Source organism: Coffea arabica, chromosome 3c, assembly GCF_036785885.1.
Source record: "Coffea arabica cultivar ET-39 chromosome 3c, Coffea Arabica ET-39 HiFi, whole genome shotgun sequence".
NCBI lineage: Eukaryota > Viridiplantae > Streptophyta > Magnoliopsida > Gentianales > Rubiaceae > Coffea > Coffea arabica.
The window spans coordinates 12,018,868-12,135,813 of NC_092314.1; the positions used below are offsets into that span (position 1 = coordinate 12,018,868).

The following is a 116,946-nucleotide window of genomic DNA, read 5'->3' on the forward strand; positions in this document are numbered from 1 at the left end:
TTTGGAGAAGGATATCAATTGATTCTTGAAGTTGTGCTTTTCACTGGCGGATCCGCCACCTAATGGCCAGCGCGGGCACTTGTCTTGACTGGGCAAAACAAAAATGATTATGTTAGGTATAAATTTATTTTCACTTAACTAAGTTTGTAACTGTGCCCAGACCAATTGACCAAAAAAATATTTCTTTTCGGTGTTGAGTTTCGGGAAAATTTAGTATTTATCCGTGTTAATTTCTAGAAGTTCAATATATGTATCAGAAACCTCCTCTAAAGGTACTCTTAAAATCATTTAATATTTCTAAATTTTTAAAACTATCACCCTCCGTCCCTTACTTTTGTTATTTATGTAACAAATGTTTTAAAAACCCTAAACTTAGACATTTCATAGCTTTTTTCATACAACTCATGAGATATTTCATTACAGAACAATGTTTTCTGCCACTTGGATATTAGTTTATAGTCAAAATATTGTTTGGGCAGATCTAGTGATTGACAAAAATGCTATTTAATGTTACACTTTTAATATCAACAAATAATTCTTAAAAATTGATAAACAAATAATTCTTTACTTATTGTGCTAATACATTCCAATGGTCATACCCATAGCCAAAAAATTTCTATTGGCCACAAACTCTATTAACCCATATCCCTATACCATGTATCTTTCGCGTTAGACCATTCATTGTAAAACAGTGGTTACTCAGTTTTAGCGTCCAAATCAATCATCAGAAGAGGAACTTGTCCCCATGAAGCATACGCTGTTTAGTCTCGAAATTCCAATATATTTGGACATAGATGATGGGAATACTACTATATTCTTTATTTGGCTGAATTTTGTTTATGGAGGAAAAATCAAAATAAGTATGCTGTGTATTAGGGGGGTGAAGTCCATTAAGAAACTGTGACAATACGACTCTACAATGCTACAATGGGTTGAATTTTGTTTATGGAGAAAAAATCGAAGCAAGCATGATGCTTTTATATTGTACTGTACTAGGATGGTGAAATCCATTAAGAGATTGTGACAATTTGAATCTATAATAAATAACCCATTAATTTTGTGTAGGCACAAATGGAATTCTGTGTTGCTTTTATTTTTTTTCCACATAAGCCTGTTATCTAAACAACTATTTGAAAAGAAAAAAAAAAAGATCAAAGTCAAAGTCAAAGAAGCATTTGTTGTTAAGAACAAGGAGCCTCTATGTGTTTAACGGACTAATTTTTGAGCAAGTAGATTTTCAAGTTAGAAGAGAGGGATGGGTTAGGTGATACGAGAGAAAGGAGTGTAAATGAGAGGTTCAGTGTTTGAAACGTCTCACTTATATTTTAAAAAAAATATAAAATAAAAAGTAGATATTCAAGTTAAACAGAAAGATAGACTTGTAGGTAGTTCATCACTTTTATCGCTTTTCTCTGGGGTAAATACAAGTAAATTTCGTAACACGTTATATTGTTTTCTTCAATTCCTTTCTTTAGACTTTTACATGTAACCATTTTTAAAAGCAACTTAAGTTTACTGTGTCTATAAAGATGCCCATTTCACCGTATATGTAGAGCAAAAAATGTAAATTACACGTCAATCTAGCTAAAACATGGATGCTCATTATAACATAACAAGGAGCCTATGTCTGTTTAACAGACTAATTTTTGAGTAAGTAGATCTTCAAGTTAGTGGAGAAGGATTAGTTAAATGGTACGAGAGGATGAAGTATAAATGAGAGGTCCCATGCTCGAAACCTCATGCTTACATTTTAAAAAATATATAAAATAAACTGTAGATATTCAAGTTAAACGGAAAGATAGAATTGCAGGTAGTTCATCACTTTTATCACTTTTCTTTGAGGTAAACACAAGAAAATTTCGTAACACCTTTATATTATTTTCTTCAATTCCTTTCTTTAGACTTTACATGTAACCATTTTTAAAAGCAACTTAAGTTTATTGTGTCTATAAATATGCCCATTCACCGTATAAATAGAGCAAAAAATGTAAATTACAAGTCAATCTAGCTAAAACATAGATGCTTCTTATATCGGGTAGCATAATTGTTGGGATTGTTTAATCCAAATAATATTCTTTTTGACTTTCTATTCAACTATAATGTCAATTGCTATATTTTTCTATCACTAGTATTAGGTGACATGATTTGCATGTAAATATGATTCCCATATGTAACAACTTTTAGGTATTAAAATTATTTATGAAATTGTCAACTTTTTCTTAAAAATAATTTTATTCTTTTCATTTTTTTTGAATCCATTGTATTTTAAAATCAAGTTTGAATTCAAAGATGGTCCACATGTAAATCTAAATACTTTTTCTGAAGTCTTTTTAAAACTTTTTTCCGAAGTCGTTTGATAGTTAAACACTAACACTAGCTTGTTGCATGCTTGAAAAACTACACATGGCAATGAAACTCAAACTAGAAATTCCAGTTCAATTATATATATTTTCCAATTAGCCATGAGTCATTGCAAAAAATTGATCCTGATACATTCTGGCCATCGTGCATTCTTTTCAATTTCGTCTTGTAACAAATTCCATCGAATTAACATCTTTCCATACATAATATATTTGAATTTATTGCCCATCATGACTTGGTCATGCTCGTGTAGGTATCAATATCATGTATTTGATTGGTATGTAAAAATAAAAAATAACATTTATTACAATTCTTACTCTATACGCTTGAGAATCTAATTGTAAGTATTGTTATAACTCATTTTTTATACCAAAATAAGGTTTGAAATTGCTAAACTTATAGAACTTTTTAAATCTCTCATAGGAATAATATTTTTAAATGCTTAGATATATCAAATGTTTTCTCCACCATCTCTAAATTTTAAGTTTGAAGTTGAATCTCATACTTGTGTTCAACCTTTTCCTCTCTATTTTTGAGAAAATGATAGAAAAATATACCCTCTAGCATAAAACACGTAACAAATTTCACCCATTTTTTTTATATATTAATTTTTTTCACTACTACATAGTTAAAGTTGTTTTACAGAAGTAATGAGTGACATGTGGACTAATAGGATAATGATAAAATTTGGAGCTAGCAAAAATAAAGAGTTATTTATTGACGGAGAGTTCTAGAGTATCTTTTGGGTACCTTACCTATGAATACTAATTCGCCGTTGGATATGTCAAAAGAGATATTAACCCTTAGATAATTTTAAAAGTTTAAATTGTTGAATAATATGGCAAAAGTTTATTGGATTACAATTATGGGTATAGCTCCCAAAAAGGACGGTAGAATTTTCTTTTATTGTATAGTTAACCAAAAAAGTTAGTCACGTTCAAGACTTAGTAAATTGTTTTATAGAGTAGCTCTATAGAGCCTACAATAAAAAGGTTCCAAAGATGGCATAACAGAGTTTTACATTACTATACCTTCAATCCACATGCTTATTATTGTAATAACATCCACCCACCTGCTTTCACCCAAACTATAGACATATTAGAGAGACCATAGACATACAGGAGACCATATTGAATATATCTATGATATGAATTTGATTTGTATACAAACTTATTATTGTGGCATATCACAATGATTAAGATTTAAGATACTAAAGACACAAATATAACATATTTTATACAAATATTATTTTCTAATGATCTACATGGTTATATATTTAACTAACTTTTACTAGGCAATGGCAATGGGGTGCAACCATCTCTTACTAGTACCAACATAATTTCTTTCTATTTGGTACCCTAAAAAATAAAATAAAAATAAAAACTTATAAATATAATTTATCTTTCAAGTTTCAACCATCTTTGATCGGAGAAATTTTATTTATCATTTTCCTTTTGTCTTTTCTTGCCAAAAATGACTACCAGATTATCACTTCTATGTAAGCGCATCTCCATTTGCATTCACTATTATACTCTTAAGGGTTTTTTTTTTGCATAAAAATTTTCCTTATACCCCTACCAGAAGGCACAAAATCACTACTAAAATCTCAAATCCAAAAGGTCAAAATAGACATATCTTAGCCACTTAATCACATATCTTTTAAAATCCTATGTTTTAAGAAAATCGCCTCATTTTATCATCTTCTATAATTAGAATTTATCTTATTTTTAACAGAATTGACCTTCTTTGTACGTAAATAGAAACCTCTTTTGATCATGAATAAATAAACCTGTTATCTATCATCAAAATTCAAATATAAAATAATCCTTATGGACAAAATCGAAATGTTATTCTCATATCACATTTACCCCAAATTTGAAATTCTGTCCCATATTTTAAAATGTATTAGCGAGTAATGTTGTCAATCATTTCATTTCAAGAATTGTTTGGTTCATTTGCTAATTCATCACTATAGGAATTGGGTGGGAGACAGAACTTCTGAGTACAAAATATTTAATGGCTCTCATGCAAAAATCTTTTACATTGCAACTTAATATTCTGAAAATGCATTTGATACTCTGCGACGTAATGTTTTGATGATGCATTTAGTAGTTGTAATATCTCTTTCTTATCTTTCCTTTATTTTTTTCTTGTTTAGTTCTATTGTGATAGAAATATAGGTTCTCCCGATAATGTTTATTTTGTTTTTAAATGAAAAGGGCATCATTTATGTAAAAAATATAACAACATACATATTGCTTCAATCATTCTTGTAGAATAACCTGCAATTGTATAAATAATTATAGGCTATATGGGAAAAAAATTTAAACTAAATATTTATATTCAAGACAAAATTATAGTCATTAAAGTATATTTATCTTAATTGGAAAATCGAACATAGGTTTAATTTTTTTAGTAACATTAGGTTTTTTAGTACATTAAATGATAGGCTAGTATTTTTGTTTTTAGTTTTAGCAAAATAACAAAAGAAGAAAAATTCTACATATATAGGAGTGGTAAATACTTAAGAAAGGATTTATTTTATGTTTCTTTAAAAAGTTTTGACCCTTTGCATTAAATTAGATGTATATAAGCATTTCTCTTGTTCTTTATTGTATGCATTGATCAACTAGTGAACAACCATGTAGTAATAACAATGGTACTAAAACTCAAATATAATCAAGCCAAACTTGGACAAGTGAGGTATTGGATTTTACGCCTTCCAAATTTCTATAAACTTGTTTTCATCCAAATCGTTAAAACTTTAAAATTATTCTAGAATGTACTACATTAAGCTTAATCATAAAATCAAGATTAAACTTGACTTTAGGATTTTTTATATTCAATATGCATGTAATAAATTAATTAGTTTTAGAAAACTAAAAAAATTTAAGTCAAATTAAAATACAAATAAATACAGTTTAATATGAGTTATTTTAACTAGAATACATGTGGAATACATTCTCTTTGAATTTTGATGAACTACATTCTTTTGAGGTATGGTAAATGAAGAAATCTATCATTTATTTTGTCTATTTTTTTTCTTCATAAAACAAAAAAGTTTTTATAGTATTCATCATGTTACTAAAGAATGTGCTATTTTGACTATATATAACTAATTTTTCTGATGGAATATGCTATTTTGACTATACATAACTAACTGTTCCTCCAGCACAGTTATTATTTCTCTACACACATGATAACTACAGCTTCTTTTTTTTATGGTTTTATAAGCATTTCTCAACTTGCAAATATTCTGAAATGTTTTAAGTGCGTTCCTTATAAATGCTGATGAAGCCAATAGTTGGACAACTTGAGGAGCTCAACACATTGGGATATATGTATTTGTTTGTGTACTTGTGAGCAAGACTTTACCTTTGAACTTTTGGATTGTTAGAGATGTTTCGATAAGTAAAAGAAAATATGGAGATTTTTATCTTAGTTGTATTCTAGTAAAATAATAAATCAATGCTAACTCAATATATATATATATTTATTTATTTATTTTAATATTTCTGTAACTAACTTATAGATGATATAAAGAATTAAATTTTTATTACAAAATTTTAAGTGAAAATTTTGATGCAGTACCAAAGTAGTAGGTTCTAAACTACAATTATTGTGTAGACAAATATGAAGATATCTTATCTTCCTACTAAATATAATAGAGAAAGGGATTTGACTTTAATCTTTTTGTCATTTTTTTGAACTTTCCTTTTTGTCTTTACTAGTTATGACAAGGATTAAAATAATGTCAGGGAATTTGATAAAGAATTAGGATCTAAGAATAGAAATATCTAATTAATATCTGTCACTTTTCATAATTTGCCCTCTTGGTTTTACTTTCATCTTGTCATTTATTTCTTTTCTCATAATTATATATGAGTAAATTTTATATACACTAATAGCGTATATATTATCACCATTTGATTCATTCATCTGACGCTGTCAGTATAAGAAAGATTAATCCATTATATATGCTTTAATTTGTACATGGATCAAGTCTGCATGTAGCACTAACAGTACTAACAACTTCTTGTGAAAATTGCTAATTGATAAAATCTTAATTTTGCATATTTTAATATGTAAAAACACAATGATTTTTTGCACAATCCAATTGATACTTGGGCTGACCGCTTCGCAATTAAGTTGTATAACCTATATCTAAAATTGTCCTTCATTAGGTATCATCTCCCAATTTGTTCATAAGATAAAGTAGTAACATCAGAACACTTTTTTTTTGGTAAACAAAATATCAAAATTAATTTGATATCACTGGACGACTATCTCATCTTTACCTTCATACTCTTATGATAATGAAGTATTTGTTCGTATAATTTTTTTAGTTCAAGAAACCTCTATGGTGAACAAATTAATTTTTCAAATTTTATTTTTTTCCAAATTAATTTTCCAAATTTTCCAAACCTCTATGGTGAACCTCTATGGTTTTGAATGCCCAATTAAATGCTAACTTACTCAATATGTCATATTACAATTATTCATTGCTTAACTTTTTGAAATTATTGCACATTCCAAGTTTAGAATGTTAATGAAGTTTATCGAGTGTTTACAACCATCAATTTGTTAACCCTACCACAAGATGACTAAGATCTATAATTATTGCAAGTTTTTTTTTTGGTCGATAAATGTTAGAATAAGACTATACGTCATCACTTTTTTTTCATTAGCAATGTTTAGCATTAGGATACCTATCTTTTATAAAGTGATAAGAAATTTTGCATCACAGGGTAGATGGTTGATGAAGTAATTAAAGTACGATGAACATAACTCAAACTGCTTGATGTAGCAAATATTGACAATTTACATTATAGTAGATTAATAAGCTTTCCATCACCATAGAGCATATATGATAAGAATATGTGAAGGATCAATAAGCATTCTTTAAACCACAAATTAATAATATTGTTGATCATGAATAGTGTGATTCAAGCAATCTATGCCTTTCTAGCTAACATTTACTAGCAGCATTATGACAAATAAATAGATATAGAAATAGAAACTGAGACATTTCATAACTTTTTTCGTACAACTAGTTAGATATTTTATTATAGAACAATGTTTCTGTCAAAACATTGTTTAGGTAGATCTATTGATTGATAAAAATATTATTTGGTGTTACATTTTCAATATCACTTTGTTGTCCAAATTTGATAAACGAAGAATTCTTGACTTATTGTGCCAATATATTCCAATAGCCATGCCCACAGTTAAATTTCTATTGGCCACAAACTCCATTAATCCATAAACATATATCATGTATCTTTCACAATTAGATCATTTCTTGAAGAAAAATAGTGGATGTTCAGTTTTAGTGTTCAAATCAAGCATCAAAAGAATAACTTGTTCCCACAAAACATATGCTGTTTAGTCTCGAAATTTCAGTGCATGAAAAGGTATTCTTTCACTTGTCTAGCATTTAATTCAATGCCAAGTTGAAGTTCTAGGTCTTGGGGAGTGATCGCTTTTATAATTTTCCATGGGAATAAATAAAAGAGTCGTGGATTACGATCATTTTTCTCCACAACTTCAAATTCATAAAGGTGAAGGTGAAGACTATGATGCCTATTGCTTTCTTCCTCTAACTCTTTTGTTTCTAGGAAATGGTAATAGAAACCTTTTCCCTTGCTGAGAGATTAGCTCGGCTGTTGCCCTGTATTGTCTCTCCTAATCAAAGTGATTTTGTCCGTGGTCGTCAAATATCCGATAACTTTTTACTTGCTTAGGAGGTGATTATGGGTATTGGAAGGAAAAATAGGGGGGAAATGTTGCATTGAAATTGGACATGACAAAAGCTTATGATAGGGTGTCTTGGATCTTCTTGGTTAACGTCCTACATGCATTTGGATTTGGCGAAAGGTGGATAGATATGGTTTGGCACTTGGTATCCAATCCATGGTTCTCGGTTCTCATTAATGGAATGCCACATAGTTTTTTCCCAGCTTCGCGAGGGCTCCGGCAGGGGGACCCTCTATCCCCTTCCTTGTTTATTCTAGGAGCAGAGGTTCTATCTTGTATGTTAAATCAACTTCTGTTGCGCCCTGGTTTTTGTGGGTTCAAGGTTCCTAGGGCTTGTTCTCCTATTAGTCACTTGGATTTTGCGGACGATATTCTTATCTTTTCTAGTGCCTCGACGCCTTCTTTGAAGTTGCTAATGGAGACACTGGCGAGGTATGTAAGTGTCTCAGGACAAAGTATAAATGCTGCAAAGAGTGGTTTTATGGTTCATTCGACGATGTCTCAAGGCAGAAGGGCTATAATTCAGTGCATCACGAGTTTCTCTCAGAAGGAGTTTCCGGTACGCTACCTTGGTTGTCCACTATTTGTAGGGCGGCAGAAGAAGACATTCTTCTAGGATTTAAGCAATTTGGTGTACTCTAAGATTAGTTCTTGGAAGAATCGATTGTTGTTTCCAGGAGGAAAGATTGTTCTTATAAAACATGTGTTGTCCTCTATCCCTCTTCACTTGTTGGCTACAGTTTCTCCCCTGAAGTCTATTTTGGCTACAATTGAGAGGCTCTTTACAAACTTCTTTTGGGGCACCGATGAGGGTACAGTCAAACACCATTGGATTCGCTGGAGAGATCTTTGTGCTGCTAAGGAGGAGGGTGGGGTGGGTTTTTGCTCCATGACAGATGTTGTTAAGGCTTTCTCGGTGAAGTTGTGATGGAAGTTTCAACAGAATTCGTCTCTTTGGGCTAACTTCATGATGGCTAAGTATGTTTCTAATGCTCATCCAGGTATGGTGGGGGCCTCAGTAGGGGCTTTAGCCACGTGGAGCCACGTGGCGGAGGATAATTCAGGTGCAGGAACTAGTTGAACGGCATATCACTTTTGTTGTTCGATCTGGGAGTTCACATTTCTGGTTCGATAACTGGCTAAGATCTAGACCTTTGTCTTCGCGATTGGGAAGTGTTTCGGATCACGGGGTCTCTAATTTCTTATGGATGGCAGATGGAATTCTCAGCTACTGGCGGCGTGGGTGCCTGTCGACATAATAGACAAGATTAACCAGTTTGCTCTCTCGAGGATTGAAGAGGGAATGGAGGACTTGATGGTTTGGGCACCCTTACAGTCTGGAGTCTTCACACTGTGCACGGCTTTTGAGTTGGGGCGTAGTCATGTGCCGTAGTCTTTTATCTTCTCCAGGGTATGGCATCCCATCATTCCGTTGAAAATATCCTTCTTCATGCTTCGATTACTGAGAAATTGGTTGTTGTTGGACTCTACGATATGTAAATTTGGTATTTCTGGCCCCTTGAAGTGTTTTTGTTGTACCGAAGCTAATGTCGAGACTTTAGACCATATATTTTGTGGGGGTGAGGAAGCCGTCTTGGTATGGAAATTTTTTGGCTCTCTTGCGGGAGTTTTCTATTTGTGTGCCTCGATACGGGATTACATGGCTAGTTGGTGGTTTAGCTCGTGTACGAATGTATTCCTGCAATTTGTCCATCTGGTTATCCTTTCTTTGATTTGCTGGAATATTTGCAAGGCTAGGAACAAAACGCGATTTGAAGGGAAAGTTTACGCTCCTAATGCTATTTGTGGATTTAGTTTTGACGGTGTACGGAATCTTTTCAATCTGAAGTTCTCGGGATATTCCCGGGCCCTCATGACATGGCCAGCATTTTATGCTTTTCTCGTCTCTCTTCGCAAGCAGGCTTCTTTCAGGTTGGTGAAGTGGTTGAGGCCGACAATGGGAGGTCTTAAACTCAACACGGATGGCTGTTCGAGAGGCAACCCTAGGTGGGCAGGAGGTGGTGGAGTTTTGCGTGATGGTGAGAGGAAGCTCCTGCTCGCTTTCTCCACATTTTTTGGGAGTAGTACTAGCATCCAAGCTGAGGCGAGGGCCCTTTTCTTTGGGGTTAATTTGTGTATTTCATGTGGATATGTGAGAGTGCAAGTTGAAGTGGACTCACTGGTACTAGTTCAAATATTGCAGCAAGCAATTCAGTGCCCATGGAGTATTGATACAGAAGTCCGAACCCTCATTCAGCTATCGTCCCATTTCGTTAGCATTTCTCATTACTTCCGAGAAGGCAATCAAATAGCTGATTGCTTATCTAATATTGGCTGTGACAAAGGCTGTGACAAAACCTATCAGCAGTTTTCGGATCGCCCTACTCAAGTCCGAGGGGCATTTAGACTAGACAGAATTGGTCTTTCTTCCCTTAGAAAATGCTAGGGTAACTTGTTGTCTGGGAGTAGTACTCCCCTTTCCATCCACGTAACTTAATAAGTGCATTGTGCTCCTGAGAGGTAAGGTCTATGTCCCTCTCCGGTTCTGTCTCTCTTCTTAAGGGAATAAAAAAAATTAATTAAAAAAAAGAAACATTTTCCCATCGTCTGGAAAATAGATACTTTTTTTTTCTTTGGGTTGACTTTTGTTTATGGAGAGAAAATCGAAACAAGTATGCCATTTTTATGTTGTACTAGGGTGATGAAATCTATTAAGAGATTGTAATAATATGACTAAAATAAATAAGCCATTAATTTTGTGTAGGCACAAATAAAATTCTATTTTCCTTTTATTTCTTTTCCATATAAGCTTATTACCTTAACAACTATTTCAAAAACATTGATCAAAATTAAAGAAGCATTAATCGTTAAGGACAAGAAGTTTATGTATATTTCACAGACTAATTTTTAAATGAGTAGATCTTCAAGTTAAATAGGAAGATAGAATAACAGGCAGTTAATCACTTTTACTGCTATACTTTAGGATAAACACAAGTAAATGACACTTTTATATTATTTATTTTTCAATTTCTTTCTTTAGGTTTTTATGTCTAACCTTTTTTAAAAGCAAACCAAGTTAATTTAAGTTGTTTTGTATCTATAAATTTACCTATTTCATTGTATAAATGGAGCAATAATTACAAATTACTCATCTATCGAGCTAAAGCATAGATGCTTCCTTGTATTGTATTGCACAATTGTTAAGATTGTTTTACCTTAATGTTATTCCCTGTGACTTTCTAATCAACTATAGTCTTAATTGTTATATTTCCATTTCACTATTAAGTGACGTCATTTGCTTGTAAATATAATTCCAAATATAACAATTTTTGTATACTAAATTATTTCTAAAGTTGTCAACTTTTTCCTAATATAATTTTATGCTTTTCATTTTTCTTGAATCAATTGTATTTGAAAATCAATTTTGAATTCAAAAATGGTCACATGTAAATCTAAAACTCTTTCTAAAGGTTTTTTTTAAACTTTTCCCAATGTTATTTGATAGTCAAATACTAACACTAGCTTGTGTCCTTATAGTTATCATATATATTCTTTTGTTATAAAGACTATAATTGTTTATTTACATAATAATGTTGTCAAAATCATAAATAAAAATTTTATCTTTTCCTCTCATCACTAACAGTGCTTTCTAAATCCAAAACTTATTTTATATCTTGTGAAAAAGTATTAGCTTGAGTAAAATTATGTAATGACTCGTACATCTTGATAGTTATTATTAAGATTGCAAAAAAAAAAAGTTCAATACTCATAATATCTGCAAGTATACGAGTAAAACGAGTATAGAGATAATTAGGATTGATCCCACAGGGATTGTCAACTATCGGAGGTTTTCAAACCTCTTCATTATTTAGATTATTACAAGTAAACCAAGCAAATCTATACTACTAACATGAAATAAAAGTAGTAACAACAATAACAAAGAGGTTCCTAGGGTTATGGATTAACTGACTATTGTTGCAAGTAAAATTACTGATTAAATGAGTTCGTTACCTAGGTTAGTTATGGCATAATATCCAAATGTATGTGATACATGTTTTCACAAGTATACCAATCATATCTATAACTAATTCACACCTACTAACATGATATGAAACTAACTATAGACTCATTAGATTCTATGAAATTATATGAAACAAACCACTAAAGCAACAAATGTGTAACCCTACATTAGTGAGTTAACTCCCTTGGTTTAACACTTTCATGAACTAGTGTTAAGTCACAATGGTTATTGATGAAACAACACCTGTATATAATCACAATTAATGAATCCAAGTTAATCAAGATTTTAACAACAAAAGTGTTAATTAACTTTCTCAAGAGATACACTCAAATAACCACAAAAACTTCACTTACAAATCATAGAAGTTGATCAATTCCCTGGGTTTACAAGCTAGCAAGACATAAAAAAAATAAGAGAACAAGAACCAAACTTGTATAGTCACTAAACATGAGAATCAATATAAAAAATAAAGTGATAGAAGAAATGCCACCCATGCTACTTAAGCTCTAATTCTCTATCTTCATCCTCAATCTCCTCCCTTGTTTAACTAGATACAAAGATTGGATAGCTACACTAATTTACACTACTAAACTATTGATCTAAGAAAAACTAGTGAAGACTACATTTTTGTGTTAGTTTCTAGCCTTCCCAATTTATCAAACAAGCTCAACAAAGGTCCTATTTATAGAGAATTAAAGCACCAAGCAATCATGTTTCAAGTTGGCAAATTGTGTCCTGAAAACACCAAAAGGTGTTTCTTGAAAACTATGCTTTCTTGTACATATCCAGCTGAAAATCTTGCAAGAAATTTCGTCAAAAGACTATGTGAAATGTCTACAACTTGGTCTACAAGTTGCAGAGCCAAATTCAGGATCCGTGAGCCTAGATCTATGAGGTGAAGCTCACGGATCGCCTCGCAGATCATCTTGATTGTAGGTTTGGATTGTTTTGCTCAATCTTCAATATTGCTTTGTTTTTGGACCAAATTCAACTATAAAGTTTTTGATGATGGAATTCAAATTAGCTCTTTCACAAAACATAAAGTTCATAATCCTTTGAGTTAGCTTTCCAATGTATCAAGAATCATCTGATTTAGAGCTTTGTAGACTAATAAATGACCAAACTACCCTTGATTGGTTAATCCCTTATTTTAGCTTTGACAAGTAAAATGTCTGATAGTTTTTTGAGTTTTTGACCATGAAAACTCATGAACTGGACTTTGATGTCAGATATAAAATGTAGCATATGTCTTAGTTTCAGAATGGTTTGAAAAACACCTCAATTCGATACTTGTAACTCAAGGTATAGTCAAAATACCAAAAGATGTCAAAGTTGTCAAACTTTCCTTCTTTAAAACTTGATTGCATTTCTCATTTTGAACATTTAGCCCTTCATATTCACTTTAAATCTCTACAAATCATCAACAATCATCCAAATATCTTCTCAATTCACTTCATTTGATGATTGAATCATTAAACCTACAAAAAATATGAAATTTTCACCATTTGAACACAAAAATGCAATTTTTCGCAATTAAACCACAAAATACATATTCACTTGAAACCTAGTTAATTAGCTATAAAAATGATTAAAACACACCAAAACTAAATAATAAAATACACTAAGAACATGCAAAATATATACTTAGCACTAGTATTTGATGTTTTCTTGTAGAAGTGTAGAGGAATATTTTCTCCCAATGTACTTTTGAATGGTGATGTAACTCTTTGTCCTTTTATTTTTCTTAATGATATTGAAGATATGCAAATATAAAATGTGATATATATGTATTAGTGTACATCCATAGTTGAGTTGTAAGAGACATGTCTTACTCATGAATTTCATGGACAAAAGTGAAGAAGTACTTATTTATTTTGAAAACATAAGTAAGTCCTCATCCATGATTTTCCTCATTTATTTGGGGAAAAAAAATACATAGTGTGCTATTGTTAGTTAATTCTCCAATGTTTAAGTAAAATTTTTTGCGACCCATAGATGGTAAAACTCAAAACTCATATGAAAGTTATAAGGTAATTTGAAATTAGTTGCTTGATTTACAAATGGGGTTTTTCCTTTTTCTTCTTTATATCTCAAAATTATCAAACAAAAGTAAAGGAAAGACCCTTTATCAAGTAAACAAGATTAGGAAGAAAATCCATAATTTGGCACGTAACTCCGAACAGAGTAATAACTGATTGACAATATAGTTGGGAATATTTTAGTGCTGCATAGAGGTTTGAAACTTTCTGTAAGATCTTAAAACCATATCTAACCAGACATTAATCATGTTGCATATCTAACAATTTCGTTAGCCTCAAACTCAAAAGGATAGACAAGATTCTTGAATAATTTACATTAACACATACCTACACACAATGAGCATCCCTTCAAAAGATACTTTTTTCACATAACTAACAAATAGGGTTATGAGAGCAATTGCGAATCATCCATTGTAGGATGAGATTAAAGAAGGTCACACAAACTAGCTAATTAATCACTAAGCTTTTACTTGACATAGATAGTTTCTTGAAATTATTGCTTTATGATTTATTGGTATTTTCAATACTCAATTCTGAAATACACAATAGAGTAAACCTAATTTTTTCAGAATAACTGTATAAAATGCCAACAAAGGACAAGACCCGAACCTAATACATCATGATTAGAGAGTTAAATTTTAAATGGAAACTAAGGCTAAATACTTCAGCATTCACCATACTTTTCTAGCCCGAAAGTTTGCATTGCTGTCAAAATTTTGACTTTTAGGTACTTGAAGATCAATTACTCATCCCGCCTAGAATCTTCTTCCATTTTTTTCTTTTTGTTGTTTAGTAAAATTTTTGAATAGGAATTTACATATTCATTATAAATATGTACGTAGTCAATCATGAAAAATTTGATGAACTTATTAGGTCAATAGAATTCTTGTAAAAGTTTTTACGAAAATCAAATTTAGTGATTTTTAATGGCTTAAATTAATAATAATGTTGATATCAAATGCTGTGATTTGTGCTAGTTTTTGCTTTTTGGCTAGAATAAATAGAAGAAACAGAACTAATAAATAGATATAGAACCTTGATGGTTTCAATACAAACTTTCTTCAGGTACAAAGTCAATAGATATTTCATCACAACATAATATTTTGCTTAGCATCACTCTTCGCCGCCAAAAAAAAAAAGAAGAAAAAAGAGAAACAACATTTAGACTTTGACTCCCTCTTTTCCTTCCCAAACACAAGAACAAAAAAGGAAAAAAAGAGTGAAAGAAACACTAGTTGATCTTTCACTTCCAACATTCAAATGAACTTCCCAAAACCGATACACGAAGGGTTTTTGATTTCTTATCCCAATACAGTCCAATGGTTATTATAGAACTCAAATTTTTGTTAACCACAAGGTCCTTAAACCAACTTCCTACGATCAAATACAGATCACTGCTCGGCCATTTTGTGAAGAACACTTGGTACTCAGTTCCAGTGTTCAAATCAAGAATTTGGATAGGAATTCCTTCTCCATTAATCACACGACCTTTGGCTTCATCTTTCCAGTGGATGAATAGGTGTTCTTTCACTTGTTTTGCACTTAATTCCAAACCTATTTGATGCTCTAGGTCTTGGGCTGAGATTGCTTTCTTGATTTTCCATGGGAATAGGTGCAAGAATTGTGGAGAACGATTGTTTCCCTCCTTAAGTTTGCACCGAGAACAGCCCAGTTGAAGACCATGCCTTCTATTTTCTTCCTCTTTCTCTTTTGTTTCTAGAAAATGGTAAAAGATATGTTTCACCATTCTTAGAAAATACTTTCTTCTCTCTTTTTTTTCTGTTTTTTCTTTTGAATGACTTGGAGCAAGGAAAACTGCTTTTATGCTGTACTAAGGTGGGGTACGGTGCCTTGATAGTTTCTAAAAATTTAACTCAAGCATTAATGAATCATTAAATTATTCAGTAGGCATTGATGGAAATCCGTTTTACATTTATTTCTTTTCCATATAAGGTCATTGCATTTGTGATAACTATTTGAAAAAGAGATATAGTCAAAAAATCATTGATTCTTAAACACGTGTAATTTTTGTATGATTAACAAACTATTCTTCTGATAAATTTATCTTCGAGTCAATTGCAAGATAGAGATAGAAAACTGGTTCATCATTTTTATTCCTTTGTTTTGGGGTAAAAACAAGCAAACTAAACCTTTATGATACTTTTTTCTTTATTTTTTGTTTAACTTTATATGACTTTCTTTTTTTTTTAAATTGAATACTATATCAATTGTAATGCATTTACTTTAGTTCTATTATTTCCTTATTTATTTTACTTTCAAGATATGGACATAATAAACTACAATGATCATCTATCAGGAGGATCAATAATTTCCTTATATTAGTATGTCACAATAATATTAAGATAATTTTATGCTAATATTATAAATTTCGAAACACCTAGATAATTGCCATGTTTTCAAATCAGAATCCAAGCTTTCATATTGAGACTTCATGTCATACTCCAATCTACCATTTCTTTTGTTCATATTTAAAAGACTGTTATTAGTTTTGTACAATTTATTATAACTTTGGAATTGGGTTTCATAATTCTTTTTCTTGGTTTATTGTCAAAATAGTGCAACAAAATAAATATTTTGGGTATAAGTTAGTGAGCTTTCATCATCGTCCATTAAAACCATAAAATTTTGTAAGAGGTAAAGCATGATATGACAATGATGGAAGTGTATGTGAAAAATGAAGTAACTTTTCTCTAGAAGAGAATGGAAAAAAGTTCTTTGTAAATTAACTACCACAAAAAAAAGAAACCACAAAACATCTTAAGGATGAGGTTACAGTTCATTAATTTTTAGAAATAACTTCATCCATAACTAGTAGAATTCTTTTTCATGTTGATGAAATGTTAAGTTCAAATATTACAAAAGTGTCAAATAAAAATAGAACAATTCCTCAGTTGATGTAATAGCAGTACATCATTGCTCTCATAACAAATTAGCATATGCTACATATGAGAAAATGTTAAATTCTAGTCAATAATTAAAAAAATCAAAGTGACAACTCCAAAAGAAACATTTTCTTGATTTATAGCTTTATCTATATTTCTCGATTTTGTGGGATTATACTTATGTTAAGTTCACATTCCAAATCTGGTTTCGATTTAAGTCATTGATAATATACAAACAAACATATGTATCATAGCAATGTACAATCTAATCTTCAAAATTCTTATCCAAAAAAATATGCATATGATAATGATATATAGGAGGAACAGCAACTTCAGTATGGAGAAAGTCTACAAATAATGTGCAAGTACTTAAAAAATTGTAGCATACACATTCAAACTTTAGACACTACTTTAGACACATTCAAACTTCAGAGGTGTAGGTGGCTTTTTCTCTTGAAGAAGTGGTAGCACTAAAGAAGGGCTTGCTAGAAGTTCAAGACTTGTAATGATACATGGTTCTATCATTATGGTGGACAAAGAGAACAAATGGCAATATAGTTCACTATTATAGATGCACGCATTTAATGGTTGACAGGCTAGAAAATCAGTGCTTCAGTTTGTGATTGAAGTTTGTAATCATGGCCCTTAGATGCATTGTAAGTGACAGACTAGGGTTCGATCCTTGCCTCTTATACTTTTCACTCAAGTGGCTTTTTTGGGATTTAGATTTAGTGAGTACATATGCACCCATCTAGTTTGAAAGTGGTTTAGTATCCTCCGGGTTCTCGATGGCCTAGTTGAACCTGCACCCTTTAATAGTAGTTGTAAATAAGTGCTGATTGACCTAAAAAAATGATACAAGAAAATTCCTTACCAACTATCCTGATGATAAATGGGTTTTCGTAACTAGACTTAGATGACCACGATTTTTTGAAACTTTTCTAATGGTTGCATTGACAAAACAACTGCTGGAATTACAACGATTAAAAGTGACATGGGATTAGATGTAAAATTGATGATGAAAGATTGTCTGGGTACCACAAAAGTTGACAAAGATTAAACTAGACAATTGAGATAAAATTTTATAACTAATGATATAGAATTAGAATTCTGAGCTTCTTCCATAAAGTATTGCAAATTAACCATTAAAACATAAGGGGTCAACTATATTTTGAACCATTAATTATTTGTATTTTAGTGATTATGTTTATTGTAGTTCACAAAATTTCTAACTAACTATCACTATTTATCTCAAATTATGAATGTAGTGCAAGAAACTAATATTCATTTTTGGTTAAATATTATAGCAAAAAATTATGTATCAGTCTAGCCTGATGTTTAAATCTGCTAAGTTGTCTTCATATGTGTTGAACATACCCAAAAGGAAAATTTGTGTTGCTTCATTTATAGTTGTGTCCTCTTACACAATGTCATTCTTCTAGCTATCCAAGAGCCTATGTAAATATATCAGGGGAGATTGGCTAGTTTTTTGTGGGGCATTGGTGATTATGAAAAATGTATTGGCTGATTTTAAGGAAGATTATTGATGCTAAAGGTCAAGAATTGGTCAAGACTATGATGTCTATTGTTTTCTTTCTCTCACTCTTTTGTTTCTAGAAAATGGTAATAGACACCTTTTACTATCGTTTGAAAATATAGGATGGAAATACTACTTCTTTTCTTTGGGTAGAATTTTGTTTATGGAGAGAAAATTGAAACAAGTATGCCACTTTTATGTTGTACTAGGGTGATGAAATCTATTAAGAAATTATGATAATATGACTAAAATAAATAAGCCATTCAAAAAGGATTATTTATTTTCCTCCAAATTTTGTCAAGCAAATCGTGCTGGATGATTTCCAACAACCTCAATAATAAATTTTTGTGTTTGTTTCTTATAAAAAAAAAGCCATTAATTTTGTGTAAGCACAAATGAAATTCTATTTTGCTTTTATTTATGTTTCATATAAGCCTATTATCTTAACAACTATTTCAAAAATATTGATCAAAGTCAAAGAAGCATTGATTGTTAAGAACAATAAATATATATGTGTTTAATAGACTAATTTTTAAGGATTAATTTTTCATATACTGATAGTGTATATACTGTTAGTCTTGAATGAATGACAACTATACAAAATTTGAATTTGAAATCCAACTTTTGCACATGTGTAATAAATCTAACGGTGATAGTGTATACACTGTTAATGTATATAAAATTTTTTCAATTTTTAAATGAGTAGATTTTCAAGTTAAATGGAAATATAGATTAATAGGTGGTTAATCCCATTTTACCATTTTGCTTCGGGATAAACACAATTAAATTTTGTGACATTTTTATATTATTTTTACAATTTCTTTCTTTAGGCTTTTATGTCTAATCTTTTCTAAAAACAACCAAATTAATTTAAGTTGTATTGTGTTTATAAATATACCTATTTCACTAAATGGAGTAAAAACTATAAATTACATATCTATCTAGTTAAAGCATAGGTGCTTCCTTATATTGTATTGCACAATTGTTAAGGTTGTTTTATCTCAATGTTATCCCCATGACTTTCTAATCAACTATAATCTCAATTGTTATATTTCCATATCACTAGTATTAAGTGACGTGATTTGCTTGTAAATATGATTCCCAAATATAACAAATTTTGTATACAAAATTATTTCTAAAGTTGTCAACATTTTCTTAAAATAATTTTATTCTTTTCATTTTTCTTGAATCAATTGTATTTGAAAATCAATTTTTAATTCAAAGATGGTCACATGTAAATCTAAAAACTTTTTCTAAAGGTTTTTTTAATCTTTTCCCGACATTGTTCGATATTGAAATGCTAACACTAGCTTGTGTCCTTATAGTTATCATATATATGCTTAAATCATAAAGACTATAATTTCTTATTTACAAAATAATGTTGTCAAAGTCATAAATAAAAATTCTATCTTTTCCTCTCATCACTAACAGTGCTTTCTAAATCCAAAACTTATTTTATATCTTGTGAAAAAGTAATAGTTTGAGTAAAATTATGTAATTACTCGTACATCTTGATAGTAATTATTAAGATTGCAAAAAAAAAAAAAATTTCAACACTCATAACCTTTGGTCCAAAAAAAAATATTAGTTCAACCATATAACTATAAATGATAAACACGTTTATTGTTTTAGAATCTAAATCCTTGAACCTATAAGCATATTCAACATACTAATTTTTGAATATAAACGTCAGTGTTCGTTTTTAATATAATAAGAAATACTTAGATTTGTAAAAATCAAATTTTCTTGTAAAAAAGGCAAACTAATTTTTTGTTCCAAGTGAAAAATATCCATGATAGTCAAATTGCGATTGTTTTAAATTATTGCCATGGAAGCATTAATTTTACTTATGTATATCTTCTCAAATTGCACTATATTCATTTTTTAAATCTAGTATTTGATGTTTTCTTCTAGTAGTTTAAAGGAATATTTTCTCCCAATGTACTTTTGAATAGTAGATGTAATTCTTTGTCCTTTTATTTTTCTTAACAATATCGAAGATACACAAATTTAAAATGCGATATATGCATTAGTGTATATCCATGATCGAGTGCTATATAATATTTTAGTGCTGCAAAAAGGTTTGAAACTTTTTGTAAGATCTTGAAACCCCCTCTAACCAGACATTAATTCTGTTGCATCTTTAAGAATTTGGTTAGCTTCAAACTCAGGAGGATAGATAAGATTCTTGAATAATTTACATTGCCACACAATGAATATCCCTTTGAAAGATACTTTTCTCACATAACTAACAAATACGATTATGAGAGCAATTACGAATCATATATTGGAGGATGAGATTGAACAAGGTGTCACAAACTAGCTAATTAATCACCAAGCTTTTATTTGACATAGATAGTTTCTTGAAACTGTTGCTCTATGATTTTTTAGTGTTTTTACTACTCAATTCCTAAATATACAATACAGTGAACTTAATTTGTTTTTAGAATAATAGTCTAAACTAATAGAGTACAAGACCCTAACCTAATATATCATGATTAGAGAGTTAAATTTTGAATAAAACTAAGATGAAATACTTCAACATTGACTTTTAGGTACTAGAAAATCAATTACTTATCCCACCTAGAATTTTCTTCCTTTTTTTTCTTTTTGTTGTTTTATAAAATTTTTGAATTGGAATTTATATCTTCACTATAAATATGTCCATAGTCAATTATCAAAAATAAGAGGAACTTATTAGGTCAATGGAATTCTTGTAAAAGTTTTTACGAAAATCGGATTTAGTGATTCTTAATGGATTAAATTAATAATAATGTTGACATCGAATGCTGTGATTTGTGCTAGTCTTTGGCTTTTTGGCTAGAATAAATAGAAGAAATAGAACTAATAAACAGATATACAACCTTGATGGTTTCAATAGAAACTTTGTTCAAATACAAAGTCAATAGATATTTCATCACAACATAATATTTTGCTTAACACCACTCTCCGCCGCCAAAAAAGGAAAACAAGAAAAAAGAGAAATAACATTTACACTTTGACTCCCTCTCTTACTTCCCAAACCATGAACAAAAAGCAAAAAAAAAAAAAAAGAGTGAAAGAAACACTAGTTGATCTTTCACTTTCAACATTCAAATGAACTTTTCCAAAACTGATATGCAAAGGGTTTTGGATTTCTTATTCCAATATAGTCCAATGGTCATTCCAAAACTCAAATTTCTGTTAGCCACAAATTCTTCAAACCAACTTCCTAGAATCAAATACATATCACGAGTCGGCCACTTTTTGAAGAACATTTGGCACTTAGTTCCAGTGTCCAAATCAAGAATTTGGATAGGAATTCTTTCTCCATTGATCACACGGTTTTTGGTTTCATCTTCCCAGTGGATGAGTAGGTGCTCTTTCACTTGTTTTGCACTTAATTCCAGACCAATTTGATGCTCTAGCTCATAGGCTGAGATTACTTTCTTGATTTCCCATGGGAATAGGTACAAGAGTTGTGGAGAACGATTGTTTCTCTCCACAAGTTCGTAGCGAGCACGGCCCAGTTGAAGACCACTTCTTCTATTTTCTTCCTCTTTCTCTTTTGTTTCTAGAAAATGGTAAAAGATATGTTTCACCATTCTCAGAAAATACTTTCTTCTCTCTTTTTTTTCTGTTTTTGTTTTCTTTTGGATGACTTGGAGCAAAGAATAGAGCAAGGAAAACTGCTTTTATACTGTACTAAGGTGGGCTGCGGTGCCTTGATAGTTTCTGAAAATTTGACTCAAGCATTAATGAACCATAAAATTGTTTAGTAGGCATTGATGGAAATCTGTTTTACATTTATTTCTTTTCCATATAAAACCATTGCATTTGTGATAACTATTTGAAAAAGAGATATAGTCAAAGAATCATTGATTCTTATGCACATGTAATTTTTGTATGATTAACAAACTATTCTTTTGATAAATTTATCTTCGAGTCAATTGCAAGGTAGAGATAGGAAACTGGTTCACCACTTTTGTTCCTTTCTTTTGCGGTAAAAACAAGCAAACTAAACTTTATGATACATTTTCTTTATTTTTTGTTTAACTTCATATGACCTTTTTTTTTTTTGAAATTGAATACCATATTAGCCTTAATGAGTGTACGTTAGATATATTATCTACATATTTATTTTACTTTCAAGATAATTTCCTTGTATTTATGTCACAATAATGTTAAGATAATTTTATCCTAATATTATAATTTTCAAAACACCCGGATAATTGCTACGTTTTCAAATTAGAATCCAAGCTTTCGTATTGTGACTTCATGTCATACTCTAATTTGCTATTTCTTTTGTTAATATTTAAAAGACTGTCATTAGCTTTGTACAACTTATTATAACTTCAAAATTATGTTTCATAATTCTTTTTCTTAGTTTATTGTCACAAAAATGCTACAAAATAAGTATTTTGAGCACAAATTAGTGAACTTCTTCAATATCCATTAAAACCATAAAATTTTGTAAGAGATAAAGCATAGTATGGCAATGATGGAAGTGTATATAAAAAATGAAGTAGCTTTTCTCTAAAAAAGAATGAAAAATGTTCTTTGTAAACTAACTACCACAAGAAATAGAAAAATCACAAAACGTCTTAAGGATGAGGTTAAAGTTCATTAATTTTTAGAAATAACTTCATACATAACTATAGAATTCTTTTTCACGTTGATGAAATGTTAAGTTAAAATATTACAAAAGTGTCAAATAAAAATAGAAGAATTTCTCAGTTGATGTAATAGCAGTTTATCATTGCTTTTAAAACAAATTATCATATGATACATATAAGAAAATGTTAAATTCTAGTTGGTAATTTAAAAAATTAAAGTGACAATTCCAAAAGAAACATTTTCTTGATTTATAGCTTTATCTATATTTTTCGATTTTGTAGGATTATACTTATGTTAAATTCACATTCCAAATTTGGTTTCAATTTAAGCCATAGATAATATACACACAAACACACGTATGGTAGTAATGTACAATCTGATCTTCGAAATTCATATACAAAAAAATATGTATATGATAATGATATACAAGATGAACTGCAAATTCAGCATGGGGAAAGTCTACAAATAATGTGCAAGTACCTAAAAAATTGTGGCATACACATTCAAACTTTCGATATTTCAGAGGTAGAGATGACATTTCCTCTTGAGGGAGCGGTAGCATTGAAGAAGGGCTTGCTAGAACCTCAAGACTTGTAACAATACATGACTCTATCATTATGGTGGACAAAAATAACAGATGGCAATATAGTTTGCTATTATAGATGCATGCTTTTAATTTTTTTTTTTGATAAAAAGCAAATTTCATTAACGAATTATTGAAAGTCGTCTAGCATGATTTGATTTACATCTCTACTTTAATGACAGATTAAACATGCACTTGAAATAATAGATATGCAATTTAACAATATATACAGTGGATTTGAATGACTTTAAACATATCTAAAAAATACAAGAAATTTTTAAATTGCCTTAGAATAAGATAAATTATTATAACTCCTTTTTGTGCAAGTTTCAATTGCATGATCTTCTAATCTACGGATTCAAACTCCAATAATGATGATGAGATCTGTTGAGACAGATCCAAGATCTAAAAAAAATTCCAGATCTAAAATAAATTCGGATCAAACAATAAAATAAGGATAAAAGCATAAAATTCTCACTAGAAACTTTTAGGAGAAACCGAATTTCTCACTAAGGACCCCTAGGAGAAATAAAGGACTCAAGCTAAGAAAATTTAAAAGAGATTTTATTGAAAAACATAATAAAATGAGATCCCCAAAAAGAAAGGTTTTCTGAGAAGATGAGAAGATGTAGAGAGAAGTTGGAGACTAGAGAATCAGTTTTTTGGTTTGTTATTGAAGTTTTTAATCATGGCCGTTAAATGCATTGTGAGTGAGAGACTAGGGGTTTGATTCTTGCCTCTTATACTTGCCACTCATGTGGCATTTTTAGGATTTAGAGTTACTGAGTACATATGCACCTATCTAGTTCGAACGTGGTTTAGTACCCACCAGATTCTCAATGGCCTAGTTGAACTTGCACCCTTTAATAGTAGTTGTAAATAAGTGTCAATTGACTTAAAAAAATGATACAAGAAAATTCCTCACCAACTGTCTTGATGATAAATGGGCTTCCCTAACTAGACTTAGTTGACCACGATTTTTTGAAACTTTTCTAATGGTTGCATTAACAAAACATCTGTTGGAATTACAACGATTGAAAGTGACATGGGATTAGATGTAAAATTATGATGAAAGATTGTCTGCGTGCTACTAAAGTTGACAAAGATTAAACTACACAATTGAGATAAAATTTTATAACTGATGACACAAAATCTGAATTCTGAACTGCTTCCTTAAAGTCTTGCAAATTAACTATCGAAATATAAGAGCTCAACCATACTCTGAACCATTAATTATTTTATATTTTGGTGATTATATTTATGGTAGTTCATACAATTTCTAACTAACTATCATTATTTATCTCAAATTATGAATGTAGTGCAAGAAACTAATATTCAGTTTTGGTTGAATATTATAGCAAAAAGTTCTGTATCAATCTAGCTTAATGTTTAAAAATATGCCAAGTTCTCTTCATATGAGTATCCCAACAGGGGAGCAAGGGGAGAGTGCGGCAGGGCTGGTTTCTCAACAGGGGCATGAATGTGAGGTGCGGTAGGCCCTCCTGGCTCAATCTAGCGCGGAACGGCGGACTGCCGAGGGGCAGTTGGTCTTGTTGCACAGCAGCGAATTGGGGAGTTTGGTTGTCGATTTGAATGGGAAGGAGGAAGTGGCTCACGTAGCACTTGAGGAGGCTGACGCTGAGTTACCAAAGGTCGCAGGAAATTTATCGCTTAGGTTGATTGTTCGTCAAGAGAGGTCGGGGGAGTCATCGGTGAGAGCTTTGAACATTGACCAATTGGAGGCAGTTGAGAGAGATGCCAAACAAGCGAGAGGGAAGGGTATGCGCGCTCATTTTCCCTCGGATAGACAGATTCGGTCCGCGACATCCTCCCATAACTCCTTCCGGGTATTATCTCATGATTAATGGCATTTTTTGAAATATTAGAGAGGTGACCAAAGCCCCTAATTTGAGAAGATTGGTTAAATTTGTCAAGGTGCATCATGCTAAGTACGTTTGATTGTTCGTCAAGAGAGGTCGGGGGAGTCATCGGTGAGAGCTTTGAACATTGACCAATTGGAGGCAGTTGAGAGAGATGCCAAACAAGCGAGAGGGAAGGGTATGCGCGCTCATTTTCCCTCGGATAGACAGATTCGGTTCGTGACATCCTCCCATAACTCCTTCCGGGTATTATCTCATGATTAATGGCATTTTTTGAAATATTAGAGGGGTGACCAAAGCCCCTAATTTAAGAAGATTGGTTAAATTAGTCAAGGTGCATCATGCTAAGTACGTTGTGATATGTGAGCCCAAACTAGGGGTGTCTAAAATTGAGTCCATTCGGTTATACTTACAGTTTGATTTTGTGATTGTGAATCACTCGGGGGATATTTGGGTGTTTTACAGTAGTCCTTTCATGTGTTCCATTGTTGGTAATTCAGGTCAACATTTGTCTCTTTCTGTTCAATGTCCGTTGATGCCTGGGTCAATCACAATGTCTTTTGTTCATGCAAAGTGCTCCGTAGAGGAGCAAAGAGAACTCTGGAGCGATTTACTAGCTGATAAGCATAGCTCTCTACCATGGTGCATTGGAGGGGACTTTAATGTCATATTGGCACCTCATGAAAAATGGGGAGGCCACCCGTTTGTTGTAGATGAGGGGATGGAGTTCATGTCCTTCATGGAAGAGGTTGGGGTTTTTGATGTAGGCTTTTCGAGCCCTAACTTCACGTGGTGTAATAATCGGAGAGGTAGAGCTTGAGTTTCGAAGAGATTGGATAGGATGTTAGTCAATGGGGAGTGCTTGGATTTCTTCTCCGCCATCTCTGTGGTTCACCTGGCGACATATCCCTCGGATCATGCGCCATTGAAGATCTCATTTGCATCTCGGATAGATACTAAGCCGAGGCCGTTCCGATTCTTGAATGTTTGGACGACTAAACCTGAGCTCATGAAGGTGATTAGACGTGCCTGGGGTCAAGAAGTGAGTAGATCCCTCTTGCGGATTTTGTGCACTAAGTTGTTGGCGACGAGGAGGGCTATTCAGGTTTGGAACAAGCAATCGTTTGGTAATGTGTTCGATGCCATTCGTAAGGCGGAGGCTACGGTGCAAAGGGCAGATGAGGCCACAGATCAAGGTGATTTGGAGGAGGGCCAAATTGAGCTCAGGAAGACTCAAGTGGAGCTACGTTATGCGCTGTCTATTGAAGAGAAGTTTTGGAGTCAAAAGACTCGAGTAAAGTGGCTTCAACATGGGAACTGCAATTCAAGGTACTTTCATACGGTGGTAAGGCAGCGACGGGCCCAGAGAATGATATATCGAATAAAGAAGTCCAGTGGTGTTTGGGTGGATGCGGAGGCTAACATAGCAAGTGAGGCAATCTCATATTTTTCTGACTTGTTCTCTGGTCCCTCAGAGTCTGCATCTGATATGCTGCATCTCATCCTACACATGATTTCGAGGGAAGACAATGGGAAATTAGAGGCAGTTCCTTCTATGGAGGAGGTTCACCGAGTGGTACGGGCAATGGATGGGGATAGTGCTGCTGGTCCCGATGGATTTACGGGCAAATTTTACATCTTTGCGAGGGAAGTTATTGCGCAGGATGTTTATAACGCGGTACTCAGTTTTTTTTGTGGGCCAGAGCTCCCTCGATTCATCACTTCCACCTCGCTGGTGCTGCTTCCTAAGGTGTCGAATCCCTAGGACCTTTCCCAATTTAGGCCGATTAGCTTGTGTAACTTCTTTAATAAGTTGTTATCTAGGATCTTGGCTGATAGAGTGGCTGGTGTTTTGTCAAAGATTATTTCCCCCCAGCAGACATGATTTGTTAAGGGCCGGAATATATCCGACAACTACTTGTTAGTACAGGAGGTGGTATCGGGTATTGACAAAAAAGCTAGGGGTGACAATGTCGTCTTGAAGTTAGACATGTCCAAGGCTAATGATAGGGTGTCTTGGTTGCATATTATTGGTGTCTTACGGAAGTTTGGCTTCGGGGAGCGATTCATTGATCTGGTATGGCGGTTGTTGGCTAATGTGTGGTTCTCGATCATTATCAACATGTCGTCATATGGCTTCTTTAAATCTATGAGAGGGTTACGTCAGGGTGACCCACTGTCACCGGCGTTATTTATTATTGGGGTTGAGGTCTTGTCGAGAGGCTTAAATGACCTTATGGTTCAATCGGGTTTTTTGGGGTTTGAAATCCCTTATAACTGCCCCGCTGTAACTCATTTGGCATTCGCGGATGACGTGCTTATATTTGCGAACGGGTCCACCTTTGCTTTGAAAGATATTATGCAGGTGTTAGAGATGTATCAACGATACTCAGGGCAGCTGATAAATGCTTAGAAAAGTGGCTACTTGATTCATCCATCATTGTCGCTAGCTAGAAAAAGAGTGATTGAACGTGTTACGAGGTTTACTTGGCAACCCTTCCCTATACGTTATTTAGGGTCTCTGTTGTACTTTGGGAGGTGTAAATCATCATATTATGGTGAAGTGTGTCAGTTTATTCTAGGAAGGGTTCTGTCATGGAAATCAAAGTTTCTGTCTACGGGAGGCAAGATGGTGCTAATCAAGCACGTGTTGTCATCGATGCCAGTTCACTTGCTGTTCGCGGCTGTGATCCCTGGCAAGGTGTCTAACACTATAGAGAAGGTTTGCTCGAACTTCCTGTGGGGATCTTCACCCGAAGAGTTGAAGTTCCACTGGATATGGTGGTCTCAACTGTGCTACCCAGTTGAGAAGGGTGGAGTACGGTTTCGGAGGCTTATGGACGTCTATTCAGCTTTCTCTTGTAAACTATGGTGGAGTTTTCGAACGGGATCGTCATTGTGGGCTGCTTTCATGCAAGCAAAGTACTGCAGAAGGATCCACCCTTGTCAAGCAGAAATGAGGTTGACAAATTCGGCAGTCTAGAGGCGGATGTTAAACGTGAACCGACACGTAGAACTGTCTATGGTTTGGTTAGTCAACGACGGGTTGTGTCACTTTTGGTACGACAACTGGTTGGGCAGTGGTGCCTTATTCCTTAGAGCGTCAGTTGATCCAACTCTCTCGTTTCGGAATTGCACTTCAAATGGGCATTGGGATGTAAATCTCTTGTATCAAACCTTGCCACGGGACATTGTTTCCTCCATTTTATAGCACCCGATCCCTGACGGGCGATGTGCCGATGAAGTCATTTTGTTGCCAACGATATCTGAAAAATTCACATTAGCCTTTGCTTTCCGGGATGTACGGCAGGCCCGTAACACGTCGGTGGTCCTCTCTAAGGTTTGGCACCCTCGGATCCCTTTGAAGTGTCATTTTTATATTGCGGTTATTGATAGGGAGGTTGCCGCTACCGGATACTTTATGTAGACTTGGGTTTCATTTGCTTTCTAAATATTGGTGTTGTCAAGTTGGGGCGGAGGAATCAATTGAGCTTGTATTCTCTGCTGGCCACATAGCGTTGGAGGTTTGGACTTATTTTGGTGGTCTATGTGGTTTTAATTCCCCGAGGTCTTCACTGCGAGCTCGCATAGTTGACTGGTGGTTGCGATCACACGAGTCGGAGACGCGACGTTTTATTTTCCTTATTCTGCCAAGTTTTACCTGCTGGCATATTTGGAAGGCTAGGAATAAAACAATGTTTGAGGGTGAACATATGCGGTCTTCTGCCATTTGTCAAGCCATATTCTCGGAAATTAAATCCATTATGGAGATTCAGTTCAAAGAAAGGATTAGGGTGCAAACATTTTGCCAGCTGTATGATTGGTCAAATTCGCTTGCCAGTGTTAGCTTCAAATTTGTACGCTGGGAGGCGAAGGAGATGAGAAGGTTAGTACTGAATATGGATGGATGCTCGAAAGGTAATCCGGGAGTGGGTGGAGGGGGTGGGGTCCTTCGGGGTTCAACGGGGCTACCCCTGGTTGCATTTTCGGCCTTCTTTGGAATAACTACTTGTCTTCGCACAAAGACTATGGCCCTTTTGATTGGGCTCCAAACGTGTGTTCATAGGGGTTTTACTAATCTATGGGTGCAATCGGATTCATTGGCTTTAGTTGGGGTTCTCCAGCGGCGAATTCAGTACCCGTGGCAGATCCGACGCGAGGTCCGGCAGATTTGGTAGTTAGTCGAGGATCCTACTCGATTCTCACACTATTATAGGGAGGCTAACACAGTAGCTGATGCATTGTCCAATGTGGGTGTAGCTCATCCTGAGCAGCAGGTCAAAGTCTATGAATGCTTTCGTATGTTCCCGAGGTTGGCCCGCGTGGCAATCAGGCTGGATAGATTAGGCGTGCATTCAGTTCGGAAATTTCGGCGTATGTAAGCGGAACTTATTGATTGTCTTTGTGGAATAAGAATTAAAACTTGCTTCAAAAAAAAAATGTAACCAAATTTGCACTCTTATGAGGATAGATCATATATTTTTGGAATGCCTAATTATTTTGATATCTATGCATACAAGTTTTATGTGTAAAAATGTGATTTGAATTGATTGAACATATAAATGTTTGATTATGATAACTCTCAATATTTTCTAAATTAGTTCATGACTTGAGAGGGAAACTTTTTTTTATTAAAAAGACTTTATTTGGTTGAAAATTTTTCTGTTTAACTTGCTTGAAGTTTTGTATGTGGACTATGCTAGTTATTTAATTTTGACATAGTTTAACTATTAGGTATAATGTATCTCCTTGTTTAAAGTGTGAGAACATTCTACCATAATTTAGTTAAAATTAGCATATTATTTTATGCAAGTGAAATGATTATGATGTTACTTTCTAATTTATATTTAAATGCTACATCTAGAATGTTAACATCATGTATGAAAATCAATTAGATATCCATCTAGTGAATTTCAAATCTTCTATCATAATCAGTTTGATTGGATACGTAAATAAGCTCTTAGCCTCACATCTAATGAAAAAGTTCTATCATATATGTTTCACTGATGATAACTCTTTTTTTGTGATACTTTTATGAATTTCTTGGTACTTATTAATACATATTTTTTTGAAATAGGAGGAAAATATTAAGGGTGAGCAAAAATTAATTTGGAAATTATCTTTTACATGAATTCTCTTGTATATACTTGATGATATGCTTTTGAAGGGAAGTAATTCTTTAAATTTAATTAATCCCTCTGTACTTACTTGATTTATATGTTTATTTTAAGTACAAGATAGTTGATGAAAGATAAAAGCCAAAATCAATATTGCCATAATTGAGTGGGAGCCCAATGCTTTATCTTATGAGGAGTCTCTTTGTTATGCCATTTGAAAATATTAGGTTGCTTTGGTAGCTTACAATGTGCTTGACTATACAATGCTCTTGATCTTAGAGGGAGTTACTTGCAATTCTTGCTTACATACTTTATTTCTAATATTGTCAAAAGGGAGAGAAGATTGAATGATATTTCTTTGAATGTTGGGCTTTTACTTAAAGGGAGTTTTACTTGAATTCTATTTAATTATCTTTGAGATACCATTGAGTAAGGGGGAGTTTATTTGATAAAAAAATTATCATTTTGTTTGTCATCATCAAAAAAGAGAGAAATTGAAGATTTAAACCGATCAACCCTTGGTTTTGATGATTAACAATTTGATAAAAAAAAATCATCATTTTGTTTGTCATCATCAGAAAGAGAGAGATTGAAAAGTTAAGTTGATCAATCTTGGTTTTGATTATTAACAAGCCAAAATGATATTTTCGACTAATGTTTTTAACAAGAATTTTGTTAGAACAGGTGCTCAAATATTTGGAAAAAGAAATGATGAAAAATGAGAAGGAATTAAAATTGTCGCTTAGCATCGGACACAGTTTTGAAGGCATAATTATTTCATTAGATGTCCGAAGCACCACAATAGAAACATCCCTTATCATCGAATACAACATCAAGCACATAGTGAAGGGTTGATCATCCGAACATTGAAGCAAGTATCATTGAATGAAGTATCAGACGCTAACTGACTCTATCAGCCGTTCGAAAATTAAATGAAAACTTGGGAAGCTACTGATCTCTTTCGGACATATCTGTCAGATAGTATATATTTAGATCGATCGTCCGAGCCGGTGTCAGAAGCGTGATGGATGCAGAGCATTTGATTCAAACGGTCGATAGTTTCAATAGCTAGTTTTTAACAGCCTTTTTTTTTTCCTGATCATTGGAGAGTTTCTTGGACCAAATTTTTATCTTCTATAAATACCCGAAGGCCTGAAATATTAGAGCAACTTTTGCCTACATTGAATACAAGTTTTTTAGAGTGAATTTATGAGAAAATACTCATTTCTTGTGGACTTGTGGTTCTTTGTGAGGTTGAAAAGTTCAGGTGTTCGTTATTATTTGGGTGAGCATTCAATTGTAATGTAGAGAGAGTTAGCAAGGGAGAGTTGTAAAATCTCTTAGTACAACTAGAGCATTTCTTTGTACAAATTGGTTTGTTTCACAATATTGGAAGAAACATTTAGTAGGTTGAACTCCCAAGTTTGGTAAAACTTGAGAGTGGAAAGAGGTGCCATATCAGTTGGTTTGTTTTCTTTTTAATTTATTGTTTTTTACTTGCCCATTTATGTGATTTCATTACTTTAGCTCTTTTACTTTCTACTTGTTTAAGTGTGTAATCACTTGGGTAATTTGGCTAGTTTAAATTGAATGAAAATTTGTCATATCTTACTTAGTTGTTAATCAATCCAATTCGCTTCTCTCTTAGATTGCAGTAGGACCTTGCAACGGTAATTGATAACATCCAAGGCTTCTCACTATTCATGCCGTTGGTCTAGTGTTTTAAAACGCCTTGCCTGGGGTAAGGCGTTTTGCCTCCACCTAAAAGCCTTGAGCCTGGGTTGCAAGTCCTATGGTTTTAATATTTTTAATATTTAAAAAAATCATAAAATTTACAAAAACTATTAATATTAAAAGACATATAACTATAACAATAGAAAAATTATAGAAAAAATATTAAATTTTCAAAAATTATAGAAAAATATATTGTCATAAGTCATAACAAGGGAGATGATTTTACTAGGAAATATTTTTATATTCTTGTGGTATGTAATACTATATAAAAATGGTAAAATTAAAACATAACCAAGTTTTGGGGTTAAATAAGAAATTTGAGATAACATGTTAGCTAAATTTTCAAAGTAAGTTGCAACGATAATATTTGTGTTACCTACTCTAGTTTGAGAAGAAATCTAACCGACGGAGGAATCCCGGAAAGAAGCCACTTGAAAGTGATTGTCACAATTAATTAGCAAATATACGGTACCCTTGCCTCTCACCCCCACTAGGACAGTCTTAGTGGCTACCAAGCAGTTGGTGCCAAAGCACATGGACTTAATACTACGTGTTTTTACTAACATGGGATCCACATCTCCAAATTCAGGCCCGTCAACTTCATCAAGGTCCACCGAGCACATACCCATTTTTCAGCCCAAATCATCAAATGCTTCTTTCCTTCACTTTCTCTTTTCTAAACTTGAAATGACTTCCCGATTATTCCAGGCAAGTGTGGCAATTTTTAACACAACTTGAAAAAATGACACGAACCTAATATGAAATTAATGGGTTTGAGTTGAACTTTCGCAGGTTCGAGTTAGAATCGGATCGAACTCGATGAATTCGAAAAGAAAACAGGTTGAATTCAGATCATCCATGGGTTGACCTGATAACCCGTTTATGAATTAAAATAATTTAATAAATATGAAAATATTTTATCTAACTAAACTAAGTTATTCTTTTTTTTTTTCAAAGGCATTAACCACTTAATCCTAAATGAATTTGTTTAACTTGTGTGAAGTTGGAATTATTTTGCTTGGACAAGTGATGTATTATATTATTTTCTACTTTTATAATGTCTTCATTTATTTTAAATCCGATTTTGGATAAAACACTTTTATGGTGTTTTAATTTATTTGAGATCTGGTTTGGGATTATTTTATCGAAATTTTTATTACTTGATTATGTAATTAGTCTTGTCCAAAATTAGTTCTGTTAGAAACTATAGTGTTAAATTAGTAAATTGAAATTATGTTTCGGGTGACCTGCCAACCCAAAAATTTCGGATTCAGGCCAAGCATCCTGACTCGTTGCGGGTTGGCAGGTCATGTTCGGGTCAGCTAGTTATCTATTGTACATGGGTCTCAACCTGACCTGCCAATTCGTTTTTGACCTAATTGCCACCCTTAATTCCAGGTTCCAATGCATGTGTGTTTTTTTGTCAAAATATTATTTAATTGCATATTAAACACGTTTTTCAATCATTTTTTAATTTTTTAATTTTTTATTTCACATACATTATATCACAAAAATACTACAATAATTATTTCAAATAATTTTCTATCCAGACATCTTTGTACTTTGTTATCTCTTTTCTTTCTTGCTCCATTTGTTTGTCGAATAATTTAAAATCTCTGTTTTTCTTCCTCACTATGCCATCAAAAATATTAAAAAAAGTTTAAAAAAAGAGTAAAATTCAGGAATGAAATACTTACCTGCTAGCTCTAGCGAAGGTGAGATTTGTTTCTCCTTCAATTATCTGCACTGATTTTAAGACTGAAATTGAGGAAGATCCCTGCATCATAAGAGATGGATGTGGCCTCCACTTGCATAAAAAGACAAGTTGCTCCTGAACAACTTCCCAAAAGCACCATGGGTGTTATTGCTAGTATATTAATGCACATACATATATTGAACTTATACAAATTAGCAAGGATAAATACAGCAGTTTTTTCGAAACTCAACACCTAAAAGAAATATCTTTTTGGTCAGTTGGGGCACAGTTACTCGCAGGTAAGAATAATTTCTTTGTTACCTAATATAAGCATTTTTTTTTTCAATTTTGGCCACAATTGGACTTGCATGGCTCTTCACCCAGGTTGGTGTGGATTTCATCACAACATATCGTTCAAAATGTATACTGCTGGATCATAAGTTTGAATCCGCGATACGCAGCTTTAGGAGTACAGAAGTTTTAAATCGAATTTTCCTTCATCATGTTGAAGAAATTTGTCGAAAATTGAAGTATGGAAGCCAAGTTCTTTGGAGAAGGATATCTATCCACTTATAAAATTGTGCTTTTCACTTATGGATCTACCTATTGGTGAGTGGGGCACGTCTCCTGACTGGCCAAAACAAAAAAAATGATTATATTAGGTATAAATTTATTTTAATCTCACTAAATTTGTAACTGTATCCGAAGCAATGATGAAAATAATACGGTATTGAGTTTCAGTAAAAATTAGTATTTATCCATGTCAATTTGTAGAAGTTCAATCTATGTATGTGCATAGGAGTAATTTGTTGACAATAATTAATAGGATAAAATGCCCCAGTGGCCCTCAAATTGTTATAAAATTTAATTTTTGACCGTCCAATTATTAATTGATAAGTTTTAGTCCTTCAACTAATTAAAACATATAATCTTAATCCTTCCATCAACTTGAGATGTTATATTTAACAATAATAGCACAACATGTGCAACAGTGGCCCTCAAAGTATTATAAACTTCAACTTTTGGTTTCCCCACCTATTAATTGATAAATTTTACCACTCCAACTAATTAAAACATGTAGGATCTGTTTCGATTAGTTGTTTTTTGGAGGTGTTTTTTAAAAACTTTACTGTAACTGTGTATATGAAAAACTTTTACTGTAAATATGTTTTGGATTGTTTTTAAAGGTATTTTTAAAATATATTTTGGGTTATTTTTATAATTTACAACTTTGTGGGGTATCTTTTTTTTTTCAAATTTTACACCTCCCTCCTCCTCTCCCCTCTCTCCTTTCTCTTCCTCTCCTCTTCCTCTCTCTTTCCTTCCCCTCCTCCTCCTCGCTCTTTCCTCTCCCTTCTCCCCCCTCCCCTCCTTTCCCCCGACCCTAACCCCTCTCCCACTCGCGAGTGGTGACTGCGACTCTAGCCACCACTCTAGCTGCAACCTTCTTAGTCACTACCAGAAAGGTCACGACCAGAAGCCATGAGTCGCAGCCTTTGGCCGTGACCTTCTAGTCACGATCAAATTTGGTGACGACCAGGAAGATTGCAGTCAGTGGATGGGAGGGGGAATTGGGGGGCAGGGAAAGGGTAGGGAGAATGAGAGAGAGGAGAAGGAAGAAGGGAGAAGGAGAAGGAGAGAGGGAGGAAAGATGGGGAGAGAGAGAGAGAAAGAGAGGAGAAAGGAGGGAGGGTCATGGGTATGGGTATGGGTATGGGGTGGTGGCAATAAGGTGGTGGTGGTGATGGTGGAGAGTGATGGGTGGTGGTGGTGTATTTTTTTTAATATATATTTGGAATTATTTTTGTATATTGTATGGATGTGGTGTTTTTGAAATTATTTTTGTCCATCTATTACTTTCCAAAAATTGAGGAATCCAAATAGAGCCATAATCCTAGCCCTTCTGTCAACTTGAGTCATTATGTTGAATGGAAACTTCACCATGTGCGCTGTAGGGGCATAACCGAGGGGCATTTTCATCTTCATAGGACATGTGTTATGGTAAACTTGTTTTGACTCACAAACTAGTTTACCAAATCTCTAATTGCTGAACTTCACCAAAATCAATTGAAAACCCAAAACCTAAATAGAAATTCTAGCAAGAATAGGCAACTTGAAAAATTGAGTTATCTTCATCTGGAATTAACTCATTTTTAGTATTGTTCCAGATTAATTGGGTTCATGTAGTTCTTTTAATGGCATAAATCTAGCATATAATTCATTTTTTGGGAATATTCCAACAAGCCTTGGTTCCCTTCCAAGATTGAATTTTCTAAATCTCTCAAATAATCAATTCTCTAGGGAGATTCCTCCAAACTTTACATTACTACATCTAAACTTTCTTTATTTGTCTAACAACTAGTTGGTTGGGTGTATCTTGGATTCTTTATCAGTAGATGTTTCACTTCGAATTAACGACTCAAGTTGACAGAAGGCCTAGACAAGTTAGAGAGGCAAAAGTTGAAATTTGTAATAGTTTAAGAGCCATGGGAGCATTTTACCCATCTCATGAATCCTATATCTCTGCTAAATATAACGACTCAAGTTGACGGAATGATTAGAATTATATGTTTTATTTAGTTAGAAAGCTAAAACTTATTAATTAATAGTTGAAGGGTCCAAAGTTGAACTTTATAATAGTTTGAGAACCATTGGGACATTTTCACCTAATTAATAACATACACAAGTAACACATACAATTTGCCAATTAAATAAGACATAATATCAGCAACCTTCCCTAAAGTTTTTCTTAATATCACTGAGCATTTCTAAACTTTTAAAAGTATTACCTACCTTCCTTACGTTTGTCAAGTAAATGATACTGGACGAATTTCAACAATTTTATTGATGCAATTTTTTTTGTCAAAAAGAATTTTTGTTAAAATGCTAAAAATGTATCTATTAAATCCAAATGGACATGAGAAGGATACTTTGCGTTAAAATTGGTGCGAAAGTTAAATCCGGCTGTGCCATTAACAGCGGCTTGTCATGCAATAATCCGCAGGAGCCGGCACCCAATTTTAAAGTCCAAAAGCAGTGAGCCCACCACTAACTAATGCCTCCACCACCCTCTTTAATTTTTCATTTACACAATTTCAAATCCTAAAATCATCAAAGTGTGTAAAAATGAGGCCATTGCCATCCCATACATAACCTAGAAAGAGAGAGAGAGTGAAAGAAGTAGTAGCAGATCTCAGCCAAATTATTCAGCCATGGCAACTAGTACTCCAGTTAACGTCCCCTCCAAAATGAAGGCCTGGGTCTATGGCCAATATGGAAAACCCGAAGATGTCCTTAAATTGGAATCCGAGGTTGATGTTCCTGACGTAAATGATAACCAGGTCTTGATCAAAGTAGTTGCTGCGTCCCTGAATCCAGTCGACTTCAAACGCATGTATGGTGAATTCAAGGCCACTGATTCGCCTCCGCCGGTAAACACCCTGTTTTTTTCTGGAAAAAATTGTTGTTTGTTTTAGTTACTAGATAGATAGTCCTTGTGTAGATTTACTGTGTTTTTTTTTTTTTTTTTGGTTTTTTGATCGGGTAGACTGTAGCGGGATATGATGTGGCGGGCGTGGTGGTTAGAGTTGGAAGCAAAGTGAAGGAATTCAAGGTCGGGGATGAAGTATACGGAGACGTTCACGAGCATGCTTTGAACCCAAAGGGATGTGGGACACTGGCGGAGTACACTGCAGCGGAGGAAAAGGTATTAGCTTTGAAGCCCAAGAATCTGAGTTTTGCCGAGGCAGCTAGTCTTCCTCTTGCCGTTGAAACAGCATACGAGGGCCTTGAAAGCGCTAGGCTTTCAGCTTGTGAATCAGTTCTTGTCCTGGGTGGTGCTGGTGGAGTTGGAACTTTCACCATTCAGGTATTTTATGCGTTCACTTTTTCCTCTTAATTTTCAATACTTTAAAACACCTGGAAAAAATCAGACCTAGTTGGTCAGTTCCAAGGAATCAGTGTTAATTTTTGAGAACCAATAAACAACAAGTGGTAGCATTTCCGTACTAAGTCATCCTTGGCAGAGACAATGAACCTTCCTAGCAAAAAAATTAGTGTATGTATGTATCAATCAAATTTTCAGATTTGGCAGAACCTTCATAGCAATTTTAGGTTTGGCTTTTGAGTTGCTAGATAAATTAAAAGTAGTTCTGAAGACTGACCTTTTATAGGGGTGTTAATTAGGCTTTAGAATCGAATTTTGGCAACCTCATTCTTGACTCACAAATTATACAAGTTTTTGTGTTTCGAATTCAAATTAAAAAAATCAAACTCAACTCGCATTTTATGAGTTTTAGACTCAAATTGGGTTCGACTCAAACTCATAATAAAATACATAATTATATATAATATATATTATATAATTATGAATTACTATAAATTTATATATAAATTATTAACATTTTATATCTTAATCGAGTTTGAACTTAATTAATATGACCCAAGTTCAACTCATATTTAATTCGGACATAATATTTATATCCAATCTCAGCTGGTTTAATTAAGACTTAGGCTCAATGGCCTTTTTTTGGGTCCCATTGACAGCCTAACTTTTGCTTAGAACCGAAGATAAATCATAGTACTACCTAAATTCATGCATGACTGAAACGATTTCTTGATATGCGGCAGCTGTCAAAGCATGTGTTTGGTGCATCCAAAGTAGCAGCAACTTGTAGCGCTGGGAAACTGGAGTTACTTAAAACCTTAGGGGCTGATTTGGCTATCGACTACAAAAGCAACAAGTATGAAGATTTGCCAGAGAAATTTGACGTGGTATATGATACCGTTGGTAAGAATGAATCCCTTGCTCTCTGTTCTGGACAGTAGGTAAAAGTTCTGGTGCTAACTAGCAATTCATTTTGCAAATGTGCGAAAATGAGCAGGTGAGGCTGATAGGGGTATCAAGGCTTTAAAAGAAGGCGGAAGAGTGGTGACAATCGTGGGGGGCCAGTCGGTGGTTCCCCCTGCTTTCGTGTTTGTGGTCACTTCAACTGGTTCTGTCTTAACCAGACTCAAACCTCTCATAGAGGAGAAGAAGCTGAAGCCGGTGATGGACCCTAAAAGCCCTTTCCCATTCTCTCACACCATTGAAGCATTTTCCCATCTTCAATGTGGCAGAGCTACCGGCAAGGTGGTCATATATCCGATTCCATGATCAAGAATCATTGCCCTCTCCAATACCTGAACGCAATCATGGCCTTTTACTAATAAGAATTCTAGATTGCCATTCTTTCTTTTCTTTTAATATGGTACTAGTAGCATGGATAGACATGTAAGTAGAAGGGAGAGTTGGATTGGGTGGTAAAGTGGAAAGGAATATAAACAGAAACCAAGACCATTTATATATATATATAAAAGACATGTATTGGAATAAATGAAAAGATATTGCGGTTTTACTTGTTTCACTAATAATAATAATAAAATGTAATTGCTAGTAGTTCTATTAAAAACAAAGTGTCTCAAATTACACCAACAACTCATATTACAAATCAAAGTGCTCTAGACCACATATACATTCACTCTTTTTTTCTTTTTTTTGAATTAATCTTTCCTACACTGACAGTGTATACACTATCAGTATTGGATAAATGACAATTATACAAAATTTGAATTTAAAATTCAACTTTTGCATACATGTCATGAATTCAACGATAATAATGTATATACCATCAGTGTAGGAAAGATTTACTCTTTTTTTTTGGTTGGGTGTGCGGATATTCTAAAGCACCAATCCCACTTTTATAGCTAAGAAGCCAATGCATAGGTACATATTACTCCTACAATGACATTAATATTGATTGAAACCACAGTAATTTGGGATGAATTATTGACTTTAGGGTGAAAAACATTCAAAATTAAATTTTGAGGTGCAATTTCATAGTTATTAATAACTTTAAAGCACAAAATATTCAAAAATAAAAGTTTGAGATACAAATATCATTCAAAAGGGCGCAAAATGAAATTTTAGTTGCTTAACAAACAATCTTGTTTCTTAGACCCGAGATGTGGGATAAACCAACCCTCAAAGTCTTCTTTTTTCTTTTTTTTTGGACATAGAAATGAGTGATTTCAACTTAAAAGATTTGTCAATCGAGATGCTCAAAAGTTTTCTTTTATTGACTGAAGTGCAACTTGATATGATTCTTGAAACGCTAAGACGAATCAAGAACGTGACGCACAAGCCCGGATCTAGGTTAGGAATCACGTTTGGTGACGGAGTCTGTAATCTATCTTGGACCGCACAAGAAAGACTAGAATGGGTAGAACAACGCCACAATCAAGGGGACTACTTGATTGATAAGTTGACGAACCACCTTAGGGCAACTCTAAGATGTTCAATATTGGCTTCACAAGCCAAGGGGAGCTCTTTCATTCGTGAAAGAAATCTGGAAAAATTTTCTCAACTTTCTTCAATCCCATAAAACATGAAAGTAAAGGCTTTTTATAGCCTTTTACAGGACCAAACTCCTAATCCAACTAGGAAGTAAGAACTTAACCCTAACTCCAATTAACTCTATGAATTTAACTCCAATTGGCTACTAACTATGGTCAACATGACCTTGAGCCCTTTTATTAACTAATTGACTAAGATGATCAAGCTCAAATTTTGGAATTAACAACCAAATGACATAAAACAATGGAAATAAGCCACAAACAGCCCATAAAGAGAACCATTCGGCCAAGACACAATGAGGACACCATGAAATGACTCTAGCTCGATGCAAATGGATTTGATAAATGTTAAGACCAGCTAGCCTCGTATCATTCCCCTCCTCTTAAAGGCGATTTGCCCACAAATCGAAGCACGAAGGGTCACAAGATGAGTGACATGTCGTTGGGACAACCTGACGATGATCACATTCAAGGGTTGCATCCAATACAAGGACCACCATGTGCGACGCTGGAAAGGACCAGTTGTAATACGATGAAGCTCACGGACCAGCTTCAAGGCTTGTGTATCAATGAGGTATGGATCCTCAAATTGGCGTGGAACATCTTCCCACAATCCACTGGCATGCAATTGCATATCCGGGTGGCTAACTTGCAAAAAGGAAGCAAAACTAGGAGCAATTGTGTTAGTAAAGTTACAAGAAAAAACTTTGTCACACTCAGCCCTTACTAACAAACTATGCTTCATATCTTTATACATCCCTTTAGCCAAACTCACTAGTGCTTTTCTCCCTTCACTACTCTCAATCTCACTCTTTTCTTGTTTTCTCAACTCACACTCTAACTCATACTCTTCATGTAACCTCAGTTGATCCTCTTGGACTTGTTGGGGGGTAAGAGGAACAAGAGTAATCTTTTGACGACCATGCATGAAAGAATACTTGTTAGATCGACCATCGAAGTGGACAACTTTGTCGTATTGTCAAGGTCGTCCTAAGATCAGGTGACATGCTTGCATGGGTACCACGTCACATACCACCATATCTTCATACCTACCAATGCGGAATGGGACCTTCACTTGTCTAAAAACTCGTTCACCATCATTGTTATTTAACCATTGAAGTCGATATGGTTGAGGGTGCTTAACGGTTGAAAGAGATAATTTCTCAACCATGAACAAGCTTGCTACGTTTGCACAACTCCCTCCATCAATTATTAGACTACACAACTTGTCTTTGATGTGACAACGAGTGTAGAACAAGTTATCCCTTTGCTCACCCTCATCCTTTAAAGCTCGGGCAGCAAATACTTTCCTGGCAACCAAGACACCAACATTCCCTTCACATGGCAATTCTTCCTCTGAGTGGTCGCTTTCTTCTACTAAAGGTGGCATCTCTTCACAATCATCCTCATCATCGGACACCACTTCCCCATTAGGCAAGATAAGCATGGCCCTTTGGTTGGGACATTGAGATGCTATGTGTCCGAAGCCTTGGCACTTGAAGCATTTAGCATCCCGACTTCGCGATTTTGGAGCTCTTTGGCTAGCTTCTTTCTCGGCCTTAGGTGCTAGTCTAGCATCATAGGGCCTCGATTTTGGTGGTTGAGAAATCCCTACGGTCTTGTCCTTACCTCTTGAAGGCGAACTTTGCCAAGTGGCAGCTTGATAGTTGGAATTTGAGCAAGTGTTACCCCTCCGCTTGAGGCGCCTTTCTACCTTTACCGCCTTATCCAACAACTCGCTTAAATCAAGGTAATGATGCAGCTCCACAATCTCAGCAATTTCGTCCCTCAATCCACGCAAAAATCTGGCCATAGTGGCCTCCAAATCCTCATGAACATCAGCCCTCATCATGGCCATTTCCATTTCCTTAAAATAATCTTCAACCGTCAAACTACCTTGAGTAAGAATTTGCAATTTGTTGTGCAAATCTCTATGGTAGTAAGCTGGAATGAAGCGTTTTCGCATCAATCTCTTGAGCTCATCCCATGTCCTTACGGGATGCTCATCATTTCTCCTCCGACTTGAATGAAGTTGATCCTACCAAATTGCAGCGTAATCGGTGAATTCAATAGCTGCAAGCTTAACCTTGTGACTCTCTGAATAAGATTGGCATTCAAAGATAAGTTCCATCTTCCTCTCCCACTCTAGGTAAGCCTCTGGATCGGACTTGCCTTGGAAAGGAGGAATTTTGACACTACAACAAAAAAGGCTTTAGCGGCATTTAAAGGTGTCAGTATATAATATCTAACCTGACACTTTATCTATCCTGACACCCAGGATGAGTGTTGTCCCTTCCAATGTGGGGATAGCCTCAAATCTTTAGCAGCATTCAAATGTGTCAGGCAAACCATGCTGCTATATCTTTACCTCTGCCAACAAAATCCTTTTTTTGTGATAATCGAAAGTGTCTGTATAGCGTTAGGACATCAGTAGGGAATCATTAGGATATCAAATTTATGAAGGCATCTTGAGTTGTCTTAATATACGGCTTTAAGGACACATAGCCATGTGAATCTACAATGTGTTGGACGACATGCCCATTTGTTATTAGTGTTTTTCGAAGCTTAAGCTATGCTGACACTTTTAATTGCCTGGAGAATTTTCTCTGTTTTTTTTTTTATATGGAAGCAACCTGCAATTAGTCCTCCCTGCTATACATTCCATCAACCAGAATCCCAAGGGACTTGTAAATTTATCCCAAAGAGCAGAATGCATATAGCAATGTAAAAGAAGAAGTCGATACTGAAATATAATTCATTGAATTAAAAGTCGATAACAAGTACAAACATAGCAAATACTAAAATCGCAAACAAGTGCTAAAAGCAAGTACTAAAATATCAAACCAGTACCGAAAGATTCTCATTTACAATAACTTGAAAGCTCTATCGGAAGCACAAAATAAAAGACTCTCATCCCTAATAAGTTGAAAGAAGTAGAAGTAGCTTCCAAACTTTCCATTTTGTTGAGAGTCCTCAGGCATAACCACGAAGTCCCTATCATTCTTCAGCTGGTTCCACCTGTGCACAAAGACCAAGGGGATCATTAGATCATCATAACTAGAACTAAAATTCCAGAAAATCCGCAATGTATTTAAGTGCATATCTCACCAAATGACAAGGCCAAGCAATTGGTGCACCAAGTGCATCTTGAATCGTTTGTTGTAAACCATATGGTCTAATCAATTGCTCACGTGGAGTCATTGCAACTTGTATCTGTATTTCACACCAGTTTGGCCCAAGAGCTTGTCCCCTGACCTCATCTAATGGATTCAGACTCCGTAAATATCCCAACTAGTATTGGGATAAGATTTCTTTCACGAATGAAAGAGCTCCCCTTGGCTTGTGAAGCCAATATTGAACATCTTAGAGTTGCCCTAAGGTGGTTCGTCAACTTATCAATCAAGTAGTCCCCTTGATTGTGGCGTTGTTCTACCCGTTCTAGTCTCTCTTGTGCGGTCCAAGATAGATTACAGACTCCGTCACCAAACGTGATTCCTAACCTAGATCCGGGCTTGTGCGTCACGTTCTTGATTCGTCTCGGCGTTTCAAGAATCATATCACAACTTCAGTAGTAGTTATGACAATATGTCCATTATTAGTTGAGACTTTCTCGTTCACGTGATTCCCTCAGCTTTAGTTGATTCCCTCAGCTAGTGATGGACATATTGTCATAGATAATAAGTCATCATTAGTTGATTCCCTCTGCTTTAGTGATGGTTATCTTGCCACAAAATCGTTGCATAATTACGTAGTGGTTTTCTGGCTGGCAGAGTTTAACTTGAGAAAAGCACGATTAAACTACCATTATCGTTGTCTGGAATCCATTTTGATGCCAATTCCATCCTGAAAGTACCCAACGCTGAACTGAAGTGTGGGAATCTGTCATCTTATTTGCTTTGCTAGTTTTGAGTTGGTTCGAAGGAGATTATGTCTTACGAGGAGGGAAGGGGAAAAAATGGAGTTTGTTAATTGATTAATGTTCCTACCAATTGAATCGAGTCTTGAGGACTCTTAGTATTTTATAGTTTTGCTTTTTCATGTATCAAGGTTTGAGGACTTTGTTAAGATGTAGTAATTATTTTCATTCAACTCAAAGAATAAGTTAAACTAAAATATCAAATAAAGTCATTTTACAAGTTTCTTAATAATTAAAGATAAAATTGTTATTTCGTAAAATTGTTATTTGTGATTATTGGATGTAAAAATTATTAAGCAACAATGCTTGAATTCTCAAAGAAACTATCAATTGAAAATTAGAGTTTTTTTTTATTGCCCCGTTTCTGTTCTTTTTCTCTCTTTGACTATGGTAACTAGGCCAACATGCAAGAAAGTCTTACCTAATTAATGAAAAGGAAAAATCTTGGTTAAATTTATTTATCCTCAGTTGATTTAGCACTTTTTCACATAAATCTTCTATAATTTAAAATTATAAACAAATCTCTCGTAATTTAGATTAAAATATCAAAGTAACAAAAATGATCCTCAACAATGGTGCCAAACGAAATGTCAAGAGTGCTTTGATGTAAAGACAACAATTATTTGTTAACGATTGAGGTTATATATAGATTTTCAAAACATGTGAGGGTTATATTAGAAAGAACTGATCTGTAAGGTGCAAAAGTGTAATTTATCCTATATTTATATATGTTAGCCACTAAAGTCATTTTAGGTTTTTAATGGGAATAATCTTATCATTTTAGGTAATTCTATCATGAAGGGCTTCAAAGCATGGGAGTTAATGTACATTTTGTCACATGACAATTATACGAAAATGCACTAAACTACTGAGATTAAAGTATAATTTATCCAAAAATCTTTTAAATGGAAAAGCAAGTGTAGTAATGCCACACTGGTGCTTCACAACTAGAAATCAGTATAAAAAACTTCAGGGCCCTATGTGTGGCTTTTAAAATTATACAAGGATTATTATGAAAACTTCTTCTCGACAGCACTGATAGCATCTCACTGTTCTCGACCGATCACGAGAACAGTAGTATTGATGCAACAAATGAAACTTGCGAATTCCTTCTATCATTCTATCCAACACATTTTGTGGAATCCCGTGGTTGGGTACTTGAAAAAATCCCCATTCCCCCCATGCTTGCTTTATTTGAGCAAGTACACTTTTGCTTTTATCTTACTGTACCTCGAGATGACAATTGTTTAGCCCATTAATGAGCTCTTCAGCTGGCTGAATAAGGATTTTGGGAAGACTAGCAACACCTGCATCAACAAGACCTTTCACATCAGCTTTTGTATCGTCGAAAGCCTTCAGATCTTTGAAACGATCACCATCTGCAGAAGCCATTTGAGTTGCAATTTCTTCGACACACGATCTCTCCATATCCTTTACAGGTCTGGTCTAAATGAAGCTTAACTCATACAAACTTACTTGAAGCCTCCATTCGAGCTTCGATTTTTTATACACATGAACATGGGCTCACATAATAATGTCATCCTAGCATTCTTGTATTCACTGTTAATTGAAATTTTGTTTTTGTACGTGTGACATGCATTCAATCCCAATAGGATAAAAAGTTTAAACTCTGCGCGTAAGAGTAATCAATCCACAAATTAGATATCTACCATTGCACTATTCTACAGTAGATGAATAATGGGTCGGATTAATGCCATTATTGAAATAGTTTTCGAAGATCAACTTGGAACATCTTTCTTGGTTTGGAGAATCAATTTGAATTTTAATTTTTTTTATCAGTTTGAGGAACCAGTTAATATTTTCTACAACTTTAGAAGACCAAATTGAGACTTTTTCAATATGAGGAACCAGATTAAGATGTTTTGCTACTTTAAAGAATCACATCGAAATTTTTTGAATTTCAAGGGCTAAATTGAGATTTTGAATCATCGTGGAGGACAAATAAAGTTAGCCATTTGATATGAGCGGTCCTTGACAACCGACACATTGAAACTAACCCTTTTAAGGCTTAGATGTTGAAAAAGGTTTTTGTGGTCGCCATATAAACAATTGAAGTAACCGGAAAGAGACACTAGGCTATTCTCAAAACAAGAACATCCTGGATACAAACTTGACTGTTCCTTTTTACTAGTCTAAAAATTTTAGAATTTTGAAGGGCTAACACAAGAATCCATTGAGTCATTCTTGCAAAACTTTCAGTCCTGACTCCTGACTCAAAGATGAGAAATCATTCCAAGGAAAAAAATTGAGCCATTTATATATTTTTTTCCCCCTCTTTTGCTTCATCCTTTTGTTTTGAAACAGTGCGTACATCTAACTCATCAATCTCTTCATATTCAGGGATATCTTTTGTTAAATAAACGAAATTGATGTATTTCAGACACGTAGTTGAGGGGAATGATGAAACTAATAGTAAGCGCTATAAATGAAATATGTCCAACAGAAGAGGGAGGGGAGGCACAATATTCCATGAATTTAAAGAAACACAATTGCTTTTGTATGTGAATCGGTTGCATGGTCAAAGACTACAAGTTAGCATGCGTGCAAATCTGTCTAAATCAACCTCCTAGAATTCAATACTCAGTTTATTAGTTGGAATTGATTACAAATCCAGTTTGCCTGAATATTGTTCCTTATTTGTTTCTCCTGATCTAATAATTAATTCCCTTAATGTTAGGTGGCTTGACAATGGCAGTGGCAATGATTTGTGGACACATGTAAGAAGCTGAAATGATTGCACCCGTTTTGGATTTTGACCTTTTTTTTCCTCCCTTCTTTTTCTAAATCATACGGACTTCTTACCGAACAAAGGTAATTCATTGAGTTTGCTCGCATCGATCAAACTTGTTGGTTGATGTTTGTTATATTTCCGCCTTATTCTCCATCTACATCATTGATTTCACTTTATTTAGTAAACCATATGATACAACTATTCTCAAATGAACTGTCTCTGTTAACCTCTTTGCAATCACTCAAATGGTGTTACTGCCTCGCCTAGGTCTGGGTTACCCAAATTGATTCTTGCACGTATATTCAACCATCTTGGACCATGTGGCCTGTCTCAAAGAAAAGTAGTGTGAGGGTTAACACTAATTTATCCTTAAATTTACGTAAACTATCTTCAAGTGAGCCAGATGGATCTCTTAATACAACGTGTCCTTCAAGAAAGGAAAATCGATTACGTTTTAGAAAATAAGAGTAAGATAAATAGACCGATGTTCTAGAGATTACAGGTGCAAAAATAGATCGGTCATAAAGTATGACTTATTAGGCTTCTTTTTTTAATCAATTTGATGGACCAAATTGATACATACATACATATATATATATATATATATATTGCTATTTTCAATTTGAGGAACCAAATTAAGATGGTTTGCTACTTTGGAGAACCGCATCCAAATTTCCGAGTAGCTTAGTAGAATTTTTTTTCCTTAATAATGAATTTTGACATATTTAATCATGGCCATTAATTAATCCTTCCCTAATGCCACCAGAGCAGCCGGCCATAGGTAGGCCTGTCAGTCGGCCTTAATGAGTCGGACTTTCATAAACTCAAATTCAACTCATTTAATTTGGTATATTTTCGGATTTCGGGCTATGAGTTTCGATTTTATAAATGTGAAACTCATACTCAACTCACATAATATTCAGGTTGTGAGCCTTAATCGGGTTTAGTCCAAACTCACTTATTACTCCTTAATTTTCTTAATATAATTACTATAACTATTAAGTTGTAAAACTAATTTAACATTTACAAGACTATAATATTAAAACTAAAAATGAACAAATAATAGTTCTTAAAAAGTATATAAATCAAAACTTTTTCAACAGTATTTATATTTAATTCGTTCAAAATGCATGAAAAATAGTAATAAAACATGCGATTATAAGCCAATACATCTTTAAAGTAGAAACTTTTTTTATAATCTTGTGATTTGACTCCAAACATGCTTGAAAATTTGTATTTGTAGATAAAAAAGAAATCAATCAATATTATGCCAACACAAAAATTTATTCAAACAATAAGAAAAGTTAGAAATTCAGTTATGCATCACTAATATTGGCTCTCAAGAAAGCTCATGAAAGAGTCTTTAGATATATTTTTATATTTTGTAATATATATATATAGTATTTAATAATAATATATTTGGATATATAATTATACATAATATCAAAATATAAATATTATATATATAAATAATTAAACCTAACAGAGTTCAAGCTCGCATCATATTTAATTCGGACTTGATTTTTAGGTTCAATCTCAGATCGACTCACTAAAATATTGGGTTCATCGGACTTTTTATAGGGCCAAACGACCCGAACTCGTGTTAGCCCAGCCCCATTGACACCTAGCTATAAAATGCCATATTCCTAAAGCAGTATTCACTTGCTAAAAAAAGTCAACTCTGCTCCGTTGTACTCTTTCCACTTCCACTGTGTCTGTGTTTTTTGGTCTGAAAATGGCAGCGGCTGCAGCAGCAGAAGTGAAAGTGCCAAGAATCAAGCTGGGCTCGCAAGGTCTTGAAGTTTCAGCTCAAGGACTGGGCTGCATGGGCATGTCAGGCTCCTACGGGCCGCCGAAGCCCGAGCCTGATATGATCAAACTCATCCACCATGCTATTAGCAGAGGTATCACCCATCTTGATACCTCCGATCTCTATGGACCTCACACCAACGAAATACTCATTGGCAAGGTACCATATTTGCAAATTTTCTGCTGTTGTGATCTATGCAGGAACTCTTGTACTTTTAATTTCTAAAAGAGCATATTTGTAAATATTTTATTTAGGTAAATTATACTTAATCCCCTGCACCTCAAAATTTGTCTCCCTATGTGCCCCCTTAATTTTGTTTGTCAGCACTTAAACTCCATTTGTTTAAATTGTAAGTATTATTAGTCAAATATGACATTGTTCTTCCTTTTTTCTTCTTCAACTTTTCATGTTACTGCCTTTTCAGTTTGTCCTCCTTTATAGACATGGGATGAATTACTTTGATTTTGATTTTGGTGCAATTTTGTATAAAATGATTTTTGCTATGAAGTTATTGATTTATTATGAGCTATGTGTTGTATATTTACAAAATTCTGCTAGTTAAACATTCACTTGAGCAAGCCTTCCAAACATGAGCAATATAATTCTCTATGGGTGCATTTGGTAAATTTGAAGTCTAGAAATTGAAATCTAATCTAAAGTCTGAATCTATAAAGTTATTAAATTGTTAAGTACTAAATTTGATACGTTTGAGTGTATGTCACATCAAGTGAAATGAATAACTCATAACTTATTTTTTGAAGCAAGTTTTGCTTAAGAAATTTAATGTCATTTAATTAATTCAGATATTCAATTTTTGGTTATCAAACGTGTCTAAATATGTTAAGATCTGAATTTATTAATTTTAAGTGTTAAATTAGGTTATCAAACATGACCTATAATTATTAAGTAACCAAGCAGACAACATGTTTAGTGTATAATAGTAATTAGCTTTCAATTTGTCTTGTTATTCTTTGGTAAAGAACTCTTTGAATTAATAATAATAATTTTCTCATACACGGGAATCAAAATAATTGAAGTGTTATCTCTACAATTGAGATATGTCACCTTCTAAAAGAAAGGAAAGGGAAGGAAACATGGGGGGAAAATAGGGAAAGGGCAAAGTGATGATAAAGAAAATTGGAAGTAGCAAAATGACACAAGTGAATTATTGCAAGGGGTTAAGTGTAAATTATGTTTATTTTATTAGTCTATTTAACCAGAAAGATTGGGCTCTTGTAAGGCACCAATCAAAAGTTCCAATTGCTGGAAATAACATAAAAACTTAGACTTTGTTTGGTTTGGCATTTTTGGAGGTGGTTCATGAAAATTTTATTGTAGTTTTTTTTTTCTTGTTGAAAAAATATACTTGTAAGAGGAAAAAAAATGGTTGAAAAAAAATTGAGAGTTTTTTTTAATAAATTGTTTTCTAAATAGCTCAGTCACCCAAAATTTTCAGTATTCTGACAATGGCATCCATGTGGTGTCAATTGTCAAACTTGCAACAAAGTTGAGAAAAGAAGGTCGTAGGTCTAGCTCTTTTTTAATACGTTGAATAGCTCTATCCCATTAGAAGGATTTAGAACTCTTCTACCATCTCTTTATTTTCTTTTTTTTTTTCCCTTCAAAATTCTACATCATAATGGAGTTGGTAAAATAGTACTATTTTCGTCTTTGATGTTAAAATTTTCATCAATTTATGGAAAGTTTACTATTTCTCTAACAAGAGTTAGTAAAATTTACTTTTTATGAGCAGTAAAGTTTTAAAGATTATGAAAAAAGAATTGTATGAAGGAACAAAGGGGAAAAGAAAGGTAAGAAAATGGATGGATTGTATTTGGATTGATTTTGAGAGGGGAAAGGAGAGGAAAACGGAAAGAAAAGGAAATGGATGGATTGTGTTTTGCTCAGACATCATTTCCCTACAAAAGTAGACGGAAACAGAGGGAAAGAAAATCTTGTTGATGATTTTCTAGTAAAATGCCTCAAGCGCCCAAATTTTACATAAACTGGCCATTTGTGAAACCTGCTTTAGATATGAATTGTGGGATGCAACAGCAGGCTAGGAATGTTTGACGAAGCAACTTATGTAAATATTTTATCGTTAAGTAAAGTTCCTCTTTTGCTGTTAAAAAAAAAGAGAGAGAGAAAAACCATTCCTTTCATGTCTGTCATTCTACCAAACAGCATATTTAGGTTTTCTTTCTTTCCCATCCATATCTTATCCAAATAAGACAAATGAGAACTATTTTCCTCTACTTTCCTTTCCTTTCTTTTTCACTAGGATGTTTTATTTATTTATCTTTCCTTTCCTTTGATCCAAATGGTTCCTAAAAGGGCACTAATTCATCTACATTGATCAGTTCCCTATTTTTGTATTAATGTGCATGTGCACGATTCTGTGTACGTTCATGTTGTGCATCAAATCTTGTGATTGTAAATTTAAGTTGAAGAAATATAAAACAAAAAGAGAAAATGGATTGGGTCCTTTAAGAGTATCAGACTTCTAAACTCCAAGGATTACATAATTTTCATATCCTTTGCTATATAAAGAAGTGGGATAGCCTAAACAATGAAGTGTTGGAAAAACTCCAGAGGAACTGTGCCATCCATGAAATCACAAATCCACTTGCTATACCATGCAATAATGTTCATGTCCTTGATGATTAATATAATGAAACCATGGTTCTAGGCCTTGAAGGAAGGAATAAGAGTGAAAGTGGAGCTAGCAACAAAATTTGCAGTCAGTTTTCAGGATGGGAAGTTTGATGTACGTGGTGATCCAGCCTATGTGAGGGCTTCTTGTGAAGCGAGTTTGAAGCGGCTTGATGTGGACTGCATTGATCTCTATTATCAAGCTCGCATCGATACACGTGTGCCCGTTGAAGTCACGGTTTGCTCATTTTGCCTTTCTTGTATTTTAGCTCCACCTCATTCTTCATGAAACAAAAGTTTGATCAATTCCAAATTTAGAATAATTCAGTTTCATGCTATACATTGTACAGCTTTCTTTAGAGCCAAGAGACCTGAGCATTCTCTTTCTTTGAGATAGGCTATCTGCTTGAGTAATGATATGCTATTTACTTACATTGTCATTTGTTTTCAGTTGGTGCCAAAAGCACTGCGGATAGACATTTATTATTGATATCTAAAAAACATGGTACTCATTTTGTTCAGAGCACAGCTTTTTGTCTAATTGTGAAAGCCAGCTGCAACTGCCCCATTGACCTCTCCAAGCAATTCAAAGATTTCAGCAGCTTGCTTACATTAAGCTTTTATGAAACGATTTCTCTGTCTTCTTTTTCTCATGTAATCAGCAAAGAATTGTCTTGTTTTCCTGAGTATTAGGTAGAAACTTTCTTGCAGTTTAATCACTCAAAATACAGGCAAGTATATGTATAGCCATTATTATATATAGAAGTCAACAATGCCATGTAATCATATTGGAGGAGCATTATGTTGGCATGGTCCAGTAGAACTAGGTCCTCCGGTGGGCTGTACCTAGAGAAGTATCACTGAATGCTTATTGCCATTTTCATCAATTAGTCAGTTTGACGTATACTTTGTCCATGTCTTCGTTGAACTAGTGCAACTTTTACTTTTTGAACGTAATATTTCGATTATCTGCCTAAGTGTTAAATGTAATAAATCAGCTTAGCATCTTCTTGTCCATTGAAATTCTCTAGATAGGAGAGCTCAAGAAACTGGTTGAAGAGGGTAAAATAAAGTATATAGGTCTGTCTGAGGCCTCAGCTTCAACAATTCGAAGAGCACATGCTGTTCATCCAATAACAGCTGTACAGTTGGAGTGGTCATTGTGGAGCAGAGATGTCGAGGAAGAGATTATTCCCACTTGCAGGTAGTGCATATATTCTGCTGCATTTTCTATATGGTCTAGAACAAATATGAAGTTCTCAATTCAGTTTTTGGTATAATCTTTCAGAGAGCTTGGCATAGGGATTGTTGCATACAGTCCACTTGGACGAGGTTTCTTCTCATCAGGTCCAAAGCTGAGCGAGAATTTGGCTGAAGGTGACTTCCGAAAGGTTTGTGCATATCCAAAACGATGGAGTTTTTGAGTATATATTGTTTATAGTTCGAATAAGTTTCTCACTCATCTACTTTTACCACATTCAGTGGCAATCTTGCTTGATATCCCTACTCTTGTTTATCTGTTATATGTTGCTGCACTTTTTGATGTCCAATAATTTGATTAAGGCTAGTAATATGATCACATTTAATCAAATTTCTATTAAGCATAGTAATTCAACGGGCTTTTTTTTGTCTCTCGAACAAGTCTTGAAGTCTTTAGTTGATTCAATGAATGCAGATTTTGGTGTCCTCTGTATTTAGTTCAAATTAAAAGATATAGCACTAGCTTTGTCAAATTTTAGATCTTATATTAATTGAAGGTTGTTATTGCCTGCTGGAAATTTATATAGTGGACAACAATCACAAGCAATGGATAGTATCGAATTTTAAAGTGCAAAGATGTCAAAACAGGAAAAAACTATGTCGCTTTTTAAGTGAACGTTTCTTTACAGTTTTGAGGGGAAATGGACCTTAGACTTCAACTTCATCATTTAGTCTCAGGCACAGAACTTATGTTGTCCTGTGAAACTATGATTTTTCCTTTACCATCAATCCTAAAACTGAGGTTCATTGGTCAGAAGTATACTTCATAGTAGTACCTCCTCCATCGTTCATGGTAGTACCTCCATCGTTCAAACAAACAAAAATTAGTTGATTTGTATTTCTAGTTTCCTCTCTGATGGGAAATGTGTCTCAGAACTTAACTCCAACAGTTGATGTTTCCTACTTGGAGTGTTCAGTCCACCTTGATGCATTGTTCTTTCCCCTGAACTTGTGCCCTTCAAACAGTATTTCTGATCATCTTGAAGTAATTAGTACCGTCTGTTCATTGCTCCCTCCCGATTTCTTGCATTATAGTTTCCCCTTTAATGGGAAATGTATCTCAGGATCTACCTTCTACAATTGATGTTCCACCTTACTGGATTGTTCCTTCCCCTGAACTTTGTACACCTCAAATAATACTATAGATCATCTTGAAGTTATTCATATTGTCTTCATTTGTAGACGACACATGCTTCACTCCCTTTTGCATTTCTGGCGTTACAGTAGCTTAAAATTTTGAAATTCATACAATGCAGCATATGCCAAGGTTTCAAGCAGAGAATTTGGAGCACAACAAGAACTTGTACGAGCAGGTCAATGCCATTGCTTCAAGGAAGGGTTGTACTCCATCACAGCTAGCATTGGCCTGGGTCCATCACCAAGGCAATGATGTTTGCCCCATACCTGGCACTACCAAGATTGAGAACCTCAATCATAATATAGGAGCTTTGTCTGTAAAACTGTCAGCAGAGGAAATGGCGGAACTTGAATCTATTGCTTCTGCAGGAGTCAAGGGTGATAGGTATGGGCCTGGCATTAGTACTTGGCAAACTTCTGAAACTCCACCTTTGTCAACCTGGAAGAGGACATGAAGACATAGCTTTGTTGTGGCAATAATTCCTTCTAGCTATGTGCCTGATGGTGGATTTCACTATATTAAGAGTTGAATGATATGTATTTGTTCCAATAAATTTCATCATACTATTGTCTCTAGGGTTAAGGCAAGTAAAGTTATAAGAAGAATGGAGTTTCTTCAGAGAAGTTGTAATGAATGAAGATATGGTCATGTAAAAAAAGCAGAACATAATTTTCCTTGCAATTGAATGCGTTAAATATTATCTATTCTACTTCTGAATGTTACTAGTAATAATTCACGTGATTTGCACGCAATTGTAACATCTTGAAATGTATTATTCTGTAGGTATTAAAAGTTTTTATGAAATTTTGATCATCAACATCATAATATAGTATTTTTATGTTATTTTTTTTAGCTAGTTATTTTTAAAAATTTTGTTAAATGAAAAGAGACGGAAAACATTCTAACATAGTTTTCATGTCCCTTAGGATTCAATTTGGAATCATGGTGCAAACACTTTTTGCGTTTTAGCTTGAATTCTAACATATCAAATATTGATAATATCATGTTTTATCAAAATGATTGTATATTCATGATTCTATTGCAAATTATGAGTTATATTCTTATGAGATGAAATGATGTTATGGACAAGTTACATGATTTACCAAGTTTCTCTGTGAACATGTTCATATTATGTTATATGTTTTATGCCACTCAATTTTCAATGACATCTGTATATGTATTTATGAAGCAATGTCAATATTTTCAAACTGAGATATCCATGCAATTTTGTGTGATCAAGTATATAACTACATGAACCTGCAGGAGAGGTGTGATGCTTACTCAGCATACATTGCTCAATTCATGTGTCCTTCAAGAAAGGAAAATCGTTTACTTCTTAGGAATTAAGAGTAAGATAAATAGACTGATGATCAAGTTCTAGAGATTATAGAATAAGATGTTTAACAGGTGCACAAATAGATTAGTAATAAAGCTCCACGGATTATAGAATAAGGTGTTTAACCGGTATATTAAATTAATAGTACGTGGTTTGTTTGAATAGTGTTTTATTTGACAAATTTTATTTATTTGTATTGTCAGCACATTTTTCAACCACCTTCTCATTTCATATATATCATATCATCTAAAAAGTGTTATAATATATATATTTTTTACAAAATTATCTCAAATAATCTACTACTCCCTTCGTCCCATTTTGATAGTCATGTATTCCTTTTTCATCTGTCCCAAATTGTAGTCCACTTTCCAATTGAACAATATAGTTGTATTTTAATTTTTCTAAAATACCCTTATTTAATGTAAGTAGTTATTACTATAAACCTACCCCATTTAATGAGAATTGATTCTTTTTTTTACCATCAATTCAAGTTCCCATAAAATTGTACCATATTTAATGTGAGGGTATTTTAGGAAAATAACAATCTAAATTTACTTTTTTAATAAAGTTAATTATTTTTTCTTAAACTGTGCGAGAAAAGAAACAAGATTATCAAAATGGGACGGACGGAGTATTTAAACACGCTAGCGGTTTCGCATGACGTTACAGACCCGGCCCATGGTGGACTTTGGATCTATGGTTTCCGGATTTGAGGCGTGACAGGAATTGTCCATATGCTTATAGATCCAAAAGATTAGCTCAATCGATGCACTGCCAGAATCCTCCGTTGCAGGCTTCAGTAATGTATACGTGCACATGGGCCTGCATTAATGGTCAACTGAATTCCAACTCAATACATAAAATGTCCATTTAGTGGGCAAATTTTTGTCTTCCTTTCAGGTAACAAGTGCACAATTCAATGCAAATGTCAACTGAATTTGATACAAACTTACCGTTTAATCACTAATGTAAATGCCAACGGAATCTACAAGCCTACAATTTAAAATTAGTGTACCTCAAAATCACAGCCAGCGAATATCACATCGATATCATTGAAACAACTACTGTGGAAAAATCGCCCGTCCCGAGGAATTTGATAATAATTATTGTACTTCCCTCGCCTAATTTGGTAAATTTGATTTTTTTTTTCATGCAGTTTAAAAAAATTAATTAATCTTATTTTTTTTTTCCCAAACGAATTAATCTTATTGAAAGAGTAAAAATCTAACTTAATACTCCCTCCGTCCCACTTTGATAGTCTTGTTTTCCTCTTTCGTCTGTCCCAAATTGTAGTCCACTTTTTTCATTAAGAAATGTAGTAATCTTTCAAATTGTCTAAAATACCCTTATTAAATATCTTGTTATTAATACATTGTTATTAAATACTAACCCACTATATTGAATACATTGAGCTTTTCCAATACATAGATAACTGATATTTATTGGCACCATTAGCTGTAACTGATATTAATTGGCACTTTGTGATTAGCATAAGGGTATTTTAGGAAATTATTAATCTAAATTTATGTTTTCAACCAAATTAATTACACTTTCTTAATCTATGTGAAAAAAAAATTAAGACTAACAAAACGAGACGGAGGGAGTATGTTTCTAAAATATCTTTACATTAAATGGAGCATGACTATTAGTTTTCTTTTTTTTTAATCAGTTTGACAGACCAAATTGACACCTATATATATATATATATATATATATATATATATATATATATCTATTTTGTCAGACCAATATGAGAGTTTTTCAATTTGAGGAACCAATAAAATTGTTAAAAAACTTGTAACAAATAAACTTGACAAAAAACTTGCGTACCAAACAAGGCCTAAGATGATTTGCTACTTAGGAGAACCGCATCGAAATTTCCGAGTTGCTTAGTAGAAGTTTTTTTTTCTTAACAATGAATTTTGACAGATTTAATCATGGCCATTAATTAATCCTTCCCTAATGCCACCAGAGCAGCCGGCCATACTTCATCCATAAAAAGCCATATTCCTAAAGCACTATTCACTTGCTAAAAAAAGTCAATTCTGCTCCGTTCTACTGTTTAAACTTCCACTGTGTCTGTGTCTTTTGTCTGAAAATGGCAGCGGCGGCAGCAGCAGCAGCAGCAGCAGCAGCAGTAGCAGAAGTGAAGGTGCCAAGAATCAAGCTGGGCTCACAAGGTTGTGAAGTTTCAGCTCAAGGGCTGGGCTGCATGGGCATGTCAGCCTTCTACGGCCCGCCCAAGCCCGAGCCCGACATGATCAAGCTCATCCACCATGCTATTAGCAGAGGTATCACTCATCTGGACACCTCCGATGTCTATGGACCTCACACTAACGAAATACTCATTGGAAAGGTACTATATTTGCCTTTTTAAATTACTCTTGCTTAAGAGAAGTAGATTTGTGACTTTATATTTAAGGTGAATCACACTTAAGCCCATGAATATATATGCTTCTCACTTAGCCCCCTCAAGTTTATTTGTATGTCCTTGATAATTAATGGCATGAAAGCGTGGTTTTAGGCTTTGAAGGAAGGAATGAGAGATAATTAATGGCATGAAAGCGTGGTTTTAGGCTTTGAAGGAAGGAATGAGAGCGAAAGTGGAGCTAGCAACGAAATTTGCAGTCTCTTACGAGGATGGAAAGTTTGACATATGCGGTGATCCAGCCTATGTGAGAGCTGCGTGTGAAGCCAGCTTGAAGCGGCTTGATGTGGACTGCATTGATCTCTATTATCAACATCGCATCGATACACGCGTGCCCATTGAAGTCACGGTTTGCTCCATTTTGACAATTTGATGTTCTTTGACAACTTTGACAAAGTACACATCCAACTGAAATCAGCACATATATTGATAATAGAGAAAGTTCATTTTGATGTTCTTAACAATTTCTTCACCATTATGGGCTACTGTACATACTAATCTTCATCTCAGTAAAGCTGATTTAGCACCAGGCATCTCAAAAAGTAAAAAGAACCAACATCATCTCAAAAAGTAAAAAGAACCAACATATTTGTCTTGTATATGTGCACAGGTATTTTAGCTTGCCAGCCCTGCTGAGGGAGGTACAGGTGGATATGATGCCATACATTGTACGTATTTCCTTTAGAACTAGAAGACCTGTGCATTCCTTTCATTTGAAATAGACCACTCAGTTGAGTATTATTATTTAGAAACAGTCAACAATGTCATTATTGATGTTACAGGAGCATTGTGTTCGCATGGTCCAATAGAGCCAAGTCAACTGGTGGGATTAATAACAATATCATCTTGAGAAGTTCAATTGGCTGCGTATTGCACTTTTTCCAAGTGATGATTTCAGTTGGATGTATACTTTGTCAAAGTTGTTCGCTGCACTGAATTAGTGTTACTTTTACTCTATGCTTGTATAATTTCAACTGTCTGCCTTAGTATGGAAAAAGATAAACCAGCTTAGCATTTTCTTGTTTGTCGTTGTATTCTCAATTTTTCTAGATTGGAGAACTTAAAAAACTGGTTGAAGAGGGTAAAATAAAGTATATAGGTCTATCCGAGGCCTCTGCTTCAACAATTAGAAGAGCACATGCTGTTCATCCAATAACAGCTATACAGTTGGAGTGGTCATTGTGGAGCAGAGATGTCGAGGAAGAGATCATTCCCACTTGCAGGTAGTGCATTTATTCTTCTTCATGTTCTACATGGTCTAGAAGGAAACATGTTCTGAATTCACTTTTGGTGTAATCTTTTAGAGAGCTTGGCATAGGGATTGTTGCATACAGTCCACTCGGACAAGGATTCTTCTCTTCAGGTCCAAAGCTGATTGAGAATTTGACTGAAGGTGACTTCCGAAAGGTTTGTGCATATCCAAAAAGATAAGTAGTTTTTGGTGAAGTATGTGTACAGTTGGTATATGCGAGTTTCTTAGTCGTCAACTTTTACCACATTCAGTCGCAGTCATTGCTCAATATCCCTATTCTTTTCTATCTGTTATATGTTGCTGCATTTTTTGATACCCAAGCCTGAGCTTTTTCTAAAATGATCAAATTTAATGAATTTTTTGGTCAACTGTGACGCAACAAGGTTTTCTATCTGACAAGTCTTGTAGTCTTGAATTCCAATAAATGCAATTTTTGGTATTGGTATAAACTGAACCTTTTGTACATACAGGATAGGAATTGTGTGCTTTCTATATATTTTGAATTTTTTTAAAAGAAAAAGATGGCACTAGCATTGTCAAACTTTTAGATATTTTCTTGAAAGAAGGTTTTCCTTGCATGCTGGAAAATTATAAAAGGACAGAGCAATGGGTAATGTTCTATTTTGCAGTGCGCGAACGTCCTGGACATGAAAACAGGAAGAAACTATGGCATCTTTAAGGAAACGGTTATTTACAATATTGAGGGAAAGTGGACCTTAGGTTTCAAGCTCGTTGTTTGGTCTCGAGCTGTTGTTTTTCCTTTTTGGTTAATCCTTTAACCTAGTTTCATTGGTCATTAGTTCACTTCCTAGTAGTAGTGCCATCTCCATCGTTCAAAAATATAGTTGATTTCTAGTTTGACCTTCCTCTTTTATGGAATTGCATCTCAGAATCTACCTTCTACAATTGATGTCTCCCACCTGGAGTACTCTGTCCGGCCACCTTACTGCATTGTTCATTCCGCCGCACTTGTACACTTCAAACAATATTTCCAATTATTCTGATATAATTTTAAGGATTAATCTTTGTTATACTGACAGTGTATGCATCATTAGCGTTGGATGAACGACAATCATGCAAAATTTAAAATTGAAATTCAACTTAAGCATATATGTCATGAATTCAATGATGATAGTGCATACACTATTAGTGTATATAAAATTTACTCTAATTTACTCTAATTTTAATTGTCTGTGTGGGCTGCTCCTTTTGTGCGCTTTAACCCCTCCAGATTCTGGTTTTACAGTTGCTTAACATTGAAATTCACACAATGCAGTATTTGCCAAGGTTTCAAGCAGAGAATTTGGAGCACAACAAGAAGTTGTATGAGCGTGTCAATGCCATTGCTTCAAGGAAGGGTTGTACTCCATCACAGCTAGCATTGGCCTGGGTCCATCACCAAGGCAATGATGTTTGCCCCATACCCGGCACTACCAAGATTCAGAACCTCAATCAGAATATAGGAGCTTTATCCGTAAAACTGTCCGCAGAGGATAAGGCGGAACTCGAATCTATTGCTTCGGCTGGAGTCAAGGGTGAGAGATGCGGGCCTGAAATTAGCACTTGGCAAAATTCTGAAACTCCACCTTTGTCAACCTGGAAGTGCACATGAAGATGTAACCATATTATGGTAAAAATAATTCCTTTCAGCTATCTGCCTGATGGTGGATTTTACTGTGTTGAAGGTTAAGTTGCATTTATTCCAACAGCCTGTAATCTTCGTCGTACTATTTTCTCGACTGTTGACGTTGTAATGAGAAAAGATTTGTATCATATAAGATGACTGCTTGGTCTTTTACGTAGAAGAAAAGGCAAAACACAATTTTCCATGTAGTTGAATCCATTTTTTTGAGCAACTTTTAACTTCCTATTGATCAAGCATGAAAGAGTATAGTATCTCACAAAACTAAATTAAAGAAAGTCATCAGCTAAACCATATCCATCAGCTAAAACAACTATGTGGCAGCCAAAGTTCCATAGCTAGCTCCCAATTATCGTCCTTGGACAGTGGAACCTTACTCCAACCTGCTACTACATCTCAGACAGCAGAGAGAGTTGAATGCACAATAGCTACAGTAGTCATAGAGGTTTGGCAAAATGAAGCTTGGTTCCCAGCGCTCCATAGGTGATAAATTTTGCCGCACTAAAATCCAGCCTCTTCACAGCAGATTTTACTGAAAATTTTGGACAAATTACACTTTATCCCCCTGTCGTTTTGTATTTTTCTACATAACCCCCCTATGATTTTAAAAGTTATACATAATCCTCTCACAATTTGGATTAAAGTGTCAAAGTAGCGAAAATAATCATTCATAACAGAGTCACCTAAAATGTCAAAACTACCTTTATGCAAAGTTAAAAATTATTTATTAACCAAGGGAGATTATGTGTACATTTTGAAAATCATAAGGGGATTATATGGTAAAACATTAAACTATAATAGGGTTATATGCTAAAACATAAATCATACGGAGTTAATGTATCATGTATTTATAAGAGTAATTTCGACATTTTTTAAAGATTATGTTACGAATGATCATTTCCGTCACTTTGACACTTTAATTCAAACCGTGAGAGGGTTATGTATAGCTTTTGAAATCATATGGAGAGTTATGTAAAAAAATACTAAATTCCAGAAGGGTAAAGTGTAATTTGCCCGAAAATTTTCTAGTAGCATTTCCAGTCCAATATGCCTCATCTTTACGCTGGACTTGAAGCCATAAGTGCAGGCATTGTATCTCTTAATCTCTTGACTTCTTTTGTCAGCCTCCTACCCTAAGGCCATTGACCGGTTGTTAGCCTGTACAATAATAAAAACCTGCTCAACTAAAGTTAAGTTTTGTAAATAGTGGTAAGTAAGGTCGAATCCACAGGGATTGGGAGTAATTGTTTCTTTCCAAATTCACAGTAATAAGGGGGTGTTTTTGTGCAGATGGTGACAATCAAAGAAATTCAAATAAAATCTAAGAAACTACTAAAAATTAAATAACAAATTACTAAAATCAAATTAATGATAATTAAGGATCTAGCCAAGGAATAACTTCAGCCATGGTTCACCTAATTGATCATCGATGCAAAGCCAATTCCAATTATTTACCAATAAATAGGTTATAACTGCCAAACAAGCGATGACAGTCAACCCGTCCTTACTGTGTCGGTGATTAATGTACGCCCGTTAATCACTGCCCTAATTGAGAAATAATTCTAGGTACGCTCATAAGATTTAATTCCCCAATTGCCTTACGTATTAGGGGAACTCTATTCTAACCAAATAACGCACTACCAGGCTTATTTCATATTAGCTCGCATATCCCCCTGACACAAATCCAATCATGCCAGCAGTCACTATTTCAAGGCAATTAAACAATTACGAATTTAATACCCTAATTGACAATAGATTACCAAATTAACTAATTATCCGGATCCAAAATAATCAATTAATTAAATAATCATGAACACTGCAATCAAGGGATATGCGAATACCAATAAATAAAAGAAAAAAATAAAATTAAATCGATCTCACAAGTTTTAGGCGAATCAAAGCCTCCGTTGTCCCTTGACTAGACAAAGAGATTTAACTCATCCCTTATCTACTCCTACGGAAGAGCAACTAAAGACGAAAAGAAAAGTCAACATCATCCAATTTGATTGTGACCTCCGTAGGCAAGAACCACAAAAAGATGATAAATGGAGAAAATCAAAGTCTAGCCTACCAAAAGTCTCCACTAAAAGACGAAGAAGATCGAAAGGTCAAAAGAAAAGCTAATCTATTCTAGTGCTTCCTCTCCTGTGCGGCGGCTCCCCAGGAAAAATAGAAGCCTCTGCCGTGCTCTCTTCTTTTGAAATTATCAAAATGGGCAAAAGTCTTCCCTTGCCAACGATGCCTCTGGGATAAACTCTGTTATTTGGGCTCTTTTCTTGTTAAATTGGCACTTGTTATCATATTTTTGTTCTACTTCCTGAAATAAGTGCAAAATACTAAAAGTGGGTAGAATCTAACAATTACTCCACATCGGGTCAGGTAATAAGGGAAATTAATTATAAAATAAATGATAAAATTGCAACCTATCAGCCATTCCCAACAATCCCCTTATATGCATTGTGCTACAAAGTCAATTTTGATAAGGCCAAAATTGTGTAAGAGATTTATGTTACAAGTGCTTTTCTGCAATTTGGTACTTTACCATATAATTTCTATCAGCTATGAACTATATACTAAGCTGATTCTATGATTCCTCATTTGGACTCTATAAAACAGGCCAATAGCCTCTAAGAGTTGGTAAAAGGTCTTCAACAGATGAAGTTGAGTAGCTAAAAAATTTCTAATAATTGCATGCCAAAACTAATTAATACTTCATCTGCTTCTCCACGATAATAACAAGTCACCACTCCTCAATTATTTCGATTTTTTCTTCGGCACTTGTAAAAAGATTAAAAGAAAATGATAAAGATGTTAATAATTGGTATAACTAATTGTATCAGAAAAAAATATATTTTTGCGAAGCATCATAAATAGTAAATGGCTGGTGCATATCCGATATGAATTCAAGTAAAATATATATTTTGGATCCTGGTTGAGTTGTGTGTAATTCAGTGCTACATCGCACATGTGGATGTATCCACAGGCTGATATGGAAAATATTCGTGATCTCTAAAAGTCAACGCTGCTTATATACAATATCCTGGACAAATTTCTTCAGAATATGGGAAATTTGTGAACGTGACAAGATTAGATGCCCAATTAATGAAGAGGGCATGATTTTAAATTGTTTATTATAAATGGCTTTTTCACTGCTTTTGGCACGCAAAAAAAACTGAGATTAAATAAAAAATCAATTCAAGAATACTGCTAGTAATCAAGAAAACTATTACTAATCAAGAGTACAACTAGTAATTATTTCAATTCTAAATCCGTAAGGAGAGTTGGAGGTGTCGATCACAAGTCAATTATATTGACCTGTCCAAATCCGTCAACTAATAAACCACCCAAACCCATCCATTAAATTTTAAATGGGTCTAAATGAATACCAAATTATATCCATTTAATTGCTAGATAGTGGGTTAACTCAACTCACCCATTTATACCCATTCAGAAATAATTATACATTTAAATTCAATTTTTAGTAAGTGTTAAGGAGATAAATTTGAAATTCCTACCAATCTAATAACAATAAAATACCATTATTTAATGTTAAATAACATGTGAAATTTTTTTTAAAAAATAAGTAAAATTTCAAATGAATCATAAATGGGTAATTGAGCTTACCCAACTCATTTATTTCAATAGATATAATGGGTTGACCCAATTATGACTCGTCCAAATAACCTATTTTGACACCTCTAAGGAGAGTATCCACCATAGAGTAATATATTCTTCGCAACGCTAGCTTCAACATGCTATCAAAACCCTTGGCTTTTAGAAAATTGCTTAAGATATTCGGAATAGAATTATACAATATTCTATAAACACACACTTTCGGTTAACATGTTAGGTTGGAATAAACTTGTGTAAATACTTGAAGCCTGAAAATTAAGTTATCAAATAATCTTGTTCAAGTAAAGCTTGATTTCTTTTGACCTCAAAAGGATGGATAACTCCAACGCCAAAGATATTGCAAATCATTCCACCATAGTGATCGTTTCAAAGAGCTCAAGGCTTTTGATGATGGCAAAGCTGGTGTGAAAGGCCTTGTTGATGCAGGGATTACTAATCTTCCCAGAATCTTCGTTCGGCCTCCTGAAGAGCTCATCGAGGAGAAGAATATTGGCCATCTCCAGGTACAAGTTCCAGTCATAGATCTCAGTGGCATATAAGATGGAGATAAAAGCAATAGTATAATTGATGAAATAAGACAAGCATCGGAGGAATGGGGATTTTTCCAAGTAATCAATCATGGGATTCCACAAAGCCTGTTGGATGAAATGATTGATGGAGTGCACAGGTTTCACGAGCAAGATGCTGAGGTGAAAAAGCAATACTATTCTCGTGATCTGCTGAGAATGGTGAGATATTTTAGCAAATCTCCACCTTGACTTGAATCTTCTCAGAAACAGATATAACAGACGTACTGATGAAGTGTCAGACGTACTCAAAGTCTTCTTTTACCATCAGAATTGTCTCTAAGTACCATCAGAATGCCCATAAGGGCTATCAGAAACTTAGGACATTTAGCAAATCCAAACAATGTTTGAACTTGCTATGAGGAACCGACTTGGTGAACATATCAGCAGGATTGTCAGCAGTGCCAATTTTCTTCACCTTGATCCTTGTCTCAGATCTCAAGAAGTGATATCGGACATAAATATGTTTAGTGCTCTCATGATGAACTTGATTCTTGACTAGACATATTGCACTGAGACTATCACAATATATATTAGCCTGATCCTGATGTAGGCCAAGATCTCCAACTAGCCCATTTAACCAAATTTTCTCTTTAACAGCCTCCGTCAGTACCATATACTCTACCTCAGTAGTGGACAGAGTCACTGTAAGTTGTAGAGTTACTTTCCAACTAACTACAGATTGCCCAAGAGTAAAAACATAACCAGTCATCGACCTCCTACTATCAACATCTCCAGCATAATCAGAATCTGAATAGCCTGTAACCAAACACTCTGTATCACCTCTATAGATGAGACCAACATCAGATGTACTCCTCAAGTACCGAAAAATTCGCTTTATGGCCAGCCAGTGCTCCTTCCCAGGATTAGCCATAAATCTGCTAACAACACTGACTACATGTGCCAGATCAGATCTAGTACAGACCATGACATACATCAAACTACCCACTGCACTAGAATAGGGAACTTTAGCCATATACTCTATCTTGGCTTCTGACTGTGGTGTGAGTATAACTGATAGTTGAGCATTCGGTGCACTCGAAGTATTCAAGGGTTTTTCTGTAGACATGCCAAATCTGGATAGTACCTTCTCAATATAACTCTTCTGTGATAAGAAAAGTTTCTTCTGACTTCTATCCCTGAAAATCTCCATTCCCAGAATTTTTTGTGCTGCACTTAAGCCTTTCATCTCAAACTCTGCACTGAGAAGACTTTTCAACTTTTGTATATCAGCTTTGTTCCTTGCAGCTATGAGCATATCATCTATATACAAAATCAAGTAGATCATCGAACCATTTTTAAGTTTGTTGTGATATACACAACAATCATACTGACTTCTACTGTAGCCGAGCTCAATCATGTAGCCGTCAAATCTTTTGTACCACTGCCTTGGGGACTGCTTTAATCCATACAAGGATTTCTTCAACTTGCATACATAATCTTCTTTTCCCGGAATATGAAATCCATATGGTTGAGTCATATAAATCTCGTAATCTAACTCTCCATGTAGGAAAACTGTCTTCACGTCTAGCTGCTCAAGTTCTAAGTCCTGATGTGCAACCATTGCTAGTAGCACCCTGATAGAAGTGTGTCTGACCACTGGTGAGAAAATCTCATTGTAGTCTACTCCTTCTCTTTAAGTGAACTCTCTTGCAACAACACGTGCTTAATACTTGATGCCCTCAGCTGGAGAAATTCCTTCATTCCTTTTAAAGACCCATTTGCAAGTCACAACCTTTCTCTGCTGGCTGTTTGACTAATTCCCAAGTGTCGTTCTTGTGTAACGACTTCATTTCATCACCCATTGCAGCAAGCCATTGAACTGACTCACTGCCTGAAATAGTTTCTTTATAGGTAGAGGGTTCAGGAGAATCCACCTCCTCAACAACCTGAAATGCATAACCTACAAAATCCCGATACCTGCTGGGAGCTCGTACTCCCATTCTCCTCGCACGATCATAAGCAATACCGTGCTGCTGAGTTTCTGACACAGTATGGGATATAGGTGCCAATCTTTCTGCTGATGTTAGTTCTGGAAACTCTACTTCTGCAGGAGGTTCAGTTTCAAAGGATAGCTGTTGATGATCACCAAATTGCTACTGTGATTCAAAATCATTTTGAATGATTTGTAGCTCCACCTGTTTATCAACACCTGCACTTTCTTCAACAACAGTCTTCACAGGGAGTTAAGTATATAGTTTTCATAAAAAATTACACTTCTGCTAAGTATAACTTTCTATTTTGAGGGTGACCAGATTCTATACCCTTTAACTCCGTCTCCATATCCCAGAGACACTCCTTTTTTAGCCCTTGGTTCTAGTTTGCCCTCACTGACATGATAATATGCAGTACAACCAAAAGCCTTCAAATTTGAGTAAGTAGGGGACATACCAGACCACACTTTATAAGGTATCTTGCAGTCTATACCTGTATGAGGTGCACGAATGATCAAGAAGCAGGTTGTGCTCACTGCTTCCGCCCAGAACCTCCTTGGCAACTCAGCATTGAAGAGCATACACCGTGCTCTCTCTAAAAGTGCCTGATTCATGCATTCTGCTACACCGTTTTGTTGTGATGTGTGTCGAACTGTGTGATGCCGAGCAATTCCTTCATCTTTGCAGAACTCATCAAACTCCTTTGAACAGAATTCCAGACCATTATTAGTTCTCAGCCTTTTGATCTTCTTTCCAGTTTGATTCTCCACTAAGACCTTTCACTGTTTGAAGTTCTTGAAAGCTTCACCTTTTTGCTTCATAACGATTACCCAAGTCATTCTTGAATAATCATCAATCATGGATAAAAAATACCGACAGCCTCCCAAAGACTCAACTCGTGATGGGCCCCAACAGTCAGAATGGATGTAATCAAGTATGCCTTTTGTCCTGTGAATTGCCTTTCCAAACTTTCTGCAATGTAGTTTACCGAAAGTACAATGTTCACAGAATCCAAAACCGATGACCTTGTGGCCTTCTAGAAGATTACGTTTAGACAGAATCTGCATCCCCCTTTCGCTCATATGACCAAGCCTAATGTGCCACAACTTGGTCATATCAGACCTGCGATCTTCAGAAGATGCAACAGCAGCAGCGGCAGAACCTGTTAGCGTAGAACCCTGTAAAATGTACGAGGTGTCATGCTTAACTCCTTTGAAAACCACTAATGAACCTTTACCGATGCACAACTCTCCACTTCCTTCGCTGAACCTAAAACCCTTACTGTCAAGAGTACTAAGTGATATAAGATTCTTCGTCATTTTGGGGACGTGCTTGACTTCGTTCAGTGTGGCAATTTTTCCAATATGTGTCCTGATCTTAATCGAACCGATCCCAACAGCCTTGCAAACAGTGCTATTAGCCATCACGACATTCCCGCCATCTATCTGCTCATATGTTGTAAACCATTCCCTATTTGGACATATGTGATAGGACGCCCCAGAATCAAGAATCCACACATCAGAGTGATGTGTTGGTTCATCTGCAATTAGGGCAAGGTTTTCTTCTGAATTTTTCGCTTCCTTTTCTGCAACTGAAGCTAAAGCATGTTATTTTTCCTGCTGCTTCTTCTTCTTGGGACAATCAGATTTCCAATGACCCTTTTCCTTGCAGTAGTTACAGACATCATCCGGCTTGGGACCTTGAGAAAACTGCTTCTTGTTTCCGGACTGCTGACAACTAGCCCAACAGCCTGATTATCTGTAACATTACCAGCCGCTTTATGGATCAACTCTCTACTATGCAGTGTTGATCTTATTTCTTCTAAAATCACTGTATCTTTACCGCCAATAAAGGACTGAACAAAATTCTCATACGATAACGGTAGAGACACTAACAGAATCAACGCGGCATCCTCATCCTCAATTTTAACATTAATATTATGCAACTCAAGCAGAATCGTATTTAATTGATCTAAATGTTCTCGAAGAGGAGTACCTTCCTGCATACGCAGACCAAACAGACGTTGCTTTAAGAGCAACTTGTTGGTCAAAGACTTTGTCATATAGAGATTTTCAAGTTTAACCCATAAACCCGCAGCAGTTTCTTCACCGGCGACCTCAGTGATGACATCATCTGCCAGGCACAGCATGATTGTCGAGTGAGCCTTTTCCTCCAGACTCATCGACTCTTCATCAACGGAATCCGATTTCTTCTTCATCAGCGGACTCCACAGACCCTGTTGCTTTAACAGAGCCCGCATCTTGATCTACCACAGACTGAAACTATTTCTCCCGGTGAACTTGTCGATCTTGATGTTCAAAAAAGACATGTTGTTGCGTGATCCGAGCCCTAGGACAAACCTAGAGCTCTGATACCAGTTTGTTAAAATCGATGCAGCGGAACGGAAAGAACAAACAAGAACAAGGGGAAATTAGATTTTTTATTAGGGTTCGGAATGTATCAGATGTTATTTGTACAGAATGGATATAAGGTATATATATACAACCAAAAAACCAAAAGCGAGACCCCCAACGGGGGTCGAAGATCTGATTTAAGGCATTTCAACATATCTGATACAACTATTCTCAAATGAACTGCCTTCGTTAACCTATTTACAATCACACAAATGGTGTTACTGCCTCGCCTAGGCCTGGGTAGCCCAAAATTGACTCTTGCATATATATTCAACCATCTTGGACCATGTGACCTGCATCAAAGAAAAGTAGTGTGAGGGTTAACAGTAATTTATCCTTAAATTTACGTAAAATACCTTCAAGTGAACCAGATGGATCTCTTAATACAACGAACTAGTTCGTATTTGAGTTTGTCAAATCTTGATCAGGAGTCAGGAAAAGAATTAGTGCTTGGCTCTTATTCAAAATTTGGTACCTAACCAGCAGATATTTCTTCACTGATGAACAAGAGTGGGATTTTTTGTTTTCACTTGATTAATCTTAGTGCATATGTGGAACTAGGCAAGGCCCGTTTGGCACTAAAATAAGCATATTCACATGAGTCTGGAGGCCCTTCATGCCCCTCTTCTCCTTTTCTAAGTAGATCTATTGATTTTTTTCATCTTGAATACATTACATAAGTGGTTAGAACCTTTTAGCATGGACATACATGTAAATTGTGCCAGGTGAGTATGCGACAATGAAAATTACAATGAGTCCATTATAAGGATAGCATTATTTGGAGGGGGAAAAAAATCTACTTTAGCATTTTTTTTTTTTTAAGAACATGAGAGATCACAATGAAATCTGGATACCTGAGTGGACCCAGAACAAAAATCATACACAAATATTTTATGTTATGCAGTGCTTGCAAAAAAAAATTGGGATAAATTATCTTTTATCCTTTTGTAGTTTGGTACTTTGCCACATAATTTCTCTTTCGTATAGAGTATTGGCAAATTAATCCGCTATGAACTATGTACACAATTAGAGCACATACAGTGAAATATCCATGAGCAAAGTCCGTTTTCATATGTTTTCTACTAAATTCAAAGCATAAAGCAGTGCGCATTTTTAAGTTACAGGGAGTTTATCTTCAAGAGCACTTAACCATAGGGGGTGTATGAGGTATTTGCCTGTAAAAAAATATCCATGTGATGTGTGAAATGAGTTTATATTATGAAAATTTTTAAATGACAATGAATTGGATAGTAGGAGCCATAGCCCTATTGTGTTCAAGTATAGTGAATTCCAACAGTTTGTCCAACCTTTAACTCATGTTTATGTTATGTTCATGTGATCCTTTGATCGCCTTCTTAGACGGGGTTAATTTCTAAATTGAGTACTTAAAAGATGGCTATTACTTGAACTTGTTTATAAGTTATATTCTTATGATATGAAACGATGTTATGGACATCTTACATGATTTACCAATGCTGTGTTTGGATTGATCATTTTTTCAAAAACAAGTTTTTCAAATACAATACACAATAATTCAAAAAACATATCATCCATCCAATATATTAAATATTTCAAAAAAATTTTATAGTAAAAATTTTTCGTACACACTACTACAGTAAACTTTTTTAAAAACACCCCTGAAAACAGTTAATCCAAACGGAGCGCAAGTTTTTCTGTGAATATGTTCATATTATGTTATATGTTTTATGCCACTCAATTTTCAATGAAATATGTATACGTATTTATGAAACAATGTCAATATTTTCAAACTGAGATATTCATGCAATCTTGTGCGATCAAGTATATAACTACATGATCCTGCACGAGAGGTGTGTTGCTTACTAAGCATACATTGCTCAATCCATGTGTCCTTCAAGAAAGGAAAATCGTTTACGCCTTAGAAAACTAAGAGTAAAATAAATAGACTGATGATCAATTTCTAGAGATTAAAGAATAAGGTGTTTGACTGGTGCACAAATAGATTGGTAATAAAGCTCTAAGGATTATAGAATAAGGTGTTTAACATGTATATTAAATTTTCAACCACTTTTTTAACTCACATACATCATATAATCTAAAAAGTATTACAGTAAATTTATTTTTTTTTACAAAATTATCTCAAATAATCTATTATCTAAACACGCTAATGGTTTCACAGATACAATGTATGACGTTACAGATCCGACCTATGGACTTGGTTTCTATGGTTTCCGATAGAGGTGGCAATATGGATAAATTGTTCATAATTGGTTTTGATTTAATGGATGGTGAATGAAATTTATCCAATCCATTTAGATCCGTTTAATAAATGGATCTAAATGGATTAAATAAAAACTAATTATCCATTTATAATTCATTTAAATATTTTGGTTACTTTTTTTTGTATTGCCATCACAGACTAAGACAAGCATCCTACAATATCTGCATCGGCATCGTGAAGAGTAGTCATCATATGAAGAGCCACAAAGGAAGCAGCTGCCTAAAACATTCGAATCTAAGCTCCCAACAGTGGTATTACACAGCTTACAATTTTGGGGTTCAATAGGAAAGAAGTTCGGAAGAAACGAAAAGGAAAAAGAAAAAAAAAATCCATCACTTCAAAAACCATTCACCTTTAATGTTTGTCCGAAAGTTACTGTTTGGTGAATGTGTAGCTACATTTGCCTGAATGCCGGCCATGGATTTTGAAGATGAGTATTTATAGAAATGTCACATGCATATTAGGTGTTTGTGAGAATGATTGTTTGAAAGATGAGTATTTGTAGTTGGGTTCTTTGCCTGGGATTGAGTTGAAAAACATGCAACAAGAAATATATGGTTTTTAGTCATTTCCTTTCTGTTTCTTTTATTTGATTTTTAAGTAAATGGATATATATGGATTTTGTAGATAATCCATATAAATCTATTTAATTTAATGATTTTATTTTGATCAACCATTTAAAACTAATACTATAAATGAATAATTCAAATCCATTTAATTATGGATTATATGGATGGATAAATAGATCTCAATCCATATTAATTACCACCTCTAGACTTTCCGGATTTGAGGCGTGACAGGATTTGTCCATATGCTTACAGATCTAAAAGATTAGCTCAATCGATACACTGCCAGAATCCCTCCATTGCAGGCTTAAGTTATGTATACGTGCACATGGGCCTGCATTAATGGTCAACTGAATTCCAACTCAATACATATAATATTTTAGAGCGCAAATGCACAATTTTTTTTTGTTTTCCTTTCAGGTAACAAGTGTACAATTCTATATAATTGTCAACTGAATTTGATACAAACTTACCGTTTAATCATTAATGTAAATGCCAACGTAATCTACAAGCCTACAATTTAAAATTAGTGCACATCAAAATCACAGCCAGCGAATATCACATTGATATCATTGAAACAATTACTGTAGAAAAATCGCCCTTCTTGGGGAATTTCCTAATAATTATTGTACTTTCTTCTTCTCAATTTGGTAAATTTGATTTTTTTTCAGGCAGTTTAAAAAAATTAATTAACCTTGTTGGAAAATAAATCTAACTTACTATATTTCTAAAATATCCTTGCATTAAATAAAGTACGACTACTTAGCCTTCTTTTTTTAACGGACCAAATTGATATATATATATATATATATATATATATATATATATATATATATATTTTGTCGGACCAATATGAGAGTTTTTCAATTTGAGGAACCAAATTAAGATGGTTTGCTACTTTGGAGAACCACATCGAAATTTCAGAGTTGCTTAGTAGAAGTTCTTTTCTTAACAATGATTTCTGACATACTTAATCATGGCCATTAATTAATCCTTCCCTAATGCCACCAGAGCAGCCGGCCATACTTCATCCATAAAAAGCCATATTCCTAAAGCACCATGCACTTGCTAAAACAGTCAACTTTGCTCCGTCCTACTCTTTCCATTTCCACTGTGTCAGTGTTTTTTGTCTGAAAATGGAAGCGGCAGCAGCAGCAGCACCAGCAGAAGTGAAAGTGCCAAGAATCAGGCTGGGCTCACAAGGTTGTGAAGTTTCAGCTCAAGGGCTGGGCTGCATGGGCGTGTCAGCCTTCTACGGCCCGCCCAAGCCCGAGCCCGACATGATCAAGCTCATCCACCATGCTATTAGCAGAGGTATCACCCATCTGGACACCGCCGATGTCTATGGACCTCACACTAACGAAATACTCATTGGTAAGGTACCATATTTGCCTTTTTAAATTACTCTTGCTTAAGAGAAGTAGATTTGTGACTTTATATTTAAGGTAAATCACACTTAAGCCCATGAATATATATGCTTCTCTCACTTAGCCCCCTCAAGTTTATTTGTATGTCCTACATAATTAATGGCATGAAATCATGGTTTTAGGCTTTGAAGGAAGGAATGAGAGCAAAAGTGGAGCTAGCAACGAAATTTGCAGTTTCTTACGAGGATGGGAAATTTGATGTACGTGGTGATCCAGCCTATGTGAGGGCTTGTTGTGAAGCCAGCTTGAAGCGGCTTGATGTGGACTGCATTGATCTCTATTATCAACATCGCATCGATACACGCGTGCCCATTGAAGTCACGGTTTGCTCCATTTCTCTTTGTTCTTATGTTCCACCACATTCTTGATAAAATGAAAAGTTGATCAACTTCAAATTAAGGAGAATAGTTCATTTTGATGTTCTTAACAATTTCTTCACCATTATGGGCTACTGTACATACTAATCTTCATTTCAGTAAAGCTGGTTTAGCACCAGGCATCTCAAAAAGTAAAATGAACCAACTTAATTATTTGTCTTATATATACGTGCACAGGTATTTTAGCTTTGCCAGCCCTGTTGAGGGAGGTACAGGTGGATATGATGCCATACATTGTACATATTTCCTTTAGAACTAGAAGACCTGTGCATTCCTTTCATTTCAGTTGAGTAGTATTATTTAGAAACAGTCAACAATGTCACTATTGATGCTACAGAAGCATTGTGTTTGCATGGTCCAATAGAGCCAAGTGAACCAGTGGGGTTAATAACAATATCATCTTGAGAAGTACTATTGGCTGCGTATTACACTATTACCAAGTGTTGATTTCAGTCGGATGTATACTTTGTCAAAGTTGTTCGCTGCACTGAATTAGTGTTACTTTTACTTTATGCTTGTATAATTTCAATTGTCTGCCTTAGTATGGAAAAGATAAACCAGCTTAGCATTTTCTTGTTTGTTGTATTCTCAATTTTTCTAGATAGGAGAACTTAAGAAACTGGTTGAAGAGGGTAAAATAAAGTACATAGGTCTATCCGAGGCCTCAGCTTCAACAATTAGAAGAGCACATGCTGTTCATCCAATAACAGCTATACAGTTGGAGTGGTCATTGTGGACCAGAGACGTCGAGGAAGAGATCATTCCCACTTGCAGGTAGTGCATTTATTCTGCCTCATTTTCTACATGGTCTGGAAGAAATATGAAGCTCTAAGTTCATTTTGTTGTAATCTTTTAGAGAGCTTGGCATAGGGATTGTTGCATACAGTCCACTCGGACAAGGATTCTTCTCTTCAGGTCCAAAGCTGATCGAGAATTTGACTGAAGGTGACTTCCGAAAGGTTTGTGCATATCCAAAGAGAATAGAAGTTTTTGGTGTAGTATGTGTACAATTGGTAGATACGAGTTTCTTAGTCATCAACTTTTTCCACATTGAGCTGCAGTTTTTATCAATATCCCATTCTTTTCTATCTGTTACATGTTGCTGCACTTTTTGATACCCAAGCCTGAGCTTTTTCTAAAATGATCAAATTTAATGAATTTTTGGTCAACTGCGACGCAACAAGGTTTCCTATCTGACAGGATAGGAATTGTGTTCTTTTTATATAGTTTGAATTAAAAAAAAAAAAAAAAAAAAAAGATGGCACTACCATTGTCAAACTTTTAGATATTTTCTTAAAAGAAGGTTTTCCTTGCATGCTGGAAAATTATAAATGGACAGAGCAATGGGTAATGTTCTATTTTGCAGTGCGCGAAAGTCCTGGACATAAAAACAGGAAGAAACTATGGCATCTTTAAGGAAACGGTTATTTACAATATTGAGCTGTTGTTTCCTTAGTCATTAGTTTACTTCCTAGTAGTAGTGCCACCTCCATGGTTCAATATATAGTTGATTTCTAGTTTGACCTTCGCCTTATATTTGTCTTATAGTTGATGTTTCCCACCTGGAGTACTCTTAACACCTTACTACATTGTTCATTTCTCTGCACTTGTACACTTCGAACAATATTTTCAATTATTCTGATATAATTTAAGGATTAATCTTTACTACACTAGCAATGTATGCACCATTAGTGTTGGATAAACGATAACTATGCAAAATTTAAAATTGTAATTCAACTTTAGCATATATATCATGAATAGTGTATATAAAATTTACTCTAATTTTAATTGTCTGTGTTGGCTACTCCTTTTGTGTGCTTTAACCCCTCCAGATTCTGGCTTTACAGTTGCTTAACATTGAAATTCACACAATGCAGTATTCGCCAAGGTTTCAAGCAGATAATTTGGAGCACAACAAGAACTTGTACGAGCAGGTCAATGTCATTGCTTCAAGGAAGGGTTGTACTCCATCACAGCTAGCATTGGCCTGGGTCCATCACCAAGGAAATGATGTTTGCCCCATACCCGGCACTACCAAGATTCAGAACCTCAATCAGAATATAGGAGCTTTATCCGTAAAACTGTCCGCAGAGGATAAGGCGGAACTCGAATCTATTGCTTCGGCTGGAGTCAAGGGTGAGAGACACGGGCCTCAAATTAGCACTTGGCAAAATTCTGAAACTCCACCTTTGTCAACATGGAAGAGTACATGAAGATGTAACCATATTATGGTAAAAATAATTCCTTTCAGCTATCTGCCTGATGGTGGATTTTGCTGTGTTGAGGGTTAAGTTGCATTTATTCCAACAGCCTGTAATCTTCGTCGTACTGTTGCCTTGACTGTTGAGGCTCTAATGAAAAAATATCTGGTCATGTAAGATGACTGCTTGGTTTTTTACGTAGAAGAAAAGGCAAAACCCAATTTTCCGTGTAGTTGAATCCATTTTTTTGAGCAACTTTTAACTTTGACAGGGTGTCGAACCTGTGCAATAATAAATACCTACTCAAATAAAATGCAAATTCTGTATATAGCGGTAAGCAGAGTTGAATCCACAGGGACTGGGGATAATTTAATTTCTTCTCAAGTTCCAGATATGGGGGGTTTTTGAAAATGAGAGTAACTAAATTACTTGGAATAAATTAAAATAAAATAAAATAACTACAACTCAAATAACTAATTATCACAATAAAAATAATAATGGACGAACTCTATCCAAGAGACAACTTCGGAGATGGTTCACTTAATTCGATCACAGATGCAAGGATTATTCCTGTTACTATCTGATAAATTAGTTATAGTTGTCATACACGCGATAAACAACCAACTCTTCCTTAATTTGTCGATAGTCAAGGTACGACCGTTGACTATTTCTCTAATCAGGAAATAACCCTAGGTACGACCATAGAAGTTCAATTCCCTAATTGCATGAATAATTAGAAGAGCCTAATTCTAACCAATCAACACGCTACGAGGGTTTCTTTAAATTAGCCTGTCTATTTCCCTGATACAAACCCAATCATGCCAATTGCCACCAGTTTAGAATAATTAAACAATTACGGATTTAACTACCCTAATTGGCTTCAGGTTATTGAATTAATCTAGAATCTGGACCCGGGATAATCGAATAATAAAACAACCATATGAACATAAAGCAGAAGATAGACGAATATCAGTAAATAATGGAAATAAATAAAAACTAATTCGATCTCACAAATTTAGTAGAACCAAGTCCTCCGTTGTTCCTTGACTAGACGAGAAACTTAGCCACGCCTCATGAGAAAATCTCCAAGTAATTTAACTGAGATCCAAACCATCAAAGAAACTAAGAAAGAATAAAACTAAACTATGCTAAAAGTCCTAAAACTAGTGATAAGAAAACCTCCCGTACGTTTGTCTTCTTTTAAAGCCAAAGGAAAATCTAATGCTATCTCTAGTGGTCCCCACTGAATTGAGAGTCCAAGGGCCAAAGAATTGGAGCTTTGCCAAAGTCCTTGTTTTTAGTTTCCTCTTTACTCGTAAAACTCCTAGTATAAGTCCACCCTTTTCAGCATAAAGATAGGAAATCCCTTTTTGTAGCATCCTGTGGAGCCCGACTTGTATTTTCTTTTAGAACTTCCCATGCCTTTTAGAACTTCTCATGTGTGGAGTGTTTTTCTCAATAAAGTCTCCTTTTTAGCACTTGTTTGCTCCACTTCCTGTAATTAGGGCCAAATATCAAATATAAGTACATTTCAACAATTAAAACAATATTTGGCAAGGACAAAGAGGAAAATTAACCATAAAATTAACAACAAATTACGCCCTATCAAACTTCCTATTGATCAAGCACGAAAGAGTATACACAGGAATGTACATCAGTATCTCACAAAACTAAATAAAAATAAAAGTCATCAGCTAAACCATATCCATAAGCTAAAACAACTATGTGGCAGCCCAAAGTTCCATAGCTTGCTCCCAATTATCGTCTTTGGACAGTGGAACTTTAGTCCAACTTGCTACTACATCTCAGACAGCAGAGAGAGTTGAATGCACAATAGCTACAGTAGTCATAGAGGTTTGGCAAAATGAAGCTTGGTTCCCAGCGCTCCATAGATGATAAACTGCAGCACTAAAATCCCGCCTCTTCACCTGATCACAGAATGAATTAGTTGGCCAATGAGTGCAGATCCAATCGAGTTCACTATGCCATGGTAGCATCCCTCTTGATGTCAAACATAGCCTCTGCAATTTTTGCCACACTGCTTTGGCCACTGAGCATTCAAAAAACATATGTTCCATGGTTTCAGTATCACCTCTACATAATTCACAAAGATCAGATTCAATCTTAACACCTTATGCTTTTAACCTGTCTTTAGTAGACAGACTTCGTCTGCGGAGCAACCAAACAATAAACGAAAACCGTGGCACTGTCCCTTTCCCCCCAAACAATCTGGACAGCAGATTTTACTGAAAATTTTGGGCAAATTATACTTTATCCCCCTGTGATTTTGTATTTTTCTACATAACTCCCCTATAATTTTAAAACCTATACATAATCCCCTCATGATTTGGATTAAAGTGTCAAAGTAGCGAAAATAATCATTCGTAACAGAGTTACCTAAAATGTCAAAAATACCTTTATGCAAAGTTGAAAATTGTTTATTAATCAAGGGGGGTTATGTATATATTTTGAAAATCATAAGAGGATTATATGGTAAAATATTAAACCATAACGGGGTTATATGCTAAAACATAAAATCATACGGGATTAGTGTGCTATGCATTTATAAGGGTAATTTCGACATTTTTTAACAGAATCACCTAAAAAGTCAAAAATAGCTTTATGCAAAATTGAAAATTATTTATTAACCAAGGAGGGTTATGTATATATTTTGAAAAGTATAAGGAGATTATATGGTAAAGCATTAAACCATAATGGGGTTATATGCTAAAATATAAAATCATACGAGATTAGTGTGTCATGTATTTATAAGGATAATTTTGACATTTTTTAAAGATTATGTTACGAATGATAATTTCCGTCACTTTGACACTTTAATCCAAATCATGAAGGAGTTATGTATAGTTTTTGAAACTATAAGGGATTATGTAAAAAAATATTATACCACAGGAGGTTAAAGTGTAATTTGCCTGAAAAATTTTCTAGTAGCATTTCCAGTCCAAGATGGCTCATCTTTACACTCTGGACTTGGAGCCATAAGTGCAGGCATTGTATCTCTTAATCTCTTGACTTCTTTTGTCAACCTCCTACCCTGAGGCCATTCCCAACGATCCCCTTACATGCATTGTGCTACAGTCAGTTTTGGTAAGGCCAAAATTGTGTAAGAGATTTATGTTATACAGTGCTCTCCTGCAGTTTGGTGTTTTATCATATAATTTCTATCAGCTATGAACTATGTACTACCGTTTAAAAAACTTGAGCCTTTGCTTGAATAGTGTAATTTCTCTATTAGTAGAAATAAAAACTTCTACCGTTTCGGGAAAAAAAAAATGAACTATGTACTACGCTGATTCTATGATTCCTCATTTGGACTCTATAAAACAGGCCAATAGCCTCTAAGATATGGGAAAATGTCTTCAACAGATGAAGTTGAGTAGCTAAAAAATTTCTAATAATTGCATGCCGAAGCTAATTAATACTTCATCTGCATCTCCACGATAATAACAGGTCACCACTCCTCAATTATTTCGATTTTTTTCTTCAGCACTTGTAAAAGATTAAAAGAAAATGATAAAGATGGGGCCTATAGCGAGATATACAGATGAAGTTAATAATTGGTAAAACTAATTGTATCAGAAAAAAATATATTTTTGCGAAGCATAAAAAATATTAAATAGTAAATGGCTGGTGCATATCCGATATGAATACAACATGGATCCTGGTTGAGTTGTGTGTACTTCCGTGCTACATCGCACATGTGGATGCATCCACAGGCTGATATCGAAAATATTCATGATCTCTAAAAGTCAATGCTGCTTATACAATGTCCTGGACAAATTTCTTCAGAATATGGGAAATTTGTGAACGTGACAGGATTAGGTGCCTAATTAACAAAGAGGGCTTGATTTTAAATTGTTTATTATAAAGGGCTTTTTCACTGCTTTTGGCACGGAAAAAAAAAACTCAATTCAAGAATATTACTACTAATCAAGAAAACTATTACTGATCAAGAGTACAACTAATAATTATTTCAATTCCGAATCTGTAAGGAGAGTTGGAGGTGTCAATTACAACCCAATTATATTAATCCGTCCAAACCTGTCAACGAATAAATCACCCAAAGCCATCCATTAACTTTAAATGGGTCTAAATGAGTACCGAATTTTATCCATTTAATTGCTGAATAGTGGGTTGACTCGTCTCACCTATTTATACCCATTTAGAAATAATTATATATTTATACACAAATTTTTAGTAAGTGTTAAGGAGATAAATTTGAACTTCCTACCAATCTAATAACAATAATATACCGTTATTTTTTTGGTCAAACAACATGTGAAAAAAATTAAAAAAAATAAGTAAAATTTCAAACAAGTCATAAATGGGTCATTGAGCATACCCATGCTCATTTATTTAAATGGATATAATAGGTTGACCCAATTATGATCCGTCCAAATCTACCCAAGTCACCCTTTTTGTCACCTCTAAGGAGAGTATCCACCATGGAGTAATATATTCTTTGCAATGCTAGCTTCAACATGCTATCAACACCCTTGGCTTTTAGAAAATTGCTTAAGATATTGGGATAATTTTAGAAATCTCCCCTAAGGTTTCTAACAGTCTCACTCCCCTCTCCTGGGGTTTCCAAAATATCAGAAACCTCCCCTGACAGAATATTGGGTATCATTTCTTACATCATCATGGGCGAAAAGACTTAAATACCCACACAAGTTGCCAAATATTTCACAATTATATGGACAAATTTAGCTAAGTAGTTATAAATACGGTTATAATTTATATTCCTTTAATTCATATCTAAAATGCCATGAAAAAATTGGCACCAAATTCAGGCAGCACATGGTGATTGATATACGGCCTAGAAAACTCCAAGTATAACAAGTCAGTTCAATTAGTCTCTTTAAACCATTGTTGATAAATGGCAAAGAAACCTTGATACATGGCATAGAAAGCTTTAGATTCTTACATTTGCTGAAAAGTTGAAGAGTTCTTTAAGCCTCTACCAGTTTAGTCTTTAAGAATTTTGAAATTTTTCAATATTCCTTGACAGTCTATATTGATATAGTTGTTATTTGTGTATGGTAGATTATATTTAGCTAATTTTCTATATCTCGTATCACTTCATTTGCTAACCTCTACAAAATTATGTTTAGTTGATTCTATGTTTCTTGTATGACTTGGGCTGCTTCATATAGTAAGATGCCAAATCAGTGTGGTTAGCTCATTTATTTATGCTTTGTAAATGTGTGAGAAGCTACAAATATGCTAATTTGCTATTGACAGTTATTATTTGTCATTTACCTGTAACTTCAATAATGCAAGACAATGAGGGCATTTGTGGTATCAAGTTGTTTTCTCTCTTCAGCTTCCAATTTTTTATTGTTTTTATTTTTGAATTGGGTTGGATTTGGGACTGCCTATCTAGTTTTAGGGGAAGTTTCTAATATTTTGAAAACCTCAGGGAGGTTTCTGAAATTATCCCTAAGATATTCTGAATAGAACCATACAATACTCTATGCATGCATGTACATACATACATACATATACATATATATATATATATATATATATATATATATATATATATATATATATTTTGTCCGGTTAACTTGCTAGGTTGGAATGAACTTGTGTAATGAACTTGTGTAAATACTTGAAGCCTGAAAATTATCAAGTAATCTTGTTCGAGTAAAGCTTGATTTCTTTTGACCTCAAAAGGATGGATAACTCCAACGCCAAAGATATTGCAAATCATTCGACCGTAGATAGTGATCGTTTCAAAGAGCTCAAGGCTTTTGATGATGGCAAAGCTGGTGTGAAAGGCCTTGTTGATGCAGGGATTACTAATCTTCCCAGAATCTTCATTCGGCCTCCTGAAGAGCTCATCGAGGAGAAGAATATTGGCCATCTCCAGGTACAAGTTCCAGTCATAGATCTCAGTGCCACACAAGGTAGAGATAAAAGCAATAGTGTAATTGATGAAATAAGACAAGCATCGGAGGAATGGGGATTTTTCCAAGTAATCAATCATGGGATTCCACAAAGCCTGTTGGATGAAATGATTGATGGAGCACACAGGTTTCACGAGCAAGATGCTGAGGTGAAGAAGCAATACTATTCTCGTGATCTGTTGAGAATGGTGAGACATTTTAGCAATGGGGATCTGTTTGAATCAAGCACTGCTAATTGGAATGACTGTTTGGCGATCAAATTGACGGCTTCTAACCAAGTTGAACCTGATGAATTGCCTGAAGTGTGCAGGTAACTTTTCTCATTAAAATCCTAATTTGTCTAGGAATTCCAAGACTTTGACTTTCATTTTCAAGGAAATTATCCTCTTGCTATGTAATATTTTATTCTTGCATTCGACCCCTATAAAAATTCTCATTGGTACTCATAAACCACATGGCAGAAGTCCAGTAATTGATTACGCAAGTCATGTAAACAAACTGGGAGAAACTCTATTTGAGTTACTATCAGAAGCTCTTGGCTTGGAACTGGACAATCTAAATGCTTTGGGGTGTGCAGAATCGTGCTATTTTCTATTGCACTACTACCCACCATGTCCAGAGCCAGACAAAACTCGGGGTTAAAAGGCACACAGATTTTTCTTTCCTTACCATTCTTCTACAGGACCAAATTGGTGGCCTCCAAGTCTTGTATGATAACCAGTGGGCAGATGTGCCGCTCATCCCAGGAAGTTTGACAGTTAATATTGGAGATCTTCTTCAGGTTTGAGTTGATAGAGATTTGAGATAACTTACTTATCAATTTTCCCGCTACCCCTCATGGCAGAGAGTTGATCTTCCTGTTCCGTATGGTCAATAATATGCAAATTTTGGTCAGATTATCTCGAATGACAGGTTTAAGAGTGTAGAGCACAGGGTGCTTGCAAACCGTATCGGACCTAGAGTTTCAGTGCCGTGCTTTTTCGGTGGTGTTTCCACACCTGCAAGGAAGTATGGTCCACTCAAAGAATTGATATCAGAAGAAAGTCCTGCGCTCTACAAAGAATTTACAGTTCCGGAATATGCCCAAAACTTCTTCTCCATGCCATATGATGGGTCACATCGTGACATTTGGAAGATCTGATCCAAACTCATTATTAGTCCACATGAACCAAATATTTTTTTAGACTGTTTGAACGGGTTTAAACTCTGTTTTGAAACTCGGACCGGATCGGCCGGTCGAACCGGGAACCGGCCAGGTAGCCGGTCCGAGTCATACTAAAAAATCGAGAATTTAAAATCCGATCAAAGTCGGTTAAAAATCAGGTTTGACCGGAAAAAAATCGATTTTTCCGGTTCAACAGTGTTTTTTTTTAAAAAAATTCAAACTTTTTATTATTATGTTTTGACCCCCTAAATTATTAAAACTTATTGATATACCTCAAATATTTGATACTTTATAAATATTGTCCTAAAATTTGATGTTATTTTTCAATTTAATTCATAATTTTAATTCTAAACTTATTAATATTTATTAAATAATATAAATTGCTACTTGATTGTTCTAATTTCTTTGTATTTTCTTATTAAATATATTTGAAACATCAAATATATATGAATATACCTTTATTAATATCAACATATTATTAAATATTATATATATAATATTTTAATTTTTAAATAATTTTTATTTATGACGTCATCCAGTTCGACCCCTATCGACCCCCGATCGAACCCATTGATCTCTGACCCCTGACCTCGACCGAGTCGCTATCCGGTCCGATTCTGAAAACATAGGTTTTAAACTGCCCGTTCCTATTCCAATTCAAGATTTTGGTGAACCAAAACCTGAATCTTTTTATCATGGTTATGGTTCCGACTCTGATTTCCAAAATCTTATTCCAATTCCGATTCAAGAAATTGCTGGGTTGGTTTCAGTCCGATTTGAGTTCAAACCTGAGCAATGACCAGCCCTATTCTAAATGCCCAATTCTATTAGCCTTTTCTTAAAATATTGGCCATTGCATATTAAATATTAGAATGTGTTCTATGTTTGTTATGGATTTTGTTTTTGCCATGACATTGTGTTAATAATTATGTAAAAGGTTTCCAAAAAATAAAAAAGAAAACCAACTAAATGATCACCCCTTTTTCTGAGGTGGAAAAGAAACTTTTCTATTTTATTTTGTGGGTATAGACGGGGACCATTCCCTATTCAATAATTTATAACACTACTCATCCTCAATTTATTCTATGTTGAGATTAGATTGTTTAGAAAATCTAAAGGTGAAAAAAGATAAACTAATAAATAACTAAACTAATATATAAAGAAACCAAAATAAAATAAAAAATTAGTTGAAACTCCAAGAATTAGAGGTTCTAGATTCAAATTTCCCTTTATTCTCCTTGTTTCTTAAATTCAACCCTTCTCCACTAACAAAAAAGAGAAAACTTAAAATAAGAGCAAATGCAGACGATGCCATTTAATGATAATAATGAACAAATACCTTCATCAAGAAATCTCAGAAAAGAAAAAAAAAGGCTGTAAAAAGTAATAAATTCTTTTGGTTCTCCAATAATCCCAATATTTCGAATTATTTATGAAAATAATGCATTTGCCTTTCTTTTTGGCATAAAATTAATAACTATTAACATCTTTCCCAAAAAAAAAAATGTTAGTAAACTATACTCTCCTTGAAAATGAGAATATGAAGTTCTAAACCGTTTTCATGCCTCTTCTAGTTGTATTAACTCTCTCAAGAACTTTCTTGATTGCTATGTCAAATGCATCTTCAGAAGTATTCAATCCAGAACTTGGATCGACATATATGACCTTGGGGATCAGTTTTATTACCTCCTTCTGCATCTTTACAACTTCTTGTTCTGATTTTTTTCGCAATACCTCTTCTATGCTTGTCTTGCCTTCTCTGATATCACTCTCTGGAATGAAGACCGAATAATCTGAGTGATTCTTTGGCAAATATGATACATATTGGCCATATGCACCTCCCGGATTGAAGAAAACAGGAATGCAGCCTCCTAAGATTGAGTCAAAAGTTGATCGTCTAGTGTACGAATCCCCCGTAGGCTGCAAGCAGAATCTGGAGTTCAGGAACATTTCCATCACACGACCTGGATCATAGCAGTCATTCGAGCTGATATTGCAATTCAACAACTTGCATTTCTCTCTCGAATCCAAGCATTGCTCGATAATCCTACCCCGAATTGAACGTTGCGTATTAGGGCGTGGTGCACCAACAAAAGAATAAAGGTATGGCCTTTTCTGCTGCGTGATCTTCTTCTGCCATGCTTCTACCTCTTCTTGACTGGTTGGATGGAAATAAGTAGGATATGGAATTGCAATGTCGGTAGGGCTCCAGGGAATTGATTCAATTGTCAGGACAGTCATATTTTTTACTTCAGACAATAGCATTAAATTGTTACCCCAATCTGAACTCTTGTTTGTTTCTCTCCTGAAATCCCAAATTATCCTTCCTGCAACAAAAAAATGGTCTTTTCCCCACATGGTTTTCCATTCAGGTTGCTTACTGATCCAGTCAGCAAAATCAACACCAGCTGCATCTCTTACGGATATGTTACTTTCCCAAAGATACCGACTAACATCATGACCTGCATAGAATGGCACATAAATTGCAGATGCCAACGATGATTCATTGGTTAAGCATTGGTATTTCTTCATTCTGTTGTGAAAAATGACCTCTAGCGAGAACTGATCTGTGGCATACCAACCATGTTCTTGCAGGATGTCCCTGGAATTCGTGGCCGGAGGACCGAAACCACCATTCATCACACACTTGCACATATCAAACCACTTAATCAGGGAGGAATTGCAGTTCTTGATTATGTCAACATTGAATCTACTAGGGAGATCATGGATATAAATATATCGACCTGAGCACGAATCAAGTACGCCATCTTTCTTACCATCAGGTAGATTTTCCTTGGTATTTCTGATGGGAAATAAACTCTTAGTTGGAAGGGAAAAAGTGGATTTTCCAGAGATGGGAAACGAAGTGGAACTCATTGTCAGTTCAATCAAGGATGAATAATGGCCTGAAAGCATTAAAGTACAAAACACCAACCAAGTCATGAAAACATACAATAATTCTTTGTTTCTGGACTTGCCACCAACTGTTGATTTCCCCATAGTTTTCTTCTTGCAGGGTGTCATGCACACTTCTTTTGCCTCAGAGCCTATTGAACTTCTGATCAATGTCAAGAATTCATGCAACAACAAGTTCGATTCCACAACGCGCTCCTCAATATATTCAAATTATGTCTTTCTGAAGTTATATTTTGCAGTATTTGTGATGGAGATTATCTCTTCTTTTCGAGGATCCTTTTTGCTTATTCCTTGTTGAAAAAGTTACATTATGTGTTGAAATTTGGAAAGTTACCACAATTCTATTGACTAAATAGCCTCTCCAATTGGCTTTCCTTTTGGAAGGTAATTTCCTGCTATTGTTCAGTTCGTCCACAAGGTAGGAAAATATACTGGCTCTTAGCTAACACCTACAAAGTTTTCTATATAGAAAAGTGTAGAATCAAGAAAGCAAATATTTTGGTTCGATGCCCTTCAAGTATTTCCTTTTCTTTTGTATTTTTTGGTTTCCAATTGCTTGCTTCACTAATGTAAAGGACATCAATTTATTGCATAGGATTCAAATCTTTAGCAAGGAGAACTTTTGCAATTGGTTGTTAGTTATACCACTACTACGTGTTAAATAAATAAATAAGGTTTCATTATACTGCTATCCCAAAAAGAAAAAAAAAAAAGAAAAAGTTTCAAGCCAAGAATCTTTTTTTTTTGTTTGTAAAATTGTTTCAAACTTTCCAAATAGCACATTATTCGGCTAATCATGTTTTGCAGTTCAAGTTTTTTTTTTTAAAGTTTAAAATTGAGTTACTTGTTGCTTTGACCTACAACACAGAAGGGAAAGATCACAGAAGATGCACTTATCTTATTTTATTCTTTTGAAAATATCAGTAGACAAGCCACCCAAAGCCCTTAATTTTTTTTTAAAGTGATTTAACTTGAGCTGTGAGACTTCAATGCATTATAAGCAAAGCTTTTAGCAGTAGTTTTTTTTTTTTTTTAAAGTTTCATTCAATTTTGTAATTTCAAAATAATTAAAAAAGTCTAAATCTCTAATTTACACCGTTATAAAAAAATTCATTCAATTTACTCACTGATCCAGATTTAAAAACATTAGCTCAAAGATAATTAACAATTTCCTCCAGTCCTCATTGGCAAGAATCAAATCATAATTGAGGAAAATAATAAATATTTAACAATTACCATGCAACACTCAACATAATACGAGTAAGAGTTTGCCTAACGAGGTGTACATTAAGATAAGTTTCAAATATTAATTTTATGAAAATGCGTTTAAATATAACAGAGAACAAAAACGGTGAGTAAGTGCACTCGCATAATAATTTTGGTATAATACATTCATATTAGGCACAAAAAAATCTAATAAGTAATAAGAAACTAAAACTAATAAGTAAATTTGTGAATGGTTACACTGACAATAAAATTGGACATTCAGTATTTTCCAAATATGTCAAATCCAGTTCATATAAGCACACATAGAATAATATCATGCATTTTTTTTTGAAAATTCACAAGATATAAGGGCGTTTAGGATTGCGGTAGTTTATTGAAAAGTACTTTCCTAATAGGGCTTTTAATAAAAGTACTTATCAACCGTTTTAAAACTTTTAAATATATTGTTTGAAAATATAATTCAATAAATATACTTATTGTATTGGATAATGTGTAATTTTAAAAATTTTAAAATTGTTTATCTCTTTATTTGGTTCATAATATAGAATAAGATGATTAAATTTGATATTTTATTTTTTAAATCACAAAAACTACTCTAAAAGCACCAAATTTGAACTTTTACTAAACGTGCTTTTAACACCAAAATCTCTACTCCTAATTTTATGAAACGCTATTCGCCAAACACTTTAAAAGTACTTTTAGTACCTAAAAGTATTTTTTTTAATCAAAAGCGGGAACAATTGGAGTGACAGTTACAAATCAGTGCATAAAAGAAAAGGTTAGTATTACTTTACCCCTTTAACGTTTGGTACCATTATCAATTTTCCCATTAACGTTATCTTTTAGTCACTTTACCTCCAAAACTAGTGGTCAAACTTAACGGAGTTTGTTAATTAAAGTGAAAATACATGTTTAGCACTTATAATTACTTTCACTTTACCCCATAAACTATAGTCTCATTACCAATTTACCCCATAGAGTTTTTTTTAAACAATTTATCCCACCATTAAACCAACTTAACAAGTTAAAAAATATTAGAAGAAAATACCCTCCTCTTTGTATAATAAAAGAATAAAAAATTTAGAGTGGGTCTTTTTCTTTTTAGTATTAAGACAAAAAATCAAAGTATTAATCTCTTTTTTATTGGCAATGTTATTAATATTGAAAAAAATATAAAGAAGGGGAGGGAGAGGAGGAGGGAGAGATAGAGAGAGAGCGCTCAATTTTTTTTTTTTCAAAAAAAATACAAATAAGAAAGAATTAAATATTTTTATTTTTTTAAATTTATTTTATTTTTCTATTTACCACCCAATTCTAATTTTAAAATAACACGATAATATTAGACTCTCTTTATTTTCTTTCTTTGTAAAATCTAATTTTCTATCTCTTTCTTTCCTATCTCTTTTTCTTTTTCTAGTATTAATAAGTGTGTAAGAAGAAATTTGAGAAAACCTTTTTATTTTTATGTTTTCCGAGCTCTTAAAATGAAAATGAAAGGAAGAATAACCATTTCAATTTTTCATTTTTAATTATATATAAAAATGGGTAAATACATTTAAAATTTTTTTACCATACTGGTTAGATTAATAATGAGGTAAAATGCCTAGAAAATAATGTTAGGGATTAAAGTGATTATATTACTATAATTTAAAAGGATAAAGTGATAATAATAATGTAGTAATGCTATAGAATAAAAAGGTACTTTTGTTCAAAATTTCTTAACACGTTGAATTGAATTATCTATGGAATAAAATGACTAAAAGATAATGTCAAGAAATAAACCGATAGTAGTGACTAAAAAATTATGTTAAAGAATAAACTGATATGATAATAGTAATAGTGTAATACAGTTCAAAATGATAAAGTGGTAATAAGCCCATAAAGAAATTTTTCTTTACCAAATTTCATACTTCTACCACGTATAATATCCACAAATGAAGGGTCCTCCTCCAGCCCCCTTAAATAGACAAACAATCAATCAAAAGCTTCCAACAACTTCCATCAACTCCACGCATTTGATCACGTTCATCGGTCACTCTTCGCAGTCACGGTCTCGAGACTCTAAACTCTTCCAAGTTCCAAGAACTTCCATCCAACTCCAATAATATTCATTCACATTATTGATTACCACCGCACATCCCTCATGGGTATTTGTACCGTACTTCCACCTTTTCTCACTTCATCACTCAAAGAATAATACTTGATCAGGAGCTTTTCTGATACTCTATTATCTCAAAAGGGTCGTTGATTTTACCGCTGAATAAACTGTGTTTGTAGTGATTGTGGAGTTTGGAATGGATTCTATGCGTGTTTTGCACTGCTATTCTGTTCCTTTTTCATCTTGTTCTGGTTCAAATAGGAGAAGGCAATTCAAATTTGCTCAACAGCAGAGGAAGCTGGAGGGGCCGAAAAGCTTGCAGCTTTTGAAGTTCTTGAAGCCATCTTTGTTGATTTCAGGGGTCGATAGGAACTTCGGTTTCCCCATGGATAAAAGGTCGTCTAGAATTTTATCTGGGGTCTCTTCAGTTGAAACGAGCAGGTGATTTTGTACAGAAGTTTTTTTTGTTTTTTTTGTTTTGATTAATTTTGTTTATGTGTTTATTATTTTTCCTACTGGGTGCTTGGTACTTCTAAGCGTTAGGCATTTCCCTTTTTTTTGGGTAGAAATGAAGTGTTTATATCAGTTAAATTTCTGAATCAGAATCTTGCAAGTATAGCTGAATCCTTTTTCTTTTTGAGCTTTAGTAGGTAATGAATTTGAAGGATCAAAAAGGGTGGCAGCATTGTTATGAAATTGGTAAAAAAAAATTTATTCTTTTAATTGCTTTACTTTTTATTTTCTCTGAGATTTATTGGGATTTTGCACTGATTCTGTGGCTGCAAGAGGCAATTATATTGGCATTACATGTGTAATGGTATGTACTGCACTGGCTAGCCTTTGAGTCCACAAAAATATTTATGAAGGTGTCTTTATCTATGTTAATAACAAATTGAGTATCGTAAGGATGGTTGCCAATTAAATATTTTGATTACTGATATATCATAGAGGTGCCCGGGGAAAATGTGCAAAGCAACAAAGAAGCACTTGTTAAATATTTAGAACTGATTTTACAGGAAAGAAGAGAAGAAACAGAAGAAGACAAAGCAATCTAGGCAAGGCCAAGAAAAAGTGCTGATGAAAGTTTTGCTTAATCACCAAGTTGAATTTGGGGAGCACATTGCACTTTTGGGGTCAGCAAAAGAACTAGGCTCATGGAAGAAAGAATTAATGATGGATTGGACAGAAGATGGATGGGTTTGTGAATTGGAATTAAAAGGGGGTGAGCCTGTTGAGTGCAAATTTGTAATTGTGAGGAAGGACAAGCGTCGTGCCTGGGAGAGTGGGGATAATCGGGTATTAATGCTACCAGAAGGAGGAAGCTTCAAAACAGTTTTTCGTTGGGACAGGACAGGCGAAGCTGTGGAATTTCTGCCATTGGACTTGGAAAAGGAGGAGGAGGGAGGTGTTGGTGCAACTGGTAATGGTTCTGCAGTTGCTGATGATGTGGCTGACACAGAGATTGTGGCAAGTCCTCTCGTTGAACAATGGCAAGGGAAGGTTGTATCTTTTGTACGTTCAAAGGAGCAGCTCAACATTGAGAAGGAGCGGAAGTGGGATATATCTGGTCTTGAAGGAATTGCCCTAAAGTTGGTAGAAGGTGACAAGAATTCAAGGAACTGGTGGAGGAAGGTGAGACACTGGCAAATTCCCCTTTCCTGATAATATAACATTAATCTCTTTGCATATGTACATCCGTATATCGGCCTAATTCTAGTGCCTCTAGTTAGTGTGATCCATGTTATCCCTGCTTTTTTCATCTTGCTTTGAGTCTTGAGCTGGAAAAAGTTGATATTAAGTATCACTTTATCTATATTCTGAAAAGTTTCCGCAAGAGATGTTCTTTTCACATCTACAAGTGATAAGAAGGTAATTAGAGTATAATGCCAAATACACTGTAAATAGAATCGGAAAATAGGCAGTCAACTACTCAGACCAACTTTGTGAGATGTAAAGACTTCTCTGACACAACTTTGAGTAATCAATAAACATTGCACCTTTAGTTTTATCTAAAAAAGACAATATGGAGAGAAAATGTAATTTAGTCAATTTAAATTCTTGTAATTCCATTTTTATGCATCAAAAGACAAGAAATTATTTAAATTGAGGTTAAACTTGAAAAGGCAACTAAAAGTAAGTACTTTTCTAAGATGTCAGTAGTATCAAGAGCTTACTCGGGAGAAACAGCTAGTGAGAGTTTGTATTTAGTGCATTTTTTGTCTTTTTCTTTTTTGTTCCTTGGTTGTGAGAATTATTGAATGAAGAAGTGTATGACTATAGCGACACTACACATTGAAGAACATATTTTCATCAAAATATAATAAAATTTGATCAAAGAAAAAGGTAAATAGCACGTTTTTATATCCAAGACACCTTAGATTGGAATCTTGCTAATTGAGGGCATTTGTTTTTAGTTGAAGTTTCTCCCTCTTGTAGTATCTTCCTGCGTTCTCCTTCTTTTATTTGCATAAAAAGCTTTTTTGGGTCTGACACTGTTATTTGTGTTTCTTTACTTGCTATAGCTTGAAGTCGTCCGTGAAATTGTGGTTGGAAATATTGAGAGTGGGCATCGCTTGGAGGCTCTTGCATATTCAGCTATCTATTTGAAGGTGTTTTGATGTTTTATTTAGTAGTAGTTTCTTAGTCCAGTTGAATTTGTTTGTTGCTCTCTAATCTCACTATATGTATTCAGTGGATAAACACGGGGCAAATTCCTTGCATTGAAGATGGGGGTCATCATCGGCCTAATAGGCATGCTGAGATTTCCAGGCTTATATTTCGTGAACTAGAGAGGATTTCCTATGGGAAAGACACTTCTCCTCAGGTAGTTATAAACATTTCAGTGTATATCCTCCCAGATTTACGATGTTCATTTTTTGTCTAGCATAAGAGTACTTTTAATTGGGAACTAATATAGGATGATTAAACTCGCATTTAAAGCTCACTACTTTCTTATTCCTCTTGCTAAAGTGCTCAATAGTTTTGTAACTTTTGGTGAATCCTTAGTATTCTCTTATGGTTCTTATGTTATAGACCAGAGTAATTTGACACTTTATGCAAATCCTCATTTAATTTTTCTTTTTGTTACTCCCTATAAAATTCCTGCAGTATATCTATTTTACTGTTTGATTGCATTTTGCTTTTTTGCAACTTCCATTATACTTGATTACTATCTCTTGTACAATGTCTATAATCATGGGCAATATGTCAAGGAAGCAAGTTAAATGCTGCGGTTTGTGAGAGACACTTAGACATCATTTTCCAACTCTGACTTTAGAGTAACTTTCAATTGCTTCCTTTGGTGTTGCATATCAAACTACAAAACCTCTCGATGTTAATATCTCTTAACAGTTGTAAAAAGTTTGATGTTATCAGAAGTTCTCTTACTAGGACAATGGTGATGCAAAGCAACTGCAGTTAGTAATAACAGCCAAATGTTAAGAAACTGACTTTTCTATCGACATCCTTAATCTGAGAAGAATTTGAATTGTCAAATGGGAAAGGTCAGAAACAAGGGTTCTGGAACTGTTGTCGTTAGGGTAAACCCCACTGTTGGGAATCACGGTTAATCCTTATGATGTATAGTAAAGCTGTAAGAAATTGCTACTGCACCTGTATACTTATCTTTCCAACAGGAATACAGGCCAAAATTAGTTTTATTGTTGAGAAAGTTTCTATAATATTTCAAAAATTGAGCATGGGAATCTTATGCATGTTTGCTTTTTGGATCAAGGTGCTTGGTTAGTATTACATCTAAGATGAGGTTTCCATTTACTCTATATCATTCTAATGAGGATATTGGGTCGAATGATCAATGCCATGAGTATCTTCTAAAAAATTGTTGAATATTGAATTCAAATTCATATTTGGGCTTAGATTGAACTTGTTTTCTTGGAAATTTTTTAATTACTCAGAAGATGTTAATTTCTGGACATTGTTTCTGGAGTCTTGCTTGTATTTGTAATTGAACTGATGCTGCTGATTTAATCCTGTAACATGGGTAACAAGTACTGAAAGGAAAAACTTAAGCTAACTTCGTTGAGAATAACTTCTATGTTTATCCCCTTTTTCCTTCTATGTCAGTGAGGAGATGATATCTCTTCCTCTTGATTTGTCTTCTGTTCAGGTTTTGCATACTTGAGATTTTTTTTTCTTTTTTTCTTGTGATACTATTTTCCAAGTGGCATCTCATGCAGGAAATTCTTGTCATCCGCAAGATTCATGCATGTTTACCCTCTTTCAAGGCAGAATTCACCACATCTGTTCCTCTAACACGAATTAGGGATATTGCACATCGGAATGATATCCCTCATGAGCTCAAGGTATAGCTGAACTCTTCTGCTGTACTTTTCTAGTGCTTTTATTCTTTCCAATATTGGATTATTTTTTGATTCTCTGACTGCAATACAGCAAGAAATCAAGCATACAATACAAAACAAACTTCATCGAAATGCTGGTCCTGAAGATCTGGTTGCCACAGAAGTGATGCTTGAGAAAGTTACGAAGAACCCTGGAGAGTACAATGAAGCATTTGTCGAACAATTTAAGATCTTCCATCGTGAGCTCAAAGATTTCTTTAATGCTGGAAGGTCTGGTATATGTCACAAATTACACAGGACAATCTTCTAGCATAATATGTTCTGCTTTGATGATGTTTAGCTATATCTTGTCTTGTCTCTTTCATCTTTTCCAAAATATAGATTAGATTATGAACTGCAGTAATAATCCTTTGCCTAAATGAGTAAGAAACCTCTATGCCAAAGACATTGTCACCTTTGCTTTTGCACAAAGTTTAAGTAGACTTTTTGGATGTGGAAAGATAATGTGATTGGAATGCCTCAATGGGCTAGTGTTATGGAGTGCATGTTATATTCAGTATCCAAAATTGTTCATCAAGTCTTTCATACTAATAAGTGTTCTTTGCCTTTCTAAATTTCTATGTAGCCAAGTCTTAAGTTGTGGTTTCAAGTAAATCCAAGCCTGACCATTAGATTTGGTACCCAATACTGTGCACAAACTGGTGAACCCTTTCTCTTTTAAACTTTGATCTATATCGTGGAAACTTCTTGTGGTTGTGGTTCTTGAGTATAGCTCAACCTGACCATCAACCTTGGTGTATATTACTTTTGTTTGAAGGAGTGCAACTAATTGAAATTTTTTTCTTTATGCTGTAGACATTGATCAAATCCATTGAGAATTAGTATATGAGAATGCAAATAGCAAATGAAACAGAAAATGATATGAAAAAGCAATTGCTAAGGAAAAAGTGTGAGAGCGGAAAAAGGAAGGTTTTAATGCTACTGTGGCAGCCACTGCACAACCGAATGATTTGCTTTCAATTCATTCTTGATTTACTGAAGGAAAAACCATCTCATTTCTTTTCGTTTTGTGAGAAAGGGGGTTTGGGAAAGTTTGTGGAGAAGCCTTCCTGTTTACATCACAATATTTCTACAGCCTGTTGTATTTGGTCTTTTAGGAGTTGGTTTTATGCTCTGCTGAAAAAAAACTTTGTTAAAGTGAAATAATCTTGGTTTACAAAAACAGATTTAGTTGAAGCTTCCTGTATTTAATGTTTTGAAATTATTTTAAGAGGGCGCTTGTTTTTATCAGCTTCCTTTATTGTAATTCAAGCTGAAGTTTAAAGTGTGCTTGTAATGTTCCAGTCTCGAAGAACAGCTGGATGCTATCAAGGAATCACTGGATGAAAAAGGTTTATCAACTCTGTCAAACTTTATTGAGTCAAAGAAGGTACTTCTTTTTATACTTCATAAGCATTTACATATTACATTTATGAATTTTTCTGGTAGGATTTGACAACTATTTAGACTTTGTACATGAATGTTACATGATGAAAACCAATCATTGACTATTAGCAATAAGTCTTATTAATGCATGAGAGGAGTGTGTTTATAGTGTGTTTATTGTAAACGAGTTATTATATTCTGTTTTATCTGTGTTTTTCTTGGTATCGATGTGTAGATGGCAAAGAGAGAGTTCAACACCCTACTAATCCAGTAATTCTTTTTAGCTGGTCCGATGTAGTCAGAAGTTGTTTCATGAATTAGAACTGGTTTATGACCTATTGAGGATAGGAAACTGATTAAGTGCAAAATCATAACCTCGAAAAAATGGGTTTTTTTTTTTTTTTTGCTGACATGCAACTCTCCTTAAGATACCGATTTCATCTTTGTTGCTTAAGAAGTACGAAGACTATTTATTAGAAGAGAAAGAAAAAATAAAATTACCAGTGTTTCTGGAATGTGTGAACGTATGTAATCCATAATGTCTGTTGCTTCAACTATATACTCAGTTTATGGCAATTGAAGAGTTTATGTGTCTTGACTTTTGAGAAGTTCAGTACTTTGTGAAATGTCCTTCCTTTGAAAGGCATTAAGAACAGAATATGAAGATGTTAGGAATTGCGGTTTGGAATTATGACTTAATTATTGAGAAAGAGTACCTGTCCAACATATGATTGGAGTAAAACGTTTGCATTTATTTCTTTGCTTCTAGGGCTTGGATAATTTAAATGAAACAAGTAATGTTTCAGACAATGATGTGGTGGGACTGTTGGTCCAAACAATTCATTCTCTAAACAGCATTCGTGAAGTGATAGTAAAGGGTCTTAAAAGTGGTCTTCGAAATGATGCTCCTGATGCTGCAATAGCAATGCGCCAAAAGGTAAGATTACTTCGCATTTTTGTTTCTTTTTAGTCACTAGGAAAAATTTAACAGAAGTTGATCCTCTAAACTCCACAATTGATCTTGTTTTGTTAGTGGCGTCTTTCTGAAATCGGGCTTGAAGACTATGCTTTTGTTCTTTTAAGCAGGTGAACCTACTTTTCTTGCGTATTCTAGACTATCTATTCCTCTGCTAAAACTATGGTAATAAATTTGATATTCTTATAATATTTTCCACAATGCAATACTGGGGACATTTGCTGCTAATAAATTTGAAAGACAAGGCTAAGTTGATTGTTTGTACTTACTTATTTTCCTCCTAATCTGATAAGAAAAAGTGCCTTTGGAATTCATCTTTTTAGGAGCTGAAGTTCTGGGTTGGTTTCTGAAAATCATGTTCTTGCTTCTAGTGGTTGGTTTATGATTTTATTGAAATTCTTAGATATTGAGTACTTTGTCAAACCAAATTGTACGTTGCATTTCTTACATTCATTTGAGTCCTTTGTCTTTTGAGACTCTGTACGACTGTCTTGTGAGAAGATGCAGAGATATAGCTATCCATTACAAATTTTTTTATTTTATTAGGGACTTCTACCTGTCATGTACATTTACCTATACTGTTGGCTGATTGTGTTTGGGTCTTCGATTTATCCACTGAGGTGCATCCCTTTCTCTTTCCCATTTCAATTTTCTGTCCCAAGATTTCCACAATAAGCCATATTATCGCAATTTCAGTTTCTTGTTCCTTTGGGGTAATGCATGGAATCCTACTTGTTGCTTTTACGAGGTATTCATAGTAGAAAGTGCAGTATTTCCCACGTGACATCCTCATACTGCATGATAATCAGATTAAAAGATAAGTAAAATCTGGAAGATTATCAAATTAATTGGTCTAGCCCGTTTTCGTTGGATAAAGGAAAGAAGTGTAAATTGACAGGTGATATTGGATTACATCTAAAGAAAAAGGTCCTTGTCTAAAAGTTTATGGCTATATATAACTCTTTCTCCACACAATGAAGTGGAAAGGAGACATCACATTGCCTGCTCTAGATGAACATGTGCTAACTGCAGTTGTATAAATAATTGCGAGCAAAATATAATATTTAGAATTATGGTTGATGCAATAAACAAAGTTATAAAGTGCTATAAATTTTGCACAAGAACTTTTGTAAACTGTCTTTTGTTTCTTCACCATGTAAGGGAGGTGTACCAACACCAATTCTAAAGAAGGAAAACTCAGTTTTCTGTAATATTCTTCATCTCATCCTTCCGAGGATTGTTTGTTGGGTTGTCCCTATGCTTGTATCATTGCGTTCACACTGGCAAAAATGTGACAGTCATTTAAATTTGTTTGGTGCACCATTCATTTTGAAAAATCCTTCTTCAAATTGTTGTCATGGTGATACGTTTGAATTCATTTTTGCTTGTGCATTTGAACCTTTTATTTTGAAAATTGATGATTGGAATCGATGGAAGGAAAACACTCATAATAAGCAGTGCAAACCTTGAGAAAATTCTGATTTTAAGCTCTTATTTGGTATTAGTGTCTGGCATGCTGTATAATTGATGATTTAAAAATCAGCCAAGAGGCAAAGCTTGTCAAATTCTTGGAACACACCAAAGCAAAGGACAAAGTTCTCAATAGCATCTACTCTATGTAAACCAAAAACAGACTCTTGTCCGATTTCTATTTCTTTTCGCCTTGATAGTTTGATCAAAACTTCTGGTTAAAATTTCAATTGGCGATAATGGGCAATGATTCTAATGATTGGTTTTCAGTCATCTTATGAAATTTTGAAAATGTTTGACTTTCATTGGAAACTTTTTGGTTCACAAACTACCATTGAGGTAGTTTTCACTCTGTGAATATGAAAATTTTGTGCTTTTCGAGTTAAGTAGACAACTAATTTAAGCTTGCGAAATGTCCTGTTTTAAATCCTGCAACTGCAGTGGATTCTCCATCTGTTGAAAGATAAATGTTTAGTGGATATGGTTTTAGGTATCTCAATGCACTTGAAAACTTGGGAGGAGCTCATCAACTTTCAAGGAACGTGGACTCTAACAATATCAGCTCTTGGAATGATCCACTTACAGTGCTATCTGTTGGTATCCATCAGCTGGGTCTTTCTGGTTGGAAGCCAGATGAATGTAGAGCAATTGGAAATGAACTCATGGCATGGAAAGCAAGAGGGCTTCCAGAAAGAGAAGGTAATTATTTCCATTAGGTTATTATTCTTTTCATACTTTTAAGTCCCTTGCTAAGAAACTTATGCTTATCTAATAAAGGTGGTGAAAATGGTAAGACTATTTGGGCATTGAGGCTTAAGGCAACTATTGATAGATGCAGAAGATTGGCTGATGAATATTCCGAGGCTGTCCTTCAGATATTTCCTCAGAAAGTCCAGGTAAAACTTAAATGGTGGTCTGCTGAAAATTCTGCACATTCTGATTTATTCTTCATATCCACTTGTTTCAGATAGTGCAAATAGTGTTGGTAGGATTTTAATCATGGTTTAATATATATTTCTCTGGTTTATAAGCTCTGTCCTGTTGTTCTAAATAAAAATGCTTGCCATGTTTTGGATGAGCTATGAGAACTTCACATGTGATGAAAGGGTTTAAATACTGGAATTTCTTGGTAGAGATATGGTTTTCCATTACTGTAAGAGTGTGGTGTAATTAGACTAATCTCTTAGACATAAAAAAAAAAGAGATTAATCTTTTAGGACTTTATTAAGTTCATGTCCTTGCAGATACTTGGAAAAGCATTGGGGATCCCTGAAAACAGCGTTAGAACGTACACAGAAGCTGAGATTCGTGCAGGGTATAATTGTGTTTGTTTTCCAATTGACCTTTGAATCATACTCTCATGCATGTTTCTTTGAATATATCTTGATCATTGTAATCAAACTTTTCGATCTAACATGTAAGTGTTAAATGTCATTTGCAGTGTAATTTTTCAGGTTTCAAAACTTTGTACTCTTCTTTCAAAAGCTGTTAGAAGCACTCTTGGTTCAGAGGGTTGGGATGTGCTTGTTCCTGGAGATGCCTCTGGTGTGCTGGTGCAGGTAGTTTAATTTATGCTGTTTAGATACTTCTGTTAGATACCATATTATTGGAGACCTAGGGAAGTTTGGAGAGGATTTGATATGACATGGTGCCAAGGTCATAGCAAGATACATGTTAGATGTCATTGGACTCCTGTTTAGAAGCACTGATGCCTGTTCTTTGTGGCAATTTTATGACTTTAGTACATATTTGAACAGCTCAAAGCAACAGGGTACTTCAGCTTTCTCAGATTATGAAATTATACTGTCTACGTTCTTTTAGATAAAAGGCAGTTGGCTGAGGATGAAATCTGTCAATTCATCTAGATAGTTTCTATAGATAAAGGGCCTATGGCATTGTGCTTCAGAATATATCTAGACGACTCCTACTGCTTCCTAAGCTGATCAAGCCAAAAGTTTTCTTCAGATGTTCTCTACATTTGATTTTAGATATTAAGTTGTTTCCATTGGCACCTCTGAAAAATTTTCAGATAAGCTTTTACTTTTCTGAAATGTTTAATGGATGCCTTTCATTTAAAAGTTTTAGCAACTTCTCTAAGGTGGGGAAAGAAGAATCTTTTAAGAACTAGAGCAAATATCTAAACCTTTTGTAATTATGGTGAATGACATTTTCCTGTCCAAAAGTTGACTTATGCAGAATTACATGTGCATATGGATGCAAAAAACTTAAATTAGTGCATAAGTGCATTTATGTTTGTTTTCATTCCTATCACTAAAAAATTGATTGCTTTGCACAATAATGGAGTTTCTAATTGTTGGTTAATATGGTTGGAATAGCGTTAATGTCTGATGTGGCTTTCATCATTCTTAAATAATAATATTGAGAAACTATGCCCTTAAACATATATTTTCGTAGTTAAAACTATTGAACATATCTTGATGTTTACTTGACATGGGAACATGCGTACGTATCCTTTTCAAGTATGTTTTCAGGTTCTCACAAACCTGCTATGCTCGGCATGATCAAAATTGTAAGATAGTCGCATGATTGTGCAAACTTATGGTGAGGGAACCCTAAATTATTAAAATAAAATATTTTGATCATATTTATTTACTGTGCAATGGATGCAAGCTGCGAGACTTGACCATCTTTGAGTTATCTGGATCCTATTTATGGTAAAGCAATACAATTGCTTTGAACAGTATCAGGGTAAAACACACTGCTCTTTCTACTGATGCAAGCCCTTCCATTACATGCTCGTTTTCTGCAGATCAGAGACTTGGTGATTTTGTGACAGCTTAATTTAAGAATCATTAGAAAATGTTCCAAGGAACACAAATAGATCACGATCGATGTCAATTTAGTTATCATTGTTTGATTCCTCTCGTAAATCTGTTATGATATGTTGCGTACATGCTGCTATTGATTGTTATCTCACCCATACTTGCATTAGGCAGAACCACCTGGTGTGCTTACACTTTGGGTTCCTTGTTACAACAAAGCTACGTGAAACAGGAATTAAGTAGGTCTTACATTTCCATTGTGAGGCTCATTCAGGAACCTGTTTGATCCCCAAAGACTGCTGATTATGCATACTTGTATGATAGCATAAAAAAGTAATTGCGCACACTAACATGCATTTGCATATACATGTACCAGTAATTGCAATATAGACATGGTGCTCTTTCCTAGTGGAGCTAAGATTAGGGAAATATTGTCTTGGTAACTGGTGAACTTGATATGACTCTCAGCTTCTATGCTTTGTGCACTATGCTCCTGGAACTGCATTGGAGAATGGAATCATTTTGTCTAATGAATGCTTCACCAAAGAAAGTCAACGCGTGATATGCATATGAACAAGACAAAATGGAGTTTCTTGTGTTTGTGCTGCTTTTGATGAGTAAAATATGTTTATTCTGACTAGTTTTATATTAGGTGGACAACATTGTCCCTGGGACACTGCCCTCATCAGTAGAAGGGCCTGTTATTCTTGTGGTTAACAGGGCTGATGGAGATGAAGAGGTTGGACAGTTCTTATATCACAATTGTTTACTCAAGTACTTATTGTTGCATCATCAATATAGATCAACTTATCCTCTGAATTATTGAACACGAAACATAAGTTTTGCATCATCTGACAGGTGACAGCTACTGGGAGTAACATAGCTGGGATTGTACTTTTGCAAGAGTTGCCTCATTTATCTCATCTAGGTGTAAGGGCCCGGCAAGTAAGTCTAAGATTCTCCCCTTTTCCTGTCTAGTTCATTCTTTGAGGTGAAATCTCATTTTAATTGCCTAGTGGATTACTTAATGAAAATGCAGGAGAAGGTTGTATTTGTGACGTGCGATGATGATGATAAGGTTACTGATATAAAAGATATGAATGGAAAATATGTCAGGTTAGCTTTAACTTTGTAGTCTCATCACACACAATTTGACTGTATTCATATGTATCTTTTTTGGCTTATAACATTATCTATCATGCGCATCATTTTGAAATGCATTCTTTTCATGTCACTGTTTCCTAAGATTTACTTTTTAATCTTCTTATAGGCTGGAGGCATCATCAGAGGGTGTCAAATTGTCTCCATCATCCAAGCAAAAAACTGGTGAATCTCCTGCTAAATCTTCTCCTCCTTTTTCATCCACTGTTGGAAGCACCTCAAACAGTGATTCTTCACAGATGAACATGGAGTCCAGCAAGGTAAAAAAGTTTTCTCCACTAATTTACCATCTGCTATGCCCATGTATTATCTTATAGCTATCAATTTTCTACTAGTATTAAAAGGTGGTGGTCCTTTTAGGTGCTAGCAAGTGGTGGCATTCTGCTACTGTCTGATGCAGATTTACAAAATTCTGGTGCAAAAGCTGCAACCTGTTCTCATCTAGCTTCCTTGTCAGCAGCTTCTGAGAAAGGTAGCAGTTGTTTTTCACAAAAATTTATGATGTTATTCTTCAGATTTAGTATGGTTTAGTTCAAAACTTTGTATCAATACCATTGGCTGCACCTCATGACTTGGGTTGTGTCCTTAGCCCTTTCTTTCTTTTCATATTCATTCTTCCACCCAGCCTTCTTGTCTTTTACTTCAGTGGCCTTCTTTTACTTGTCGTCTAATCTTCCTCCTCTTCTAAATTTTCCCCTTTTTTGAAGCTTTGAGGATCACTTTAACGGAGACTAACTTCAGTAGTCACCAAAAGTTTATTATGGATAGACCAAATTCTCAAGGATAACATGCTCGTGCCAACTTCCATGACAAAAACTTCTATCTTGTGCTCATTATTTAAATTTACAATAGTTCCATGAAAAGGAAAATTAGTTAAAATTAGCACACTGTGCATTAGTTGAGATGGTATAATGAAACACTAGATCAGGTTCTCCTTGGTGCCATCTTCAGATTAAAGCAGAGATTTGAGATTTGAGGTTTGAGGAAATGTTAGCATGGAGGAGTAAGTTTGCAGTCCCTGCACTCCATTTATATTCTCACGGAAAGGATGTAACCTTGCTATAAGTGGATGTCTTAGAAGGTTACTTTCCAGCTTTGCCCCTTTTAAAAACTCGAAGTACCCTATTTGCTGTACGCACAAGAGGACAAGCTGAGCTGTTCCATGGGAGGGGACAATGTTGGTGATTTTGACTAGCTTCCTAAAACTTTGTGTCATTGATGTGGATGACAAAAATAATGGAACATAGACAAGGAAATCACACACTAACAAATGAAAGAACGTTAAACACATGGTGTAGCATGATTTTGTCAGATGGATAAATTGCAGTAGAAAAGGTTAGCTAAAATTGGAATTACAGACTTTAATCAAAAGAAAACTGTTTGAGCTGGTCTGGGTCCTTTGGTGGCTAGCAATTGTTAAAGGAGTGAGAACTGATGATGTCATACCACCAATACTGGGGCAAATCTGATAATAGTTAGAGCAAGATCCATGGCAACCATTCAAAGAACTAAGGAAAGAGATTGTGGTTTGACAATTGGGCAGCCTTAAGTCAAGAGAACAGCAGAAAAATTAGTGATTTGCCAGTTCCTACTAGCTTAAAGAGGTAAAAAAAAGTAAAAATTCCATTCTATCTTGTTACTCATGTATTCTGTTCAATGCTAGAGGTCAAAACATGTAGGTGCCAATATACAGGATGGTATGCATGTGATATGAAGACCTCAAGGTTCTTTCCTCAAGTATATTGTTTAGTGAAGTTTATTCAAATTGGAACCCCTTATTCCCAAAAAGATGGTAGATATGCTGTGGCTGAGTTGCATTTGACATTGAGTTCTCATGCCAGCATATTGTGGGAAGTTGCATGGTGGTACTTTAGGTTTTCATCTTGAATTCTTATGCTTATATTAGGTGACATTGATGTTTGAATAACATCTCTGAAAATGACTCGGTCATCAGCAGTTTCATAGTGTATCATACTTGAAATACGACGTATGACTGAACTTATGGTTAAAACTAAGTATTACATACAACATAAGTTTGTTTCTTTTGTTGCTTTAAAGAGACTCCAACAAAAGGCATGATATGCTTCAAAATAGTAGTTTTGAAAGCTGGTTTCAAGGGAATTTTATTTTGCTAATATTCTTGCTGGCAACTCATTTAATGACAGTATACAGTGACCAAGGGGTATCAGCTGCATTTAAAGTTCCTGCTGGAGCAGTTATTCCTTTTGGTTCAATGGAGCTGGCATTAGAACAAAGCAAATCAACTGAAACTTTCAGGTCTCTCTTGGATCAGATAGAAACTGCTGAAATTCATGGTGAACTCGACAAACTCTGCAATGAACTACAAGAGCTGATTGCATCCCAGCAGCTCCCGAAAGGCATCATGGAAAGCTTAGGAAAAGTATTTTCAGCCAATGCACGATTATATGTGCGCTCCAGTGCCAATGTTGAGGACTTGGCTGGAATGTCTGCTGCTGGACTTTATGAGTCAATTCCAAATGTCAGTCTTTCAAATCCACTCATTTTTGGACGTGCCATTAGCCGTGTTTGGGCCTCATTATACACCCGTAGAGCAGTTTTGAGCCGTAAAGCTGCTGGTGTGCCTCAGAAGCAAGCAGCGATGGCTGTATTGGTGCAAGAAATGCTTTCACCAGTCTTGTCATTTGTGCTCCACACGCTGAACCCTACAGATCTTGATCGTAATTCTGTTGCAGCTGAGATTGCTCCTGGGCTTGGGGAAACTCTAGCATCTGGTACACGAGGCACTCCATGGCGTTTGTCTTCTGGGAAATTTGATGCCCTAGTATGCACATTAGCATTTGCTAACTTTAGTGAGGAATTGGTGGTTCGTGGTGCTGGGCCAGCTGATGGAGAAGTTTTCCATTTAACTGTAGATTACAGCCAAAAACCACTGACAGTTGATGCAGTTTTTAGGCAACAGCTTGGTCAGCAGCTTGGAGCTGTTGGGTATTTCCTGGAGCGCAAATTTGGTTGCCCCCAGGATGTTGAAGGATGTTTACTGGGAACGGACATATACATTGTGCAGACACGTCCTCAGCCCCAGTAAAAGCTAAACCTGTTACTTCCTGAGGGCTGTTGGAAATGAGTTGAGTCATAACCAAGTTATTACTCATGAGCTGGAGAGCCATTAACCCTCAGGTCTTTCCCAAGAGTTCAGTTGTCATAAAGCTCCTCAGGACATGGAAGTTTTTGGGAGAAAGGAACCATGAAAATGCTTCACACAGATTGGAGCTGTTATATACTGATTCTTGCAGAGGTGCAAAGCCTGTTAAAATGGTCATTCATCCTGAATAACGAAGCTAATGGCCAGATCCCTTCTCCATAGTGCTAGAGATTACCATTCTAAAAATTTCCCTTCCCCTGCCCAGGGGAGAACCAAAATATATATATATATATATATATATATATTGTAGCCATCCAGAATAATGGGGGAAGCTTTTGTCTTCCCTTCTAAGACGTACTTAGTTTCTCAAATGCTGTGCAATGTCTTTGTCCATGAGCAGTTGTCAGTAGTGACAGCAGAGAATCAAGCAGTGTGGCTAGATTGCCTTTCACCTTTTACTGTCTGTTTATCCTAATAATATGTTCAATGGCTGCGTGTACGTGCATGGTTCCTCAAGCATTCTTCGTTTCTTGAAAGCAGAGGGTAGAGCTTTTGAAAAGCATCCAAGAAACCAGATACTACTGACTGAGAAACCAGATATTCTGGTCTCCATACATTGTAATGGCCAACCAATGCCTTGTAAACCACCCCTAATAGAATTTCGAACTTTTTAATCATTCTCCAAACTTAGTCAGAGCTGTGGAATATTTAGAGGACATAACTGTTGGAAGCCAATGTTTAGTCCCATGTTTTCACGGATTTTTCTTACAAATATTTGCTACACCACAAATGATGAGATCAATTAGAAGACTATAGAGAAGAGGTATGCATAAATATAGACCAAATATATCAAAAAATAACAGATAATTTGCTTATACTGTCTTGCTATGGAATCCATATATATGTTTATTCAAGGGGGAAAAAAACTCGAGAACTAGATGCACCAAGTGAGATTCCTTTTTCACATATACTTGAGCAGACTCCCTCTTTTAAGTCTTATGCCCATCAAAACCCTACGACTCCTTTTTTGCTTAGCCTCCCATTTAAATCAAGAAATGTATGGAGTACAATCTTCCCAATTTAGCATATTCCGTGTAGCAACCGTACGAGGAGGAAAATAATACCACATAACCACCACATTTTTCCAAATACAAGAACCTTTATATATCATTCTCTTTTCCCCTTATTATACCAGCTTCCTACTCCTCCGCCTAACCCCTCTCTCCTCTTCTTTCTTCTCCTTGATGCCCTTTGTCTCCCTTGTTTCTTGCCAATTTTGCGAGCCAAAATTTGTGATCGTTAAATAACAAGAATGTCTGCCTCTGTTGAAACGCTTTCTCCATCCAAGCACAGCGCTAGAGTTAGTCCTTTCAATGAGAATGATGACCAAAGCAGGATGAAGAAGGGCATAAAAAATGAGCAGATCAAGCAAGAAGAAGCAGAGGAGAATGGAAGCAAAAGTGACGTTGATATTGATGAGCGAGAGAATGATGATCTTTCATTAAAATGTAATAAAGCATTACAAGTTTCTTCCTCGATGCCGCTAGAGAAGGACAAGGTTTAACTCATTCAACTCTTCATCCTAAATCTCTCCCTCTATTGTTCTCCAAATTCTTTGGTTGTTTTGATTATTTGACGTAAGAAAATTTTTCTGATTGCTTCAAATGAATCTTCTGTTATTGAAGAATAATGGGAGACATCTGCAGTCGTGGAAAGAACATCATCTTGCACAGATAAACATTCGTGGAGGTATTTCATCCACATATTTTCATCCTTACAATATTTACTCATGTATTATCAGGATTCATTCTGCAATCTCAATAACATCCGGATTCCTTTTACCATAAGCAATTACATTGGTGGCAATCTTGCAACCTGAGGAAAATCTCAAAGTCTACAGTTACAGTGCACCTATGTGTATCTTGAAAGTTTGGTTAAACAACTAATATGATGGGCTCAATTTACTGTGTTAATTGCAACGTATAGTGTAAAGTTTAATAATCATAGCAATCATGTATTTTTTTTTTCATCTAGTCATTTACTTGAGTTTTAAGGAAGCATTGATGCTATATTGAGGTTACTTTTACGTGCATAAACTACAATTGTTGAGAAACTTATCACCTCCAGTTTCAACCAGATACAACAGTAAGTCGAGTTCCAGAGGTGGAAATAAAAAGCATTTCGATCATGTGCCGGGGCCGGCCAGAAATTGTCTTGTCAGAGCCATTTGCTTCAAGTCCTAAGGCCTTGCTCTTCATCCTAAAAGAAGGAAGCCGATACCGCCTCAGATTCAACTTCATTGTTTCTAACAAGATTGTTACTGGCCTTAGATATGTAAATACTCTATGGAAAGCCGGAATGAGAGGTATAACAAATCTTCATCCTAAGAGGATTGATTAAAATTCCTCAAAGTGTTCATAATGTTATTGTGCTAATCAGTCTACAAATACTTCTTCTTGCAGTTGACAAGTCTGAAGTTTGTTTAGGATCATTCAGCCCAAAAGAAGAGCCTTATTCCTATGAATTAGAAGAAGATACAGCACCTTCCGGTATCTTTGTAAGGGGCTTGTATTGTGCAAGAACCAAGGTAATTCAATTTATGTATGGACTCAGAAACCTTTAATGAGACCCGGGAGAATTACATGCAAGCATGCTCTAGATTATTTTCTTATATAACTGGGATGCGAAATTCGAACACTGTACATTTATTGTTCATGTCAACATCCTCTTCGGTCTAAGGGTGTGTTTGATAAAATTGAAGTCTGAAATCTGAAATTTGAATCCATTAAATTATTGAATTGTTAAGTATTAAATCTAATACATTTGAGTGCATATTACATTCAATGATAAGTGAATAAGTTATCACTTAATTTTCGGAGCAAGTTTTGCCTAGAAAATTCAGTACCTATTAATTAATTCAGATATTCAATTTTGGTTATCTAACGGTCTGAATATGTTAAAGTCTGAATTTATTAAGTTTAAGTGCTGAATTGTCTTATCAAACAGGACCTAAATGAGATGGCAGTTGTTTCAGGCATTTATTGTTCATGTCAATATCCTTTCCGGTCTAAATGAGGTGCCTCTTGTTTCAGGTTATTGATGATCATCAGAATTGCTATTTGGATATCAAATACTACTTCGAAATTCAGAAGACTTGGCCCTCAGATTCTTGAGGTTATCTGCTCTTGCACGTATGATGTGCTTCATGGTAAAGAACAAAATCAACCCCAGATGATTAGTTGACTTGCACGAGGCCTGTTTCTTCCAATTTTGGAAGATACCATTGTCCTCTACGAGAATGGTCAATAAAGATGCAATCCACATTCTGAATGAAGGATGAAGGACCATCAAGCTCTGGCTAACATGTAATAAAATTCATGACATGATATTGCTTTTCATTAGCAAGATAATCCAATTTTAGTAGAATACTACCATAAGATCCCGAGATCAATAGTTTTTTCCCTCCTGCAGAATCATTCTGCCATGTATATAATTTACCCTTCTTCAACTCAATCGCAAGGAAATGCTACACTGGAGAGATTTTTTGTTTTTATTTTCGTTAATAAAAGACCATTAATCTTGGAGAAAGAAAACAGGAGAATGTGATAAGCAGGGAACAATCTGTCCTACAACCAGAATCAAAGTTTATTTGGATACTGATCACCTGCAGAAAGATCAATTGCTTCTGTCTATGATCACTATAGCTAATCAAGCGGCAAGCTTCCACTGGATCTAAACTGCTTTATGCTGAAACTGGCATGACCAAACTGAGAGGACTAAGACATGACTTGATGGATCTCTGTTTGCAGTGTTCCTGTCACACAGAGACACCGAACCCAGGATCCATCAGCCGGATTCATTAGAACATATTCCTTTCCTGTGAAACTTTACTCCCAAGCGTCACAAAGGCAAGGTATCTTGACAGTAACTTACAAAAGGTGACTAAAAACTCAAACATTACATTACAGTTCTGGTCCACAGCAATAAGAACGTTAATATCAAGATCTTAAATAAAATAATGAGCAACTCTTGCACCAAATACTTCAAAACTAAGATGTTCTTGGAATTTAGTACACCTTTAGCTCCAAGCTATCCGAAATCTGGTCTCGCCCTTCAGGTCTAATAACTCCAGCCCTCCCCTTCTTTGAAACAAAAGAGCTTATACTTGAATATGCAAGAAAAATATGAATATCGTCGGTTGGGCAACACGCACTCAATAAGTAGCATTTTTGTCCATTATCGGTTCATGCAAATGACACATGCATGTGTAGCAATTTTGGAAACTTTATAAACTCGCATGTAATTCCTGCAGATCATGAGAGAGAAGACTATTTACCGCTCATAATTAAGCACAAAATAGTAGATATTAGTCACTTTTCTTCGTAAAGAATAGAGAACATGGATGCTACAGGATGATCAAGTAAACCGACTCAGAAATTGTTTTTTTTTAAGAGGTTGTACAGATTACAATACTTGAAGATAGAAATTGTCACGGTGAAAGCATAAGAAGTACCATGTACTATCACTCGGTCATTTCACATCCCTGACTATGGAAACTAGCTCAATGACAGGGTAAATCTTAGAATAAGACAGCGAGGAATAAAAGAACAGAGCCCACCAATGACTAAGATTTGTGAGTCTGAACTAGCTGTCCTTTGGAGCAGCCATCAACTGAAGCCTTTCCTCTGGCTCGTGATTTGCCCTAGACGACCTCTCCTCCCTTAGCAGAGACTGTAAGTCACTACCATTTGCCAAACTGTTGAATTCAACTGCTTTGGAAGGCAAAGTGGGGTAACGACGTTGGCAGAATGTCATCAATCTTTTAATAGACTGCAAATACTTGCGTGTTGTTTCATCATTCATGATATGGGCCACACTATTGGTATAAATTTTCTCACGAGCTGAACGTTCATGAATACCAACCATAGTAACACCAATAGGCCAGGGTGCATTACCAATGGCCAATTTAATGTAGTGATCCATTGCAGCTAGATAGTCTCGCATCATGCAACAGTCAACAACCAGCATCAATGCTTGTTTTATATCATCAGGAAGAACCTATATCCATAAATGTTTGATGATCACAATATAGTAAAAGTGCAGTCATCAAGGAATATTGAAAGAACATAGAACATTTTTAGCTAATTTTCACCCGATGGATTGGAAATTTCCAGTAACAATTACTCCATATACAGACTGCAATGCCATCCCTCTGGATAGAGGGATTACATACACATTAGTAAGGCTAGCATTTATCAAATAAAATCATAAACAATATACATGGTCATGCCAAACTAAATTTTAAAATACTAATACAGGGACGTGCTGTATACTTTCTGTTTCACCAACCTTATCCCCTTCCCCACCAGCCAAAACAAGAACAGTCATGCAAGAATTTCTGAGAAAGAAATAAGGACAAAACAAGAATTTAATGCATGAAAACAGCAGCCCAGAAAGGCAAACGGCTAGAATGGGAAACTAAAAAGGCAGAGGCTCTGAAGAGATTGATCTAGCACTATAACATTCAATATGTTCAAAAGTGCAGCTGGCCTATTGCACCCACACTGAGTTTCTCTGCTTTTAAGAAAACCTGTTGATCATTCTCAACTGAGTCCTGTTAATCAAAATTTGACATGTTAATTACTAGTCACAACATAAGTGATAACAGACCTTTGTCTTTTACAGACAATGGCAGATATATTGTTTTTCTACATCATTTACTCTTACAATGGATTTGAATTTTCAGTCAGTATGGTAAGCACTAGAGGCAGGTAAGTGACTAATCGAATCAAGCCCATGAAGTAAACAATCATCAGCAACTAATAACTACTAAGCACGTTCTAAGACATCTTTGTCAAGATGGTTGGAAAAGCTTGCCATCAAAGAACTAGTTAGTTTATTATGCATCTTAAGTTATCCATCATATAAAACACAAAGACAACCAAAAGAAATCTCCACAGAATAACAAAACATATCAGCCTCTCTTGGCTCCATACAAGAGTGCTCAAGGCAGTTGTCTCTTAATGTAAGCCGACTGGGGTTTGTTAATATTAAAGAGTGTATCCTTCCAATGGTTTAATCAAGCAAACAATAGAAGACGAAAAGGCACAAAACGTAGGTTCCAAACATAACAACACCTGCAAAGCTTCAACTACAAAATACACAATATAATTACTCCAATGAACAAATTGAACAAATATTGACAGTGTAAAGGAAGAAAAGCATCAAACTCACCTTTTTTCTGCAAAACTTGAACAACGGATTCAAGTACCTAGCACACTGCTTAAAAGTAGCAACCATTGACTTGCCCTTGGCCGTCCTCTTCTCTGCCTCGCCCATCTCATCAAGCTCCTGGTTCCATTCATTCAGCAACTTCTTGAAAAACACCAAAATCTTATCCTCCTCGCACAATTCCTCAAAATTTGTCTTCATTCTCTTCAAATCCTTGTCATGATCTGCACCAGAGGACGCCTCATCCCCACTCAAATCGTCATCTCCTCCTCCCCCTTCCTTGTCCTCATTCGCATCCTGAGTCGCCTTCCTCTTCCTATCACTCAGAATTCCATTCCTCTGCCGCTTCTTCAACTCGACAATATCACGCAAGAAGTCATTTGTCTGCCCATCCGTCATATCAGTATCATCAACTTCAAATAATCCTGCTTTCAGCACAAATCTTAACCGATCAAGCCGCGCCTCATCATCCTCACCAAAGAGAGTCACGGGTTGCTTGAGAAAACGAAGGCGGCGGATAACCTCTTGCCTCGGGAGATTGAGCTCGTCTATTTTTTGCTCGTCAGTTAAGGCTTTAGAGGATTCAGGGATCTCGGATTTTGTGTCACGGTTTGAGGATGAGCTGTTGGATTTGGAGCCCTCATTTTGCTCCTTCTGCTGCTTCTGACGGAGGGCTTTAGCTTCTGCTTCGCGCTTCTCTTCCTCTCGGAGTTTCTGCAGCCGTTTTTGTTCTATTTCTGATCTCTTAAAGAACTTTTTCCCGCCTGTTTCTTCAGCTAAACTCTGGCGCTTTTTCAGTAACTCCTGCTTCAGTATGTCCATTAATTACCCCCCAAACCAAATGCTTTTAGGCTGCTTTTGATATCATGAAAATGGCATTGAATTAGAACACAATACCCAACCAAATTTTTTTATTTCCTTCTGTTATTGACAACACAAATATAGATAAAAAAAACATTCTTGGTAACAAATATGGAATTGAATCTATAAACCCATTAGCAGTCTCTCCATTGATGAAAAAGGTATCCATAAACAGTTTAGTTCACAAGTATCAAAGTGACAATCATGGTTCAAAAGAGCGGCCGAGTCGGCCGAGTCAACCCGTATCGACTCATGAACGGAGGCTTACACCATGATTTTAAGAGGCTTTTAGGGTATAAAATTTTTAAAAATACTCCATAATTAAAAAAATAAAAACTTACCCGTGTCCAATTGATGAGAAATTGTACAGGAAGACAGAAATAACAGATCAATCTTTAACCCAAAATTCTCTGTTTGGAGACTCTTTCACTAAACAGCAAGTGGGTGGCAGAGATTCAAGAGAAGGAGAAGGAAAAATAAAAGGGCGAGGCGAAGAAGACGAGGAGGCTTTCATATACTAATATTATATGCAGGCGTGGCGGTGAAATTTGGAGAGGAAAGGGAGGAAAGAAGAATGAAAGGCGGACTCGGGGAAGGAGATGGCTACGGAGGAAAAGAAGCAATCGCCCCTTTTATAGAAATATCACCTGGCGCCTTTAAACTTTGGAAAATCTCATTTGGCTCCTGGATATTTTTTTTCTAACTTTTACAACCCACTTCAAAATATAATAGTGTTTTTTTTTTTGAAAAAAAAAGAGAGAATATAATCTCATTGTAAATTTACCCTTTTCTTGTAGACTTTTAATTGTCACAGCACATTAATTTTATTTCTTAATTTTGATAAACTTGGTCGATGTGGTTCTTTAATTGAAATTAAAAAATTGATAATAGAGTTGAAAGAACTTTTAGTAGTTTTTATTTAATCAGTTTGGACAAGAAATATTAAGATATTTAAAATTCTAAATAAATTATAATAATCATAAAAATAACTTATTTTTTATAATAATAATAATAACTTTTGTACCAACTTGAGAACATCACAACAAGTTTATATAAAATTCTAAATAAATTATAATAATCATAAAAATAACTTATTTTTTATAATAATAATAATAACTTTTGTACCAACTTGAGAACATCACAACAAGTTTATATATACTAATTTTTAGTATTTTTTTAGTGAAAATTATGAACAACGGATATTCCGCATGTTTATCAGGAAAATAATTTCTTCTCTAACAAAAAAAATAAAAAAAATTTTAATCAGTTGATAATATTAGATTAGCACTTTGATTAGAAAAAACGACATAATAACTCAATAAAGAAGGAGAAAACCTCTTACTAGGAAATTGTCGTTGCATGATCAGATTTGGGGATTAGGTTTTACTTTATGATAATCGATTTACAATTTCCTTGTGAACCGAGTGACTTTCGAGGGACTGAGATCGGTCGCCAATAAATCGCCGATTTCAACAAGTGTGGCGAGGAATTCAATTTTGGCTTCGGATTCTCCTCTATTCTATTTCCTTTGGTAGATTCTTGTTGATGTGTCAGTTAAGTTGTGTCGTTTTGATAAATAGTGTATCAAGACGTTGTCGTTTTGGTTAGTATTTGTAAATACGCGTGGCAGTCGAATGTGTTAGTTGGTTTGCCACGTCACATCGATAGTATTCTATCCATTTCTTGAATCCACGAAGAGTGTTTTCAAATTTATCACTTTCTCTTAGACATTTCAATCCATTTCTTGAAATAATTTGTGGACGTTATCGTATTTGAACTTCATTAAGAGAACATTAAGTTTCTCTTTAAAAAATAGAGCGCATTTTAATTGCTATTTTCTGGAGTTTTGATTAAAAAAAGTATTATAGCAATTTAATGTATGTAAAAAAAAAGTGTTTAGATCTAGAGATATCAAAATGGATAATTCGAACAAGTTTAGGCGAGTCATAATTGAACAATGAATATAATTAAATCAACTCATTTATGTCTATTTAAATAAATGAACATAAATAAGCCAAGTAACAAACCCTCCAACTTCTTTCTACTGCTCCTCTTTTTCAACTTCTCTCTACTGCTCCTTTTCTTTCCTGACGAATCTCCCTCCCATAGGTTATGTTTTTGTTATTTTCCTAATAAAATCTCTCCCAAATTTTCTTAATGAGAGATCTCTGTTTCTTTTAGGGTTTCTAGTGAAAATTTTTGTTCTCCTAGGAATTCTTAGTGAGATTTTATGCTATTTTCCCTTGTTTTGTTGTTTAAATTTGAATTTATTTCAAATTTGGTTGCCAGATATGAATTTATTTCAGATTTGGGTCACCATCGGCAGATCTCATTATCTTTATTGGAACTTATAACCATTGATTAGCAGATCTGATGATTGCAACATGCACAAAGTGAAGGATAATGATTTATTCAACAAGAAAATGATTTTAAAATTGATGATACTTTTTAGATCTGTTTTTAATTTTTCAAGTCTTTTTATCTACTATTAGGGCAACGATGTATGTCATTCGTGCTGGATGATTTCTAGTCGTTAATGAAATATGTTTTGTTATCAAAGAATAAACATATAAATGAACACAAATGGATACTCATTTATGCTCATTTAATAGATAGATATGAGTATACTCAATTATCCATTTATAAATCACTTAGAATTCTAGTTATTTTTTTTATTTCTTCGAATGTTGTTTTACAAGAAATAATATTTAATTGTTACTAGATTGATAAAAATTCAAATTTATTTACTTAACACTCACTAAAAATTGAATTTAAATGTATAATTATTTTTAAACAGGTATAAATGAACTAGTCGAATCAACCCACTACCCACCAATTAAATGTATTTAATTGAGTACCCATTTGAACCAATTAAAAATAAATGGACGGATTTAGATGAATTATTAGTGAGCGAATATGGGCAAATCAACATAATTAGATTGTGATTGACACCTTTAATTAGATCTAATCATGACTAGCAAAAGTGGCATCCAGCAGATCTAAATTATGGCTATCAAGTAAAGCAACATGTGTAACCAGAAATTAGCTTCCAACCTCAAGCTTCAAGCTCAAAGACTACAACAATTAACTGAAAGAAAACAATTCGATAACCATAATACAATAGACATTAAAGCACGAAACTATCAGCAGCTATGCTTAATCCGACTGCACAACACTCAAACCAAGACAATCTTATTAATAAACTCCATTTCATTTGTTAAGTAAACTTACAGCAATACCACGTAGATTAGGACTGTCAATGAGATCAAACTGACCCAAAGTCCACCCATTCAATCAGAAAAAAGTTCACTGAATCTAAGTTTTAATTGGGTCGGACAGAGCTTAAATCTAAATATTAAACTCAAACTAAATGTGAACCAAAATTGGACCATAGTAGATTCAAATTCAATTAAAGCTCGATCCATATATGAGTATAATTAAATATGTAATATATATAATTTCTATAATTTAAAATTATACATATTACAACATCAAATGCTAATAAAATGCTAATAATTTATATATAAATTTGTATTAATAATAATTATAAAATATAGATTATATATAATTATGTATTTAATTATAAGTTTGGGTCAAGCCTGATTTAAACTCAAATCTCATATAATAGAGTGAGATAAGCTTGAAACTTTGTAAAAATTCAAATAATTTGTGAGCCAAGTTTAGACTTGCTAAAACCCAACTCAAAAAATCCAATTGACACCATAGATACTTACATTCTACTAGTAGTCTTCTCCCTCAAAAGTTAGGAATTATTTACTATTGTTACTAATATCGGTAGACAAGTAGGGAGAAGACAACCCAGTGCTCAAGAGTATTCTACAATTAGACGGTAATCGAGTCGAGCTCAAATAGTATTATACTTGAACTCCATATCTAATAGTTTTATATTTGAGCTCAAACTTGTATACGTTTAACACTATTGGAGCTCTTGCTCGAGCTAGATCAAACATGGATATGAAAACTCGAGATCAACTTGCTTAACTTTGTGAAAGCTCAAACTCGATTCATTTGAGCTCATCATCCTACATGTTTTCAAAATGGGATAATTTGGTAGCCTACTCTGAGATTTATTCTAATATCACTTAACATTTTTGAAATTCTTAAAACCTCACTTACCTCTCTTATCAGCTTGACAATGTTAGATATCCCTATCAATGATCACAAATTGATGACATTACCTGTGCATCTTAATAATTATTTAACCAAAGATCCAAACTAAAAGCGAATTTTTAATCCAAAAAATATAAACAAAATTAACCAAATGGCCATCCAATATTAGTCCATATTTTTCTATACACAAGTGGTGGTAAGGCAGCAAAGGCAGTGTTTAATTCAAATTTAGTAACGTCAACCACTTCATAGGATTTTGGTACGTAACTTATGCCTAGAAAATTTTGCAAAACAGATTTGAGTAAGTCAAGCAATGTTTTTAGGAATTATGTATTAATACATGATGTAGTTCAAGTTGTATTTTAAATTAAAATTTTTTACATGCGATTTGCATGTAAAGCCTACTTATAGGAAAAAAATTTATAAATAGGCCAGCATTAAAAAGATTAATCAAAAAATGATCTCATGACCAAATATCAAAACATTACCTATGCAGTTTTTTTTTTTTCCCCTATGAAAAGAATATAGTCAATTGCTAGATATTTTCAGTTTTACATTTTCGTCTTATTTTAATTTTTATTGTTGATGTAAGTTTCATAAATAGGATAACATAAGGTTAATATTGGAAGAAAAGTTTCGTCTCTCTTGCTTTTCCCCAAAAGGGGCTAAAATTTACAAAAAAAAAATATGTCAATTTAAGGGAGAAGTGAGATTTTAAAAACTCTAAGGATGCTAAGTGATATTATGAGAAACCTCAAGGAAGGTTTTTGAAATTATCCCTATCAAAATTTTCAAATAGGTTTTCTTTAAAGTGGGCACCCGGTTTCCCTTTTTTTTGGCAAAGTAAACTTTTATTTATTTGTTTGTTTTTTCGTGAGAGTGTAAACAATATGGGGGTGAATAATAATTTTAGAGTTTTTGTAGAGGACTTTTGTTTTTTTTTTAAAA

At 34.6% G+C, this 116,946-nt stretch overlaps 8 protein-coding genes and 1 pseudogene across 10 annotated transcripts; 7 read left to right on the forward strand and 2 right to left on the reverse strand.

Moving 5' to 3' along the window:
- Positions 1 to 37,320: 37,320 nt before the first annotated feature.
- Positions 37,321 to 39,620, forward strand: LOC113734597 (2-methylene-furan-3-one reductase-like). Its single transcript, XM_027261199.2, has 4 exons — positions 37,321 to 37,655; positions 37,772 to 38,092; positions 38,854 to 39,013; positions 39,108 to 39,620. The coding sequence occupies exons 1-4, from the start codon at positions 37,437 to 37,439 to the stop codon at positions 39,377 to 39,379; spliced, it is 972 nt and encodes a 323-aa protein (XP_027117000.1). The 5' UTR covers positions 37,321 to 37,436; the 3' UTR covers positions 39,380 to 39,620.
- Positions 39,621 to 48,953: 9,333 nt separating this feature from the next.
- Positions 48,954 to 54,854, forward strand: LOC113734591 (probable aldo-keto reductase 2). The gene is made up of 5 exons (XM_027261193.2): positions 48,954 to 49,254; positions 51,785 to 51,985; positions 52,779 to 52,951; positions 53,036 to 53,138; positions 54,264 to 54,854. Exons 1-5 carry the CDS (start codon positions 49,021 to 49,023, stop codon positions 54,597 to 54,599), a joined length of 1,047 nt encoding a protein of 348 aa, XP_027116994.1. The 5' UTR covers positions 48,954 to 49,020; the 3' UTR covers positions 54,600 to 54,854.
- A 2,585-nt stretch (positions 54,855 to 57,439) lies between these two features.
- On the forward strand, positions 57,440 to 60,983 carry LOC113734590 (auxin-induced protein PCNT115-like). The gene is made up of 5 exons (XM_027261192.2): positions 57,440 to 57,837; positions 58,058 to 58,258; positions 58,960 to 59,132; positions 59,214 to 59,316; positions 60,438 to 60,983. The coding sequence occupies exons 1-5, from the start codon at positions 57,580 to 57,582 to the stop codon at positions 60,771 to 60,773; spliced, it is 1,071 nt and encodes a 356-aa protein (XP_027116993.1). The 5' UTR covers positions 57,440 to 57,579; the 3' UTR covers positions 60,774 to 60,983.
- Positions 60,984 to 73,297: 12,314 nt separating this feature from the next.
- On the forward strand, positions 73,298 to 76,343 carry LOC113735574 (auxin-induced protein PCNT115-like). The gene is made up of 5 exons (XM_027262572.2): positions 73,298 to 73,555; positions 73,726 to 73,926; positions 74,582 to 74,754; positions 74,837 to 74,939; positions 75,858 to 76,343. The coding sequence occupies exons 1-5, from the start codon at positions 73,313 to 73,315 to the stop codon at positions 76,191 to 76,193; spliced, it is 1,056 nt and encodes a 351-aa protein (XP_027118373.2). The 5' UTR covers positions 73,298 to 73,312; the 3' UTR covers positions 76,194 to 76,343.
- On the reverse strand, positions 76,279 to 86,276 carry LOC113735576 (xyloglucan galactosyltransferase KATAMARI1 homolog). Its single transcript, XM_027262573.2, has 3 exons — positions 84,842 to 86,276; positions 76,807 to 76,851; positions 76,279 to 76,331 (listed from the first exon to the last, which is right to left on the reverse strand). Exons 1-3 carry the CDS (start codon positions 86,274 to 86,276, stop codon positions 76,279 to 76,281), a joined length of 1,533 nt encoding a protein of 510 aa, XP_027118374.2.
- Positions 81,796 to 83,634, forward strand: LOC113735575 (1-aminocyclopropane-1-carboxylate oxidase homolog 1-like; annotated as a pseudogene).
- A 3,177-nt stretch (positions 86,277 to 89,453) lies between the features above and the next one.
- Positions 89,454 to 105,274, forward strand: LOC113734602 (phosphoglucan, water dikinase, chloroplastic). 2 transcript variants are annotated; one of them, XM_027261202.2, is made up of 19 exons: positions 89,454 to 89,958; positions 90,534 to 91,149; positions 92,040 to 92,126; positions 92,210 to 92,341; positions 93,714 to 93,839; positions 93,928 to 94,106; positions 95,181 to 95,265; positions 96,031 to 96,198; positions 96,295 to 96,347; positions 98,198 to 98,406; positions 98,485 to 98,603; positions 98,952 to 99,022; positions 99,149 to 99,266; positions 101,143 to 101,229; positions 101,349 to 101,435; positions 101,530 to 101,606; positions 101,761 to 101,911; positions 102,012 to 102,123; positions 103,817 to 105,274. In XM_027261202.2, the coding sequence occupies exons 1-19, from the start codon at positions 89,714 to 89,716 to the stop codon at positions 104,716 to 104,718; spliced, it is 3,624 nt and encodes a 1,207-aa protein (XP_027117003.1). In that variant the 5' UTR covers positions 89,454 to 89,713; the 3' UTR covers positions 104,719 to 105,274. The 2 variants fall into 2 exon arrangements, with proteins under 2 accessions (XP_027117003.1, XP_071938353.1); XM_072082252.1 differs by having other exon boundaries at positions 89,569 to 89,958; positions 93,699 to 93,839; positions 103,817 to 104,884.
- Positions 105,275 to 105,937: 663 nt separating this feature from the next.
- On the forward strand, positions 105,938 to 108,313 carry LOC113736085 (rho GDP-dissociation inhibitor 1-like). Its single transcript, XM_027263025.2, has 5 exons — positions 105,938 to 106,333; positions 106,461 to 106,524; positions 106,913 to 107,140; positions 107,238 to 107,362; positions 107,868 to 108,313. The coding sequence occupies exons 1-5, from the start codon at positions 106,088 to 106,090 to the stop codon at positions 107,946 to 107,948; spliced, it is 744 nt and encodes a 247-aa protein (XP_027118826.1). The 5' UTR covers positions 105,938 to 106,087; the 3' UTR covers positions 107,949 to 108,313.
- Positions 108,314 to 109,188: 875 nt separating this feature from the next.
- LOC113734603 (uncharacterized) lies at positions 109,189 to 112,454 on the reverse strand. Of its 2 annotated transcripts, none has more exons than XM_027261204.2 (3): positions 112,209 to 112,454; positions 111,010 to 111,861; positions 109,189 to 109,833 (listed from the first exon to the last, which is right to left on the reverse strand). In XM_027261204.2, the coding sequence occupies exons 2-3, from the start codon at positions 111,826 to 111,828 to the stop codon at positions 109,420 to 109,422; spliced, it is 1,233 nt and encodes a 410-aa protein (XP_027117005.1). In that variant the 5' UTR covers positions 111,829 to 111,861; positions 112,209 to 112,454; the 3' UTR covers positions 109,189 to 109,419. The 2 variants fall into 2 exon arrangements, with proteins under 2 accessions (XP_027117005.1, XP_027117004.1); XM_027261203.2 differs by having other exon boundaries at positions 111,010 to 111,858; positions 112,209 to 112,436.
- Between the last annotated feature and the right edge of the window lie 4,492 nt (positions 112,455 to 116,946).

Excerpts from the sequence above, each read along its gene's own strand:
- LOC113734597 (XM_027261199.2), top strand. The coding sequence starts at position 37,437 with ATGGCAACTAGTACTCCAGTTAACGTCCCCTCCAAAATGAAGGCCTGG. Across the intron at positions 37,656-37,771 it reads CCACTGATTCGCCTCCGCCG|ACTGTAGCGGGATATGATGT; the intron begins GTAAACACCCTG and ends TTGATCGGGTAG. Across the intron at positions 38,093-38,853 it reads TTGGAACTTTCACCATTCAG|CTGTCAAAGCATGTGTTTGG; the intron begins GTATTTTATGCG and ends GATATGCGGCAG.
- LOC113734591 (XM_027261193.2), top strand. The coding sequence starts at position 49,021 with ATGGCAGCGGCTGCAGCAGCAGAAGTGAAAGTGCCAAGAATCAAGCTG. Across the intron at positions 49,255-51,784 it reads ACGAAATACTCATTGGCAAG|GCCTTGAAGGAAGGAATAAG; the intron begins GTACCATATTTG and ends CCATGGTTCTAG. Across the intron at positions 52,952-53,035 it reads GAGATTATTCCCACTTGCAG|AGAGCTTGGCATAGGGATTG; the intron begins GTAGTGCATATA and ends ATAATCTTTCAG.
- LOC113734590 (XM_027261192.2), top strand. The coding sequence starts at position 57,580 with ATGGCAGCGGCGGCAGCAGCAGCAGCAGCAGCAGCAGCAGTAGCAGAA. Across the intron at positions 58,259-58,959 it reads GCGTGCCCATTGAAGTCACG|ATTGGAGAACTTAAAAAACT; the intron begins GTTTGCTCCATT and ends CAATTTTTCTAG. Across the intron at positions 59,317-60,437 it reads CTGAAGGTGACTTCCGAAAG|TATTTGCCAAGGTTTCAAGC; the intron begins GTTTGTGCATAT and ends CACACAATGCAG.
- LOC113735574 (XM_027262572.2), top strand. The coding sequence starts at position 73,313 with ATGGAAGCGGCAGCAGCAGCAGCACCAGCAGAAGTGAAAGTGCCAAGA. Across the intron at positions 73,556-73,725 it reads ACGAAATACTCATTGGTAAG|GCTTTGAAGGAAGGAATGAG; the intron begins GTACCATATTTG and ends TCATGGTTTTAG. Across the intron at positions 74,940-75,857 it reads CTGAAGGTGACTTCCGAAAG|TATTCGCCAAGGTTTCAAGC; the intron begins GTTTGTGCATAT and ends CACACAATGCAG.
- LOC113735576 (XM_027262573.2), bottom strand. The coding sequence starts at position 86,276 with ATGGGGAAATCAACAGTTGGTGGCAAGTCCAGAAACAAAGAATTATTG. Across the intron at positions 76,852-84,841 it reads AGTTAATACAACTAGAAGAG|AAATAGTCAACGGTCGTACC; the intron begins GCATGAAAACGG and ends TCCTGATTAGAG. Across the intron at positions 76,332-76,806 it reads TATCGACAAATTAAGGAAGA|AGCCTCAACAGTCAAGGCAA; the intron begins GTTGGTTGTTTA and ends TTTTTTCATTAG.
- LOC113734602 (XM_072082252.1), top strand. The coding sequence starts at position 89,714 with ATGGATTCTATGCGTGTTTTGCACTGCTATTCTGTTCCTTTTTCATCT. Across the intron at positions 101,230-101,348 it reads GGGCTGATGGAGATGAAGAG|GTGACAGCTACTGGGAGTAA; the intron begins GTTGGACAGTTC and ends ATCATCTGACAG. Across the intron at positions 101,607-101,760 it reads ATGAATGGAAAATATGTCAG|GCTGGAGGCATCATCAGAGG; the intron begins GTTAGCTTTAAC and ends ATCTTCTTATAG.
- LOC113736085 (XM_027263025.2), top strand. The coding sequence starts at position 106,088 with ATGTCTGCCTCTGTTGAAACGCTTTCTCCATCCAAGCACAGCGCTAGA. Across the intron at positions 106,525-106,912 it reads ACAGATAAACATTCGTGGAG|ATACAACAGTAAGTCGAGTT; the intron begins GTATTTCATCCA and ends AGTTTCAACCAG. Across the intron at positions 107,363-107,867 it reads TGTATTGTGCAAGAACCAAG|GTTATTGATGATCATCAGAA; the intron begins GTAATTCAATTT and ends CTCTTGTTTCAG.
- LOC113734603 (XM_027261204.2), bottom strand. The coding sequence starts at position 111,828 with ATGGACATACTGAAGCAGGAGTTACTGAAAAAGCGCCAGAGTTTAGCT. Across the intron at positions 109,834-111,009 it reads TCAAGTTTTGCAGAAAAAAG|GTTCTTCCTGATGATATAAA; the intron begins GTGAGTTTGATG and ends TTATGGATATAG.